General features: G+C 37.9%; 6 protein-coding genes across 7 annotated transcripts; 4 read left to right on the forward strand and 2 right to left on the reverse strand.

Annotated features, from left to right (window-relative positions):
• Window positions 1-15,554: 15,554 nt before the first annotated feature.
• LOC117416729 (RNA 3'-terminal phosphate cyclase-like) lies at window positions 15,555-31,231 on the reverse strand. Its single transcript, XM_034028115.3, has 11 exons — window positions 30,752-31,231; window positions 30,553-30,653; window positions 29,722-29,865; window positions 26,774-26,897; window positions 23,932-23,990; window positions 23,487-23,628; window positions 20,385-20,509; window positions 19,358-19,416; window positions 17,131-17,225; window positions 16,643-16,747; window positions 15,555-15,989 (listed from the first exon to the last, which is right to left on the reverse strand). The coding sequence occupies exons 1-11, from the start codon at window positions 30,794-30,796 to the stop codon at window positions 15,891-15,893; spliced, it is 1,098 nt and encodes a 365-aa protein (XP_033884006.1). The 5' UTR covers window positions 30,797-31,231; the 3' UTR covers window positions 15,555-15,890.
• Window positions 31,232-32,468: 1,237 nt separating this feature from the next.
• LOC117416827 (lipoamide acyltransferase component of branched-chain alpha-keto acid dehydrogenase complex, mitochondrial-like) lies at window positions 32,469-41,933 on the forward strand. Its single transcript, XM_034028239.3, has 11 exons — window positions 32,469-32,582; window positions 33,665-33,782; window positions 34,324-34,399; window positions 35,145-35,326; window positions 37,773-37,900; window positions 38,955-39,192; window positions 39,576-39,742; window positions 39,938-40,015; window positions 40,428-40,619; window positions 40,982-41,053; window positions 41,242-41,933. The coding sequence occupies exons 1-11, from the start codon at window positions 32,532-32,534 to the stop codon at window positions 41,407-41,409; spliced, it is 1,470 nt and encodes a 489-aa protein (XP_033884130.2). The 5' UTR covers window positions 32,469-32,531; the 3' UTR covers window positions 41,410-41,933.
• Window positions 41,934-44,074: 2,141 nt separating this feature from the next.
• LOC117416828 (dynein light chain Tctex-type 5-B-like) lies at window positions 44,075-45,332 on the forward strand. The gene is made up of 2 exons (XM_034028240.3): window positions 44,075-44,314; window positions 44,690-45,332. Exons 1-2 carry the CDS (start codon window positions 44,305-44,307, stop codon window positions 45,313-45,315), a joined length of 636 nt encoding a protein of 211 aa, XP_033884131.3. The 5' UTR covers window positions 44,075-44,304; the 3' UTR covers window positions 45,316-45,332.
• Window positions 45,333-49,466: 4,134 nt separating this feature from the next.
• LOC117417430 (spindle assembly abnormal protein 6 homolog) lies at window positions 49,467-64,410 on the forward strand. The gene is made up of 17 exons (XM_034029578.3): window positions 49,467-49,713; window positions 50,813-50,873; window positions 51,692-51,771; window positions 52,239-52,343; window positions 54,274-54,445; window positions 54,559-54,636; window positions 55,054-55,173; window positions 55,849-56,040; window positions 56,913-57,107; window positions 58,051-58,140; window positions 59,527-59,706; window positions 59,829-59,910; window positions 60,284-60,420; window positions 61,192-61,344; window positions 61,711-61,814; window positions 62,670-62,752; window positions 63,087-64,410. Exons 1-17 carry the CDS (start codon window positions 49,649-49,651, stop codon window positions 63,164-63,166), a joined length of 1,977 nt encoding a protein of 658 aa, XP_033885469.1. The 5' UTR covers window positions 49,467-49,648; the 3' UTR covers window positions 63,167-64,410.
• Window positions 64,411-64,937: 527 nt separating this feature from the next.
• On the reverse strand, window positions 64,938-83,901 carry LOC117417305 (hippocampus abundant transcript 1 protein-like). 2 transcript variants are annotated; one of them, XM_034029355.2, is made up of 12 exons: window positions 83,670-83,901; window positions 80,884-80,979; window positions 77,027-77,089; window positions 76,163-76,290; window positions 75,797-75,911; window positions 74,588-74,806; window positions 73,867-73,980; window positions 73,055-73,126; window positions 71,081-71,193; window positions 70,356-70,453; window positions 69,820-69,959; window positions 64,938-66,503 (listed from the first exon to the last, which is right to left on the reverse strand). In XM_034029355.2, exons 1-12 carry the CDS (start codon window positions 83,748-83,750, stop codon window positions 66,300-66,302), a joined length of 1,443 nt encoding a protein of 480 aa, XP_033885246.1. In that variant the 5' UTR covers window positions 83,751-83,901; the 3' UTR covers window positions 64,938-66,299. The 2 variants fall into 2 exon arrangements, with proteins under 2 accessions (XP_033885246.1, XP_058890716.1); XM_059034733.1 differs by lacking the exon at window positions 83,670-83,901 and adding an exon at window positions 82,605-82,839.
• Window positions 83,902-86,381: 2,480 nt separating this feature from the next.
• Window positions 86,382-121,636, forward strand: LOC117417406 (ras-related protein Rab-3B-like). The gene is made up of 5 exons (XM_034029547.3): window positions 86,382-86,704; window positions 88,456-88,680; window positions 110,300-110,418; window positions 114,477-114,601; window positions 117,392-121,636. Exons 2-5 carry the CDS (start codon window positions 88,456-88,458, stop codon window positions 117,577-117,579), a joined length of 657 nt encoding a protein of 218 aa, XP_033885438.1. The 5' UTR covers window positions 86,382-86,704; the 3' UTR covers window positions 117,580-121,636.
• Window positions 121,637-124,300: the final 2,664 nt, after the last annotated feature.

Consider the following 124,300-nt stretch of genomic DNA (forward strand, 5'->3'; position numbering starts at 1 on the left):
AATACCATTTCAGTGCAGTAATTATATATATATATATATATATATATATATATATATATATATATATATATATATATAAACGTCTGCGCTCCATTATGCGCCACAGAATCGGGGGAAAGCGCCGTTCACACCTGCACTCGCATTTGCGCTGTGATCACAATACAGCCCTAAGAGTTTTAGTTTATAGACAGTTAAGATATTTGTGTTCATAAAAAGGTTTTTAAAACATACTTTTCATGTCATTTCCTTGAGAAATTATATAAAATTAGTAGTAAATAAAAACAATTATTTAAATCGACTTGATTTAAATCAGCCAACCCTGTGTAAATGTACTTAAACTTGGCATTCACATGCAACATAGGCGCAGATTTGGGTGGGCCTGCGTGATAACTGGGTACGCCCCTGACTTACTCTTAAAATAAATAAATAAATAAGTCTTATATTATCATACTTAGCTTGATTCGTGGGCTCCTTAATTCCTGTCGAAACTGGTGGGTTTAATTTGTTGTTGTATTGTTGTCTGTAGCAGAAGAGAGGCTAGTGTATTCTGAGAAGTGAAGGCGTGTTCAGCACGCAGCAGACTAGAAGTCGTCGTGTGATGCTGTGTGTGACAGTGGAACGCACTTTGACAGTATAAGTAAGCGTCTTTCTGTCCAGCGAGCCGTCAAAACGTTTTTTAAAAAAATAAATAAACCTCACATTGTTTTTTAGTGCTTTGCTCCATTACTCGGTTCAGTGACTAACTTTCTATTTATAATGGATTGGATAAATTAAGTGCTGTGATTGGCTTAACAAGATCACATGACCATGCGGTAAGAATTGTTACTGCATGGCTATGACATCATAGACCAACTTACTTACCTGATCTATTAATATTACTACACCTTAATAGTAACAATTATCTAAACATGTAAGGTAGGTAAAAATGTCATCTCTGTCACTAAGAATTACAGAAAAAATGGCAAATATAGTGTGGTATTTAGTCAGAGAACAGAACAAAGAAAACACTAAGCAGTAGCAGTAACACTTTATTCAAAAGCCATCTGAGAAATCACCACGCAATCTCACTCAGCATGTAATAAATATATGCAGCAGCTGCATCTACTTATTAAACTAAATATCGCCTTATAAAACTGACTAGCGAGTATGCAATGTTTAAATTTGACACAACAGAAACATCTCACCACTACCCTCTGATTTCAGAAATATATTTAAAACAAAAATTAAAATCTCTCCTGCTCTCTTCTGACACAAACAAGGTCGGGTTCGTCATAGAATTCTATTGTGCTCGCCGCAGACGGGAAGGACTGCGCCACTGCGCAAACTGACACAGAAGTCGTTTAGTCCATATATCATTTAATGCTAGTTTACAATCTAGGGAAATTATGCCAGTTACCGGACGTTGGTGTGAAAACAGCAATTATTGGTCAGCTTCTCTTGAAGACAGCAAAGCCTGAGTAGGATCACTTCCTACAAAAAAAAAAAAAAAACACTCGGAAGCCCCTCCCTCGAGTGCCAGTGCAGTGCTTGGCTGTTCCACGAATCCTCCCTCAGATGTGGGAAATCAAAGGCCTTGAATATCCCTTGGAGTACGGTCAAGACGATTATTAAGAAGTGGAAAGTGTATGGCACCACCAAGACCCTGCCTAGATCAGGCCATCCCTCCAAACTGGATGACCGAGCAAGAAGGAGACTGATCAGAGAGGCTACCAAGAGGCCAATGGCAACTTTGCAAGAGCTACAGGCTTTTATGACCAAGACTGGTCAAAGTGTGCATGTGACAACAATATCCCAAGCACTCCACAAATTTGGCCTGTATGGTAGGGTGGCAAGAAGGAAGCCATTACTCAAGAAAGCCCGCCTTGAATGCCGTTTAAAGTATGCAAAAAAACACTCAGGAGATTCTGTAGCCATGTGGCAAAAAATGTTGTGGTCTGACGAAACTAAAATGGAACTTTTTGGCCTAAATGTAAAGCATTATGTTTGGTGCAAACCCAACACAGCGCATCACCCAAAGAACACCATCCCTACTGTGAAGCATGGTGGTGGCAGCATCATGTTATGGGGATGTTTCTCATCAGCAGGGACTGGGGCACTTGTCAGGATAGAAGGGAAAATGAATGGAACAATGTACAGGGAAGTCCTTGAGGAAAACCTGCTGCCCTCTACAAGATAGCCGAAACTGGGACGAAGTTCACCTTTCAGCATGACAACGACCTAAAACACACAGCCAACGCTACACTGGAGTGGCTAAGGAATAAAAAGGTAAATGTCCTTGAGTGGCCCAGTCAGAGCCCCGACCTAAATCCAATCGAAAATTTCTGGCATTACTTGAAGATTGCTGTCCATCAACTCTCCCCAAGGAGCTTGACAGAGCTTGACAGAGCTTGAACAGTTTTGTAAAGAAGAATGGTCAAATATTGCTGAATCTAGGTGTGTAAAGTTGGTAGAGACCTATCCCAACAGACTCACAGCTGTAATTGCTGCCTAAGGTGCTTCCACCAAGTATTAACTCAGGGGGGTGAAGACTTATCCAATTGTGATCTTTCAGTTTTGTATTTTTAATATATAATTTTTTTCCCCTTAACAGTGTGTAGTATGGTGTGTAGATGAGTGGAATAAAATCCTCATTTAAATGCACGAAACTCTGAGGCACTGACCAACAAAATGTGAAAAAAGTTCAATGGGGTGTAGACTTTCTATAGGCACTGTATATGTTGTAAACTTCAGATTATATTTAAACATCACTAATAAAAAATAATCTTTTCAGTCCAATAAAGCAGCTTCTCTAATCTTTTGGTAATAGCTACTCGCTTTAAATTAAATCTAGTGAAGCCTGGCTAACAAGCCAGTCAAAGGTCAACAAAATGTGGCCTTGCTGCTGAAGGCTCATAGTCATAACCTTTGTCAAACAAATTTATTAAGCTGATTATTAATTTTGCTAAACTGATTATATTTTCATTTTTGTAAAAACATAACTTTATAGTTCTAGTTTCAAGTTAAAAATATGTTTGGAAAAAATTAATTTGTGTTATTTATCTAGTCCCTTTTTTATTATTTTTTCGTTGCCAATTATTTTTTTATTATTTTCTCCCGCTGACTTGGGAGGGCGAAGACGAACACACACTGTCCTCCGAAGCATGTGCCGTCAGCCGACCGCTTTTTTTCACACTGTGGACTCACCATGCAGCCACCCAAAAGCTACAGCGTCGGAGGACAACGCAGCTCTCAGACAGCTTACAGGCAAGCCTGCAAGCGCCCAGCCAGACTACAGGGGTCGCTGGTGTGCGGTGAGCCAAGGACCCCCTGGATGACCTAGCCCTCCCTCCCACCCGGGCGACGCTCGGCCAATTAGGCGCCGCCCCCTGGGAGCTCCCGTCCTCGGTCGGCAAAGGAATAGCCTGGACTCGAACTCGCGACGTCCAGACTATAGGGCGCATCCATATTTATCTAGTGCCTTTGAATTTAATGCTCATGAATTGTGAAGGACGATGGCATAGGCTACCTGACCAGATAGTAAGTATGTTTTACAATCACTGAGGCCAACTTGTTCTGTGTAGTTTAAAATAATTGTATTGTTCTCAGAAAATGTGCATTTGCCTTTGCACATGCTTCCATTCTGTGTTGGGTGCAGCTGTGGCACTGTGCTGCAGGCTTACATTACCGGAGGTGTCAACGGGGTCATGACATGTAATATGAGTTACAGTCCATCCTCGTTTCTGCAATGCTGGAGGGGGCGAAACTGAAGGAAGGTCACCTTTATCTGACCCAGGGTCTGAACAGAGCTGCACACAGAATAGGTTGATCGCTCCACATTTGGGTGATAACATGTCATTGGAATAACACTGCTTCTGGATGTGAGAGCACAGGATCCAGAACTGATTCAGAACCTCAATGATCATCATTATTGTATTGGTCCTGCTGCCACCTCAGTATTACTATTTGTTATGTTGTCCTTGACATAAACAATGGTAGCAGGCACCTCAGTACATCGCGAATGCTGGATATGTAATACATTAACCAACCTATAAATAACAGTGATGGTGGGTCTAATTCATAAGGTAACACCGAAAATAGATCTTAAATAGTATGTATTATCATCAATTAGTAGGTCTCACATTTTCCTATATGAAAGACACAGTAAAAATACAATAAATAGTTTAGTGTTTTTGTTGGCTATGAGTCCTGTACCTCAGAGAAGTCACATGAAAGAAACGCAGAGATATTGATAACATGTAAGCCAATAAAACTAATAGGCAACACACTTGAAATGGTAGCATATGAACTCCTGTGGTAACTTATTACAGTAAGTCTGTTGTTATAATAAAGGTATACCTAGAAACATAATTAGAAAATAATTCAAAAACATAAGGTACTTCTGGGGTTCATATACATTTGCGGGCCTACTGTTTTCACAAGTCTAAAGTATTGGTCATGTTAGTGGAAAAGGCAGTGTCATGTTGTGTGTCACTCTGTTGTCATGGACACTGCTGAAAGCCTGATCTTGTATGTGAGATAAGGTAATGGGATGTAATCTGAAAAAAAATCCTCTCTTCAAAAAGCCTCTGCTTTAAAAAAACATTTCTTACCTGTCATTAGAATAACAAGCTTGTCATTTCTTTTATATGTTTTTCTTTTTATTCAGATGAAGCCACAGCACTGTAATTTTAACAATGAATTTGCATAACATAAGGAATACACCAAGGCTGTAATTTTATACACATAAAATGACAGCTTTAGATGTAAAGTGGAGAATGCTTTGTTTGTAAAAGTTTAATGAATTCCCTAGTTCTCTGTTACAAGTAATGTGCAGTAATTTTTTGTTATCATTGTTGCAGCATTTTCTTGTTGAATACTTTCTGCCTCTTCAGAAGTAAAACATGGCTGTCACTTTTATCTGCTGATTTTGCCGGTTTGCTTTTACACTGTTCTGTGGTGGATGTTTGTGTTTTTTAACTATAAGAGGCACCAGCAGTCTTCTATAAAGGTGTAAACTCCTGTAGTTTATACAAAAGTAAACGTTTACAACTACAGTATTATACTGTTAAGCTATAGGGAGATTTCACAGTGTTTAGTTCTTTTAAAGTTTCAGTTTCAACACCTATAATATACTTGTTTGAGAACCACGAAGTTGCCTGCTTCATCCTGAATAATATATGCCACAAATATTAGTTTTACCTGTAGGAAAAGTAACAGGTGGCCTTGGCGGGTTGATTTGAGGTTCCTATGTTTTCAAACTGCCACCAGACCCCTCAAACACCAGTTCCTGGTTGACCCACCATGTGTGATACGACTGAAGTGGCAAAGTGTGCGTCCTGTTTTCAGTGACTAGCTGCCTACGTTCATTGCAGTAGATCAGTGTCTTAGCCTTCCATGTGCTTTAAAGATGCTTAACTTAACAAATTAAAATAACATCGCTCTCAGGGCTGCACATGTCGTGGGCACTCCAAGTCAGATCAAATCTCCTCATTTAGCCAGACCAGTGATTTCAGGTCCTTCTGACTTGGGGGAGAAAATATAGAGCAGGAGTCTGAATTAGATAGGTGTGGAATACTGTAGGTGGAATATCTTTCTCACATAAAATAATTCTTGGGCATTCTCATTTCCTCCCTTAATAACTGAAAGTCCAATGCTTCTTCAATTACTAGAGCTGTCTGATGCCAGTGAAGATTATGTAGCTATTTTAAAAGCATGAACCTGCTTAGAGAACACAGAACTAACACAGTAATCTTTGCTAACATGCATTATTAGATTTTTCAATGGATATTTTTTCAAAGCTATTAATGATTGGCATTTACAGTTCACACCTTTTAAGTTTTTCAATGCTGAGTTTCCACCAACCCGCTTCCATGCATTCTGCATCACATGAAGTTACGCAGAGACATTAGGTGAACAACTGGTTGCCACAACTTTTTTTTAGTTCTTTTCTTAACTGTTTGCACCACCAGCTTTATTTGTACTGAAGACCTTTATACAGCAGATCTGTATTGAGCTGCTTTGAGTTCAAGAGATGCTCTTTAGTTCTAGTTGCCTCACCTGCCACAGATATATGTAAGTTTTATGTTAGTGCCGTCACCATTTAGTTCAAAGAAGTGAATTGTCAGCAAAAGAGATGGAAGCATGATCCAAAGTGGCAGAGAACAACTCAAGTGAAATCACCTTGACACAGACCGGAGTAAAAAACAGCATTTGAATGATTGTAATAAGAACTATTGAGAATAATTGCAAACATCATAGAGAGGTAAGAAATGTTAAAAAAAAAAAAAGTAAAATACATTTGAAGCTGCTTTTTTAATGCATTAATACAGATTTTCTAAATGCAGCACTTAAAGGATTAAAGGATTAGACTGCTGCATGCTTGTACTTCAATGCTGTGCTGAAGAGCAGCCTGACAGCAGTCTGGGGTTAGTGCAGTCCAGCTGCAATCAGACCTTGAACATACAGTACTGTACATGAAATGGCTGAGTACCAGATAAAGCCGCAGTTAATCCATTGCATTGCTGAATATCCCTGACTAAAGTAAAGCAACAAAAGAATGTTGAAGTCATCCACACTATGCTCCGGGGTGCTGGTCCTAGAATTGTGTTTGTCATCATGCGATGCCTCCACCTGCCTGTTTCAGTACACTGAGGTGAAGCACTGCAACAAGGCCAACAGATTTATAATAACCCAAGGCCACAATTCATTGTAAGGGGTGCTTGTTCGGTTAACTCCTAACAACTAGCAAACCAACAATTAATACATATAGTAACCTATAGCAAAACTGTTCAGCAAGTAAATCACCCTTATATTTGTTTCTCTAGTAATAATGTTTTTTCAAATGAGAGCAGGTTTTGTATTGTTTTACCTTTTTATTAGTTTCTAAATTGTTTACTGTATAGTAACTTACTCTAAAAACAAAATGAGCAGCATTTGTGAATGTGGTAGAAACCAATTGTTAACAGTTTCCCGTCAAGTATAGTGTGATAATAATAAATGATCAGTCCGATATTATCAGACCCTACCTGCTAGTATCACAGAGATCCATACGCGGTGCGAGACTGCAGCTTGACCAACGGCCGGCCCGTAACAAGACATGCTGTCATTCTGGCCGTCATTCTTCCAGGTGGAAATGTTTGACATGCCTTGATGGGAAAAGGATGTGCAGGGACTGGTGTTTAATCATGAGAACACACAAACGTCATGCCTGCTTTTATCTTCATTCTTCCAACACCCAATAAATAATGCCCAGTCCAACTGCTAAACGACACAAAGCACAATGTTCTAGCAATGCAATGTTTAAAATTCTGCTGCTTAATAAAACAAAAACAAGAATCACCACTCACCCGGGGAAAGGAAACAAACCTGTGATGTGTTTGAAGTCAGCTTCAGTATAGTCAAGTTACCCAGCTCAGTATAGTTGCCAGTGGTGTGAATTACAAGGGTTTTGTTCAGTAAAGCTACAGTGTCTCACAGTCTGCTTTAAAACCAAAATGTATTTTTACACTACAAACACTTCCTCCACTTCAATCCAGTTTCTTTACATTTCTTTACATTTTCTCAAAAGTAGTTTAATTTACAAGCTTCATCCCCCTTGAATTAGCATGGGAAGCTGAAAAAGGGTGAGTTGAAAACATATTTATTTGTGTTTCTATATATTTGTAACTTATATGAGGGCACCATATTTGTTTTATTGAATTATCGGGCTCTATTCACAAAACATTTTTTAAGGATTGTTTATATAAGTGTGTTTATCCACATTCTCTTAGACTAAAGAGCAAACCTTTTAAACAAACTGCTAAAAAAGCTTTCATAAACAACACACCTGAATTATTAAAAATGGGCTACAGCAAACATTCCTTAAACATACCTTCAAACAGCTCTTACAGTTTTGTGAACAGTGTCCATGATGATGTCAAATCACATGATGTGTGTGTTTTACTTTATTTTGTGTATAGTAATATTTTACCATTTTGGTTACACATGTATAATGACAGGCTGCTGTCTTCTTAAAATAGGGGATCATCCTCATGTTTTGTGTTGATATACTGATACCCTGATTCTGGCTGATGATAATAAGTGGAGGGTGACATTACCAGGAGTGATAATAAGTGGGCTTGACGGAACGCACATTGTTAAAACGATATGGATTATTGTGACACGTGCAGTTTATAAACTGTTAATAACTTTTGTCCAATTTGTACTATATTAACCTATTTATAAACTAAATAAAAAATATAAAATAAAATAAAACCGAATCTCATTTGATAAACATTATTACAGTAACATCTATAAAGTGCCTTTAAATAAATCAAACTCTATTTAGTAGATATTTCTTAATGGGTTATAAACTAAAACCATGTGTGACCTAATAAAATAAGTGTTTGGACAGTAGAGCACACCAGATTCTCACGTATTAATAGTCTTAACTGTCCAACCAGAGTTTAGTGTGAGTGTGTGAATCCGATATGGACATGATGACATCATGGAAATCTTGCTCTCAGCTTCCCTTATGAAAGAGTTTGGCTGCACTGGCTACACTTCACAAACACACTGCCAGTCTTGAATATTGTGCTCTCTCAGCCATTGCAAGGATTGAAAATCCATTTTCTTCAATCTTATTAGCATCAGCAATGTCATCACTGCCCCCTTTTAGTATTGTACTGAAGATCAAATTAGTCCTTTGCTGGCTTTGTTTTGTTTTACCTTTCATCAGGTTTTTCAAATGAAATGCATGTATCTTCCTGGTAACCACTTCCTGTGCTGTTGGATTTCTGGCCCTCTTTACCTGTCAGATAAAGCTGTGTTTCCACAGCCACAAACCCATTCTGAACTCCATTCTCCATGAGCACATTGGTCTAAATATTGCCCTCCCCTCCCTTTGCAAGCAAGTTCATTCAGGTATGAACATGAATGGTTAGTAAGGCATTCTCAGGGCAGGTTGAGTGAGCACACATGGTTCAAAACAGGAAATTATGTAAAGGATCAAAATCCCATCTTTTGAAAAGCTGAGTGATGAGTGATGGAGAACCAATTAATTAGCATTTGCAAAAAACAGAGAAGGATTATTTTCATTAATATTAGGTTTTTTTTTAATGTACAGTATATTGTTACAGATTATTTATATGTTTAAGTAAAATAGATGTTCAAGCATCTGAGAATAGCACAGTTAACTACTGTTATCACAGTCAAGCTATTGTCAAGTTTGAACCATACATTTAAAAACATTTTATTAAAAAAATTAACAAACACCATGTTCTTGCCTCTGACATGTCCACTTTTTCACCTCTTTTGTATGAACAAACTGCTTGAGGGTTATGACCTGCGAGAAATCTCCATGAAACAGATTATAATTTGGTATCCCTGTGTGTCTGCAAGTGCAACCCATTTCAACAATGTCTCTTATCCTGTTCCTTACCTCCAACCAAAAATGCACCATAAAATCACATTCAAACTCCACAGGTCTTAAGGACCATAAAACCGTACTGTGAAAGTTGTGTGTATTCAAGGGGTTTTACAATTTATACAGCAGTAATAAAGAATATGACAATGAGGCAGTCTTTAATAGGGTAGATGAAGGAGACAGAGTGTGACTCATCTTCTATCACATCTGTGGGCTTGTTTTCCAGTTAGATATCCTTGACTGACCCGTCTCAGTCTTCTGAACAGAAGAGCAGTGCCTCACATGAACAGGAATGCTTTCAAACTCTCAAACAGGGTCAGAAAGAGAAGTCTGGATGCGTTTTATGGGATTTTTTAATTTACTGCCTTGGTATTGAATTGTATTGTTATTCTGCCATACTGTATATTCAGTGTACAAAGTAAAAGTTGTTATTCCACCTTAGTTGGGGGTAGAGTTTGTTAAAAATGTTTTTAAAAATGCAATATTTAGGCACAGAAAGAACATCAAAAAAGTCAAATGAACAAGGTTTGCATGACAAGTGATGTCACCCAGTGAAAGGCAGTCATTACATTATTGTCAAAGAAAAGTACATAAATAATACATATATATACACTGCTGTGCAAAAGTCTTAGACATGTTGCATTTTTCTACTCTGATGCATTATGAGCATCAATAATTTACTCAAAGCCTCCATTAGTGTTTTCTACTATTATAACAACCTTGACTTGCATAAAGAAGGAAAAAATTGAGTGAAATAGCTCGCATCACTCGATTTCCAAGGTGTGGTATCTGAACCATAATCAACAACTTCTGCCAGTTCTGTTGTTAATTCAACACTTGTCTTCTTTCTACTCCTTAAGGATATTATCTTCAAGTATTGCTCATCCTTGTTAGACAGCTTTTTGTGTCTTCAAGTCCTGGGTTTGTCAATTACAGATGATGTTTCTCTGTACTTGTTGATTATGGTTCAGATACCACACCTTGAAAATCGAGTGATACGAGCTATTTCACTCAATGTTTTTCCTTCTTTATGCAAGTCAATGTTGTTATAATAGTAGAAAACACTAGGGGAGGCTTTGAGTAAATTGTTGATGCTCATAATGCATCAGAGTAGAAAAATGAAACATGTCTAAGACTTTTGCACAGCAGTGTATATATATTACAGATCTCTTATATATCTTGTAGTGTATTGTTCTTGTATCTAAATAATGGGACATGTCTTCATAGTGTTGATTCAAATTTCAAACAATTAGTGGATACTTTGTTAAGAAGATGCAAATACAGTATGTGTACAATAAATATATCTAAATATAGCAAAGGTTTAGGATAATTAAAAAAAACATGCCATCTCAAAAAAGTTTACAGTGGTATATTTGATTATTCATTCAAGACTATACACTATCCATTTACCACAATATATTGTGTTTAAGCACAAGAATTACCCAGGGAGGGACAATTAGCTTGGTTGCTTTTCTGGAAGGAGAATCCGCCCCTAACCAACACGTCATCAGCAAGCGCATAAAAGCTCCTTGTGTTATTCTCCCATGTCGCTTCTTTTGTTTCGGCCTTCTCCTTCCCAGCCACCACCTTGCAGTGTGGGAATTACAAACTGGACAGAAAAAAACAGGGGTAACATTGATTAAAATAAAGAAAACAATATGTCTTAAAGTGGCAGTTTCAATGATAAAATTGACTTATTGCAGTTCAACTTGAGTTCTGAGAAATTGACAGAAACATGCAGTAACTTCACAGCTTTTCCAACTGTACATCAACCACCCACCCCTTCCCAGGTGGCATGCTCATTATAAACTGATAAGGTTTAAAATAACTCAGCCGGCTGGCGGAGCGAAAGGAAGACAGGCAGCAACAGAACTACCACTAGAGGAAACTAAGCAACTACAACAATGAGCTGTGACCTTGACAGATAGCGACTGAGTTACTTCATTTCCCTGGGCAGGCAAGGATTGTCCAGGTGGCATGTCTAAAAAAGTCCACATGTATAAATCGTATGGTATTATTGTTCTCAACAGAGACTTGTTGGCTCAGGCTGCCAGTTGAAATGGAAATAAACAATGCTTTAAAACCCATGCTCTTAGCTCTTATTAGCATTATAATAGTCTTATTGTTTCAGTGTTTTGACATGGATGAAGCCCAGTTGATACTGCCCCCTATAAACTTCACTTCTTCCTGTTGTATTAGCACTCTTCAAACTCCCAGTCTATGGATTCAAGGGGGGGGTTAGGTGGAATTGTAATTATCAGAATGTAACACGCATTCCTGTATAACACCCATCACTAAAATGTGCAGATGGGTAAAGCAAAGAATAATACAAAGTGGGATCAATCCTACTTTAAACTGTGTTTAGATATACTACATTATCAATGTATCAATTAAGCACAAGCTGTACACTTGTTATAAAGTGTTGTGTTTATTTTTAAAACATAAAATAAGGTTAGTATTTGAGTAGTTTGTGACTAATGACAAACATGCCAAATGCACTCACATGCCTTGTGTATAATGCATTTCCTGTATATGGCACGCCACAATGCTTCTAAAATTTGTAACGGTGTGCATTATATATTAACAATTATGGTACCCATAATACCTCCTGCCCAGGAAGTGAATTTTTGGTGCTTGACGAGTCAAAATGAAATTCTGGAAAAGTTAAATATAAGCAGCAAATTAAACTTGTTTTTTTAAACTTAGGAGGTTGTAGTGCAGTGGTTCTTAATCCTGAACCTCCTGGAAAATGAGACCTCTGGTACTAATCTGTTTGTTACCTCTCTCGTGCTCTTCATTTCATTTGGAGAGTGACATTTCCACGATTCCACTTATACAACATGTGTTTGTAATAGAACACTGTTTGCTGCTGTCTGGATCTTTAATTATTAAACCCTGTGGTTGAAACTCCCACTTGGCTAATAAAAGGTCACCAAAAAGAGTTCGAGTTTTTTCCAAAAAAAATTGTCTATTGTCCAGTAGTAAATAGTGGCCTTTGACAATAAGAGTTTAATGAAACCGATATTGACAACAGTTTTCACCTGAAGAGCTTCTTCCCTTGGGTTGAAAAAGTGACCACATTACAATTGTCCACTGTCTCTCACATTTTCAACTCTTTGGGCAACAGTATCAACTTCAGTCAATATTTGTATCTTACGGAATCAGACTATTGTTTACTGTATAAAACTATAGAAATACAGCACAGCTATACAACAGTATTGTTATGGTAACACTGCCTTACACAGATACCTTCCGAGTATATTTTGCCAGGGGTTTTGTGCAGGATTGTATGGCATGCTGAGTCACACTAGACAAACCCAGCATTACGTTTTACATCTCTCTATTTGCGACTCCTAATTTTCTTTACTAAGCAATCCCACAGATTAGCAGATAGATATAGGTCAGGGTTTCGAAGGGAGGGGAAGGGGTAGTGAGCTCATTGCCACCCTTACGATATGTATTATGACAGTCAGAGATATGTTTGCATCTTATGCTGGTTCTAACCGGATTATAAGTAATACAGTAATATTGTACTGTATATGCACTCCTGTTGATTAGGTGACAAAACGCTACCAAGGTCTAGCTACTGATATAGAAAATATATTTCTGCGTTGTATGTAAGTCTTTCCAAGTAAATTGGATATGATTTTGAAGTTCAATGGCAAAAGCAACATTTCAGAGAAAACTAGCAAGAAAGAAGAAGGAATACTGCAGATATATCCTGTTTAGTTACCATACTTAGCTACCAGTTCTTTTTTAATTGTAGTTAATAATACAAGAGGGTACAGGTATTTTTTACAGCAATATAACTTGAACTCTTTCAACACTGCAGACAAGTCTAGGAAATAGAACTTGACTTAAAACTGCAGACCGCTACAGTGATATAGGAAAGATACAGGAAATCAATTCAAAACTAGATTCTGTAAAAAAAAAAAAAAAAAAAAAAAAAAAACACACTCAGGGATTTATGGTAAAGAATGTCTGTGCCAAGTTTCATTGCAATTCTGTGAGGAGTTCTCCGAGATATGCATCCTCCTCAAGGTATAAGAGATGAAGTGATGGCTGGATGTCTAGTGGTTGTTTTCAAATACAGCTGCATACTGATAACACAACCAGTATTCTGTTATTCTTCAGAGTACTTTTGGTGCAGCCGTCCAAACATTTGTGCCCATTCATTTATGATAAATTAGAAACCGTTTACAAGAAAAGTCTATTGGACCGGACTGTGAGCTTTGGTATATTGAGTTGTTCTACACATTAAACTGTTTACATATAAAACAGTGAAACTCAAACAAGGATGAAGCACAAGGCCTCGGTTATGCAATGCAAAATGCGGCTGTCTTAAGGTGGTCTAAAGTCTTTTCTCATCCTGTTAATGTTGCTTTGGCAATCTAGAAACTGACCTTACACTGACCTCATAACCAAAAGACACTATTACACTTTTATGTAACTTTAAAATCAGTAATTAAAGTGTAATTACCCATTCATCCAAACACCCAATGCTAAAAGCACAACTTAATTATTCAGATCCAGTACCTTTTTGTCTGACAGGCGAGAATTAGTTTGCAAATGATGAACTGCATGAAAATCAAAACAGCGAAACACCCAAACTAACGCTTGTCGCTCCTTTTCGTCATTAGTCGGCCTGCCACTGGTATTTTTCAGACCTGGAGATTGTGTTAAAACACGGCTAGGCACAGGTCAGCATGCAGTTATCGACACCAACAGGAAGGCACGAAAACAACAAGCAGATGAGAATGGGAAGGGGGGAGGGAGGGTTGGTTAGGTCGGCCATGGTGTCCTCGGCTCACCGCGCACCAGCGACCCCTGTAGTCTGGCCAGGCGCCTGCGGGCTTGCCTGTAAGCTGCGTTGTCCTCCGACGCTGTAGCTCTGAGGCGGCTGCACGGTGAGTCTGCAGAGTGTAAAGAAGCGGGCGGCTGACGGCACACGCTTCGGAGGACAGCGTGTGTTCATCTTCGCCCCTCCCGAGTCAGCGCAGGGGTGGTAGCAGTGAGCTGAGCAGTGAACTACTGAATATGACATTAGTTGGCTTTGCGTAAACTAAGTACTATGTAAACACTAAGGTGAACACATTTTGCCTGCATATTTTTGGCAATGGTAAACGTTTAGGCAAAGTTCTAAATATTTAATTGTTCTTAGTTCAAACGTTATCCAAGTGTTAAAATTCCTCAATTATTGTAAGAATATTTTTTAGCCAAATAGGTAGTATTTTAACTATTATCTCAGATTCATTTGAATCTATTTTATTGACTATCTTTCTCCAAATATCTGTGCAGAAGAAAATATGGGAGGGTGTATTTCTGTAAAACAAATGTATTTGACTGAAATCCATGAAATAGGAGCTACTGGATTGTATGTCCTGTATTTCCTCTTTATATGTCAGAGTGCAACAGTCAGTTTTATAAAAGACAAATACAGTAAGAAGTAAGAAGACTTAATAGCATAGATTATGGTATAAATAATACAATTAAAGGGGTAGTGAAGATGAATGCTTTCCTAATGCAACTGCAGCACTGCTTTAGTGGCCAGACTCCAAATGCAATTGCCAACAACAAACTGTAAAGCAAGTGACCTGGATTCCTGGAATCTTTTTATTCAAATTGATTAAAGGTTTACCAAATTGAAAATTAGCAGACATAATCTTTGTAGGGCAGAACTTCTGCAATGAATACTAGACAAATCATTTTGACAAAAGATTTGGGAAATAAAGTTTAAAAAAAAAAAAAAAAAAAAAAAAAAAAAAAAAAAATAATAATAATAATAATAATAATAATTTGCTACAAAAAAAAAGGATTGAATACAGGATAACGTGGCATCACGTGTTTGTAGCATTTTCTTCAAGGTGAATGAACAGCAGAATGGAAAGGCAGTACACGCCAATAAATAATAAATTGGATTATTTACCGTTACTCGGCCTGTACTGTTGATTAGCTTATTTCTAGCAGCCTTGCCCTACACTATGCCCTGGTCACCTCAAAAAAGATCCAACCATCCAGTTTAGCAGGACTGTCCTCAGATGAATGTGCCCAGTTATATTTGCTGTTGAATAATTCATATAGTCACACTTCAATTCAGCAGCTCTATTTGATTGCCCACACCTGTATGCTTGTCTAAAGGAGGTGTTGTAACAAAAACCCTCATACAATGAACACGAGTCAAAGCATAATTTTATTGTAAGGCGAACACCCGAGCAATTTACACACAGCAGTCCACTGTTCCGTGTTGGTGTGTGTGGAAAAGATCAGTGAACAAAAACAGGTTTACTATACAACTGCAGCCGCTTGCACTTCTCAATCCATTTCAAGCAAACAGACAAGGCAGGAGATGAGGATCTACTATCTGCAATATCCTTCAATTTTTTATTTTATTTATATATATATTTTTTGAAAAACAACCTAAAATGTCTACTTTAGTCCATTTCCAAACGGGCATTGGAAGAAAGCTTTGTCGCAACTCAAAGTATTATTGTAGTATTCTAGAAATCATCTACAAACTTGCATTGGTCATCCCAGTTCCTTGGCACTCAATTATGTGGGTGTCTTCATTAGAGTCCTGATCTTCTGCCTTGGTAACTGTAAATTTTGCCTAAAAAAAAAAAAAAAAAAAAAAAAAAAAAAAAGACATCTTATGAGCACTACAGCATGAGAAAAGAAAACCATTTTCTTTCACCGACAACTGTTTTGAATGAATGAAGCCACATTCAACACTGAACCTATTTCGGGTTTGCCCAGTGGGCTGAACACAGTAGTGATGATGGGACATGGAATCAGAATTCATTAAAAACTCCATTAATCCAAACAGTTGCAGAGCTAAAAACTGCCACCATGCAGATTAAATAGGGCTATTTATGGATCCAGATAACGGAAGCCAAGATTCAGCAGTGCACGCAAGCTTCTTTATTGTGTTTGTGCCTTTAAGAAGTATGTGAAAAAACACAAGGACTATATATTAGCTGATATTATCCTACAATTGAATTGCCACAGGCAGTCAAGAGTTTCTGACCACTCTGAGTGGGTGAAAATCAACGTGTAATCTTACACAGCACCCTATACTATATTGTGTATAACAATAATAATGAAACAGTATGGCAAACCTCAACCACAAAGTGTTTCAAATGGTGGAATCACATCTATATCAGGGTCTACTGTATACATTTTCCCCTGGATAGATCCCGATTGCAATTCAAATGCCAGAGAAAGGAATCCTCCTCAGCCAGGCACGCTCATCCACGTACTCACCTTTGTTAACTGTTCTGCAATGTGAATGGCAGTCTGGGTGTGGAGTGTGAGAGGACCTGTCCTTATTCTTGATGTGCCATTTGCTAATGCCATGAAGATAATCATCTATCAGTAGAATCAAAAACAAAATCAAAACATTGCATAACATTAAGACAGCGCACATTCAAACAAAGTGGTAAAATTATAAACAAAAACCCATCCAAATAATTTGAAGATACAATTTATCAGTCCAGATATTTTAATGATTAATAAATAGTGTTGAAACATCTGTTGATGTAAAATTATGAGACAAAGAACATCTTATTGTGCACACCCTTCTAGGTACACAAGTGGTTTTGAGAAGATTAATCTGGACACTGATTTTTGGTATTGCTATAATACATAATGTATTTTGAAAATAATCTTTCAAAGCCCTAATGTCCAGTATAGTTGAAGCAATAATTTACAACACAACATTAGCTTGGTCGTGAATTCACGAGATCTCTTACTTGGTCCTGCATGTATTCATCTACACAACCGTTGTGTCTTGTATTCCTCAGTAGCATCTCAGCTGCTTCGCACCCAACCTTATCAGCATAGACACCTGAGAAGAAAACAGCAATTATTCTTTTACACACAAACACATATAATATATATACACATATAATATATATATATATATATTATATATTATATATATATATATATATATATATATATATATATATATATATATATATATTATATATATATATATATATATATATATATATATATATATATATATTACACACACACACAGTATATATACAGTACTGTGCAAAAGTTTTAGGCAGGTGTGAAAAAATGCAGTAAAGTAAGAATGCTTTCAAAAATAGACATGTTAATAGATTATATTTATCAATTAACAAAATGCAAAGTGAGTGAACAGAAGAAAAATCTAAATCAAATCCATATTTGGTGTGACCTCCCTTTGCCTTCAAAACAGCATCAATTCTTCTAGGTACACTTGCACAAAGTCAGGGATTTTGTAGGCATATAGTCAGGTGTATGATTAAACAATTATACCAAACAGGTGCTAATGATCATCAATTCAATATGTAGGTTGAAACACAATCATTAACTGAAACAGAAACAGCTGTGTAGGAGGAATAAAACTGGGTGAGGAATAGCCAAACTCAGCTAACAAGGTGAGGTTGCTGAAGACAGTTTACTGTCAAAAGTCATACACCATGGCAAGACTGAGCACAGCAACAAGACACAAGGTAGTTATACTGCATCAGCAAGGTCTCTCCCAGGCAGAAATTTCAAGGCAGACAGGGGTTTCCAGATGTGCTGTCCAAGCTCTTTTGAAGAAGCACAAAGAAACGGGCAACGTTGAGGACCGTAGACGCAGTGGTCGGCCAAGGAAACTTACTGCAGCAGATGAAAGACACATCATGCTTAGTTCCCTTCGCAATCGGAAGATGTCCAGCAGTGCCATCAGCTCAGAATTGGCAGAAAACAGTGGGACCCTGGTACACCCATCTACTGTCCGGAGAAGTCTGGTCAGAAGTGGCCTTCATGGAAGACTTGCGGCCAAAAAGCCATACCTCCGACGTGGAAACAAGGCCAAGCGACTCAACTATGCACGAAAACACAGGAACTGGGGTGCAGAAAAATGGTAGCAGGTGCTCTGGACTGATGAGTCAAAATTTGAAATATTTGTCTGTAGCAGAAGGCAGTTTGTTCGCCGAAGGGCTGGAGAGCGGTACACGAATGAGTGTCTGCAGGCAACAGTGAAGCATGGTGGAGGTTCCTTGCAAGTTTGGGGCTGCATTTCTGCAAATGGAGTTGGGGATTTGGTCAGAATTAATGGTCTCCTCAATGCCGAGAAGTACAGGCAGATACTTATCCATCATGCAATACCATCAGGGAGGCATCTGATTGGCCCCAAATTTATTCTGCAGCATGACAACGACCCCAAACATACAGCGAAAGTCATTAAGAACTATCTTCAGCGTAAAGAAGAACAAGGAGTCCTGGAAGTGATGGTATGGCCCCCACAGAGCCCTGATCTTAACATCATCGAGTCTGTCTGGGATTACATGAGGCTGCCTAAATCCACAGAAGAACTGTGGTTAGTTCTCCAAGATGTTTGGGCCAACCTACCTGCCGAGTTCCTTCAAAAACTGTGTGCAAGTGTACCTAGAAGAATTGATGCTGTTTTGAAGGCAAAGGGTGGTCACACCAAATATTGATTTGATGTAGATTTTTCTTCTGTTCACTCACTTTGCATTTTGTTAATTGATAAAAAAAATCTATTAACATGTCTATTTTTGAAAGCATTCTTACTTTACAGCATTTTTTCACACCTGCCTAAAACTTTTGCACAGTATTGTATATATATATATATATATATATATATATATATATATATATATATAAACACTCATACACACACACACAATACTGCCCTCTACAGGCAAATATTTCCTTCAAACTCAATACATCTATAGGCACGGTGACCAACCTGTTACACTTCCTTTCTGAACAGCACTGCATAACAGTAATGTTAACTATTTGGACAAACCCTAGAACTGGCTTCCACACTCTTATCTGCCCATCTGCTTTAGTTCAGCTTTCAGCCTTGCATTCAAGTTCTAGTACACCTTATACTTCACATAACCAGATTACTACAAATCCAAAACGAGAAAGGATGCAAAACTGGATTAAAAAGCTGCTTATAAAACTCACCCTTTTTCCCTAGTGCAGAAGCAGCAAAAACACAGCCTGTGGAAGACTCTGCAATGAGGCTAGAATGAGGGTGGGGAGAGAGAAACATATTCTGGTTACTTAAACTATTTTTGAAACAGGTAAATAGGAAATGAAATCATTTTATATCTCATGTTTGGAGGTGAGGCATGGAACCCCGTAGGCATAAGTAGCTCTGCAGCGTAGTGGCTACTTATAGTTTCTTATAATAGAAATAATATGTATACTGCAAACACAAATGAATCCTGTCTTTATGGTATATGGTTACTCGTGAGCTACACTTGGGCAAATGGATCAGAAAGCACCAGCTGAACTGTTCCGTCACCCCAAAAAGAAAAGAAGATGGTCTTTTACCAGACAGTTATTCCACAGAATTTAGCACCATCTGCCCCTCAGAAAATTAACCTCAGATTTATCAAAGGCATAAATAAGGCAATGTTGACTTACCTCTTACAGGGTTATACATTTATTTAACTGATGTATTATTTAACTGACCAGGTGCCAGGAATGTGTGCAACCAGGCTCCTGATTAATCTGCTCTGAACAGAATGCACTTATCACAGCAGGAGTAAGTATCAGGGAAAGGGACTTACTTGGCCTGACCTAACTCCCAGCCTCACTTTGGTCACTCATTTAAAATTATAATTTCTAAAGTGAGATATATACAGTGTCATCATTATATATATATATATATATATAAATAAATAAAGCCTCAATATTAAATAGTAAACAAGCAGTTAAAAAGATGACAAGTGATGTTAAATCGTGCCAACAGGAGATAAAAAAAAAATGTCTGTTAAAGACTTTGGAATCACTGCCTTTATTATTGTACAGCTAGAGGGAAAAGAAGCTTGTGGAATTTCATCCGGCCTGGAGATTCACTAAAATGTATAGGCCATGATTTCAAGCAGCACTCAAATGCTGCATTGCCACTATAGGTTATTCTGGGTCTGGATTCATTCTGGGTCTGGACTGGATTATTATTAAAACATCAGGATTTACTACTCACATGATTCCATTCCCATTCCCAAAAGACTCGTCTTTCTTCTCCCTTACAGCCTGGATATTAATGTAAAGGTCTTTGATCTCTTTCCTGATGTATCGAACAGCTGCTGCCGACATGTCTTTTGCAAGCTAAACAATTAAAAGAACAACGAAGACTCATTTGGAGAGCAATTAACTCCAGATATGGACATTCATAAAATGTGTTTACATTTGATATTGTACAAAAAATATACATTTACTATATCTTTATAAATCAGGGGTTCACAACTGGTACGCAGGTACTAATGCACACCAATAAAAAAAAAAAAGTACTTCCATACGGTTTTTAACATGCAAATGCATACCGTCAGTACATTTAACAGGAAAGCATTTTTCATGTATGCGGGCAAGGGCGCTTGCAAGGTGAAGCATATTATCTGGTTGTGACCCCTAACTGCCTAACCTCCAGATTTTCTATTGATTCTCAAGGTCTCTGGGATCTGCCAACGATCTCCAGGTAACAGAGCTTATCACTAACCAGAATTAAATACCAGTCCCCATATTTCCCTTAAGGCCGAAGGGTTCCAATTCATTAAAAAGTCCATTCCTCCTCGTGCCACTGGCTGCTTCAAGGTTTTATACTTTAAAATAAATAAATAAATAAAAGAAATGGAGAGTGATAGGTTCATAACAATCACTTTCTTTTAACATTAGCACCGCCATAGCCGCTTTCTGAACGGCTTTTGCAATTCAAATATCTCTGTGTATGTGAATATCTTGTGCATGTCCGTTCTTAAGTGTTACTAAATATTTGAATTAAATACCCATACGGTGTTTCAGCTGCAGAATCATAAAAATGAATAAGTTATAAGCACTTGCTTCTTCAACCGCCAGACCCGCAGAAATCAATACAATACAGCCGACAATTTAGTCTGGGCTTTGTAATAAAAACTACGTCATTGTGAAAAAACGTATTATAATCCTGTTGAGTGCTTGAAACACTTATGAAAGTCATTCTACAAATCATATATTATTATTATTTACACTACATTTCTCAGGCAGAACGACTGTGCCACCCTGAGTGCGACGGTGCAAAAAAATTAAAAAAATCTGTGTATTCTAAGCTCTCTGCACAGATCAGTGACCATCGGAACTGATGCTAAACGAAAGCCAGAGACTCTTGCATTTTACAATGCAATGAAGTACAGTGTGGATATACTGGATGAAATGGCAAGGCTGTATTCGGTCAAAAAGCGGTACTCGCAGATGGCCTGTGTGTTTTTTATAATATTTTGGATCTGGCAGCCATCAACGCTTTGGTTTTGTACAAGGAGTGCACCGGCAACACAATCACTCAGAGGGACATCATTTTGCAGCTAGCCCTGGAGATGGGGCAGAAACATTTTGATATGAGACACAAAAGCCAGCTGGCAAATGTCCCTCAACCTTCAGCCATCGCTGCGCCCACTGGCACACGGAATAAAAGAAAATGCCAGGTTGCTAAATGCAATAAAAACAGAACTTTTGATGTCTGCGCCCGTTGTGAAAAGGCAGTCTGTGGAAAATGCACTGGTACAGTTGAAAAGCATGTTTTCTGCGTAGATTGTACTTAGAAAGCTGTAATAGAACTCTGAACAGACAGACAGCCTTTTAACTCCGTTTCACTCAAAGCACTTTCACGTTGCATAAGTTATGTTATATTTGTTTTATGCTATTTTTATAACTAGTTATTTATGTTTTATAATTATATATTTGCATACAGCTTTCTACACCTGTTTACACAAGTTTATTGCATAAAGTTTATTTTATTACAGTTTCTTGTTTATGTATATGTTCTCTTTTTATAACACAATACAAATTTAATTTATGTAAATATGGTGTTTCTGCTCTGAAAATGTTATGTATGGTTCATAAATAAAAATATTATGTTGTATTGTTTATTTTTCATATCGAAGCCGTTTTAAAATGGAGCTGCACATTTTGCGGGTGCGGCGGTTGTATGTAGTCCGACATCTCTGCGGTTCTAGTGTTAATGGACACTTGAAACAACCAATGATAGCAGGGATCTCGATTTAGCTGCCCATTCAGAGAAGAGGGATGTAGTTACAGGGAGTGGCATTGTGAAAACTCGCCGACGCTTTGCCCAAACTGAGCTCGGATGAGAGGAGGTGTCGATGTTTGAGAGCCATTACATTTAAGAGTTTTAAAAATTAAATAAATGAATAAAATTTACTTAATGTTTGTCCCCCTCAGTTATATCCTTCTATAAATACTGTTGTGCTGTCAAGCTAACGTGTTAAACAACACTAATGGAGTGAAGAAGTATTTTGTTTTTTGCTTTTGAATCCCCAGGGATGGAACTTGATGGTAGCTATTGAAATAACAGAGAACACGTGATGATTTGTTAAATTGCAATATCCAGCAATCCAAACTGCTACTTAAACATTCATAAACTATTATTGTTGTCTCTGACATTGCCATTAAGCAGTGCTGCTTGTGAGCATGGGTTTCCACAAGTCAACATTTTAAAAAACAAATCCCGCCTGTCAGCCTCACGCCTTTCTGCCCTTATGCATATTCATGTTTGCAAGATGTCCACTGAAACCTTTGATCCTGAACCCAGCATCCTTGACAGGGGTGCAAACCGTTTTTTGAAAATTGGTGCTAAACGGTTTTGAAAGTTTGGCATTAGAGAGCTGACTGGTGCTAAATTATTAAATAACACCCCCCTCACACGACACAAACCTTCTCTCCTGTGTATGTGGATAGGTGTGGGTGGGTCACTTGAGTAGTCCAGACCCATCTATGGTTGCTAACGAATAATAAAATTTAAATAAAAAAACAAACAAAACTTGTCTACTGGCGCCAGAATTTAATGCCGCTCGTGCTATATGAGCTACCCTGCGCTAGAATCTAGCTCCAAATTTGGAGTTCAGGGTGCCCTTCCGTGTATGCCAATTCAGTCCTAGATACCCAGTGCCAAATAGTTTGAGACCAAAATACTCACGTCGCACTGAACCAAGAATAAGGCTAGAAGTGCAATAACCCAGAGAAAGCCCATCAAGCCTAGCTTGTTCATCATGGGATCTGTGCCACGTGTGTGCCCAGCACAACCCTGACTCCTTACCTTGTGAGGCAGTACCCCTGCAACAAACGCTCTTCCATAGATCTTAGTGATGGTGCCACGCTCTGTTAGGGTAACGGGAGTAAGCTGTTTCACTGGGTTTGTTTTCACAATAATTTCTCCACCTCCCTTGGGATAGTAACCTCTGTGATAAAACAAACATGAAAGCAGGGATCACATCCTAATTCTGCTGCGAGGTTTTCCGCAGTGTCAGTAGCGTAGTCTCCAGTGTCGGTTCATATTATATAGCTTCTCTAGCCAGGACAGCAGCACCAATAATACACCTGCGGTAACAGTCCCTGGCCTCTACTTATATTTTTTCAGAGGGGAATTCAATGATGGCTTCATAGTCTTCTTTTACTGCAAGTTCAGGACATCATTATAATAGACATTTTCATTAAATGCTAGAGCACACGTTTACAGCCGTCATAACAGCATTAACACTTACCTCATCTTCAAGTCACAGTCAAAATGTACACCAAATCTTTCCACCATTGGCTTGAACACCTAAGAAACAAAGTCAATGGCATTCATTTAACAAGGTGCATCTCCCACTACATGCGGCACAGTAGGCTATATTACCTGCATATTTCTTGAACAAAACAGTAGTGTGAACCACCATGTAAGAATCTAAAACATCCCACAGCTCTGTGCAATCATGAAAATAAATAAATACCAATTAAACCATCCTGATCAGAAAGATTTACAAGGTTTCTACAGTTTTTATTCCTCTCCGAGAACTCAAGTTTGTAATTGCTTCAAAACAGGACCTCTAACATTAAATGGTACATCTACTGTAGTTTGTATTCACTTCCTGTGCTACAAGTACTTTATATATTCCTAAACCTGAGATTTGTAAGGGCAACACAGAACACAAGCAGTTTTTAGTTAATTGTTAGCAGCAGAAAAGCTATAGTGATGATGATCAGCCAGTTGGTAGCTCAATTCTATGGCAACACAAACACATCAACTTCCTGTCAAATGTTTGTCCAGTTTCTTTTTGGGTTACCCGAAACCAAAAACAAGAATCTTCTAGTGCTCTGTGGTATATCGATACCTACGGTATATCACGATACCAAAATCCTACAATACCTAATATCGGGGTAAAATAAAAATAGACGTATTGCGGTTTTTCGATACCTTGTTTTTTTTTTTTTTTTTTAGTTTTTAACACAAAAGTGTATGCTTTAAAAACAATATGAACTAAGCTTACTCATTTCCGCTTAGCGCAAGTGACCAACTACCCTGCGTGTTCTGGGAAAATTAAACTACTGCAGCAGTCATGGCGAATGCCGGAGAGAGAAGCTTGGTGTGGAGCTATTTTGGATTTCAGCCAGATGACAATGGCAATCTGATCGAAGGCAGACAGTCAACATGTCGAAAGTGTTTAAGAAGTGAAAAACAAAGGAGGAAATGCCACCAATTTATTGATTCTTTCAGATCGCCACCCCGATCTCTTTGCCGATGTTTAGTTTAAGTGCATATTACTTATAAAAAGTCACAGCAAAGATAACACATAAAACAGGAATGCGCTAGAAGCTGATCAAAAGGGAGTTTGTTGATGCTTGTTTATTTCGTCATTTCAGTGCATTTGCTAGAAGCTGCAAAAATATAATTTGCCGACATGTCATTAAAACTCTACCACATGTCAAAAATGTTAGCAATGTTTTTATATTCTTTGGATTTTGTGTAATCTGTATTTTATGTCAGTGTAATGTGATAGCTGTGAAAATCCTGTGTTTTGAATTGCATGCATGAGTGGTGGAAAGACCACAATGAATACAGACTTCTTTGCCAGCATATTGGTTTCCCTAACAGGATCAATGTGACGCTTCACTTGCAGAGGAAAGCACAGGACCAATAAAGCTTCCGAGTCACACTGCAAAAGTCCGCCAATGCAGACGGCTACAGGTTCAGCATAAAAGCAATACAAACTACTTACAGTTTATTACAGTAGCCAGACTGGTTGTCTTTTGTCTAATTTACTTTCTTTGCAAGATTTTTTAACAACCAAAACAAGCATGATGGGCCAAATGGCTTCCTGTCTTGTTCTTATTTAAGGTGCACTGGGACGTTGTTTTGACCAAGACAATTGGATTTAATACGCTTTCAACAAAATTCTGTTCTAATAGCACGTAGAGGAAGGCATCTACATTAGGAGTCAGTTTGTTACAGAAATGTAGCATTAAACATAATGCTTAACTTTTTCACTATTGAAATGCGTATGTTACCAGCATTTTTAAAAGCAGTTCTTTGCCAGAAATGTTTTTTTGGAAGTGATGATTAAAATATCTAACAAGCTATAAAATTGTAAAATACGCATAGTGTTTAAAATTAAGGAATACAATGTTCGTGTGTATTCCTTAATGTAACATTACTGTGTTTGTTTAAAATGAAATGTTTTACGGTGTACATGAATCAATAGTTACTTTCTAAAAGATCAGAACAGTACAGATTCATGGAGGTGTTTTGTTGTACGTGACTTTTTAAAAATATAAGAAATGGTACAAACAAGGAGGCCCTTTTTGGCCCATCTTGTTCATTTGGTTGTTTCTTAATCCAAGCAAGAACCTCATCAAGCCATTTCTTGAAGTACCCGTGTGAATCGGCTTCCACAACAGTGTTTCATTTTTTCATTCCTTTCTCTCATTTTATTAGCGCTTCTAATATACCTCTGTCTGTAAAACATCTGGTTTAGTTATAAAAAGTCTGCGTCAAGGAAAGTATTTCTGTGTTATTTTGTTATATATAAGAATCGAGACATTCCTTGTAATTGGACTATTTGAAGCTGTCCGAAACGCCAGAGTTCTCTTTTTATAAATAAGAAATAAAGTAAACGGTGTCTTTTACACCAAGTATTGTGCTTTCTTACCAGCTTTATTTGAATTTTATAGTCGGTGGCAATGACCTTTGAATACACTGGAACTTGCAGGGATATATATTTAAAACAGCAAGCATTCCGCCATGCTGTAGCATTATTAACTGTGTATTAGTCTCTCATGCACTTTGCACTTGCAAAAAAAAAGTAATTTGGCAGCCATTTAACATGTAATGGACAGAAAATCCAAAGCATCGCGATAGTATCGAGTATCATGATACTGTGCATGGTATCGTATCGATACTCCCTAAATGAGATATCGTAGACACTAGCAGCTTCCTAATCACATTATTTACATATAGAACAATAACAAAAGCGAGACGCGCTCCCAAGAAGAGGCAACTAGATTCATAATACCGGAGTTCCCAGTCTCCAGTTCTGCAGAGACGACCAGCATGTGTACAGCCCTTACCGTTAAAGTGTAATCTATCTGGGGTGCCATCTCCGCATTGGTTCCTCCTTTCAAACAGAGCACAGAAGGAGAGTCTGCAAACAGCACACACGGCAGGGATACTTGCATCAGCAGAACTACACTCCTAAGAAAAAAAAAAAACAATTTGCATTTATAAATGTTCAATATTATGAATGTTCTTAACTTTAAATACGGGAAATATAGATTTTAGTCCTGGTGAGAAGTGTGTGTAATATATATATATATATATATATATATATATATATATATATATATAAAATTACACACACAGACACGTACTGTGGAAGACTAATATTTTGTTTATGTTAAATGTGTTCACACAGCTGAAATTGTCTTTGAACAACTGAACTCGAAAACGCCATTCAAAATGAAACAGGCTTCTGTGGGAGACTCCAGTTCATTGGCCTAGGCAACGGAAGTGGTTTTGACAATGCAAACCACAAGTCATATAAGTTGTTATTGGTGTGGTCATTTAAAGAATAAACATCTTACAGTAGTTAGCCACCAAGATTTGCTTTGCTATTTATTTACAACAGAATTTTGTAAACGATAAATAAAAGAAACGATAAATAATACGACTACTACTGCGAAATGAAACGTGTTCCATCATCTATTAGAGGCTACAACAAGGCCCTTTATCCAGCAGTCGTAATAAAGTGTACTTGATTTTACAAGTGTACTTGATTCCAGAAAAAAAAAAAAAAAAAAAAAAAAAAAAAAACACATTTGAGGGCTCTCGAGTGGCGCATCCAGTAAAGGCGCTCCATGTGGAGTGCAGGATGTGCCCTAGTCTGGATGTCGCGAGTTTAAGTCTAGGCTATTCCTTTGCCGACCGAGGACGGGAGCTGCCCGGGGGAGGGGGAGGGTTAGGTCGGCCAGGATGTCCTTGGCTCACCGCGCACCAGCGACCCCTGTAGTCTGGCCGGGCGCCTGCTGGCTTGCCTGTAAGCTGCCCAAGAGCTGAGTTGTCCTCCGACGCTGCAGCTCTTGGGTGGTTACATGGTGAGTCCGCAGTGTGAAAAAAAGCGGTCGGCTGACGGCACACGTTTCAGAGGACAGCATTTGTTCGTCTTCGCCCTCCCGAGTCAGCGCAGGGGTGGTAGCAGTGAGCTAAGCCTAAAAATAATTGGCCATTTCAAATTGGGGAGAAAATAATAAGAATTGGCAATGACTAAATTAAATAAATAAAAAAACAAACAAAAAAAAACGAAACATTTGGACAGCACAACTCTGCAGTGCAGCATCCAGGGTACCAGCAGGAGCATGCGCTGCACAATATTCTACATGTAAGCTTTTTTTACTCACTCATTTCAAACAAAGCGTTATTAGCCAAATGGATTGACAGATCATAAATATGCAATACCTATCACCATATGCAGGTCACAATACAATCAATCTCATGGTTCTGATGTGAAATAAGACAATACATTATTTATGGTGATCTATTTTGTTATAACTTGAGTTTGGGGTGGGGGGTATATATTCATATCAACTTTAAAATCACACGTTCATTTTTTAATAACTATTTAGTACAGTGCAAGTAGCTATGTATTCATTTTAATCATGTAAGGAAGTAGTATTATTCAACTCACAATAAATACATTTCATCCCTGCTTGGTTGCCAGTATATAAAAGAGAAATTTATAACAGAACAGCAAAACAGAAAAGGCTCTGCATTAGCTTGTCCTTACGTGGGGAGAATTGAAGTAAAGAACTGTGTTGCAACATGATATAAACGAGACAAGCTAAGATGTTGTTAATTAACACTTATGGAGTTTGGTCACTTTATTCGGAATACTGCTTGGAATCCTAAGTAACTTGCTGTTCACTGTCCATGTCGATAGTATAGCTTCTCACTTTGTGTCGGGTTGTGCATGATGCCTTTCAAGTGTCCTATGCAGCCATCTTCCTCTCATCAATGGCCATTTGCTTCCGACCAATCAGTCGTGGTCTTCTAGGGCATCTGTCATTGCTTGAAGACGAGTGACACTTGTTCTGTGACAGTTTTTTGACGATCTTTTTTTTTTTTTTTTTTTTTTTTTTTTTTAATTTAGTCGTCACCAATTTTTTTTTTTTTTACCCCGGTTTTCTCCCCAATTTAGTATGCCCAATTATCTGTAGCCTCGGCTCACCGCTCGCAGCCCCCCCCCCCCGCCGACTCGGGGAAACGGAGGCTGGAACACGCGTCCTCCGAAACGTGCTCCTGCCAAGCCGTTATTTTTCGCACTGCAGATCCACAGCAATGCCACCAGACCTATAGTGCTGGAGGACAACACAGATCTGGCGGCTCCACTGCAGAACCACAGGCGCCCTATCGGCCACAGGGGTCGCTGATGCGCAGTGAGCCATGGATTCCCCTGCCGACCTAAGTCCTCCCTACCCGGGCAGCGCTCAGCCAATTGTGCGCCACCCCCTAGGAACTCCCGGTCGGCTGCGACATAGCCTGGATTCGAACCTGCGATCTCCAGGCTATAGGGCACATCCTGAACTCCGCGTGGAGCGCCTTTACTGGATGCGCCACTCGGGAGCCCCCCGGACGATCATTTTTTGTCTGTCATACCTCATGTATGTGGACTGGGCAGCAGTATGGAGTAACGGTTAGGGCTCTGGACTCTTGAGCGGAGGGTCGTGGGTTCAATCCCAGGTGGGGGACACTGCTGCTGTACCCTTGAGCAAGGTACTTTACCTAGATTGCTCCAGTAAAAAGCCAACTGCATAAACAGGTAATTGTAAAAATAATGTGATATCTTGCAACAATTGTAAGTCGCCCTGGATAAGGGCGTCTAAGAAATTAATAATAATAATAATAATAATAATAATAATAATAATAATAACAATAACCGTGTAAGGTATGAGATTGTATTGTCGACTTGTATTATTCTTACTTACATGTACTATTTGCATTGTTTAAGACAGGTGAGCCTTACCCTGCAGTTTTGGTATCTGCTGTGTAGTCTCCTCCCTTGATTTTACCAGTTGTTAAGGTTACTTCAGTGGATCCCACTTCTCCCCCTTCAAGCTGGCCGGCGCACAGATCTCGGACCAACTCAAGCCCTGAGAGATGTTGAGGCCTAAAACAAAATCAATCAAATCCATTTACCTCAACACGGCATGACGTAAATTAATTACAACACGCACCGTGTCAACTAATTAGAAAACTAGTAAGATCTTATAAATGTTACATTTACACGATTAGCCTATGAAAAATGATCACAGGACAATATTTGGGTTTGTGTACTCTGCAGCTTAAAATGACAAAAACACAATATAACCAAACCCTGTGATCAACATTTCTGTCCGTACATGACAAAGAAAGAAAAAAAGGGGGTTGAAAATAGGTTTTGTTTTCAACATACCATGTGCGTAGGAGTTAACAAAAGAACAGATGGGGGAGAAAAAAAAATGTAAATGAATTAAAAAAAATAAATAAATAATAAAAATAATAATCATACACGTTTTTGTCTCTGAACTTGACAAACAAACTTTCTGCCCGATGCGGTTTCAAAGACTGGGAACATTGTGTGTAGAAGAGCAGGTAAAAATACATTTTAAAAAGTTGGCCTTAGTCTTTGTCGTCTCATTCAAACAGCCCTGCGGTTTCTCCATTTAATTTAGGCAATGTACCTTCATTTCAGCCTTGGTATATGAATGATGTTGTTATCCAGATATTGTATAGCTCTAAACATTACTACCTGTACTTAGACAATTATATATTATCAAATGATTTATGAAATACAGTTGCAAATGCGCATAGTTACCTCAAACCTGGGGTACTCCTGCCAGCCCTGACATTGTTGATTTTGATAGACGCGCCTTGGATGCAACTTAGTGCTGCCGACACACGAAGAATCTGCCCTCCCTGAACAAGCAATGATTATCATGAGATTATTTTATTAACCGTTAATTGAAATGAACAAAACAGACTTTTTAATATATATTTCTGTGCAATAGACTTACCCCCTCCATTATGCTTCCATCCATTTCAAACGTTGTTGCGGCCATTTTCGAAAAAAAATTAAATTGTCCAACGAACTTGAAAAGATTTTTCCAAACGCAGTTCAGAAATATTTTGCTGTGGTGAGTCGAGACACAGGAGTATATTGTTGTCAGTCACTCACAGGGAGTCAGGCACGAGTTGATCGCCGGTTGCAGAATCAATGAAACAATGCTCCCAGGCTTGCACACAGATCTATTGTTTGGGCCTCCTTCTTCCACGGTTTTGCTCTTTCCCTCGAATTGATATATAAAAAAGTTGTTACTTCACCTTACTTCTTTGTGTAGTTTTACTTTCTTGTGCAAGTTATTCACTTTTGTTCGCAGTAGACAGCTACTCCGATCTGCATCAGGGGTAGTTAAATGGACTGCGCCATATTAATACAACGAGACATGCGCACTAGAGCAGAACGAGTTCCCCGGCTCCGGCACAAAGAAGTGTTTGAGTCGTGCTAGCTATGTAGAACAGTTCTTCTATATAACAGAGATTGTATTGCGTTACCGCTGTCACAAGTTCACATAATAACTAGGGAATCTCCAGTGTTCACGTGAACTATACTGTTGTTTTCCCTTAAAGCTGCAGACTCTTATAACAATGTACAGTTCTTCAACAATTTAACATGAAATCTGGTTCAATTTTATTATATCCCCAACAGTATTAATTTATTTTTCGTATTAACACAGTATTGCATGCGGTTGTTTTGCAATGAAGATTTGTTGCTGGTTATTTTTTCATCGATTGTCCATGCTTGATGTACACGTTTTAAGGGTGAACAATAAATAAAGATGATGACTGCTTTTATTAATTTTTCTATTTGTTGTGCTGCAAGCCTAACTTAATACACGATTGTGTTCCGATATTTACAGGACTGTCTTTAGTGGATTGTACTGTTTTTATTATTATTACCATACAAACTGTTATTACCCACTGACACAACCTTTAATGACGTTGCTGGAATGTTATAATTTACTTATGTCGTTTCTACAAGGTTGTGTGCAGGCAGCTTTTTCATGATTGCATCTGAAGTATTTCTCAAATAGTCGCCGGTCTCCAATAGGCGCTGGGGCTACTGGCAAATATTGTAAATAAAAGCTGGGGCGTTTATTTCAAGTTTTACGGTACACTTAACCTGTGTCGTGTCTGTTACACGAATTAGAAAACAGAGTCAACCCTTTTGATTTAGTTCCTTGTGACACATCAATAAATTGTGCAGTCTGGATGGAGAAACACTAGACAACTGAACTCTTGCCACTGACTTTCAACAGGTAGATGCATTTGTATATTGGTATTACAGAATAAATATCATGCCATCTCTGTTGGAAATTCCAGCAATGACCAACACAGGACAAAGATGTTTAGCGGGTAGTGATGTTTTTCAACTGGCCGTGCAGGTTGAAGACAATTGTAGTACCCTTTGTAGAAATACAACCGATTTCCTGCTATCTGCACTCACTCTAGGTTAGGTGTGTAGATTACCAGCTCAGCATCAATGGCTGGAATTTCTGCCAAGGATGTATCTGCCACACAAGGACCATCTCGTTTTACACAAACTTGTGTGCATGGACTTGAAGCAAGGGAAGGGCAGCGGTAAAGGCGTTTCACTGGCTGCTCCGTGATGATTTTCTGTATTGAACTCACTCTTCCACAGATACAGTATATACAAAAAGGCTGTTGCGTTTTTCTGCCCATCAACTCTCGCTTTGTGATTGGTCTTTGAGTTAGAGTCGTCTGTTCCGGTTTAAGATGGCGGCAGTGAATGTACTGAGGTGTTCATTCAGGTTTATGGGACGCTTGGTAAGGTTAAATTGAAAACGGAGTTTTGCATGATCGTAGGGGAGACAGCGGGAAATCGCACCAAAGACACGGCGCATAGTCATAAAATGCAAAATGCATGAGGTTAATAATGTATATACAGACTGAGTTCTTCTTACTCAACATTAGTTTAAGAGAGGTTAAGTAGAGTAAAAAAAAAGACAGGTATGTTACTGTACTAAATCAATATATATAATCTGTACAATGTAAGAAAATAAATATATAATGTGCTGAAGAAGACAGGAGACTGGTGTGATTGGACATTGTGCCTACAGATGATTTGTTTTGTTGCGAATACTTCATTGCACCAAATATGCATTGTTTTAAAACCAGTAAACTCATATACATGTAGGCGTGGTAAATGCTAACGTGTTGGTCAATTTTATACTCTTCCTTTGCACCTCAGCCATTGCAAAATACGGGTTGGCAGAATTGTATTATGCATCAAACCAGGTAGATAGGTACACATGGGTATAGGAAGTATGCCGCTAAAATGTACTTGATGCACTTTTGTGTAGAAAAAATACGTGACTCGAACAATAGACCAACATGTAAGGAATATTTTATATAATCTACAATTTTTTAAACTGTCTATTCAGTGTATTCTGTATAATGTTATATTGTTTCTGCATAGATCATTACTGTATGCAATGTACACTGTACATAGTTAAGGAACTGAACACTGAAGCACCTGGAATTCCGTTATAATTGTCCACCAAATTAAACCTGTAGACACATGCTGTTAAAGTTAACCCTTCTGCTCCCGAGAGAACACCAACATTGTAATGTGTTTTTTTTTTAAAGAAACCATCACTATTAAAGTGGTTAGAGTTTTATATTGTAGTTTTTAACCCTGCAAATGAGATATAGGTTATGTCAAGCAGATTTTGACATTTAAAAAAAAAAATCATCATTTGCATCTGTATTATTTCCATATTGTACACATGTACAAAGTCATTTTAAATATGGTGTTTATTAACATGGACTTGCATACTGTACCTATTATCTGCTCTTCAATTTCTCTTCCAGTTTTAAAGACTATACTTTTTTTTTTTCATTTGCAGGTCTGTGCACCCCAATATAGGTCCTGCAGTAGAGGTCGGTTCATTAGATCTGAATATATCCTAAATAAACCTTCTCTAAAGATCAGCCAGCAGAGAAGGTTTTTAAGGAACACTCCTGGTAAGCCGCTTTCCATTTGAAATGACTGTTCTGTTTTTCCAGAAATATTCTGAACATTACAAAAAAAAATAATTACAAATACATCAAAGATAGTTTGTGCAACAGTTCATAACACTTTGTCTAACTGCATGCATTAGAATTCTTCATATACCTTTGATAGGATTATTCTGGTGTACTTGGCTTTATTCACAATATCGTTGCTGTAAATACCCTAAATGTAGCAGTTGTTATGCTTAAAGTGTAATCTTTCCTTTCCGTTGCTAGGGGCGTTACTGTATTATCTGTTTAATCTCCTGAACATTTCAACTTTAGTATTACATTTAAACCTCTAAACTTTAACGTGTTGGGGATGTTTGTATCATGAATTTGTGTGTAACACTTTGTACAGCTTTCAGTTGCATATGGAAAAGATTTGGAAGATGTATTGAATATTAAATAAACAGGGCTATTTTGTGCACTTATTACTGTGCATAACACTAAGGCTTAGACAAAGATTAAAGTTCTAGGCAAAATTTAAAATGTTCAACACTACTGGTTGCAGTTGCTGCTGGACCGATTCTGCAATTTAAGCTGTCAGATATTGGAGAAGGGATTACAGAGGTAACTGTAAAGGAATGGTAAGTTGAAACATTGTGTTTAAAAATAAATAAAATAACCCATGGGACTGTAGTGGAACAAAAAGTATAATATTATAATATTTTATATATAAATGTATTAAAACCTTTTGTGTCCATGTACATGTTTCGGTTTTTAAACTAAAAATATATGTCATTTCTTTTAGTGAAAAAGGAAAAACAGCAAAACTCTTTCTTTTTTATTTTTATTTTTTTTACCTGTTTAATATAAAGACACTGATTAGGGATTCAATTAAAGGACATTTGAAGTTTGGCCTTGGAGTGTACAGTATTTTAGCCACTAGGTGGGGCTATAACCATAATGGCGTGAGTCTAATTAGTTTTGAACAATTAGATCGAGTTTTTTCTTTCTTTGGTAATTGCTGGTTAATTCAGGTTTGATTGTTTTTAAATACGTTATCTAGCGAAATCCTTTAGCACAATTAAAGTATTCTTTTGTTTTGAATAACCTTAAAATGTGTAATTAGTACTATATTAAAGTAAATACATCTCTCAGGAGTGAAATAAACATTGATCCCCATCCAACAACCTGATAAATACTTCTCTATAGTAGAATGTTAGTTATCAAGCCTCGAGCATTGGTTCCCATTGCACAGTATCCAGTCATTTATGTTATGGTAAAAACATGCAGTAATTATTTCTGATCTGTGTTTGTTTGAATATTCTTCCCAGCACCGAGTTGAATGCCTTGGCCTGTAATACTCTCGCTTCCCCTTTCTACACACAGGTATGTGAAAGAAGGAGACACAGTGTCTCAGTTCGACAGCATTTGTGAAGTCCAGAGTGACAAAGCATCTGTTACCATCACCAGCCGCTATGACGGGGTCATCAGCAAACTGTATTACAATGTAGATGATACGGCCATTGTGGGCAAGCCTCTTGTGGATATAGAAACGGAGGCTGTGAAAGGTAAGAATCAAATACTCCAGTGAAGGCATTTCGGGCAAGACCTTCTTCAATGTGTGCTGTAAAAGAGCACATTGGTGTTTTATTGGCTGGTTAAGTCATTTTTGCCCATTGTGTCAAGTTTATTATTTTTTATTTTGTTTTACAGTCGGTCATAAGTTGTTCAGCAGTACAAGAAATGCTAAAATAAATATAATAAATTCAATGTTTAATAGTTATGGATGGTTAGTAATATAAGAAAAGAGCTAATTCTTTTTTTTTTTTTTTTTTTTTTAATACACTTCTCAATTTTTTGTGTGTGCTTTGTATGTCCATTGTAGATTTTATATTCTTTCCTTGGCTTCCTCATGTGGGTCACTCTACAGTTAATGATTGTTTTATTATCGGTATATTTAGCTCAGCAATAACTAGAATCTGAAATGTTTAATCTGGAGTTTGTCACGCCTGTGTTTGTTTTGCAAGTCCATGAGGTGACATCCACATGCCACGAACTTACCAAAGCAACAAATATCTGAGAAAAAAAGCCTTGCGGCTGATTTAACAGACCCTGATTAGCACTGGTCTTGGACTACTTAATGTTACCTTAGTTAAGGTTGTCCCATATTAGGGCCAATCAGCTTTCAAATTGGATAGCGATTAAGGTTAGGATTAAAGGTTTGGGGTAAAATTGTGGTTTATGGTTCAGATTAGGTTTTATATGTAGATGCCAATGGACGCATGGAGGTCCCTGGAGCATTTGCCTTGAACCTGACTTTGCTGTTTGTTAATTTCACATGTTAATAAAAAGAGATCTATATGCAAAAACTCCAAAGATAAATTAATACACTTCTGATATCAGACAAGTCCTGCTCAAAGGCAGCTTTAACTTCACTGTGATGACCATTAAAACTGTGCGATGTGTCTCATGTTCACCCTGCACAACCTATACTATAATATGACAACACATTGCTGAAACACACGCTGGCTGTAAGAATGCAGTCTTTGGAACAGAGTGCTCTGCATGTCAAGTGTGGGGAGAGAAGACCCTGCCCCCTCCCCCTGTGTTCTCACCTAGCTCTTATCTGTCTGGAGCACCCTCAGCTTTAATTGCCCCCCATTATCTCTCCCTTTCCACTCATCAGGCTGGACTCTTGAAGCACAGACCAGCCAAGTGTGAGCTTGTTCCGCATCATTTTTTAAAAACAAAACCTCTTTGTAACCTCCTTGGAAGCAGCTAAAATGCTAAATACTGTGCAGCAAATAGAAAGAAATCAAAAGACATTCTAAACAGAATACATCAAAATACAGTTATTCTGCAAATGCCTCCATATAAAATGTTTAAATAAAACATCTGATTACTTTCCTCTCTCCAACTATATTTAAACAAAATTTGTAGGTTGGTGCAGGAAGTGCATTGCATGAAGTAGACCAATAAAATCAACCGCTAAGAAACGAAATGGCAAATTAACTTCTCAAAACTGTTGCATGAAGTAAAAACAAATTAAATATAACAGCCTCATAAATCTCATTAATTACAGTGGCCTGAATAACATAAGGGGAACTGCTCCGTTTTTGTTCATTTTAGGAGGACAGGATGAACAGGCAAATGCATCCTCCAAGATTCAGGGAACAAGCCTGTTTTAGCAATGCCTTTCTGTATTTGAAGAGGGGATTAAGTTTTTGATTTGCCAGCTGATCTTGAAGCCTGCATTCAAAAGCTTGAGCTCAGCAGGGGAGCAGAGACCTGGGCCACAAGAGGAAACCTCTACCTGCAATCACAACCTAACAAAGAGCTATTATTGGAGAGTTTAATAAATACCCCACGGGAAGTCTGTAATGTGCTCTGTAGGATTCCATCCAGTGACCCTCCATCAATAATTAAGAGCCGTCCGCAGCGTACTGGAACAAAACTGCTTCCCAGACATGTCCGGGAAAGCTGAAATAGCATGAGATCATGAACCTTGTGAGAAATGGAAGAGCCCTGGTCATGCTGGCGAGGTTCATGTTAGCTTAAAAGATGGCGGTTCAACACACAACACTACAAGGTTAATAAAATAGCTGGCTACTGGTTTTGTAATGCAATACCATTCACAAAAAATGGTTCCTATTTCACTTTGGCGTGAAGACATTATCAAGCTCTTCATACCAATTTGCTCCGTTTTTGGATTAAGAAAAGGAAAAGTTTTAAATCTTACCAAACTAGAAACCAACAACTTGTAAAAGTAACTGAAGGCATCAAAGGTGTGCCTACAATGTTTCATAGCATTAACAAAAAAATATGAAATCCACAGCCTTTAAGGACCATAACATTAATTAAAAGGGCTTTGTTTCAATTGTCAGTAAGCCGTATACTGTACATGACAAGGTTGTTATGCCTAAGTGCAATTTTGACCTATTTTATCTTTTTTAAAGGAGAATGAAATTGTAAGTGTTCCTGTACGAGCTGATGGTGTGTCCTCTCTTTGTGCAGTCGGTGCCCTGGAGGAGGATGTGCTGGAGGCCCCAGCAGTGTCCCACGATGAACACACACACCAGGAGATCAAGGGACAGAAAACGATGGCCACCCCTGCTGTGCGCAGACTCGCCATGGAGAATAATGTAGGTTCAGACCTGACTGCCAGGGCTATTGCCGTTCAGTTTTTTTGTTTATCCAGAATATACAAAACAATATATTTTAGAATGGCTGAATAACAAAACAATTAAAGTGGGGGTACCAATCGTTCAAAGGTCCTTTTCCTAAGGAAAATACGTTTTGTTTTGTTTTTTTTTTACACATTTTCATTAATATTTGAAAGAACAATAGAGAAAAAGAGAACATGTGTTATATAGGGTATTTCATGGGCAAGAAATTAAATATAAGGCACATGTATGTGATGTAAAGGTTAATGCAATGCCAGGGTTCCTTGACGTTTACAGAAAGAGAGAAGAAATGAGTACCCTGACTAAGGAAGAACTTCAATACATGTTAAACTTGTAAAAAGCTCAAAGAGCTGCATTTTAGCAGTAACTGCTCCAGTCTCACCATAAAACTGGAATCGCTGTATAGCGCTGGGAGTTGCTAGGCTGCAGCAATGAGTCGTGATAGATAGTGATACTGCTTTTCAGCTGCACGGCAGCGGTGTCCTTTTACTGGTGGTCGTGAGTCCTTTGTCTTGTGTGCAAAACAGATGGCTTTTTAAAAAATGTAGAAAAGGATCATTAGTTAGCAGGGTAACAGGGTTGCTGTGGATGCTGGAGAGATCGTAAACTGGATGATTTGAAGCTATGTGGCTGAACCAGGCAATAATCCCTGGAGTGTCACTCAGGGAATGCAATTTCACAACGATGTTTCCAGTGTTTGTATCATTTTTTTTTTAATTTGTATTTTTAAGAGCCTTTGTCACGTGCTTTACCAATAATGTAGCAAACTATACAAAGTATAACAACACTTTTTTATATATACGGTACAAAATAATTTGATGTCCATTTCAATAAATATGGAGCCATTCTATTTGACTATCTGCAAGTGTTATTCTGCTGTACCATTCATAACAAAAGTATACCTCATTTTTATGTTATTTTGTATAAATGGGAATTTACGTTGATGGTTCTATTTTAATAACTGTAACGTCATGAACGATTGAGGGTTCATTCTTCTGTGATACTTGAACAGATCAAGCTGAGTGAAGTTGTGGGGACTGGGAGAGATGGTCGGATTCTTAAAGAAGACATTCTCAACTACCTGTCCAAGCAGACTGGGGCTATTCTACCTCTCTCTCCAACCCCAGAGATCGTGCCACCTCCACCACAGGCTAGGACTGCTCCACCGCAGCCGAAAGACAAGACACTGCCTAAACCTGCTGTCACTAAACCTGTGTTTACAGGCAAAGATAGGACTGAGCCACTGAAAGGTAAATCATAATAGTGAAGGGAAGATCACTCAAAATATCAGACAATAAACTAACCTGATATACTAATGTGTGTATTTGTCAGTGCACTGAAACGATTTGATTAGTTATCCTAGGATAAACTTTTTGTAAAATTACTAACTGCTAAAACTGAAGTTTTAATTTGTCAAGTTATCAACTTGAGCACTACGTGGGGGTTAGTGGAGCAACAACCTCTTGAACAGCCTGGAAAACTCTAGTGTTTTTCAGGGTTTCCAAAACTGGGACTTCTTAAGTAATTGTACCGATCTTATCAATGCCACCACGCTAGTTCTACATTTGCGTTTCGTGTGAGAGAAATGCATGCTTGGCATCCCTGTGTCCTCAGTGCAGTCACTCCATTGCAGGCTTCCACAAGGCGATGGTAAAAACCATGTCTGCTGCCTTAAAGATCCCTCACTTTGGATACTGTGATGAGATCGATCTGACCCAGCTGGCTGAACTGCGAGAAGAGCTGAAGTCCCTGGCTGAATCGAGGGGAGTGCGACTCAGTTACATGCCCTTCTTTATTAAGGTAAAGCTGCCGTTTCGAGGTTTGTCATGGGAGAGCTGTCTTGAGCAGTCATGTTATACATATGCAGTGAAGCCCATGTATAAATCATACTACACTCTTTTAAACTGTTTTTGTTGGTGCAGCCCAACAGTGCAGTGGACCAATTACATTTAACAACTAAAGTAAAATGTATCAAATAATAATTGTTTCCAACAGGCTGCTTCTTTGGGACTGCTGCATTATCCAATCCTCAATGCTTCCCTGGATAACAGCTGTCAAAACATCACCTATAAGGTAAATGAGCACAGTTCTTATTAGGTCTATAGTTTCATTTTGTATTGAATAAAATGTTTGGCGTCATACAATATATTGTTTTTTTAAAAGAAAGATCACAAACGGCTGTGCACTAAGATTAATATAATTATTTCATTAGCTATACATGCTGTAGCGAGTGGTTTACACAAAATGCAGTTATCTCTCACTACAATGGATTTTAATCATGTTGATTCAGCCTGCAGAAAATACATGGCAAGGCAAACACAGACTCGAAGCTTTACAGGGAAAGACACCATTCAGCTCTGCTCGTCTTACTCTGATTTGAAGAGCCTGTAAAACGACCTTGACACAATAAAAGATTATGGTGATATTCATTTATTTATTTTTTGGTACACGATTAATGTGATGTTTATTTATTTATTGGTACCAGGCTTCTCACAACATCGGCCTTGCTATGGACACACAGCAGGGTCTGATCGTCCCCAATGTGAAGAACGTTCAGATGCTGAGTATTTTCGACATCGCTGCTGAGCTGAATCGTCTACAGACTTTGGGAGCAACAGGACAGCTGGGAACCAGTGAGCTCACTGGGGGAACATTCACCATTTCCAATATTGGATCAGTAAGAGGGTTCACAGCTTCTTTCTAAGACTGAAAAGTCAGAAATAGGATTGATTTTTTTTTTTTTTAATTATTATTATTATTATTATTATTTTGTATTGTTTATTTTCTTGATTATCGTATATGGTAATAAATCATTTTAGCGACAGGTGTCTTATAAATGTATTCAGTTATCAGGTGTGGAGATTTATTCAAAATAAATGAAAACCAGATTGTCATTTTGTGGTCATTCAAGTTGTTTTCAAGTGCATCCATGTAGGGTTATAAAGCCCTAGTTACACAGTCCACAAAGACAAAAAGATAGATGTGATTCATATACCTGGAGACAATATACTGTTAATACACTGACTGTTGTCTTCCTAGATCGGTGGAACGTACGCTAAACCTGTCATTCTACCTCCTGAGGTGGCTATCGGAGCTCTGGGAAAGATACAGGTTTGTTTCAAATATGAAAATGTAATTCAGTGCTTATTAAGTTATCATGCATTCCCTATAGAGCGTGCTTTTATATAAGTGTTAATAATTCTGTCTCAACTTGTGAAATACAACAACTCTTCTTAGTTTCCGAATGATAGAGATCAATACATTTAACACATGCTTGCTTTGTTTGTGTCCGTTTCCAGGTTCTGCCCAGATTCAATGTCAAAGGTGAAGTTGTAAAAGCTCACATCATGAATGTCAGCTGGTCAGCTGATCACAGGATTATTGATGGAGCCACAATGTCCCGTTTCTCTAATTTATGGAAGTCCTACTTGGAGAATCCAGCATCTATGCTCATGGATCTGAAATGAAAGCCACCAGAATTCTCAGAAACAATTCTTGCCTCTTTGTAACAATGGATAAACTGTTACCAGATTATAATGTATACTATGTTTCTGCCCTCTGCTATTCCACTTGTATTAATACAGTCTGTAGTATACAAACACACGGTTCTGCTAAAAATGAACTAACTGACTACGACTGAACATGTAGTGACAGTCGTCTTTGAGTATTCACGTTATGCGCAGGTGATATACTGATCGTGCTACAGTCATGGTTACTGTACAGTTATGAGTTGTTGATTTGTCTTTTCTATATGTTTTTTATCAAAGCTGGTGTATTTACTATTTATGTGGTTCAGGATAGATGGGATCTATATATATATACGGTTTTACAGGGGACAATGGATCTATAGTACAGTTAAAAGGCATAATTCTGAATCAAAAAGACAGAAATGGGAAGATCATGAAAGTACCTATATGGTAATTCAACATTTTAACAGGTTCTTGCTGTAATCTTAAAATGGAAAGGTTTCAGTAAAGTTTTAACATGTGAACGATTTGTCCTGTTCCTTTTTTTTTTTTTTTACCATTACACTATTTAAACAGAAATCTCCAGCATGGGAGAGGCAGTACAAGCGATTAGGGACCTGCTTTTGGCAGTAATGAGACTGACGTGGTGTAGAATTGTATCATTGTGATTATTTGCTTCAGGGCCACCTCGCAATTAAGGCCACAGTCCCGATTTGCTCCAATTGACAGCAATATAAAGCCTGCTTCAATATCCAGGCCAGTATTCAGGACTAGGGCCACCATCAGTAGTTCCGAATGTACCAAAGTGTTCAATTACCTCTAATAATGTGGTAAAAAAAAAAGAAAAAACATCTGAAAACCTGGATGCAACATTGTTACTCATTTGCACATTTGATTAAAAAAAACAACTATAAAACAGTAAATTAGGAAACTAAAATAAACAACATCAACGTCAAAATAATTGACACATGTTTTGACTACCTACCATCAGCAGTAAGACTACATTGTGTTGCCCTTTGAGCTTAATAGCTAGATTTCATGGTAATATAGAAGTCATGTTATACATATGCAGTGAAGCCCATGTATAAATCATACTACGCTCTTTAAACTGTTTTTGTTGGTGCAGCCCAACAGTGCAGTGGACCAATTACATTTAACAACTAAAGTAAAATGTATCAAATAATAATTGTTTCCAACAGGCTGCTTCCTTGGGACTGCTGCACTATCCAATCCTCAATGCTTCCCTGGATAACAGCTGTCAAAACATCACCTATAAGGTAAATGAGCACAGTTCTTATTAGGTCTATAGTTTCATTTCGTATTGAAAAAAATGTTTGGCGTCATACAATATATCGTTTTTTTAATAGAAAGCTCACAAATGGCTGTGCACTAAGATTAATATAATTATTTCATTAGCTATACATGCTGTAGCGAGTGGTTTAAACAAAATGCAGTTATCTCTCACTGCAATGGATTTTAATCATGTTGATTCCTGCAGTAAATACATTTCACGGTAATATAGAAGTAAAACTAAGAGAAGGACTTTTCCAATGTACAGTCTTGCAATTGTGGATCATTGAATCGTGCAAATGAGTGTGGGTGGCTTATACCTCATACCATTGAGCGAGAAACATCAAATGTCATTTAATTATTTTATTTATTTTACATTTCCCTTAATAAATGACACCACGAGGCACGTATTCGAATTGCACAGGTGATGATTATAATCTAACACAGCGGAATGCAATATTGTTTTGTTTGTAGAAATCATTCTCCCGTTAAGCTCACATTTCTCCGTGGTTTACTTGGAGACCCCACGAATCTTGCCTGCTGCAGTAAGCACTGGTCACTTTTTCTCATATTCGTTAAAGGTTAACTTCCCATTGCTCATGATGAGAAGCTGAATCTGCAGGTTGAGAAAATCCCTGATCAAGGCAGTTTAAATTGACGGGAGGCGAGAGCTGTTCCTTCACTGGCACATGCACATTCAATTTGCTTACAACATTGATTGTGGGCAAATTGTAATGTATGCAGTTATTTTCACATTATTCATTTCTTATGGTTTATCTTCAGAAAAAAAAACATTAATAACAGCTCATGTGTGCAACTGTGTTGTAGGTTTCTAGTATCATTTTTTCCCACAGTAAAAGCTGCAAATATGACAACTAAAAAAATGGAGTTCAACTTTTATGTCCTCGGCTACCGGTTCTGGATAATTGTTTAATGCCGTAGGCTTTACAATTAAAGTTCATTTTTAGTTTTTTTTAACTGATAATAGAGCAGACTTTGAGAAATGCTAAATCATTTCTAGAAAGACACAGTACTGTAATACTAAAAGCTGGAGACAAAACACGCATAGAACACAAACCTAAATATTTAAGATGAGGAAAAGGCTCCGAGCATATGTGAGTCAGACTAGGCAAATGGAAACCACAGTACGTGTGGAAATCCGCAAAGAAAAGTCATTTAGCTCCAAAGTCTATTGTTTCTATTGACCTTCAAAAGCTTGAGTGACACTGACCTTTTGTTACCTAAAATGTTAATAGCTTATTAAATGTCCCGGGTCAGTTCTTTAATTACCAACGTGAGAGCTGATTGCTATTAAACATTTAGAAAAGAGCATCTTTGATGTGAGTTAATATCAAATCTAAAAGTGATTGACAGGCAGCTGTGCAATTATAATGAGAAGTCTTCTTTCACCCCATTGGTGAGCGGGGTCTGGAGGTATGTTAGTGACGTCACTGGAACGCTGACAGGAGCGTTCCCTTTCTCCTCTGTGAAAAACAAGTGGTACAATACAACACTGGCTATGTGTAGTCTGACCTACGCGATAAACGGTCTGGAGAGTACAAATAACCTGTAATTATAGAACGGGCGACGTTTCTTGTTATTTAAATGGAAAGTGGTAAGTAATGATCATGTATTTAATAAACGTTCCCATTCTTTACTGAAGAAGTACTCGTTTTAAGTGTTTGCCACTTGAATGCTGTCAATACCTTTTTTGCCACTTTTTTTAGACAATTGAGACAGAATTATTTCAATTGGACTGATTTATATATAAAATTGAAAGAATGTGTGTGTGTGTGTGTGGTGTTGTGTGGGGGGTTTGCATTTTAAAAAACAATTGCTGAGATTCAGGTGACATAACTTCTAGCGCAGACATAATGTAACAGTATTTTGTATGATTGCAACTTAGATACACGAGCGACAACAAATTGAATGTAACCTGTGCGTAAATTACCGTATGTGTACCGTCACCGATTATTTCTATACCTGCCAGGTTGCACCGAGAAGAAACACGCAATGGAAATGGAAAAACAAAGAAAACCGGGCAGCTGTGATGTAGTGAAATCCATGTGCAGTCCAGCAGTCACTGGGACAAAACAGAGAGACCCCCAGAGGCTCTACACAGCAAACCTTGCAAAAAGGGAGAGCCACAGGAAACGGGGCAAGGATACCTGGACGGCCAAGTCGAGGGAGCTCAGCGGCCAGAACGTGCACTCTTTAAATTCCAAAAGCATCGCAGCAAATAAGTCGTTATGCAAAAACCCCGTGGAGAACTGCTACCAGCCGCAACCGGAGAAAACGTTTTCAGCGGAAGAGGCCCGGCAGGTGATGAAAACAGTTGTAGAGGAGCGACTAAGGAATGCGGAGTACGATGGAAACGCGTGTTCCGCGCTGGCACTGGAGCTCGCAGACTGTGTGAAACACGCGGTGAAGGACTTGCTGTTTTTCGAGAGATACAAAATAATCTGTTTCGTGGTTTTGGGACCGGTCAAGCAGTCGGACTTGTGCTGTTGTAGTCGGAGCGTGTGGTGTCCGTCTGCAGACACATACGCAGAATACTGTTTCAAAAACAACTCGCTTTTTGCCCTCTGTGTTCTCTACGCCGTGTATTCTGAATAAATAACTTAATCTTCAAATGCTGCAATGTTTCAACGATAAATTAAACGACCAAAAATCAATTTATGAAGAACAACTATGTGAGGCATAAAAAAAAAAACACCCACACAAGTTTCGGTAACACTATTTTAAGCACTACATATTGGGCATTTATGATGTACATTTGTGACTAATTAGCACCTAATACATCATGTATAGTCTCCTAATAAGGGCTTGTTAGGTACTTATTATGCTTATTCTCAAACATGCCTTACTAACAGGTTACTGGACATTAATAAAGGATTTGCATGCCTTGTACTGAAGTGAAGACTGTTCTTGGCCATATTAGATCCTAGTAGCTGCTTGTATAGGATTAATTTAATACCTTGGTAATAAAGCAGCAAAACAAAGAGGTCCATGCATGGATAACACTCTATCCCAGAGTTGGACTTTGTTTCCAATAAAGGGCTTATTAGGAGGCTGTTGGTCACTAGTAAAGAGTTTTGCAGCCCCTATTCTGAAGTGAAGGTTTAATTTTCATTAAGAGCTTATTAGAAGCATATAGGTCATTAATAAAGACTTCCGCAGCCACTATTCTGAAGGCATATTTTACATTACTTAAAAACTTATTAGCAGCATATGTCATTAATACAGTTTTGATCTAACAAAGAATGCACAAAAAGCAATTATCACCAGAGCATCTTTAATCAGTTGTGCAACCTGTATATTGAAGTGAAGACTCCAGGCACCGCATGAAGCTCTTACTCACATTAATGAACCTGAAAAAACAAATAGTTGAAGTAAAAAAGAAACAGACATCCTTTTAATTAGGAATTGATTGAGATTTTTAAAGGACAAAACGTGTAACGGTACTTGCTATGTAATTATTTTCCTAGTAAAACATACAATCTTAAATTGGAAATATTTTTTTTCCAAAAAAAGGTCAGATATACATTCTGCATTCCTAAACAGATACAGCGCCATCTGATGCAATGTATAATGTCTAATTCTTTTTTATTTTCCTAAGGCCATCAGCAATCTCTTGTAAAGGGGTAACATATGCAATAACATATGAAGTAAGTGTGTGTATTGTATTATCTTTTGCTGATCTTGGGAAGTTTCCAGCTTTCAATAAGATTTCCTGTTGTTTTTTCTTTGTCCTATTGAATTTTTTTTTTGTGGGGGTGTCCAATAACAACACCAACAACAAAAAACATAGAATAGCGTAAACTGTGTAAATGCAGACGATTGTCACCTATCGGTTATTTATTTATACAAATCTAGATCACATTCAGTACATTGATGATAATGTATTTAGTAGGCTTAAAACTGCAACAAAAAACGCTAATTTCTAGTTTTGTGATATTAAGTTGTATTTTATTTCACAGCACTAGGGTATAACCTTCCTGGATTGCATCATACACTTGTTTAAAGGGGTAACAGGATACCACCCCCAGCCCTGCTTCGTTAAAAACTGTATGTTTCGTAGCAGGTATCCTCCCTTCATGACAGTCTTGAAAGTCCGCCCCTGTAATACTGTTTGTGGTTTTATACAAAACTGTCGTTTTGATGTGGTACTGGTGGCTCTCACTAAGGCCCTGTTTGAGCCCATACATTCCATAGAGCTGAAGTATCTCTCTATAAAGACAGCATTTCCATTAGCTATCACCTCGGCTAAGCGGGTCAGTGAGCTACAGGCACTGTCAATGCACAGTTCCTGTATGCGTATTTGGGACAATGGAAACGGTATCGTTGCGCACAAACCCTGCTTTCCTCCCTAAGGTGATTACAGCTTTTCACTTGAATCAGTCAGTGGAACTAGTGGCTTTCCGTCCCCCTCCCTTTGAGAGGAGAAAGATAGGAGATTGAATTCCGCCTGCCCGGTTGGGGCATTGAGAGGTTATGTGGATAGGACCAGAGCGCTGCGTCAATCTGATCAGCTCTTTGTCTGTCATAATGAAAGGACCCGAGGTCAAGCCCTCTAAGCAGTGACTGTCCCACTGGATTGTGGACATGGTTTGGACTGCGTATACTAATGCTGGCCTACCCCCACCTGGAAGGGTGGCCGTGCACTCTACCAGAGGTGTGGCTACATCATGGGCCCTCTTTAGAGGTGCCTCGTTGACCAATATTTGTACTGCGGCTAGCTGGGCTACTCTGCATACCTTTACCAGGTTCTACCGACTTAATGTCGTAGATCCCTCTATGCCTTGAATAGACACTAGGGTCCTTGAGGTTGCACGCTCACACCACCAACACTAGATGGCGGTAGCGAGATGTCCCTCATGTGCTGTCCATTCTCCCTCGTGACGGCTTTGGTATACTTTCCCAAAAGTATTGTTTTGGCGGCCATCTTCGAATTGAAAGGGAATGATGTAACCCCGGTTCCCTGAAAGAGAAGATGACCGCCAACCTTGCGAGGTCACATCACTCGCATTCGCGGGTTCAATGCAAAAGAGACTCGCATCTCTGTGCAGTGACTATTTATTACCGCCGAGGGGCCTATCGGCAGCTTTGATATAAAATGCTCAGTAAATATATAGCAGGCATATCCCAAAAGTATTGTTTTGGCGGTCATCTTCTTTTTCAGGGGACCGTTTTATTGGTTAAAACCTAAAATCAGAAGCCCTAGTTATAAGTGAGACAATGCGGCTGGCTGGCTTATCATAGAAATAAAGTTGATGAATGAATGCATATCCCCCATCACTTTTCTCCTAGGAAACTTGATAGTTATACAAGTTACAATAAACAAATAATAATAATTACAAATGAAGGTTATGCTTTCTAACAAATTAGAAGGAGAATGTAGTGCTGGTTTCACAGACCTCAATTAGCACTAATCTGGGACTACTTTAGTTTAGTCAGTCCAAGATTAGTACATTATTTGTATGTGTCCTAAACTGTGACAGTCGTGGCATTGTGACAATTATTATTTATTTCTTAGCAGACACCCTTATCCAGGGCGACTTACAGTTGTTACAAGATATCACATTATTTTTTACACATTATTTTTTACATACAATTACCCATTTATACAATTGGGTTTTTACTGGAGCAATCTAGGTAAAGTACCTTGCTCAAGAAGGGTACAGCAGCAGTGTCCCCCACTTGGAATTGCACCCACGACCCTCCGGTCATGAGTCCTGAGCCCTGAGCCCTAACCACTACTCCACACTGCTGCACCACTGCACAGTGTTTCCCACAAAACCTCAACTCGCCACGTATTGGTAGCTAGCTTTCAACATACTGCATTTCTGTTTGCGTTTGCGTGTTCTCCGCTGAACGTTTTCCCTTCTGCAACAACCACTTTGCAGTAACGCTTCTTCCTCTCCACAAAATATCCACATCTCCTCATTAAGGTTCCATTCACCAACCTGCTCTGGGCTCTGCCATGTTCCAAACAATGCAAACCAGAATTCAGTATCACGTTAAGAAACGAGGGGTAGACGCTATTGATTTAAACATCATCGAACAGGTATTTGTAACACAGATTGTCCGATCACAGTTTTATTCACAAAACCCTATATATATATATATATATATATACACACACTCCCCCCCCCCCCCCCCCATATAATATCAGCATGGTATTGCCCGCTAAAGAGTCTACGAAACGGAAGCAGAATATCTGGGGGCGTGTCAAGCTTTTCTTTTTAAATGAAAATGTCTTTTCTGCTTTTCATGTTAGAGAGTATTGCAGTCAGTCTGGTGTGTGTATATATATATATATATATATATATATATATATATATACACACATACACACACTTCTATAGCGACTACTGCGACTACTTTAAATGTAAGCATGTTTAATACGGGGGAAAAGTTTGAAAGGGCGTATGATATATAACACATATAATTAGTTAATATTTTGTTTTGGTGTCAATTCAAGTCTTCACATAATCAAATTAAAATCTGATAAACGTGCCATGGTAACAGCAAAGTAAACATTTAACTGCATAAACATTCTGGGAACTAACAATTTATAAAATGAAAGTTTAAATAGAAAAGAAAACACACATACAACATAAACCACGCACAAAAAAGACTGCACAATTACGTTTGCTTTGTAAAGTACTATATTGGTACATTGAGAGACGTTGGCGCGGATACCTGTCACAGTGCAGTTGCATACAGTTTCAATCTTTAAAAACGTGAAGTTGCCAAGGTGATTATGGCAACACAGGAAGTCTAAGGACCTCCCTTTTAAGAATCTACAGCTTCCGATTTCCGCCTTTTAGCGTAACGGCCGTCCGCGGGAGTGAAGCGCCAAACTTGAAACAGAAAGCTGGAAACAAAATTTAAAATATAAAGTAAACCAATATTTCACGTTTGTTGTCAGGAATATGAGTTTACCATGACAGAAACCCTTTTCAACCAGATACTGCAGGCCCAAGTCAAGTGTAAAGACTGCGAAGATAGGTAAGAAAAAGTTCTGACTGTAGTCTGCATTGTCGTTCTGAGCAGTGCTTGTTCGGGGGCCTGGCCTACATGTACCAGTTGTTCGTCATAGGTGTATTTTGAAAACGTTTAATTCGGGAACGGGCAATGAAAGTTGAGAAGACAACTTCATATCTCTGTTAAAAACGTCACACACACACACACACTTACATAGATCTACATCTAGACAGACAGACAGACAGACTTTATATCTTTACAATTATTATTCGTAATTGGCATGACCTGTGTAGTATTAAAAGTTGTAATTGGTTGTTGAAGTAAAATATGGAGATCGTGTGCTTCAGCAGACAGTAGATATTACTACTGGAATGCAGATGCACCGATCAGTAGTTAAATGTATACCACTGCCAGTTGCAATCATTCACCATACCCAGAGTTTTAGTGTCTACATTATTTCCCAACAACCAGATGACACTTTTTAAGACTTCTTATCAGCACAAGAGATGCGTACCTTAAAATGTATGTAGGCTAGTTTTTGCACCTAAATGAAACTGAACTTGTGTGTGAATTTTCAGTTGATGTGTTAGTTGATTTTTCTAATAATACCTAGGTGGTATAGGTTTTAATGGGAAGGTGTTTATGTAGCCTACATCTATTGACATATGAAGTTATACATTGCATAGTATCGCTTAAGGGATAGAAGGGTAGGGATAATGGCTTTCTCTGCACTGTGAAAAAGCCAATAACTTTTGAAATATTCGTGATAGGGGTGCAACATTTCCTGTTGTAAGTTATACATTTCATGGCTAAATTCAGCTCCAATGGTCATCAATGAATCTTTTTTTCTCGGCAGTCATGTTGTCCCACAGATGTGCAAAAATGAAGATGTGGCGTCAAGTTGTTTGACACACAAGGGAGACTTAATAGGGGTCTGACTTTGTCCAAAATTTTCTCTATTGCTGAGATACTAAGGATTATCCCCCAGTTATGGGAAAGAGCCATTTTTAAAATAAAAATGCTATGTACCAAGCTTCATGAACATCTGAGACGCTGGATGACATGACTAGTTGTGTTCACACGGAATGACCCTATTGTTTTTTTATCATTATTTTTTCTGCAGGAGGGCCAATATTCGAGTCAGCATTGAACTTAAGTCGACATCAAATCCAGTCCACAAAAAAGTGAGTTTTTAATGCATGGCAATGAAGTTACAGCAGTGATGTACACAAGACAATCCAAGATCCATAAGCCTAAAATAGTTTTGATTAAGACAGTTTGCATTAATAATAAGAATCCCGGATGTCAATTGTTGGGCCTGCAACAGCTGTCCTGCAGTCTAAAGTGCAGAAAGCTTTCAGATTAAAAAAAATAAATAAAATAAAATATTGACTTCTTGGGGCTCCCGAGTGGCGCATCCGGTAAAGGCGCTCCGCATGGAGCGCAGGATGCACCCCATAGCCTGGAGGTCGCCGGTTCGGTCCGTCGCCCGGGTGGGGAGGGCTTAGGCCGGCCAGGGTGTCCTTGGCTCACTGCGCACCAGCGACCCCTGTGGACTGGCCGGGCGCCTCTGGGCTTGCCTTTAAGCTGCCCAGAGCTGCGTTGTCCTCCGACGCTGTAGCTCTGAGGTGGCCGCATGGTGGGCCTGCAGTGAAAAGAAGCGATCGGCTGACGGCACATACTTCGGAGGACTGCGTGTGTTCATCTTCGCTGCTCCTGAGTCAGCGCGGGGGTGGTAGCTATTTCAAATTGGGAGAAAAACGGGGTAAAAATCAATTGGCGACTACTAAAATTTATAAAAAAATAAATAAAAATATTGACCTCTTGTGCATTTAGTACAAAAATATAATATATGCAACACAAAACACAAAATGTAATTTAATAGTACTGAATTCTTTCTAATTTATATTCAGTTTGAACCTAAACATAATTAGGTCGAGCTCTGTGCAAGTCGAATATGGATAGCTTATTTATTCCACTTTTTTTTTGGTATGGTTTACAGGATTTGGTAGTACGGATAACGGACGACATAGATCCGTATTTTCTTTACAACCTTGTTATATCAGAAGAGGATTTCCAAAGGTATGTTACTCTTTGACTAAAAGTATTGCAGTTTCTTTCAAATCTCTTATAAAAGTGTCGCCAGCCTGCAAGTAATGTTTTACATTTAATCAATTTACTATAAAATTTCACTGTTCTGTTTTAAAAATATCATCTAGTGCCAAATACAGACTGCATTTTAAAGCTTTTTTGTACAGTTTTTCAATGGTCTTACTGTTGCATGTGTCCTTCATACAGTAAATGCACAGTGCAGTATAGCACCACAGTAAAGAAGGGGACATTATGTGGTATGACCAGGTAGTATTGCATTCAATCTGTTGCTTTTATGTGATATGGAATGTGATACATTGTGTAAAAATAAACTGTATAACTAAGATGTGATGTTCCAAAACTATATAAAGCACATTTAATTTGTTGTTAAAAATGATTTGTTTTAACTTCAAAATAATTAGTATTTCTCATTTAGTGCTTTCTTTATATTTTTATAGCTTAAAGGTCCAACAGGGTCTCCTTGTAGACTTTTCAGCATTTCCACAAAAATTCATAGATCTCTTGCACCAATGTATCCAAGAGCAAGACAAAGACAACCCAAGGTGAGTGACTGAATCCAGTTTTGAGAGCTGACGGACCACTTTACTTGTTTTCTGACTATTTACTATGTACATTACTTTTTACTTTGCTTGCATGCAATTAAAAACAAAAATGTGTAACTAAACATGTACTAAAATCAGAACACACAGTGGAAACTGTACACTTTTCCTAATCATCAATATTTAAAACTGCAGGTTTTACACTAAAATGTAATTCATGTCAACTACATTCTTGCATAGTTCTGTTTTCTCAACAAGTCTGCTAAGAAATAAACAATAATAACATTATCAGCAAACAGACCTTGTTTTTTTGTTGGTTGTAGAGTTAGATGACTCATCACGCTTTGTGCTAAATATGCATACAAGTCATCACTCTTTGTGCTAAATATGCATACAACCTACAGCAACAGGAGTTTATGAATAATAGGCTCTATTACTGCACAAGAATCAAAACAGAAAATATGCAAGCAGATTGTTTTTTCCCAAATTGTTTTTGTTATACTGATAATGTTTTAAGGGAAACACTATAAAGCTGATATTATAGGTGTGACCTTGTGGGGGCACTGCTCTTTTACATACAAAATGTATTTAGAAATAGGGCTGTGTTCGAAGGTTTGTTCGCTAGCCAGGGATACGAAGATTGTTTTAAACCTCCGAAGGTTCAGACAGGTTCACGCACTGTATTATTTATTTATTTATTTATTTATTCCTGTTAACAGAAACTGTTTGACAATGTGAATACTGTAAATCACACATTAAATGTCACTCACATGCAAAATTCGATCTTTTTGATTTGTATAATGCATATTAAATAATCAAAAGTTGCTATTAAAATCCGCTACCAAATCGTATCCGTACAACTCTACATGGCGCACTTGCCGTATATGGAGCAGGGTATCCAAAGCAGAGGGCTCGTACCTCTAGTGACTTTTGCTTCAGTAAAGTATGTACTGAATACCTAGTGTATAAGACAGTGTAAGAGAAGTGCTATGGTAGAATATGTTTGAAACATACAAAATATACGCCAACACTAATAATTTTAATTTCTAAAACTGAGCACCGTCCGCCCCTCCCCGCTCCAGCTCGTGTTATCCAGAGGCAAACCTTTAATTTCTTCATTCGCCGTCTCGACAGCAAAGCGTTGTAGCGTAAGCTGTTTTGAAAGAAATGTCTCAAAACCTCTCTGCTGTTTGGGATTTTTTTGTTAAATGCCTAGACGACCAAAAAAATAGTTGAATGCAAACTGTGCAAGCGACTCCTAGCATGGAGGCATAACCAATCTCTGGGGTCACTTGACAAGCGTAAGTTCATATTATTATTAGTATTATTCATATTTTTAGTAGTAGTAAAATGTAACTGATAACATGCTTGGAACGGTGATTATTAAATAAAGCTTTGTCCACAGCAGCTGGTGCAATGCAAGCTTACTGTATATATCGCAAGCAGACTCAATTCCGTGTAAATAAACAACATGTATTTATATTTTTATTTAAATTATAAAAACATGATTACTGTTCTATATAATGTATTTTTAATCTACATATGAATGTTTTATTCCATTCATATGGATTACCTGTAAAATAGGTTAAAATTATGCAAATGAGTACCATCGACGGTTCGAACCTTCCTTCGGTAATGTGTTCCGAACCTTCGAGGGTCAATATGTACCCTTCGTTGCAGCCCTAATTTAGAAACAAACTGTGCTTTGAATTAATTTGCCTTTCAATATTTCATGTACTGTTATCACTTTATATTATAATACTTTTTGTTTAAACTTATTTTCTTTTAGACTACAATTTTGCAAAACATTACATTTCTCTAATATCTATTTTTCATAATATATTTGAGAATGTTTGTATTATAAGATTGCATATGTTATTAAAAAATGTAATACAAATAAAGGTATATCATTTCTGTTTGTCTTGTACGTTAGGTTTCTACTGCAATTCCTTTCATCAACACCAGTATTAGACCACACTCCTGCCCATTTAAACATAGTAGAGACAAATGCCTTCAAACACCTTACACACCTTTCCCTCAAACTTCTACATGGCACAGATGTGGAAATAAAGAAGTATTTGGCGATCTGTTTAACGTGTGTAAAGGTAAGTATATTTTCATTGCTGTTTTTCTGTAATATATTTTTGGAACGTCCTTAAGTGGCACCGCCTTGCATTAAAGAAAGATCATTAAGTATAACTTATCTTTATGGCAATAGGATGAAAGACTGTTGTTGGAACAGAAGCTTCAGAAAACAGAGGAAGATCTCTCCAGGCAGTTAAGCTACACACAACAGGTAAAGGTTTCTCTGTAAAGTGGTAGAATATTGAATCTACATCTATATAACTATAATATTTTGCAATGCAGAAATTGCCACTATACAAGCAATCATGCTATACTGCTGAAAAAACACCATTTGAAGGATGGCACTTACTTTGTATTTTATCTCTCAGTGCTGCTGTTTTTAATCTTGACGATGGAGTTCATTGAGGCTCAAATTAAACATAAACCTGTAGCATTTATTATGTTGCCTAAACCAAACAATGAAGTTAGATTTTGTTTTGGGCCATTGTAATCTTTCATGTGGGCAGAATTAAACCCCATATGTTGTTTTCTTTCTAATAAGAAATGAAATGAGTGTTGTTGTAGTATACTTTCATGATGCCTATTCAATTAGATAAATGTGTGTTTTCTTTTCCAAATCAATGAATAGACTCTGTCAGAAAAGAGCAGAGAACTTGACAGATTGAGATCTGAATGGACATCCCAAACTACTGCCCTGTCAAACAAGCATTCTCAGGAGCTAACTTCAGAGAGGGAAAGGGCACTTGAGGTACAGTTGAAATGAACCCTTGAGCTGTGTTGTCACTATGCCAGCGCGTAGTTAAGATGTAAACTAGTGGGGAGCATTGCAAAGTTTGTAAATTACCATGAAAAGTATTTTATTACTGAATAAAATTGCCTGCTCCTGGCTTTTACTGTCTCACATGGCTAGCAGTAAACCATTTATGTTGCTTTCCTTTTGAGGGCCGAACTCCATTCTATGAATTTTCCTTTCAATACAAAATACATTTGCTGAAAATTATTTTGTGGTGTGATTCATTTTATTTGTGTTCAAAGAAGTAATGTAACAATGTAACACAATCTTAAATATGTATAAAGCCAACTTCAACTTGTATTACAGTTAACCAGCTAGTTACTACTACTTGTTGTAATCTATAAAGATATGCTAAAGCAATATTACATTTTATAAACTCTGTTTAATAATATTAAACTAATAAATACTAGGTATGAGAAATTAGCATTTTGAGTGTAATATGGCACCCAATTTTAAAATGATTTAAATCTAATACTTGTCAAATCTACACTGTGAGTTCTATTACTTAGTTAATATATTATGCAAATTCTAGTTTAAAAACAAAAAAGACCAGACTGGATCGCAGAAATCACTTTTCCTTTAAATGTTTTTCATATATTGGCAGTAATAAAATGTGTCTTCTGTTTACAGGCCCAGACAAAGTATCAGCAGCAGTCTGAGCAGCAGCGGAGAGAGTTGGAAAGTCTGCATCAGAAAAACATAGAGCAACTACAGACCAGGCTAGTGAAGTTGGAGACATGCAACAAAGAAATGACAGAGCGGAAATACCAATTGGAATCAATTATCCGGGACCACGCGGCTAAACTTTTGGGCTTGGAAGATGTAAGGGCATTGTTATGTTTCATTGGCCAAGATAGGATTGCAAAATCTTAAATAATGCAAATTTGTTTTCATTTTAATTGTGTATTTGTTAGTAATGGACTGGACTTGCACATTATTACTGACACAAGAATTAAATGGTTAAATCAGATTCTTTTTTTGGTGTTAAATGTTGGAGGCTTTCTATTTATGAACATACATGCACACTTAGTTGCAGTGTTCCCCACATTTGTCCTGCAAGCAGACCCTGGAGGCATTGCCCTCACGGGATGAGGGAGCAGTTCATTGAGAGCCAAGTTAGACTTCAATGTTAGAATTGGCCTTCAGACATGATATGCTTGTGTATTACCCACTGTGCCACCAAGCCGTTTCATTTTCTGTGAAAGCAAATATATACGTATTTCTAGGTTTGCTTTTTACAGTTTTCTTTATTTTATAATAGATAATATTAATTCATGATTCCAGTAGAGAAGAGTAACACAATATGTTCTGTTTTACCTAAAACTAAGGTGCAGTACCTCAAAACTAATGGGATCCTCTTGCTTTAGTCTAATTGTGCTGCAAAAATCACAGAAAGGTCATGCTGGTAGGCAGGAGTTTAAACACTAAGGGCTGTATTTTGAATGCAAAGGCAGACATTAATTAAACACCTGTAACTTGGTTGCTGGAAAGAGCAGTTAATTATTTTATATTCTTGTGAGTGTTGTGCTGTTACAATGATTGTATTCATCTCTGAATGTTTGACTGTGCCTGAATCTCTGTCAGCTGATTCTTTCATTAACATTTAGTACTCTGCCTTCTTCAGGCTCCATATTCTATTCCCTTTTCTATAGTTTACCTGTTTTTATTACTATTTTATTACTATTTCTTGTTAGGAGTCGCACAGAGCAAAGCAAGAGGTCCTGTCGCTGCGCCGGGAAAACTCCACCCTGGATTTGGAATGCCATGAAAAGGAAAAGCACATCAATCAACTGCAAACTCGAGTGGCTGTGCTAGAGCAAGAGATCAAAGACAAAGATCAGCTGGTGATCAGATCAAAAGAAGTACTGGATGCCACTCAGGAACAAAAGGTAGCTGGAGCATCTTTGCAAGATTATAATTGAGGGAATAAATAGTACATAGAAGAGGGCTATGCGAGTAGTACATGAATAGCAGTGATTTAGCCATGCATATCAACCCAAGATTATGTGATGGATGATGCAGTATGTAATCCTCACATGCATAGCTGTGTAAAATATGGGGCAGATTATGCAAAACCATGTATTCCAATGTATATATAATGCATGTGTATAACATGAATTATGAGGCTTTCTTGAACCCCTTATGATGTGGATGTAGCCACCTTGTATAGAAGTATTTCTTTATTATAAATATAAAAACACCAGTTTTTTTGGCTAATGTTTAAAGTAGCCATTGGTAGTGTTGGATGTAATATCATTCATTATAAAAGTTGCAGTGGTTTGTAAATATATAATTAGGGCTTCTGATTTTCAGTTTTAACCGATAAAACACCCCTGATACAAAAAAATTAAATCGATGGATAGCCAATAAACACCGGAAAACACAGTAAAAACTGTGGAAATGGTTAATTTATTCATGTTGACTTTACCCTTTTTCCATTAAAAAAAATAAAACCTACTACAAAAATAATAATAAATACATTTCCCTATGCTGCTGGGCAATGTCCAGCCTTCCTGACTTGTATCTATCATTGATTAGTTCTGAATACTTTAAACCCGCCCCAACTACTGAGTGACAGCAAATTCCTACATTTCTATTGGAGACTCCGCCTGCAATAAGTGTGCAAGTACTGTCGAGTTACTATATATATTTTGACACACACCAAAAAAAAAAAAAAAAACGCTCAAGCATTTTAGAAAGTAACCGAAAACACTAATTTCATCAAAAACGAAAGGCCCGAAAAAAACAATTTACATAAAACTCGAAAATATCTAAAAATAGAACCCGAAAAACAGAAGCCCTATATATAATATAATTATTTTGTATTTTCAGCTGGCCATCGAAGAAAATGCAAAGAGAACACAACTTCATATTGGAAAACTCGAGGCAGCAGTTCAGTCTTTATCGGAGGAGTTGATTAAGGTGTGTTAAGAAAGCAGGGTGAATTCAGTAATTAATAGAAACAAATAGGAAGTTCAGAGTATCCTTTGAGAATCTTATATATATATATATTATATATATATATAATTCTCACCTTTTGTTGCCTTATAGCCTGGAATTAATGCATTAAAATATATATATCTAGATATTTTTTTAATTTATCTACACATCCTACCCCACAATTTCCAAGTGAAAAAAATATTCTAGAAATTTGTAGAAAATTAATTTAAAATAAAAACTGAAATAGCTTGGTTGGATAAGTGTCCACCCACCTTTGTAATAGCAATCCTAAATTAGCTCAGGCGTAACCAATCGCCTTCAAAATCACACACCAAGTTAAATTGTAGTGATTCACATGATTTCAGGATAAATTCAGCAGTTCCTGTAGGTTCCCTCTGCTGGGTAGTGCATTTCAAAGCAAAGACTCAACCATGAGCACCAAGGCCCAGTCAGAGCCCCGACCTAAATCCAATCGAAAATTTGTGGCATGACTTGAAGATTGCAGTCCATCAACGCTCCACAAGGAACTTGACAGCTTGAACAGTTTTGTAAAGAAGAATGGTCAAATATTGCCAAATCTAGGTGTACAAAGTTGGTAGAGACCTATCCCAACAGACTCACAGCTGTAATTGCTGCAAAAGGTGCTTCTACCAAGTATTAACTCAGGGGGGTGGAGACTTATCCAATTATGATCTTTTCAGTTTTGTATTTTTTTTTTTATTATTTTTCTTTTTTATTTAGTCGTTGCCATTTTTTTTTTTTTTTATTATTTTCTCCCAATTTGGAATGGCCAATTATTTTATTATGCTCAGCTCACCGCTACCACCCCTGCGCTGACTCGGGAGGGCGAAGACGAACACACGCTGTCCTCCGAAGCGTGTGCCATCAGCCGACTGCTTTTTTTTTTTTTTTTTCGCACTGCGGACTCCCCATGCAGCCACCCAAGAGCTACAGCGTCGGAGGACAACACATCTCTCGGGCAGCTTACAGGCAAGCCCGCAGTCGCGTACAGGGGTCGCTGGTTCGCGGTGAGCCGAGGACACCGTGGCCGACCTAACCCTCCCTCCCCCCGGGTGGCGCTCGGCCAATTGAGCACCGCCCCCTGGAAGCTCCCGTCCTCGGTCGGCAAAGGAATAGCCTGGACTCGAACTTGTGACGTCCAGGCTAAATTGTTGATGCTCATAATGTATTAGAGTAGAAAAATGCAACATGTCTAAGACTTTTGCACAGCAGTGTGTGTGTGTGTGTCATATATACTGTTCTCCAGAGTTTTCATTTACATTTTTTTTAAACAATCACTGAATGAAACAGTTTATATATAAATGATTTTGAAACTGTTGAAATAAATATAGATTTTTTGTGCCCCAGGCAAATGAAATTATTAAAAAACTACAAGGAGATGTGAAGACTCTGGGAGGCAAACTAAAACTAAAGAATTCGGTTACCATTCAGCAAGAAAAACTGTTATCTGAGAAAGAAGAAAAATTGAAGAAGGAACAGAAAGAGCTGCATGATGTTCAGCACGCTCTTCAGCTGAAAAAAGAGGAGGTGAGGAACAATGTGTGAGATATGCAGTCAACTCACCCACTTCTGGGGATCTTACCCATTTCTTTGCTTTGTCTTTCATAGAAGAAATGCCTTGTAACTGATTCTTTTCTTTTCACTTGCAGGCATCAAAACTGCAAGAGCAACTGGAAGCTAGTGTTCAAAAATTAGAGGAAAGCAAGCAGCTGCTTAAAACTAATGAAAATGGTTTGTAGTTTCAGCTTTATAAAGTAGCATTTTGTGACCCAGAGATTATAGAACAATTCTGTGCAGAAAAAAATCGTCTACCAAATTCTACTACAGGAGAAAGCTCATCTTGGTCTTTGTGGTAGTCTTCCCCAAACAAAAAGCTATTAACTTGATAAGAGGTAGGTCAGGGACAAATACGCATAACTTTTCTTCAAAACTGCCTCTCTGGAACTCGGAATTAAATTTTTCCCAAGAAAAGGTAAATAAAAGAGGGACTGTTTTTATTAAGATTGATTGATTGATTGGAATTTTTACCCTAGCATTCAAATTAGTGCTACGTGGGTTTAAAATTAATTTGTGAAAAACTCAGTTATTTGTTTATTCTTTACAGTGATCACATGGCTTAACAAGCAACTTAATGAAAACCAGGTGACAAGAAAGCAAGAAACATTAGGAACGTTTGAAACGCCGCCTGGTATTTCTTCCAGTGGAGGGTTCAGAACTGGAACTTTAGCTCAGAATATGGTGGTAAGAGTGACATTTATTAATCATTCCAAATTCGTACATATTTGGGCAGTTCTAATACTGGAAAGATTTGGGGATTTTTAAGATGCTGATGCTGCTTCTTCCCATTTTAGCCTATTGAGTACTTTATTTATATTATCTTTTATGGTTGATCAGTAGCTCATTACATTAAAATAGATTATAAGTACAGTAAAACCTGTCTAATCCTGCCCTTCTGTGAACAGTCATTATGTATGCATTGGCATTATTAGTCCCTATTGAAATTATTGATATGATACCATCTACAATAGAAGCTGTTTATTCTGGTATGGTACATTTACTGTAAAATCTATGTTCACATAATGGAAAAAGTTAAATGAAAATTATAGTTTTAATAGAGTTTTTGTCATTGATACCTAATTATTTTTGAGTACAGTATTAGATTTTACAGTACCTCTAATCCAGCACACTGTATAATCCGGCACAATTTTCCGGTCCCAAAAGATGCTGAATCAGACCAGTTTTACTGTAATCATTTTTTGGTTCTGTTGATTAGCATTCTACAACCATGGTAGCCCATGCCACTTAGATTTTTCTTTTTAGCTACATTTTGTAATCATGTATTTTTCAGCAGTATTAATTGCCAAGGATAATCAATCATACCTTTTTATGATGAGAGTTCAAATTGTTGTATTTTTAATGAAATACTGAATGAAAATGAATTACCATTTTCCTTTTTTAAAGCTTCTTTTTGTTAAACATTTTCCTTTTCCTCCCTTTCTCTCTTCTTTCCAGCTTGAAAATCGACCCCTTCACTCTGCCTCGGGAACAAACTATCCTGTTACCTCTACTTTAAATTCAAAGTATTCCTTCTTCCCACAGTCCTTTGCTGTTAGCACTGGCAGCCGTCCATCCTTAGCACTCCACAATCAGGGCTATGGACCAAAGGCAGGCATATTTTGTCATATACTGTACTAACCAGTTGTAGCCTATTTTTAGTACTAAATTGAAATGTATTAGACATATTTTTAGGCAATTCTATAAAAATAATTTTCAATAATTGAATCCCTCCGTGCAAGAACTAAGTACGGCTATTGAAACCGAATTTTCTTACTGGTAGCGATCATACAATTAGTTTAATAGGTATTTTTGATAAATACTGCTGGAAATCTTTTTTGTGGAGGCATTTAAAACTTCAGTTCTATGCCTCAAATCGTGGTGACCTGTACTTGCACTGATAGTTCATGGCATGATCTTTGTATCCTTTCTCTGCACCAGTGTTAACAGATAATTATTATTATTTTTACTGCACAGGTCCAGTTTAATCCTCTGATGTCTAAACCCAGTGTGTCTCCTGTCGACATAAAACCAGGGGCTCCTACAGCACAAAATGCACATGCCTTCTCAAATAAAGAAAAGTATGTATACTGAAGAGATGTATTTAGAATATGTTGTACAACAGTGTAAATGTGAATTTAGTAGTTTGTGTCTTTGTTTATGTATACTGTTATGTGGGTTTGTGAACAATGTAATTTTTTTAAGCCATTTTTAAATTTACAGTTTTTTAATATATTTTATATTTGAGGGCTGATGGATTTTATGATTGGTTACAAGAGTTCTAAAAATATTAGTGTTTTTAATTGTTAAAGTTAAAATGTTTAAAAACATTGTTCATACACATGCGTAATAACTAGGGATCCTAGTTTTCTGAAATAAAAAATAATAATTCACCAATAAAAAAAATAGAATTCTGCATTATTCCTCAATTAAAATAAAAGGCTAAAATTGAGCCCCCCTTTTCACATTATAATACCCAAACAGTATTATTGAGTAACAGTTAACACAATCAATAATGTAAACAAACTTACCGTTTTACTTTAAACATTACAAATATTTCTGTGTAGTAATAATAAAAAAAAAAAAAATAGTGTTCATATTAGTTTATCTCCAAGTTAGTCTTTGTCATCTGGATGGCTATTGCCAAAGTCATTGACCCAATCTTTAAGGGTGGTTTTTATCGTTTTCAGCATCTTTAAATAGCTTGTTCAGCAGTAACAACACACTGGATAATTAACCTTGGCCTCTGCACCAGAAGCAGTTTTATTGAACAAGTATGTTTACGTAAATGTAAAGTAAAATTGCCTGTGTTGATGATTGTATATGATAAGAGCATTGATTTGGTTATTCTGCAGCCAACTGATTGCTAGGATCCCTGGTAATAACACAAGGGTTTTTCTCTTTGAATAAAAACTGCATCGATGATTTCTTTTCAGTGGTGAACCTTTTGGGCTGGAATCAAAGTATTTTCAGAAACGTGAGGACAGCATTCCTCTGCGTGGAATTGTACAAAACAAAGGTATGTGTACAATAAATGCTAGGAGTCACAAGACAAATGAGTTAAGGGCTGTTTACAACCTTACAAGGGCTGCATTGTCTGAAGCACTAGAACATTGTTCATGAGGATGAGCTGCTGCAAGACTCCTATACAGTGGAAATCTAAAGGTTGATTTACAGTCTTTAATACAGAGGGGTTTTTTTGTTTTATAGAAATTTGGTTAAATGTTTTACTCTCCCTCTTGTCTGTTTCTTCAAGTGTGTCGTTAAAATACTACAGCCAAGTTTTATAATTCATATAAACATTTTTGAGATAATGATTATATTCTCTCTCCCCCCCCCCCCCCGATTTCCAGAACTCCAAGTGGGTGCTGCACATCCATCTTCTAAACCAGGACCCTATTCTGCAGCATCTGCCTACTTCCCTGGACAATAGCCAGGATTATTAAATGTTGCACTCGGTTCTTCCAACCCCCACCTGAACTTACTGTACATTTTACAAAAAGCAACTGTATAGTCAATGACTTTTCAGTCATTTTAAAGCTAATGTAAAAAGTGATCCCATATATAGACTATTGTACATGTTATTAACTAATATGTGTATCTATTTTGACCCAATTTTTTAACCTCATAGTGTAGAGAAGTTGAACAATAAGCCAATTTCCTCCAAAATACTTTTTCGGGATGTTGTATTTATTTCTCAAAAGTTGTTTGAAATTCTTACTCTACATCAGTGCTTATTTAACCATAACCAAATATAAAATGAAAATGAGGGCTTTTAATACATCATCAGATTAATTTCATTTGGTGTGCTAAAGTTATAGGCGTTGTGGGATTTTCCTTTTCTAGTTCACCTAGTACTGTGCATGTGTTTCATACTCAAAAGGTAATTTTAACTACACCATTGCAAGTTATTTACTTTAATTTTCATGCAGTTTCCAGAACTGTATTTCAGTAAGATTTGTACAGAATTTGCATATTAATTTACATTTTCAGTTCTTCCCGAGTTCAGAACAATATGTGCTTTCATTCAAGAAAATGCAGATAAGTGCATTAAGCTCATGTGCCATCTGGATAAGGTTAGAAAGAAATGTCAAATGTTAAATATTTATTTTTTTACAAAAGGGTTAATGGGGTCCAGTGATACTTACTGAAGATGGGACTGTTTCAAACAATTACAACCGAGTATTTAACAGTAGATACTGTATCTGATAGAATTATTCAAAAATGTAAACATAACTAGTCACAGACAAGTTTTTCATAAATTCATACACCTTGGAGATTAAAAGAAGTGGAAATTAAATTTAAATGCTTGGATGTAAAAATCAAACTACAAAGTGTATTAAAAGGAAAGAAACTTGAATGTTAAAGTTACTACTGTAACTGGTTTAAATATTTACAAAACCTTAACAGGGATAAAAAACAATATGGTTTACTTATTTGTGGTTTGAAAAGCAAATTATTACTCTACCTCTTTTGGATGTTTTTTTTTTTTTTAAATCATTGATGCATTTTAAAAATGATTTTGCTGTGTATAAATTGTAAAGTTTTGTTTTCAATCATGAGTGCTGTTTGAAAAGCATTAACTAGTAATGTTTTATAGAAAAATTGCAATGTATATATTTTCTTTCAGAGATTTATAAGTGGTGGTGTATAATTAAAGCAATGTTTTAAGTTGGCATGATTTTGAAGTTAATTTATTGCAGTACTGCATTTTTCATAGATGAAAGGTTAAACTTCACACTATTTAAGGGTAATTGTTCTTATGGCTAGCAGACCATACTGTTTTAATCAGTCTGTTGCTATATATTTGTGGTTGTAAAAGTCTTCATGAGATGGGTATTAGTCTTGAGCATGAGAAAAGGCCATCTGGCCCATCAAGGAACCTCCCTTGTGAACTGAAACAAGATAAGGTTGTCCAAGACCTGTGAAACCAACTGTGTTTCATGAGTCACCATCTCAAAGCGATGACTGGGCCACACTGGAGAACCAGATTTTTCTGCAGATTCTTTGAGGAATATTTACATAATCTTCCTAAATGTTTTGTCATGTTGAATCAATCTGCCCTTTACAGCGCTCTGACTGGTCTTCCTATATTTTTGTTTGTTTCATGGGTCAGTTGGGTGTGTCAGAGAACCAAACAAAAAAAAAACTTTGCAATTTGAAATACATATCTAGCTGTCAGCAATTCACATAAAACAAGTCACTCGCAGTACAATAAAATATGTAACTTTATTGAACTTTACTTTTTAATATTTACAACTTTTAGGATTTTGTCACCAGCTTCTGTTCAAAGTTGAAAATAAAACAAGGCAGTAAAATATAACCACAGAACATGATGAAAAACTGAGCTTACAGTACTTTACACTAATCATATCTTACACAAAATCATATTCAAATATTACAAGCACACACATATACAATTTCAGACAAATTCACACCTGTCATATATGTGATCAGTTATTTGGTAGATTAGCATCTGTTTTTATGTGTGACAATCAAGGAATACTTACTGGAGAAGGCCACTATAAAAACAAAGATCTTACACTTCAAGGCTATAGATTTTGTTTGATAAGACAAGTTTGAGGTCCATTATAAGTCTATATTATGTGGTTATAATGTTTAAAAAGCAGAGCTGCACAACATTAAAACTGCCTAGTTCATAAACTTGCTACTACGGTCAACATTAAAATTCTTAATACTGCATTTTTAACACAGTGCAAAAAAAAATGTTATTACAAAGCACTATTGTAAGAAAACAAATGTTTATTTTGCCTGTCATAATACTTAACATAGCTTTACATGAAATCCACTGATGGATTGTTACACACATATTCATCAATATGTAAAACAACGTGTATATTGCACCCTATTCAGAGCCAGGCTGCCACCTCACGCATAGAGATATACAAATAAATGAAGCAGTCTGCCTCTGGAGTGCGACTTAACAAAAAAGAAAATTGTAGTACCAAGTTCATTCAACTCTTCAACTTTAATGAGGTTCCAACTTGACTTTATGAACAATTATAATTTGTTTTGTACTTAAGTGAATCTATTAAGGCTTTTCATCAATACAGTTAAGATACTATATAAATTATGCAATGTATCCACACTTGTTATCCTTTTATTACACTTGGGTCTGCATACAGTTTTACTCTAGGAAATAATTGGGCTCTCCGGGGAATTGCTTTTGTGTTTCTTGTTTTATTACTCATTTTTTTCCACTTCTCATCAAAGCAGAATGATTAAAACAAACACACTGTGTTTAGTACATTCCAGTTCTACATGGCACAAGTCCTACAATAAGCCATGCCAATATAGAATTTCATGAACAAAAAACAAAAACACTAAACTTCCTCCAGAACTAAAAGTGAAATATTAACTGAAATAAATAAAACTATTGCAAATAGTGCCTTTGGACTGATCTCTCTTTACAAATGGTACAATTTATTCCAACTCCTAACACTAACTTGAAATGTACATGTCTGATATCTTCATAAATAGATAAAAAAGAGGAATGTGAATCCCCATCAGTTTTTACTATTAAAACAGACTATAAATGACATCAGTCATACATTTGTGTCCTGTAATAAAGGTTCTTTATCGTCAGGTGCCTGCAGACAGTGAGGGTGGCCGTGGTTTGCCAAGTGCTTCTTCCAGTTGCTGCTTCTTACCGCTACATTTGTGTGTTCAGGAATAAACAAGGCAACAAGCAGAGCCAGCAGCACAGCACATGCTCCAAAGAGGAAGGGAGGGCCAGGGATAATTGAACCCTGGTGGAGGGAAAAATAAATAAATAAAAAACAACCACCACACACAATGATTAACAGATGGGAAAAAGCAGATTACACCTTACAATTCAAAACACACAAAAATAGTACAATACAGAATTGTCAAAAGATCAGATTTTAAGTAAGACAGATTCTATACTTAAATTAAAAAATAAATGTAAGGCCACATGAGAAAAACTTTGGGAACTGTTTTATAAAAGCCCATTTAGATCACATCTGTACTTCCTGTATAGAAATCAGAAGCATTTGGGACCTGCATGACTGCTGGGGGAGAGGGTTGTTTGCAATAGGAAAACAAAAAACTGCAATCTCAAATGAGCGTGGAATAAAAGGCTAATTATACCATTGCTCTCTGAGTAGTCAATGTAACAGTTACAAATATTTAGCGAGGACTGGTCTAATGTGTCATTTGGAAGTTATCCTCACACATTCTTAAATTTAAACTACTATAGGCTGTTGCAGAAACTGCAGGGAGATATTTGGAAAGTCATTAGAAAACAAGGGACCACATTCACCAGGCATTTTACCAGCTGTTTGCAATTAGTATATTAAAAGATTTCCAACATGAAATGTGTCCGTTCCTTTAAAAAACAAGTTTGTGTCTAAAATAAACAAGACACAAACTTTGCACAGGAGTCACCACTTCAACACCATGACGTACGCAAATACGTCAATTGAAAACCCGCTTACAGTACCATGCCGTATCTGCGTATGTCAAGTTTCCCATTCTATTCTATGATCGGTTTCTCAGTCTAGCGTTTCAGGTTTCATTCTCTAAAGCAGTGCTAGTACTGTGGAATGTGCAATGAAAGTTGGGGGAGGGTCAGGTGACTTTTTTTATCCAATTGCGTGTCATGTAGCAATTCCAGTCTCTAGCTGTTGGCGTTCAGAAGGCTGAGATATATTGCAGGAAGCCATTCAGCTTTTACAAGTATATATATAGTGTTTTAAATTATTATTGTTTTATTTATTATTAGTTTTACATGTTTATAGTTTATATAGTTTTTACCGAAAGCTAAACATGGCAGCGTACGTGGACTTTCTATAATGAGCAATGGGAGTGAAGTTGGTTCGAAGGATTTCGATACCAGCGACTGATGCAAACTTATCATTCAACGATTATAATGAATAGGATGTGGAGCCAAGAACAGTACAAACAAGAGCATGCAGCTACTTTGCAGTGCTGTGACGAAATACTATCAAAACACAGCACTAGGTACAGGCAATGCGGCAGTCAGATCCATCACAATGCCTGCGCAAAGTAGCTGTGTACACGCATTTGTGACTATCCCTCCAACACAAGCGAAGCAGACACCGTAAAAAAGGTACAGGGTCTGCTACGAAAATGAAAACAAAAGAAAACACGCAAGAAAAATGTGCAGTGGTTGCGAATGCAATCCTGGCTTCTGTTGTATTGAACATTTCAATAAATGGCACAGAGCAAGTCAATACTGGCACACGTTTTGATGTTGTTTGATTTTTATTTGATAATTACTGTTTACTGATTATCATTATTAACAGCGATTTTGTTTTCATTGTTAAAAAAAAAACTAAAAAAAACATGTTTTTATCTATATTGAATTAAAAAAAAAAAAAACATTTTTCATCTCTATATTGAATATGGGTATGTAGTACACAGCAGCATAAAGGGTTAATGAAAAACACAGTTTAAGTCATTTATTTGTGTTTTATTTATCATATGTTAACATTTTATAGCAATTACAGGTTTGAAAACATTATTATTATTATTATTTTCAAAATCTGGTACCTGGGAAGGGGTTTCATTTTTACATCTGGAGCTGAAGTGGTTAAATCCTGCTCCCTGCACAATTGTTCACAAATAGACACTATGACCTCTACACCTGCCCAGGTACAGTAGTCTCTGCATATAGGAACACTTTGGCTAAGAGAACAACCTTGTGGTGAAACTGAATTTTCCCCATTGTAAATGTTTCGCCTTAAGAAACAGGAACTTCGCTTAAAAGAACACCTTTTTTGCACCAATAGCGATTCATTCACAACTGATATAGTACTGTTTTGTAACCTGATAACTTGTCAAACTTAAATTCAAATGGTTTATTAAATCTTTTGAATGTGATGATAAATGTGGCTTCTCATCAAGGGTGTCTTGAGGCACACTGACTGGTTTATTAAATCTTTTCAGAACCGCTATCTTTATTGCCTCGTTTGGTATGCCGATTTCCACTACGAGTGCTCCTCATCGCTACAAAAATGGCATGTAAAAAACGGTGAAACACACTGCTGTTTCTCTTGCTATAAAAGGTTAGAAATTGTTTGAGCTCTTGAAAAAAAACCTGAAATCAGACACAAGTTGCCGAGCAATTTGGCGTTTCCCGTTCTGTTGAGTTGCTCCTATACATGTATTCATAATTAATCTAGAGCTGCTGCTGCATTTAATGTATGTAGGGGTGCTGTGTTAATTTAGTTTGACAGTTTATGTTGGTCTTACTTTATTACCACACTTGCCTATTGCTTTTCTCTTACTTATTCTGTTCATTTCATATGTTGATGTACATGCATCATGACATGTAATACATATTTATTTATTTATTTATTTATTCACTGATTCACATTGTGTCTGGTTGTCCACTCTGTCTTAGAGAACACTTCACTTGCTTCCCGAGGGGTGTTCTCTTAGCCAAAGTCTACAGTATGTGCTTTAACCCTTTGCGGTCCTATGTCGGACCAGGGCTGACATTACAATTTTCCTTTCCGGTCCGATGTCGGAACCTGTCCGACATCAAAGATATCAAGCACAGGTCCCCAATCATTTTTTTCCGGGGAAAAAAACAACCAAAAAAAAAAAACAACCAACAACGGAGGCAGATCTGAGCAATACACATAGTCCCTTCACCACAGACATAAACAAACAAGATAGCTGCTTCCGCATCCGATGCTCAAAGAATATTGCAGACATTTGCCAAGCTTTTTGAGATGTTATAGTAATAAAATAATGACTTGGATAGCATTATTGAGGAGTTTGGTGATAAAACGAGTGATCAGGAGATGATTTATCAGTATGCACTACTATGAAGAGATATGTGATAAATACAGCGAACAAGGAATGAGGCAGTGCTGGAGTACAGTATGGAGTGTCCTGTTAATATGCAGTGCCTTTTAAACCTATTTTACTGTGAATAAAATTACTTTTAAACAGCGTGTGTAAAATAAACAGGACTGGACATGCCTGACAGGCGCTGAATAAATGGACAGCAAAGGGTTAAAACCTAGTGAGCGTGTACCCAGTTTACCAGATGAGATGGAAAACACTCCTTACCTGCAAATTATGTACATTATCACCAGGCTCTTGAGGTTTATCAAATTCTACATGAAATATATAGAAAATAAACCCATAGAGTGCCGGTCCCAGGCCATTGCAAAGCCCTCGAATTCCAGTGATCATTCCTTGGACGACACCTGCAAACATGGCAAGATACATAAAATTATTTTTAGAATCTCAGGTTAACAGGGAAACTTTAAAACCCATATTAGTACTACCAAAATTGTAACTGGTTCCCTTTTTCTGTGCTGAAGACCTTTTGGTCATTTTTAGTCTTTATACTTTAAAAGTTATCACACATTTAACCAACGGCACTTTATAACATACAGATCTTACAAACTAAGGTAGCTTGAATTGTTTGTTTCTTTCACAAGCATACCAAGAAAGCCAAAGCTAGTACATGTATATGCAATGGAAAAAAGTGTACATTATATAAACCTTAGCTATCCTTCTCTATAACCTTAGGTACACATCTTAATCCTGCTAAAGAAAGATGCTCAGAGAGAAATGCCATTCTTTTTAGTACAGCTTACCTTGCTGATCCGGGTCTGCAGTCCTTGATACCAAAGCACTGACTGCGGGGAAGGTAATGCTAGACATTGCTGCAACGGCTCCTGCTGCCCACATCATCCTATTGGACAAAGAAAGACAGTACTGAGGGACAGCCTCATCTCAGGGTCAATGCACAGGAACTGAACTTACATTTACAGCCATTGATGAGATTTACAGAAGCACAAGAAGAAATCTTCAAAGACAAACGTTTTGAGGTAAAGTGTTTATCCAGTTGCTTTTTAGTACCTCTACATTTAAGATTTATAATGTAAATGTGAATAGGTACACAGCAATGGAGAAATAATGAACTTGAGCGGTTGGTTACAGTTTGTTTTCTTTAAAGTGTTATCTGCTTCAACATAAAACATGCAAGTCTGATCACACCAACTACAATATGAAGAAGTTTTTGTTTAGCATACTAGTGATCTTTACCATCTAACAAAAAAGCTGCTGGAAAACCAATGAATTTCACAGGGCCCAATGCACGTTGATACCCATTCCATATCAGCAGCCATATTAATATCCTTTACCAATAAAATTAGACATTTAGAAACTCCCTGCAGCCCAGAACAGACCAACCACAGAGAGATGATGTTCATGCATTACAGCTGAAAACTTCCAATATCAACAGTCTAATTAAAAGCCATACAGCTTTTAAGCATGACCATCAAGACCCAACAGTACAGTAAGATGGTACATTGCATACCAGGGTTCAGATCCAAAGCCATAACAGGCAAGCTGCAGGATCTGGAATCCCAAACCCAGTAAAATAGTGTTCTTGTTCCCAATGGAGCGCATCAGCAAACTCAGCACTACAGTCTGAAACAGAAAAATTGTAAAAATCTGAAAAACGTGGCTTTATATTGGTACAACCATATTCCAATATGCATTAAAACACACTTTAATCACACATCACGCAAAAAAAGCCACATTTGGGGTATTATTGCTGTTGAACTGTTTATTAATCAAAGTTTATGTTCAGCTACATACAGTGCCTTGCAAAAGTATTCAGACCCCTGACCAATTCTCTCATATTACTGAATTACAAATGGTACACTGAAATTTTGTTCTGTTTGATATTTTATTTTAAAACACTGAAACTCAATCAATTATTGTAAGGTGACATTGGTTTTATGTTGGGAAATATTTAAGAAAAATAAAAAACTGAAATATCTTGCTTGCATAAGTATTCAACCCCTGTGCTGTGGAAGCTCCCAGTTTACACCGATGAAAGAAATTGCCCTAACGAGGACACAATTACCTTACCACTGGTCTCCACCTGTGAACCATTAAAGTTGCTGTCACATTTTCTGGATAAAAACCCCCACTGTTGAAGGATCATTGGTCAGGCTGTGAATCTGAAGGAAAATGAAGACCAAAGAGCATTCTACAGAAGTTAGAGATAAAGTAATACAAATGCATAGATTAGGGAAAGGGTACAAAATAATATCCAAGGGTTTGGATATCCCAGTGAGCACAGTTGGATCAATAATCAGGAAGTGGAAGCTGCATCACACCACCCAGGCACTGCCAAGAAAAGGCCGTCCCTCAAAACTCAGCGCTCAAACAAGAAGGAGACTTGTGAGAGAAGCCACAGAGACGCCAACAATCACTTTGAAGGAGCTACAGAGTTCAGTGGCTGGGAATGGAGTAATGGTGCACCAGTCAACCATATCAAGAGCTCTGCATAACACTGGCCTGTATGGGAGGGTGGCAAGAAAGAAGCCGTTACTCAAAAAGTACCATCTGAAAGCACGTCTGGAGTTTGCCAGAAAGCATGAGAGTGACCCAGCTGCGATGTAGGAAAAGGTTTTGTGGTCAGATGAGACCAAGATAGAGCTTTTTGGCCAAAACTCAAAGCGCTATGTGTGGCGCAAACCTAACACTGCCCATGCCTCAAGACAAACCATCCCTACAGTGAAGTATGATGGTGGCAGCATCATGCTGTGGGGATGCTTCTCATCAGCAGGGACTGGGCATCTTGTTAAAACTGAAGGAAGAATGGATGGAGCTAAATACAGGGAAATACTGCAAGAGAACCTGCTTCAGTCCGCTAAAAAACTGAAGCTTGGGAGGAAATTCACCTTTCAGCAGGACAATGATCCCAAGCACAAGGCCAAAGCAACATTGGAGTGGCTCAAGAACAAAAAGGTGAATGTCCTACAGTGGCCCAGTCAAAGTCCTGATCTCAATCCCATTGAGAATCTGTGGCACTATTTGAAAATTGCGGTCCACAAGCGCCGTCCAACCAACCTGAACAACCTGGAGCAAATCTGCCAAGAAGAATGGGCCAAAATCACTCCGACACTGTGTGCAAAGCTGGTACATACTTACCCCAAAAGACTTAAAGCTGTTATTGCAGCGAAAGGTGGCTCTACCAAATATTAATGTGTGGGGGTTGAATACTTATGCAAGCAAGATATTTCAGTTTTTTATTTTTCTTAAAAATATTTCCCAACATAAAACCAATGTCACCTTACAATAATTGATTTTGAGTTTCAGTGTTTTAAAATAAAATAACAAACAGAACGATATTTCAATGTACCATTTGTAATTCAGTAATATGAGAGAATTGGTCAGGGGTCTGAATACTTTTGCAAGGCACTGTATATGCACTCTTCCAGTATCCACAATAGGACATAACAGTCAATTTCAAATGTATTAAACAGTAAATACTTACTTGTGCAATGATGGAGAGTACGCCCAAGACTGCTATAAAAGCAGCAACACTTTCTGTTGAAAACCCCATGATCTAAACAGAAATGGACATCTATTTATTAATGTTATGGAGTATTACAAGTACACAGACACTTCTTTCTACCAGTTAGCACTCAAGAGCTCTCGCCCCAGCTTCGGAACGTTTTGAGAGAAAGAAATAAAAATGCTTTCTGGGTCCTTCTGACATTAAACAAACACGAGATGTTATTGTTTTCTAGATCCCTACTGATACAACAGTCTAGCCACATCTAAACCTCTGCAGTTCAAGTAGCTTTAATCTGAATTATGAAAGTTAACCCCCTGAACAGCTCCTGCTCATACTTGGGCTGGGTCTGAACTTGAAACCTAGGGTATTGGTTGATTTAATCAACACTTACTTGCCGGGAAAAGCCACAGCTGGATTTACAGCACTGGACTTTCACCCTGGATCTGTGGGATTAACACTAAAAAGAAGTATGTGATGCAATCCAGGTGGATTACCTGGTAGTGTATAATGTTCTACAATAATCCAGCTTTTGCAAATTCTGGCAACGTATAGGTTGGTCAACTCAAACCCTGAATCAAGTATATACACATTTCAGCTGGTGCTTTCATTGATCTCCAATTGACTTGTGTTCGATATAACAAACTACTGCAATCTAATATAGTATGTATAAATTAATAAAACATTTAAAAGAACAAGTACAAGTCTAAATGTTCTTTTTATTAAAAAGCCTTTAAAGGTTGTTATATGAAGTGCGATGGTGGTTCTCTCATCACCGGCACTGAACTCACCTGTCTGAGATACAGAAAGAAGCTGGAGTACTGGCCTGCTTCAGGGAGGTAGGAAAGGAACACAGTTATGCAGATCAGCAGCACTGTTGAATCCTGACCCACCTTTTTAAGAGACTAGGAAAGAAATTGGAGAACCACAGTCAATTTAACAGCTTAACAGTTAAATATGCTTAACAGCAGTACTGTATTGAGAACAATTCATCATCATAAGTGTAAATGGCAGCAATGTTTTTAATACATAAAACATGTTTGTTTTATCCCTTTCAGAGCCAATCAGACCTGGGTGACAGGTTTTTGCCTTTGTGAAGCAATGGCTGACCTGTGTATTCCTTCAATTGTCTAATCAGTGGCGCCACAAGACAGAAATATAGGACCATATGAGAACACCCTGTTCTGTTATCCTTCATTCACTCATTCATTTTTCTGGCCAATAGAAAGGTACAGTACTGACCACGACTTGCACAACATTTTCTTGGTAATGCTCAAAGTCTTTCTGTAATGCTGAAGATCTCCCAATAAATAATTTAACATACTGTATCATCATATCTATAAATAATGGAATGGGCAAGTTATGATTCATTTACTAAACTTCCATAGAAGGATGGGGGAAAATGCTACGTTGCTTTATCAAAATGTGAAAAAAACATTGATCAGATATTGAAATAAAAGGTGACTCTGCAATGCCATGATAAACTACTGTAATAGCTTTGACTGCACTCACTGCAAATGGATCAGCCTGTTCCCAGGAGATAGGGGCTCCCCAGGATGCCGGCCTCATTTTCTCTGGCAGGGATTCTGGGACCGCTACTAGGATGAAGCAGATATCCAGCAGCGCTATAGCTGTGGCCAGCACTACCACCAGGCTGTCCCCATATACTCTGGAAAGGTAGGCACCAATAGCTGGGCTTGTCACCAGACTGGCGGCAAAAGTGGCAGATACCTGAAATTCAAATACAAAAATCTATTAATTTACAGGGGAAAAAAAAGGAATCTACAGTATTTTACTATTTCAGGATATACATACAGGACATCCTTAGCTGGGTTTGTTTACAATGGGCGTCTTTCCAAGAGTGGACAGCCCAATTATAACCACTAGACATTACAATAGAGTTTAACATATCAGTACTGCCTGGTACACAATGAATGTTAGGCCGATGAGCTGGTCAGCTGACAGTCATGCCTAATGCTACACAATACTGCTCAATCCTGTGTCTGAGTGCCGAGAAGAGCTGCGATTATATGTAGTCACCAAGATGTTTAAGAATTAACCCAAAGTGACTAATTCAATAAAGTTTAATATTTATAAAACGTTTATAGAACACCTCTCAGCAGGTTTTTTCCACCCTCTATAGTTCTGAAACTAGTTTACATTTAAAAAGATCCAGTTCCTTATACCATGCGACTATTGAGCTGCACAAGGCAAAGCGAGTCAGACTCAAAGTAAATCACAGAAGAATTGAATTGAGCAATGGGAATAATACTAAATTAAAGCAAGAACATGTATTTCACTGTGAATTGTCATTACAGAAGTTCTCAATAAACAGCGCCCATAAGGCTAAATAACATTTGTGTTTAACTGAACAGTTGTGGATCACTGCAGTTTTAAATGAAGCATTATAAGTTAGTGAATGGGGTCTATTGTGTGTTAACATGCTCATGTTTGAAAGGATGGCAAGTCCCGTTACTCTGTTATCACTCAGACTTGTTGCGCAATATAAACAATGGACTGCCGGTTATTCTGGCAAAACTAGGATTGTACTACAATGCAGAAGTCCATATATTTTAGCCTTGAGTTGAACAGGAATAGAACACAAGGAATTGAAAAAGGCATAGTCATGCTTTCCTTTAATGAGGGTCAGTTGGATTTGAAAAATTGATTAGCAGTAAATAAACTAAAATGTCAACACATAAGCTGTGGTGAAGTACTTACCTGTCCATAGGCCATACTCCGTTCATGTTCCTGGGTTATGTCAGCTACATAAGCAAATACCACAGAGAAGGTCACTGCAAAAACTCCAGACACTGAAATAACAGCAAAATACCACCTGAAAAAGAGAACCAGGGACACTCAATATCTCCGAGCACACAACTCTACCCTTTGAAATAATATACGAAAGTACTTAAGACTGTAAATCTTTCTTTAAAAAAAAACCAATAAACGTTTACAACTTAACCACAGTATAATTTAAAAGGCTAACTACCTACATATAATAAGATATTAGTGGACCGGTAATTTCATGCAGAACCCTAAAGAGACTGCGTCTTATATGATCGAGTGGCAGAAAGATTCACAAACCAAGGGCTTATTTTCATGAGTGGAATGGGCGCACAGGTGAAGAACACTGTTAGTAGCAGAAAAGACTTCCTTCCCCACACATCCGAAAGGGCTCCGATTAGGGGAGCGCTCAGGAATGATAACAACCCCTGAAACACACAGGAATTTAACAGTTAGTGTACAGAAATGGAAACAGCACAATGCAATATCTCACACACACTCTCCTTACAGACCAACAGGGCCTCGACATCTCCAAATATTTCCACAAATTGCACAAACCAAATTGGACCAGGATTGATTGTGCTAAATTAACAAAGTACAATCTAGGGATTGATCATTTTTACTGTACTCCTTATGAAACAAAGAATAATACAATAATATGAGCTACTACAAAGATGCTACAGAGAAGGGACAGTCCATCTTTAAATAATTTAAGGATTTCTTTTATAAAAATGTTCTGTTTTAAAATGAAGTGTAAATATGAAAAGTTATCCCCTATATTGAGTAAAATGAAAAAGTTGTTCTGTGGGTCTAGCTATGGTAAATAGATATCTGGGGTACTACTGCACTTGGATTGAATTGCTCAGTAAGATTTTAAATATCGGAGGCATTCATAAGATACCAAAAACATTTTCATATCTGTATTTATTCCTCTGTCCCAACAATAATAAACTAAGTATATGTGGCAATCTAGCCCTTTCAGTCCTGTTTCACCCCACCCAAGGATGTAGAGAAACTCCTAAAGGGAATCTATGAAGTTCTGTTTATATTAGAAACAAGCCAAACCACATCATCTTGCCTAGCAGTGATGCCGTGATTATTGTATGTGTTTTTTTTTTTTTTTCTTTGCAGACGAGTTTACAAGCATACTGTATGCAATCTTACCTTTACTCCTTGGATTAAGCCATTCATCAAAAATGTATGCTTCGGGAATGTCTCGTGTAAAACCTACAATATAGGAAAATGAACAGAAAAGAACATATATTTACCCTTTATGCGTCACTGCTTTGAAAACAATATTTTTATATATATATATATATATATATATATATATATATATATATATATATATATATATATATATATATGTTAGCTTGAGCAGGTTTAACCTGCATTCTCATTTAGCAGACCCTAAACCACACAGATCCTGACAATTATCTTTTGATCTACATCATTTTCTTTTGTGTTCCAAGAGCCAATGTAATCCTGTGCATTATTAAGATTTTTCATCTGTGTGAAAGTGAAGTTTTACTCATCACCAAACTTCCCCTCTCCCAGATTAATTATTAGATTTCCAGACCATAGGCTGGGAAGCCTATTGTTATTGCTGGGATTATTCTTTTTATTATTATTATTTTTCTTTCCGCCATTATTGCTCAAAAACTCACCTGATTTCGGTAGGTTGGTAGATGCTTATGGGAAGATGGAAAATGCTAAAGAACTTATGTCGTAGTTCACATGGTTTGACTGCCATATTGGATTGAAAAAAAACCAAACATTTTGCCAAAATGTAAAAATTCGTCTTTCGAAAACAACTTATTGCAGAGTGCTGAAAGTTAGTATAGTTGTTGAGGGATAGTCCAGGATTAACTGGTGTTCGTAAGAAGCCGATAGGTTGTGTGGTATGGCGGCCATGCTGCAAAATCGCACGGTACAGACATCATAATCACAAACTACGAAGATCTTCTCCCAAACCGCTAGTCCGACAAACAAACCCAGTGGCACATATGATCGTAGTGTGGTTGTCTTTAAAGGGTGTTAAAAGGGAAGTTGCTACAATGAAAAACATGGCGGCCATGTTGGATGACATCATCAACATACAGAACTGGCTCATAACTCCTTATAGAGTGCAGATAGGGTCATGGTTACTATGGAACACATATAGTAACCCATATATGCTCTATTAAACAAATGTCATTGCCTGTGAACTTTGACCTCTCCTAAAGGTAAAATGTAAAACTGCCTTATAACTCATAATAGAGTGCACATAGGGTCATGGTTACTATGTAAAAATGCCATTCTGCAGTTTGGTACTGGTATTGGTACTGGCATTCTGCACTATTTGTTAAGTATTTATTACTGGCACTGGCATTTTGCACTATTTGCTAAAGTGTTTTGTACTGGTCCTGGAAGCCATAAAGTTGCTTGCAACTAGTTTTTTTTATAGTTTGAAATACTAACTAATTTACAATAATCAATCCATAGATTAATATATTATTACTGTGGTTTTTTTGGCCATTTTTTAAATTGATGCTTTGAAGGTCCAACATATCAATAATACAAGTCAGTTTTTTTTCCATAATTTCACTTTTCCATCTGCACCATGAAACCAGTCTTTAAAACTAGATGCCCAGTCCTTCTGATATTAAACTGTGGCTGCTGTCTGTTCCATCTGCAATTTCCCTGACAATTGTATTCACATCCACTATGTTCAGCCCATACGTTTCTTTCTGCAGTTCGAGACTTAAAACCAGCCTCATTAAGTAACTTCCATAACCTGCGTAAATCGGAGTGACTGAGTTCTTCCCACTCGCAATCCTAACTGTAATTTGATCTAGTCGGGTTGCTGATAGAAATGAACAAATCTGAAGTTAATCCCAATGTTTAATGAATCTTTCAAACTGTACTACACCTTTAAAACCCTGTTTATACATCAACGAAAGCTGACTATTTTTTTCTGTTTACAAGAGCAAACTTCACAGCTGCAGTAGATTAAATAAATGAACACATCTGCAAATATGCTCTGAATAATTTTGTTTTAAAATGCCAAGGACAGTTGGGCCATTGTCTGCTGCCCCTTGCTGAACTTGGACAGAAGTCTCACTTAAAAGTTTAATTTGATCAAGCAATTAAAATGAGTTGAATATACAACGGACAAATGGGGATAAATAATATACGCAATCAAAATATTTTTCTATTAGAGGCTCCACAGCGAAACACTACTTATGTATTGTTGCACAGAGCAGTCAGTAGATGTCACTTGAAAACATGCCATTAAAAAACGTCTCATTTAGCAAAACCTCTATCATATTCAACATGCAACAAAACCATGGTTACCAACATTCTAAATGAAATAACGTTTGGTCACAGCAGAGTTATACCTTGTAAAGATAAAGATCCTACGCAAATTTAAAAATTGTCTCAAATAAACCGTGGAAAACACAGCATATAAAAGTGTATTACACAGACTTTTATAGCATAAACTTACGAGTAAAAATATGCACAGAACAAAACATTACATAGATGAACAGAACTAACTTGCACTTATTTGGAGTCTGAGCTCCACCCCTCTCCTGCTTCAGCACAGCTTGACTCAGAGTCACTGGAAGGCAAGGCAGACGGGCCCGCTTCTTCCTCCGTGGAGACTTCAGCCGTCGGCCAGGGTATTGTGCACAATATTCATTGTGTTTTTCTCTTGCGCCCCATTTTCAAATCAAACTAGTAACCTGTCACCGTATGCCTAAAGCAAAAGCTTATGTACACCTTAACCAGCTAATTTCAAAGTAGGCGCTTTGAATGACAGGCGCTGTAGCTGGCAAATGAAAGTGCAGTCAGTGCAGGTCTTGATGATTAACAGTCATTTAAACAAATGAGAGCATTCTAGCACTGCTTCAGTCAACGAGATCTGTCAGAACAGGGTGAAACTACAGTACTAACGGACCACTGAGATGACTGACAGCGACCCCCAGCCATTCAGAGCGGAAGGGAGACGGGACAGACAGCAAGTATAAAAACTACACAAACTAGAGAGGATCTCTAAATTATTATTTCTGGTAAGAAAATAAAAAACAGCGAGTGGTTTACCAATGTTTATCGTATATTAAATTTATTTCAGTCGAACTCATATTTTTTGGGAATTCAACGTTTAACGAGCTTTACCAATTAATATTGAAAAAGTAGCAAGCCTAAATATAACGTACTGGGGAGCACTCAAAAAAAAAAAATGGTACCATTATTGCAGTTCTATAAAATACTGTATTCATTTAATGTATTAATATACAAAGATGTGCAAGTAGATTTTTTTTTTTATTATTATTTTTTAAAATACGTCTAGATCTTTCCAAATGAAAAACGGAGTCTTCATTGCAGTTTACATATTGTTGGGCATGAGAACTTAGGAGCAACATCAATTTTGGAAGGAAAACATTAACCAAAATATTTAATCAAAGCCAAATTTGCACAGCAACAAAAAAACATCTGAAATCAGCCAGAAGTCAAATCTCTGGAAGTGAATAAGGGGGAAATCTGCCAGTTTTTCTAAATAAAATGCATCCCAGATTGTCTTAATTATAATATCTCCAGAGATAGTGGTATCAATTGTGCGGATGACAAATTAAAAAACATGCCTAACTTAGATCTATCAGTAACACAAAAAATAAACTGTCATGACCGCCATCTAGAATTACTAAAAGAAACATAATAAATTAAATGATTAACATGTCGATTAGAAGTCGATTTGAAAAATGTCCTAAAAAAACAAATTCTAGTTAAAACGTTTGCCATTGAATTTATTACATTTTTTAGTATTTCCAAATTTAACACAAGTGAAAGTTTAACAGTTATAACTGTATGCATGTGAAGTGCGACATACAGACAGGACAACTCCATATAACCCCCTCTTGCTCCCTTTGCCCTTTGCTCCCATTTAGGCTGCCTTGCCAATATTGCAGAACCTTTGCCCTCACTAACCAACTCACTTCAAATACATTTCTACTCCACATATATGTGTTCCAATCTCTTACCACCAGTGTGGGTGCTGTCAGAAGACCCCATGCAAAAAACTCCAAGAAGATGACAATCACTGCATGGTACACACTGGGTGCTCCTATTCCTTGTGGCTGGGGAAAAAGCAAAAAAAAATAATAAATAAAAAGAACAGACATTTATTTGAAATGTAAATAAAAAGAATGAGCTTCGTAAGTCACACATGAACTAATGAGTAGTATGGTTTGTCTAAGTTAGCTAGTGTGTGATTAACTAAGCCCATAGAAAAACCTTAATTGTTATAATAGACTGCTGTTCAGTGCAAGATGCTTTATCTGTGGTGAACACATGACCAGGGCTACTACTATGCCTTTTTTAGGTAAAAAGGCTGACATTAGGAATATTACACTCCACTTGCATGTCAATTGATTGTTCCGGTTAGCATTCTGACTACTAAGGCTTTCTTAACACATTTGGATTTGCCATTTAAACTATGTGGATACTCTTGTTCAGTTGTGCTGAGAATCGGTGAGAAAACCAGACACTGAACCCGATTCAAATACAGTAACTGATCTAAAATCCCTGCATAACATAAGCTTTATTTGAATCACAGTATCTGTAAGAACTATAATGTTTGTTTTAAATAAACATCTTTATGATTGCATTATAGAACCAGATAATACTGAATCAGATTAAACATCAATACTATATATATTTTTTAAAAAGGTAGTTTTTGTAAAGTAAAAATATCAAGTAAAGGGAAAGTGAAGCACTAACTCAATTATAAAGTCATTGTCACACCAGAGGTACACATGGGTGATAATAGCCTATTTAATGGCACCTGCCAGCCCCATACAGTCACCAAAATCAGCAATAAGCACCAATTATTGAGAAATAAAATAAAGAACAATTTAGCTAGACTGCTAAGCTAACATATGGGTATAGATTTTTAAAAGAAATACAAAATACAAAATAATGGCTGTTTCTAGCAGCCTAACTACATCTCCACACTCTATACATTATTATTATTATTATTATTATTATTATTATTATTATTATTATTATTATTGTAAAGCAAGCTTGACAGCATGGAATGGATAATACTATTAGGAGAGACACCTGCAAGCAAGAGGCGATGCGTGTATCAAGTAACAGGAAAACAGAGGAAATAAATTGTTTAAAGCAGAAAAAAGAGGAACACCTTGGCCTATATGCTAGAAATGATTCCAACTGAGGAAAAAAATGGGGTGTGAATTTAAATACCTACAATCAGGAATTTTCTAATCCATATGGATTGAAATCTGTACATGAGAGCTTTTGCAAGTGCAGTGCAAACATGTATGCTATTCTGACTAGGCCAGTTAAAATCATGCATACTGTACATTTATTGTTCTCTTATTAATTATTATTTATTTCTTAGGCGACTTACAATTGTTACAACATATCACATATACATTATTTCACATTATACAGATATCACATTATTTTTACATACAATTACCCATTTATACAGTTGGGTTTTTACTGGAGCAATCTAGGTAAAGTACCTTGCTCAAGGGTAAAACAGCAGTGTCCCCCACTGGGGATTGAACCCACAACCCTCCGGTCAAGAGTCCAGAGCCCTAACCACTACTCCACACTGCTGCCCTTACATCACTTCCCAAACTTAACTACAAGGGATTGTATTTTATACCTTCGTCACTTTACATTGGTAACAATAATCATATTTGACAGCGTTTACTTTTTTTTCAATACTTACCCACCAGCTCTTTGAAACTGTCTTCTTTGAAACTTCCATTATAAAAATGTAATTCTGGTAACTGCTCAGAAAAGACGACCCGATCCTTAACCACAATTGAACAAAGCACCGAGTCGTCTTGTTGCGACCGTCAGTAAGTTGCAGCAGTAGAAACAGTGACTTATGTCGTCGGTGTACAGATGGTCTTAGCAAACAAAGAATGAATACGCATCTTCACACCAGACCGCACATTGTTTGGCCTGCTGTCCTGCATACCTCGCGGTTTTGTGACGGTAATCAGGATCCGCTTTTCAATTTTAACACTTTGCGCCGCTTGACAGTTTCCTGCCAGTACTATTTGCGGAACTGCTACCGTTTCAACTGACATTTACACTAGAAATTACATTATCGCAGTACAGCACAGAACAGATTCATTGTATTTATCTTGCTCTTAATTGTATTATTGCTTGTACTGTGATACTTGAAATGTATTTGCTTACGATTGTAATTCGACCTGGATAAGGGCGTCTGCTAAGAAATAAATAATAATAATAATAATAATTCACATGTTTGCTCCAGGTAAAACACATATTAATCGCTACGTTTTTAAATGTAGATTATTTTAAATGTATTAAAACATCTGTAACGAAACCCTTAATTAAACTCCCAGACGTTTAATTTAATAACCAGAATATGGCGTGTTTACAATTACATTCCCATATAAGGTGGTAAAACCCGCCTACAAATATAATAAAACTAGCATATATAATATATATATATATATATATATATATATATATATATATATATATAATCACTTAAGTTTTGGGGAGGCACAGTATCTGTTACACTTGTTTTGTATAAACGCATTACAAAGTACAGCATGACGTTCCAGATGGTCTTAGTTGTTGCTGAATACACAGCAGCAGGCAGGCAATTTTGCTTCGATTGAACGATTCACTCAATGTATTAATTCAACAATACAATAGACTCCGACAGCTGGCACAGCAAATGTGACCCAACCGATATAAACAATGAATAGTGAGGTGTCCGCCCCAGTGTGTACACTTCCCCCTCCAGACTCACCGTGCCACCATCCTTAATAACGATCTTCTTCGCCAGCATAATACTGCGGTTCACCCGCTTCTTCTTCTTCCCCTGTGTCATATTACCATCCTAAGCTTTCTTTTTATTTAACTAACTATGAAACAATAAGAAAAAAAACTACTGAAAGGGAGACCGATAGAAATGTCGTTAACTCCGTAAATGTTCTCAGGCTATTCAATCATCTCAACGCCGCCATCTTGGGACAAAAACACCAGCGAGGCACGCTGACGTCAAATCGCAAGATTTAGGGGCCCGACCACTGTGACGTCACGTGACTTAAAAACCGTCTACTAGCTGTGCGAAGTCTTTCTGCTATGGAGGTTTACAAAGTGCATATCTGAACGATGTATTTACATATTTTACATTACGATAGGAATTACTGATAACCACAGTTTATTATAACCCGCGTTACTCTTCCGTGAATTTGGAGAGCTAGGGGCTGATTTGGTCAACCTATACCCAGACACGATAAACCACAGCTGGATATTTTTCCTTCTTGCAACTCTAGAGAACCCCTCTCAGTTGTATCACTGATTTATTTCTAGGGATTAGATAGCTGATGCAATTCAGGGTGGTTTATCCTGTCGGGGTATATAGGCTGATCAAATCAACCCCTCACTCTCTTCAGCGAAACCAGCCTTTCTGCAATAAAACAAACTTACTGGACTGTCAGCAAGCTTTGCTTTCTAATAAGTTGAACACATTGAAAGTAGTTAACAAAGACATTTAATTGAGGCTTTATGATAACATGATCGCAGGAAACTGCTGTTTTAAGATCACTCCAGAAATAAACATGCTTATAATGTTAGTTAAAATAATTATTTTAAACTTATTTTCCAGCAGGAATATAGCGAAGGTTCGGCACAGTGGTACAGTAATGCGTGGGTGTAGATAAGACACCTGCGTGTTGGTCACGTAAAAAACAGCATCCTGTGTTGGCATGGGCATAGGATGTGCAAAGCGGAGATAAGACCTGTGCTGGCCTGCGGTTTTCACAAAAATAGCAAACGAAAGGACTTCAGCATATGTTTTCCTTTTTTCTGTCACCTAGCACGTCATATAATAAATGAACCCTCCCGGGAATGCAGTTGTATAGTGGAGACGGGTATATGTACTGTAGCATTTATGTCACTCTTTTACGTTTTGCTAGACACCCACAATTGTGATGAAACTTGCCTAGCACCTTCTTTAACACAGTGTTAAGTGAATCATAATTGTGGGGTATATGGAGTGTGTGAGTCTGACTGACTGTATGTCACATTTACATTTAACATATAGATAACTGCTTGTCTAATTGGGATGACATTTGCTAAGGACATTTTTTTAGCATGAGTAGCATAATCCGGAGGTGTATGGAAACTGATTGTCTCTCTTCCGACTCTTTCTGCATGTCATTTTAGGGCTTTGCATACATTGTTATTATTGCTATTACAGAATGGACGGTGTCATTAAAGAAATGAACAGTAATGATTGAATGGATGGATTTGGATTGAATGGATTGGAACCAGAATCATGGCAAGCAGCACTTACCTGCCAAATTCCAGTGCTCTGTAACCAATTTCTCCGCCTTGCTGAATTGCTATTTCCAACCATGCAAAAGAAAGGCGGTACTTTTTTTCCCCTTTTTTAACTTGTAAATGTTACACAGGAGACTGGCTAATACAAATGGTTCTCATAAAATGATACTGTTCTGTTTGACAGACAAAGGCGCTGGCACATACGATTTAACAGGAGCACACATGGACAGGGCTGTATTTTGACAGTACCCGCTTCTACCAAAGACTACATACTGTATATTTCAAGAAGAGCGACCAGTTACACAACAGCCCTCTCGTCAACCAATTTATGAATTAATGTAATTTCGTGTAATTAGCTACAATTACCACAAGAGGGCGCTATGTGCTTATTATTGTAAAAGGCACAAAGGCTGACTACACCTGTTTGTCAACAGATTATCTGAGCAGTTCAGAGGCAGAGGCAAACTTCAGGTACGAACAGGATAGTGCTGGCTATGCTGGTTAAAAACGTTACGTCCCCTTCTCTATACAATTATAGCTGTTTACAGTGAAATGTATTGGTACACTAAAATACAGTTTCTTCTGTGCACCTATGCACCTAAAATCAAGAAATGTATGTTGCCTGCTAGAATATATGTTGCCTGCTAGAACTATCGCATGATAGCTTAATACGAGACTGAGGTAGCTGGTTCAAGATAGTTAGTTGTGCCATTTCAAGAAAATCGTCAGCATTGTATTATTTTGAACTAAGATTCTGAAGGCCAGTAAGGAATGCGGTTGTCCTAAATGCATAATTGCTGTGCACCTGGCCATATACCTAATGATAAAGAAATATGCAGTCAAACGGCTTGTTAAATCAATAGGAATTTTAATACATTCTGTGCGTTTCATGTTAGAATAAAGTATCCATGTTTAAAAATATATCTACACACATGTTATCTCCAACATTAGTCTATGCAATTACGTTATTCTATATTAATATTAATTCTTAAATAAAACCAAGGCGTAGGCTACGGTATAATACATCATATGAATGTGAATTAGGCGCTATTGAGTACTGTATGTCCTATTTTATAACGTATAAGTTGGAGAATATGAATCTGTATGTATGCCATGTATGTAGCTTGCTTACGTGTGTGTGTGTGTGTGTGTGTGTGTGTGTGTGTATTTTAAGGGGGAGGTGAAACATTTTGTAATCCCAGCTGTGGCTCCACCTTAATGTCATCAGTTTGCTAAGGCAAGCATTGAGCTCGAGAGGGGAGCCTTGTGAAAAACAGCGCATCTGACAAATTAATTGTAGGCTATTAAACTGCCTTTAACAGCGAGCAAAATACACTAGATATTGATTAAGGTGGGGATACAAGAAAAACAGCAACGTAACTGTCAAGAAGACCTTGAGTTTAACAGTACATCCCACCCGCTGCTACCCGGGTCCGAGCGCTACTTCTTCTGCTTGGTTTGCAAAAGGGTTTTGGCGTCAAAACGTCGCAAACAAAGGTGAGGCTTTTTTAAATGTATTTTTAATTTTAATGTTTTAAGGTGGGGGTGGGGATGGGGATGGGGTAGGGGTAGGGGTAGGGGTAGGGGTAGGGGATGGGGATGGGGTAGGGGTAGGGGTAGGGGTAGGGGTAGGGGTGCTACACCTGGGGAAAATGCATTTGTTTTTATTACCATTTTTTTTATTGCTCTCGTTTTATACATACAGTTTCCAAAAATAATTGTTTGCATTATAGTTATTATTATTACTATTCATAATAATATTAATATGTTTACAAATGTATTTTTTCACACTGATCAAAATGTAGATTGATATGTATAGTGTGTTTATCCCTGTAGTGTATGTTCTTGCATAGGCAACACATTTTAACACTTCATTATTTAAAAACCCGTGCATTCAAAACGTGACCTGGAACACTGTTTCCATTGCGAGGTCTTATTTTCCTTTTACTGTCAACGTCCTCCAAAAAAATGTAAAGATGAGCGTGCAGCTCTGTGGTCACGGGGGCTTAACAGTTCAGCGATGCAAATAGGCAAAACATATTTTATAATTTGCATCTCTACTTTGAATAGAACGACTCACCTAGGGACGAGCGTCGTCATAATAACTTTAGGCGTTCACAAAAATAATAAAAACATCATAATAATTCAGTATTCTGCTAAGAAATAAAAAAGTATCGTTTTTGAAATCCAATTACCTGACAGTAGAGGGTAGCTGGCACGCGCCTGGATGGGAGTGCCGTCCAGCTATCGCTAAGAATGCATTTTTAACAGCAAGGGTTTATTTATTTATTTATTTATTTATTTTTACTAAGCGTATTATTTTTTCCACAAGAGAGATTGCAAGAGAAAAACGGCAGCACAAACCGACCTTGTAAGAGCACACCTGGTTAATGACATCACACGACTTACAGTTTTGCCACCACCACAGGTAGAATTCTTACAGTATATCATTAGGGAAGAGAACATACCAGCACTTCAATTTCTTCTTAAAGCTGCAGTTTCCCAGTCATTTGCGATTATAATCTAAATGTAAAATATGGAAGTGCTGAGCAGCTGAAACAGATCTGTTGTATGTTGTGCCAAAAACTATCCGACAAGTGCAACCAGACACCAAATATTATCAATTTACTTCGAATGCAGAACAATTGGTTGAGACATATATATTTTTTAACCTCAAATGTGCCTTATTTAGGAAAAAACAAAAACCCAATATCATATGGGGTTTATAAGCTATGTTACTGTTCGTACGCTCAAATAAATCAATTTAAAATATAATATATGTATATTATATTGTTATATCTTGAATTGATAAGTCACAAAACCAGTTTATTCCTAATTAGGCCATGTTGACTGTAAATGTTATTTGTAAATTGTCTTGGAATGGAAACATGTTTAAGAGATTATAATCAATGGGTCAGATCTCATTTCATTCCAATCAGGAAAATCACAGTTTCAAAATAAAGGTCAGTAACACACTTGAAGGCGTGGGTAGTATAGGTAAAAACTATAAGAGACAAAGTCAATTACTATTAGACAAACCTTTCACATAGGGCTGTACTTGACTAAGTTTCCTATAGTTTACCCTTAAATTACCCTATGCAGTACAGTACTACAAAAAGGCTAACATCTATATTTAACATGCATATTGTTCATGGTTAAACATTTTGAAACGTTTAAAAGTCCAATATATTGGGTAGCAAAATAACCCAGAGACTGGTTCTGAAGTTGTGGTCCCCCCTGGTTCTTAGATGGCTTCAGTGGACTCGCGGTTCGGTCACAAGGACACATCGGATCAGAACTTCGACTACATGTTCAAGCTGCTGATCATCGGGAACAGCAGTGTGGGAAAGACCAGCTTCCTGTTCCGCTACGCTGACGACTCCTTCAGCAACTCCTTCGTCAGCACCGTGGGCATTGACTTCAAGGTGAAGACTGTGTACCGCAACGACAAGAGGGTCAAGCTGCAAATCTGGGTGAGTGCACCATTCAAAAGATATCAATTCATAATGTTGTTAAAAAAAGAATGATCTGGTGGTCCCCGAGTGGATCTCCTGGTAAAGGCATGTCTGTCTGGAGTGCAGGGTGAGTCATAGAGTCATGGGAGTGTCCTTGCTGGGCAAAGTTCTTCTTTCTTGACTTGTATTAGCTCTGGTGTGCCAGTATGTTAGGGAGGCAAAATGTCGGCAGGGACTGTTTCTCCTCACTGCACTACAGAGAACCCTACTGGCCAGGTGCCTGGTTAGCTCAAAGCGGACACCTGCAGGGCTGGCTTTGTCCGCCAGGGGCCTGTAGCTTAAGTTCCTGGGTATAAGGAGTCGATTGGCTTGGTGTTGGAATCGGAGGATGCCCCATGGCACTGCAGAAATAGAACAACATTAATAAAAAAAATAGTGCTGTACTTCTTCAATTGAAATGTCTATAATTGCCATAATCTTTTGAACATTTTAATTCTTAGAATTTAACATATGTCACAGATTCAAAAAGCGCAAGATAACTTACATTTTTGCATTCAACCTGAATTCAGACTGGATACCATAATGACTCTTTTGTCGTGCATGACAGTAATTTAAGCATTTTATAATGCCAAATATTCACACATTTTTTAAATAATGCTTTGGGAGTCAGGGTCCCACGAACCCCACCTTTTAGTCATCAAATGAATAGCTTTAACATCATGCTGAAACTCATTAACTCTCTCTACTGCTCCAATCTGACAGCATTAGGCATGCCAGGCAAAATAAATCCATAATGACACCAGAGATAAGCTTGGCGACTCGCCACAGGATTCTTTCTGTTTCTAAATGAGTGCTTCTTGTTCCCAGCTATATCTCAAACATCCAGCTAATTACAGATTGTCCTGATCTTGCACACCATCATCTAGCTGCAGAAACAGAGATAACAGATCAAAGATAGTACAGGGGTGCCAAACTGTCTTGGCTCAAGGACCCCCATTACATTAGGCCTGAGGATAATCACCCATGAATCTGTAATACGTGTGATGTGCTCTTTCCTGTACATCTTGGGCAGCAGTGTGGAGTAGTGGTTAGGGCTCTGGACTCTTGACCGGAGGGTTGTGGGTTCAATCCCCAGTGGGGACACTGCTGCTGTACCCTTGAGCAAGGTACTTTACCTAGATTGCTCCAGTAAAAACCCAACTGTATAAATGGGTAATTGTATGTAAAAATAATGTGATATCTTGTAACAATTGTAAGTCGCCCTGGATAAGGGCGTCTGCTAAGAAATAAATAATAATAATAATAATAATCTTGCTCCATTGTTGGAATATTGTCTTTCATATAAGATATAAGGAAACTAGATTATACAACATGTTTGCACTGGATCACCACAGCATCTGTTGTCACGCACATACAAGAGGTCTTGGTAACAAAGTGACATTTACTATCCCTAACACACCCACAGTAGCATAGAAAGAGTGGAGGTATCCATACAGACGCAGTTTCTTGACAATAGGATGAATATTTTCTAGCTAAGGTGTTATATCAGTACTGGTGCTTCCACTAAATCCTATGTGAGTCTTGGAGAAGAATAGAAACATTATTGATTTGCTTATTGATTTGCTATCACGAGCACAATAAAGAGATAGTACAGCTATGGCTAAAAGTTTTGTATCGCCCTATAGAATTAACTAATTTTGCTTCATAAAGTCGAATGAAACCTGCTGAATAATGTTACATTAACATATTCAATTACATATCACTTTGTAGTTTTCCATATACCTAACGATAAACTAACAAATTGAAAAATGTGACATTTCAAAATCTAACATGAAATACTGTACTACTATTATAGCTTCCGGTAGACTTTTGCAATGTCATTTTGTAGTTTCTTTGATTACATGATGTTAAATAAAATATCTACATTATGTTCATGTAGCTTTTTTTTTAATTATGTCTCAATCCTAAAATTCTAGGTGATGCAAAACTTTTGGCCAAAGCTGTACACTGGCAATGTGAATAATAAACTGACACAATTTATTCTACGTCATATTGACTATAGAAGTTAGATAAACAGAAGAGACAGAAACTCAGGTTTCTACATAGAGTTCCAATAGGGTCCCCAGAGACTCTAAATTCTAAGACTCTTTATTCTGATATCATCTCTCTAAAAAGGTTGCTGTCATTCCAATTTCTTTCTACCACTCCCTGATCAAGTCCCACCGTGATATGAGGCTGCTCTGCACGCAAAGCTCTCTTCATTTTAATGTTGCTGTATGCCATGGCAAAAGCCTAGAAAAATGCATTGTAAAAATATGATAACATATAGTAAACATTCAGCACAGCAAGAGGCTGCTATAATGTCAGTAAACTCTTTATGGCGTTTGTTTATCCAAACTGTATTGTGTCGTTTTAATGCTGGCAACTCTAAATGAATGGCAGTGACTAGTATATTCCACTTGTCATATAATATAGTTTGCAATCTTTTTAATACATTTTGTAAAGTCTATAAAGCTCCTGTAATGTTTATTAAGTACTAATATGTTACCCCTTGTGTGATGGAGGTGGCTAGTTGCACCTCTGGTTTTGTAACAGAGAATGTGTCTAGCTGGGTGCTTCACGAATCCCCAGGTCTGATTCCTTCTTCCTGACACCTAATCAGCATTGTTGGGAGATAGGAGGGTTGACAGATTCACAGTTCCATTGATAACCCTTGTTTCTACCTGCCACTGGAACCGAGCCTAGCTTGTGGTTTCTACATTGTAGCCTGCAAACGAAAACGAGATCTGCTTTTGTACTTTTATAAAATAAGTGTTGAGAGATCCAGCGATGATTAACTCATATTCGATGCTGCCTGGACAGCATATTAGATCGGCCAGGGTGTCCTCGGCTCACCGCGCACTAGCGACCCCTGTAGACTGGCCGGGTGCCTACTGGCCTGCCTGTATGTTGCCCAGAGCTGCGTTGTCCTCCGACGCTGTAGCTCTGAGGTGACTACATGGCGGGAAAGCAGAGTCAAAAGAAGTGGACGGCTGACGGCACACGTTTCGGAGGACGCGTGTGTCCGTCTTCGTCCCTCCTGAGTCAGCGCGGGGGTGGCAGTGATGAGCCAGATTGAAATAAACAATAATTGGGCTTTCCAAATTGGGTAGAAAATAAAAATAATAAAGAATTGGCGATTCCAAATTTAAAAAAAAACAAACAAACAAAAAAAAAACAACGCTTAAAATTGGTATTAACATGTTTAATGTACAACATCCTTTTACAGTTCTAATAATGTCCAAAAAAGATTAGCAGGTGCACCGTTACTATATTATTAATTGTAATGACGAAGAACTATGAATCCAGGGTTGATTTTCTTACCTGTTTTTTCAGTTTGATGGCTATTGTAGCTTTCATTCATACTCCCTTCGGATTTTTTCTTTTCACAACAAAAATGCTCCTGAGGTCTTTACAGTCTGTAATCCTTGTATACATTTTTCTCTTCCTACTTGACATTTTGTGAAGTCTTGCGGAAGTACAGCGGCGTGTAAGTAGAAGGAGAGTGTCTTGTTATTTGACTGCCTCTCAAGTTTGTCTGTTAAATGAATATCGACACATTTGAATTGCATCAAACAAGCTGGCGCCTGGCCCCGCAAGCGCAGAGAGGCAAATACAGGATCATTTCAGACTGCTGTTAATTTTATGAAGTTGGTTAAGTATTTCTGTCTAAGAGGGGAGCAATATTTAATATATCTTGACCGATACAATGTCGTTCTCCTCATGCTCATACCATTTGATGACTGCCTGTAGCAAAGGGAACACAATTTTTCTGTTAACAAGGGGAACGACGTTCCCTTCCATTCCCCCTCAATAAGCTACTAACAACCAAACGAGCAAGATGGGCTGAATGGCCTCCACTCGTTTGTAAACTTTCTTATGTTCTTATGTTCTTAATTCAAGCCCTGGTTCAAACAGTTAAAATGTTTGTCTCACATTGCGGGAATGTTTTCATGAGTTCCTCGGAGATTGAGTTTGAAACCCTGCTTGCACAGACAAAAGTGTATGTTGTAAGTGAAGATAGTAGCGAGGACTATGTTTTAGATGTAGAAATGAAAATGGCATTAGAAAAATAAAAATGCAAAAAACAAAGGAATGTGAACCAGGAACGGAGAGTAAAGTTATCGATCGTTTTGCTGAACCTAAAACAGATGAAGACCTAAATATCATTGCCAGTGATTGGTTTTCGAGAAGTAGGCCTACTCAGGTCGGGCAAAATGTAAGTGAGGGCTGTAATCTTGTTTGAACAATGGTTAAACAAAAGAAATGCAAAAGCTATATAGGGCCTAAACTGTGAAATGCTAAACTGAAATTGCAAGTGTTTCTAAGTGTTACATTTGAAATGTATAATACGAATGAACTAATTGTTGAAATGATTGTTGCGTAATAAAATGGAATTCGCTTTTCTGTTGAATTGTTCTGACTAGTTTCATTGGCAAATCAACAGTTTTCTGTGGATCCGTAGCAGGAACTGTGAATTCCTTCATCAACAATATATCTGCCCCACACTCCACTTCTCCTCAAAGCCACACAGCCAATTTTAGTTGGAAGATTCATAGAATGAATCAATCAAATGGTGACATCGCAGAAATGTTACAATTACACGTAGTCAAAACCGTTAATCCAGTGTGATATGAGAATGGAAGGATTCGTGCCGATAATATCTGAAGCAGGTGAGAGAATGATGGCCAGTAACAACCCGCTGGTCCATCCTCTCCTCAGGCACTTGAAGGCATTCTAAGTAATGTCTTAGTTGAGATAACTGTAGTATTTAAGAACCATAGCAAATTGCTCTTTAATATAACTTCAGGGAGGATTTCAGTAACTTACACAAAATACATGTGTAAGGTCGCTCATGCTTATTGAAGTAACAAACATGTAAAACCTTTGTTTTTAGTCCTTTATAAAATAAAAAGGTGCAGAAGCTTATTTTTTGATCTCGTAACAGTTCTTTGTCAAGGCATCTTGGTCGAGAAAGACAGAAACACAGATAGTACCCCCTTGACTTGCCAATAGATTAGAGAACAAATAATTAGATTAGAAAATACCCTTGTCTGCCATGTGTTTACATGATGTGTCATGTCCCTTATAAAAGCTTACCACAGTATTTTTGCATGGTATTTTTTACAGTTTTCCCATGCTTTTCCCATACTTATAATATGGATTTACCATAGTTTACCATGATTTGCCATGTTTATTAATATGCTTTGCCATACCTTGCTATTCTTTACAATGCTTACCGACGGCCCTTATCAAAGTGGTAAACAATGTGCTATTATCTTCTGACTCATCCTTCTATCGACCATCAGATTTTAATTGACCGTCTTGAGAATCTTGTAGGACTGTCAGGTTGCGCACTATCTTGGTTTAAATCCTATCTTTCAAATACGTTACAATATGTTCAAATTGAGGATGACTCCTCCTCCTTATCTATAGTTATGTGTGGTGTTCCGCAGGGATCTGTTCTTGGGCCAATCTTGTTTTCCCTGGGTGGCGATGTCTGTAGACACAAGGTAAACTTTCACTGTATCGATGACACACAAGTGTATCTATCTCTGAAACCAGGTGATTCCACATCTGCAAACATCATAACTACCTGTCTCACTGATATTAAGAAATGGATGTCAACAAATGTTCTACTGTTAAATTCTGATAAAACAGAGGTCATAATTTTGGGGTCAAAAAATCAATGAGAGAGGGTAAATCAATGTGCCTGTACAGTGGACAGCTACCCCACTGAGTCAAAGACAGAAAATCTGGGTGTCATTTTTTACCTTGATCTTTCATTTGAATCCCACATTAGGAACGTAACTAGAGTGTCTTTTTTCCATCTAACAAATATTGCTAAATTAAGACGCTTCCTCTCAGCACAGGATGCTGAGAGACTGATGCATGCCTTTGTAACTTCTAGAATAGACTACTGTAATGCCCTATTTTCTGGTGTTCCAAACTGTGTTTTGTCCAGATTGCAGCTTGTGCAAAACGCTGCTGCCAGGATCCTAATGAAAACAAGAAAGTTTTATCATGTTATGCAAGTATTGGCATCCCTACACTGACTCCCAATATGATACAGGATTGATTTTAAAGTCCTGCTTTTAACCTATAAAGCCTTAAATGTGTTAGCTCCATCATACCTGAGTGACTTATTTATTGGTTCCATAAGTTCCAGGTCTCCCACTCCGATCTCAGGATGCTGGGTATCTCACCTTTCCAAAAAGTTTTAAAAAGAACACAGGTTGTAGAGCATTAGGCTACAGGGCCCCTAAATTGTGGAATTAATTGCCAGCCTCTATAAGGGAGGCACCAACTATGGTAGCTTTTAAAACTAGGCTGAAGACATATCTTTATAGAATGTTTTATTTTATTGTTTTATTACTATTGCCTTTTTACTGTATGTTTTATTGTTTTTATTATTTCATCATTATGTATTTTATTGTATTTACTAATGTGTTGGTCTGCTTCTAATGCTTACTGCTGTGTATATTTTCTTGTTTTGCCCATGTGAAGCGCTCTGTGGCAACTTGTTGCAAAGGGCGTTATATTAAATAAAGATTGATTACCATGCTTTCACTTTGCTTTATTACACTTTGCAATGTTTTTACTATGGGAAACTTTTATAAGAGGTGATCTCCTATATATATATAGGGGACAAGCAGAACCAGCTCCTCCTTCAATGCAGTACTGAAACAGAGAGGTCCAAGTAACTACACCGGGCTTCTAAAGTAAACCTGGGAAGGTTATAAGAAAATAAATTGATAGCAAAGCATTTTCGAACTTCAATAAATGGCTAAACTTATTTGTCACACAAAATAAAGCATTAAGGAAAGAAAAACCATTACATTGTGAGTTGAAGCTACAGTATATACTCTTTAAGGCCAATGCGAAATAACATGGGAGGGGCCATTTCAGCTGGAGTATCCTAGGTTACCAGGACAGCTGTGATTACAAGTCGAGCTAAGAGGTGTCCTTCCTGTGTGTTGCCCCTTTGGAAAAAGGAACGCAGGCTTGGCTCGGAGCCTAGATATAATCAGATTATGATTATTATTTTTAGAAAATACTGTACCAGAGCTCTTGTTTCATTGCACTCCTTTACACCACCGGTAATGCTCCATGTAGGTACTGTTGCTGGCAAGGCACTTGCCGAGCCTGAACACTGGTTGTCATGGTAGCCATGCTTTGCTCAATGCACAGTGTTTCCTCTGGGAGTCAGACCCAGGTTGATGTTTATTTTGGGATACCCTGTTTTTAATGAGAGAGGCCAGGTTACATATGTATATAAGCTCCTGATAACTTGCTGTGGTCACACCATGCCAATTATGTTTGCTGCAAAGCAAGGAGAACTTTGGGGTTTATTTTTTGTTCCTTGGCCCCTCCAAATGTTTCACATCTTTACAAGAGTTTGGCAAGACTTATTTTAAAGTACTGTTTTGTCTGGGACCCATTTTAAAAATACAGCTTGAGTCTGTGCAAAAAAGTGCTTGTAGGATTGTATTGAATGACTGGAATTGGGATTCTACTTATGACAACCTTGTTAGTCTTAGTTAAACCATTAAGTGGCAGAAGGTCCTATTTTATTCTCGTTCATTTCTATAAGGTTCTGCATTCACTGTGTTCTACCTCTATGTCGGTCTGTACTCGTAATAGACCTGGGCTGAGAGGTCTCCACAGAGCTGCTCTGACCATCAGTCCTTTTCACCTTCAGTTGTGATCGTTATCCTTTCTTCCTTTCGGGTGCCATTGTGTCATTGCCAATCCTCTCTGGGTTTAAAACTGTTGTTCAGTGCTATCTGCATTTGAGGTGAACTTGTTTTAGTTGTAATGAAATTTAAATATACAGTTATAGATGTCTACAATTATTTATTTCGGCAATTTTTTTGCAAAACTCCAAAAATGCTAATTCAAAAGTATTCATACCCTGACAAGGAAAATGAAATTAATATCTTGTTGAGGCAATAATAATGAAATTAATATCTTGTTGAAGCAATAATACCCTCTTTTAAACAATTAGGATATTTGATAATGTGCTTTTGGCATGATTCTTTGGTGATTTTTGACCATTCTTCAACACAAAATTGTTCCAGTACATTCAAATTCTGAGGACTTCTCTTGTGCACAGCCTTCTTCAACTCATACCAAAGATTCTCAATCGGATTTAGATCAGGACTTTGACTAGGCCATTCCAGAATCTTGATTTTATTCTTTAACCATTCTGAAGTAGATTTTGATGTGTGCTTTAGATCGCTGTCGCATTGGAACGTTCAGTTGCGCTTTAAGCCAAGTTTTGTAGCAGAGGGTTTCAGATGATTGGCCAATATCTTTTTGTATGCTATGGAATCGATTTTATCATGTATTGGAACTAAATTTCTTGTGCCATTGGAGGAAAAACAGCCCCATAGAAGGATATTACCCTAAATACTTGACAGTAGGTATGATGTTCTTTTCTTTGTATGCCTCACCAGACTTTCTCCAAACGTAACGACTATCAGCGTGACCAAATAGTTCGGTTTTTGCTTCATCACTCCACAAAACCTTTGACCAGAACTCATATCCATTGCAAACTTTAAGCGATTGTCCTTGTGACGTTTTCATAAGAGTGGCTTTTTCCTTGGCCTGCAATATGCAATACTCGACCTATAGTTGAAATGGAAACCCCAGTCCCACTTGCAGCCAATGCACTTTGAATATCTTTGGCAGTCGATCTTGGACTGTTATTAACCTTCCTCACAATTCTTCTACTTGTTCTTGGTGAAAGAACCTTCTTTCTTCCAGACTGAGGGAGTGTCAGTGACAGTACCAGGAGTCTTGTACTTGATAATAGAAACAATAGTTTAAATTGGGATACTCATATGCTTGGAAATCTTCTTGTATCCTTCTCCAGCTTTATGACAATAATTCATTTTCTGCCTGAGGTCTTCAGATAGCTCTTTACTTTTTCCCATATTGACTTACTGGTAATGACAGCAATCATCCTATGCCTAACCCTTTTATACTCTCTAAGAATGTTCACCTACAACCCAGCATTTTATAGACTTTTCTAGAATTAGGTTCTGCATTATCATATTGAAATTTCTAGCACCTTGTAGACAATACCAAGGGTAGGAATACTTTTGAATTAGCATTTTTTGAGTTTTGCAATAAAATAAATAATTATAGATTATCTATTTCTTGTAACTTTTTTTCATCACCCACAAAAGCAAAACTTTTGCTACAAAAGATTTTTCCTAACATTCTTTGTTTGAGAAATTTCTAGAAATTATACATTTACATTGGGGTATGTAAACTTTTGACTACAACTGTAAATATCTTCATCTTTTAATATATTTGTGTATTGTATGTATACCCATGTGTATGTGTTTTTTTTTAATTGATAGTTCTTGGATGTATAATAATTGTTGCATTGTTTATTATTGCGTATGGTCTACTTAGGTCTCTCTTTGTATTAGTGCTGCACTATTGAGATGTACCTATGCTGGCCCTGTGGGCAAGATATGAACCTGCAAAATAATGATGGAATTGAAATCAGGAAGAACAAATAATAGGAATAAGTGAAGTATGAAATATGCTTCCAAAGGTTTCACAGATCCTGATTAGAAGCACTCTTAGGTAAAGTATTTCAAATCGAAATCCTGGTTCACTGCTGTTTCAAAACAGTAAAAGTAAGATTTAAGCAATGTTTTTTTAATAAAAATATTTGTACATGGCTGTGACAGGGTAGCGTTGTGGGGCCAGGCAATGTCGGCAGGGACAGAGGCTCAGAGACAAGGGAGGCTGCAGTTCAAGCGTGGCTGCGTGTTTTAATTAAACAAAAATAAATCTAAAAACACTGCTCACAGTGCAAAATAAAAAGGTTCAACAAAAACAATTGACTAACACCATGAACAAAATAACCAGCTCAAGAGCTCAAATAAAGGTTCATACAGAAAACCAAACCATTGTAGGCTGGGCATTAGCCTTCACTACAAAGTTTTACACAGAATACCAACAAACACACAGTGTAAACCTACCCCACTCCCTTCTCAAACACCAACTCTCCAAACAAAGAATTTTTCTTTCCTTAAATACCATGTGGCTGGAGCTTAATTAATCATCAATCATTCAATTTAGCTCCAGCCACATTCTCCAATGTATTTTGGCAGGGATAGGAAATTAACCCCATCCCTGCCAACCACCACCAAAATACCCTAAACACTATTTACAGGCAGGGCCCTGCCCTGCCACATACACCCTCCCCCCCCCCTATGTGCACAGCACAGATGGCCCCCACTGCCATCTCTCTCCCCTTCTTGAAAGCCATCCACCCTCCCTCAAGTCTCCTATTGTCCTTCTTCTCCTCTTCTTGAGGAAGGGTTATTCCATAGTCCTGCGTCCTTCCAGGCGGGACCGAGACCCGGCGACTGGACCCAGGCGCAGTGGATGGGGCATCGGTAGTGCTGGCAGGCAACCAGTTGGCTGCAGCCCCAGACAGAGGTGCTAGCCCAGGCGACCATGGAGCGATGTCTGATCTACCAGGGGGAGCGGAGCAGGAGACCAGGTGACCAACTGTGCCTGACGGTGCTGCGACCTGGGTGGTCGAGGCTGTGGAGAAGGTGGTCTCTTCACCTCCCCCCTCTTCTTTGTAGCCGGCAGTTCCCTCTTCTGGGGTTCTGGCCATTAGTAATGCAGCAGCGAAACTGCTGTTTGTGGCAACAGATCCCGGGCGGTGATGTGCAGGCATCCGCGGGCGGTGACGTGCAAGCATCCCCGGGCGGCGACCCCAGGCGACGGCGAGCAGGTGACCCCAGGCGAAGCAGAGCTGGTAGCAACCCCAGGCGAAGCACAGCTGCCAGCAATTCCAGGTGAAGCAGAGCTGCCAGCAAAGCCAGGTGAAGCAGAGCTGCCAGAAAACCCAGGCGATGCAGAGCAGGCAGCAACCCCAAGCGAAGCAGAGCAGGCAGCAACCCCAGGCGACGGCGAACCGGCATCCACAGGCAAACTGGCATCCCCAGGCGACGGCAGCAGCGGACCCTCGGGAAGCGACAGCAGGAGGCACGAGGGGAGCCCCCGGTCAAGCAGGCGGCAGCGGGAGCTCCACTTCTCCCCCTGGTGGTGGAGGCGAGAGCAGCATGCAATTTCCCTCATGCGGTGGAGGGCGGGAGCGGCAAGTAGTCCTCTTCCTACTAACTGTGAGTTAGTAAATGGAAAATCTCTGTAGAAATTCACAGGGACAGAGGGACAGAAATGTAGCTTTTAAGAGTAATTTCAGAAGCAGATATATTTGCTGGAATAGTAGAAAGCAAGGTAAATAATGAAAGCAGAAACAGCAATAAAGAATAATTGAGAACACACACAATAGGGTGTTAAACAGGTAAGAAATGAAATATTATGGATATGTAAATTCTATATATAGCAGTACCCCCTTGACTTGCCAACAGATTAGAGATAAAAAATAAAAGATCAAATTAGACAATACCCTTATCTGCAATGTATGCAAAGTAATGTGTTTACATGATGTGTCATGTCCCTTATAAAAGGTTATCACTGTATTTTTGCATGGTATTTTTGCAGGTTTCCATTCTTTTTCCATTGTTATACTATAGTATAATTCCTATTGTTATACTATAGTTTACCCTGGTTTGCTGTGTTTTTTTATGCTTTACAATACCTCACTGTTCTTTATAGTGCTTACCTATGCTTTATCATGCTTTCACTTTGCTTTATTACCCTTTGCTGTGCTTTTACTATGGGGCATTGTTATATCTATATAAGCTGTTTGAGAGAAGCCACAATGGTGGAAAACAGGACCGGCACCAGGTTTTTGTGGCCCCAGGCAATAGACCACCAGTGGGTTCCACCCGGGTTGCCCTGGTTATCCCAGAACCTTTCCCCTTAACAGTCCTGGGAAGATACAATCTCTAAGCCAAAAAGCTTCATGTGTGCAGCAAACAGCAGCCATCTCAACACACTTCTCTTAAATCCCTACCCAACAACATACTGCCTGTCTCATACCTGTTACAAACCATGCAATAACCGCAGTGGCAGCTGCTTGAGCTCTTAAAATGTGTTTAAATGACAAAGGGATGTTTGAACTACTGTCATTCGACTATGAAATGACATCAGTGATGTAATTCCTCTTTTCCAGAAGCATCATGCATGTAGGTAATTGTAGCAGGGTGGTAGCGAGCCCTGTACATTCATTTGTTTATTTATTTTCAGAACGGGGCTTCCCCCTCCGCCCCTGTGTTATTTTGTGTTTATTTATGTATTTATTATTTATGACGGTGAGGCGCCGTGTATTCTGTTATTATTTCTGTGTTTAGTTATGTATTTTAAATGACGGGGAGCGCCGTGTGGTTTTGTTTATTTTTAAAAACGTGTTCTGGCAGAGTCGAGATTGGTGCTCGTCCTCTGCCAGGAATAATTAATAAACTCGTGCAGAAGGTGGCCATCTCCCAAATTAATTAAGTGATTAATTTTGTTGCTAATCGGGAGATCACCTGAATATAAAAGCCTGCAGCTCTCAGCACTCAGGATGGGTGTTAGAGAGGAGAGAGCGAGCAGCGAGACAGAAAAACGAAACTAAAATTAAGCATAGGAACAGTGAAGGCAATCTGCCCAGCCTGACCTGTGTTTTATATATTTTGTGTTCGTGATTATTTTTGTTTACACAGTTTCTTTTTGTTAAAATATTTTATTTATTTTTGTTATTTAAAAAATAAAACGGCGCGAGCGCCTTTAACTGCAGTACTTGCCTGGTGTCAGTTTTCCTTCCTGCTTCTGCCGTGACGTCACCGACTCAGCCACCCTGTCACAGTAATAATTAATATTAACAGGTGAGACACAAGGGTCTGTGCTAGTCATGCCCCTCATGGCCCTACAAGCGAGATAGAGAGAGTGCACATCAATCCTGACATCATCACCCTGTCATTCAGTCCTAGGCCACTCGGGTGAAACTGTCAGCTGTGACAAATTATGTGGTGGTCTGCTTTAATGCATTGTAGAAAAACCTGCTGTGTAGGAGGTTAAAATCAATGTGGGTTTTCTTTAGTTTTTGCAATTTTGGTGAATCCCATAGTAATGTCAGGCTCTTCAATACATCAGAAGGATACTTTTTTAAAAGTGGTTATAGCTTAACAAAATAATTCCATACATTTTCTTGTCATGGACTTCCATTAGCTATATAGGTCTCAACTGTGTAAATATATATTTTAATTTAAAACAAGGTGTAGCATCTGATCCCTTATAAAATTGTACCACAGTAAAAGCACAGCAAAGTGTAATAAAGCATAGGTAAGCATTGTAAAGCCCAGAGAGGTATGGTAAAGCATATTTAAACAACATGACAAACCATAGTAAACTATGGTAAATACATAGTATATCCATGGGAGAACAGCAAAGTTACAGTGCTAATTTACCATGGTAAACTTTTATAAGGGATGGTTCACTAGGTAAACAAATATCTGTTAGCACTTCCATGGTAATCTCACCCAGAGAGTGAAATTGTCCCCACCCCTTCAAAGTTTTCTTTCATGTCATTAACCAACCAGCTGCTTCCCATATTGAACAAGATGCAACATGCGTTTACCTCAACAATACTGCTGAGGTGAAATCAGGCAAGCAAACTTTCTTTTACCCAGTGCAATACCAAGTATCATTGCTAACTGCATATTTGGGACCTATGTAGTGAATGAAAGTAAAGTTTCTGGGATTGTTTTGTCAGCTACAACCACTTTAAGAACTGCATTATGTTGTGATTGAGGTTCTCGTGATCTCTGGAAGTGTATAAAAACAGGTACTTGCTTATTAAAAAGAACGTTCCAGAAGGATTGATCCAATACTGCTGCCGCTTTCCTGGACCTGCATTGAATCCAACAACATTTCAATTCTTGGATACGTTCCGAATCCAAATAAAAGTTCTGTTCAAGCTCAGTTGGTGTCATTGCAGATACTGAAGGTAGAGGAGATTGGAGTTCAGCTGCCCTAGTATTTGGCAGAGCCAGACTGATCCTAAACATGTGCCGCTAGTTAGGAATATTCTGTAGGACTCACCGGTGCGGCGGTGTGTCACGTTATCTTGTGAGTCACATATTATAAGAGATTAGAAACATTTACTCCAGCGCTACTTATTAAGGTTAAGAGGTGATTGTGACAGACTGCAAAGTCACTCACAATTAGCTTTCCAGAAATGATGGCTAGCTTCACGTTAGGCTTTGTAAACGATGCAGTTTAGTGAGGGTTATTGGAAACCTTGAAATAATATTGTGTTTCATTCAAGAATAGACTGAAGAATGATGTATAAAACGTTAACTAGACAAGGGCATGCAGCTCATTTGGTGGTCAAATTATAAAACAAACAACTTGATGCAGTTATGAAATATCACAGCTATCTTAACTAATGTATTTTTCCTGTTGTTTGGATCATATTGTTTGTCATTTTTCTGTGTCAGTCATCACATCCTGGAGACATTTTGAAACCCAGAAGTTAAACTTACCCCTGTGGCCTGAATAGAGCTCTCCAACATGTCCTCTCTCTTAGTACAACTGCTACACCAGAGAGTGTAACAGTGAACCTGTCCCCTGGCAACACTGACATACTACAGTTGTCATGTGTACAAGCAAACAACCACAATATCTTCATTATAACAAATAACAGAATTAAAAAGAAAGACAGTGATAGCATAAGTGCTCCAGATAAGCTGTGTCCAAGGTGTTTTACACATTGAAAAAATATGAATTACGTATGATATTTAAATGTAATGCGTAAAGAATATGAACAGCAATTTGGTTGCACAGCTTGAGTTCACATGTTATCAAGCTTATTGCACTGCGTTGGTTCCTGGCGTCTCAATGGTCAATTGAGCCTGCCTGGGAATTGCCAATTGCAGTGTTTGGGACTGGTGAATAAGCAACTGGGTTCTTGATCTTAGTCCCCCTCATTCTAATCTACCAATCTACCTATCTGTCAACCGAATTTTTGGAAGGTAAATCTATATAATGAATACAATATTCTGTGTTTGGAGAGAGTCAGGATGCTTTATAATGTTATAGCAAGACGATCAATCAGAAATACAATATTATGGTTTCTTTAATTGCATTAGTGCAATATCGCTACAGTTTTTTGGTATATAGTATGTGCATGCAGGCGTTTTGTTAAGTATATTCCATCTGTTTATTTGCTTCACAGACATATTATTTGTGGTAAATAAAGCAAATAATAATTGCTGTTTTTATTGTAAGACCAAGTTTTTGTACAGTAGTTCAAAGTAAAATTACAGTTAAAATGTAAGGCTGTAGTTAATGCATACCCCATAAGTTAGCTAAAGTATGAACAGTATTTATTGAAAGTAACGACTTCAAGGTAATGTTGCATTTTACTCATCCAAAACACATTTTACTTACATAGTCTAAATTGGAGAGTAAATTACTCCATGACCCAAAACTTTATCTGGAGTGCAGGATAACATTGCTCATGCTGGTATAAGTAAAGAAAATAGGTCTAAAAAACCCTATGGTTATACTCCTTTAAGAACTGTTGCACCCCTAAGATTTGTAAAAATCCTTTCTAATACAGATCAATAGCTGAGATGTGACAGCAGCAGGAATCTTCCAAACCTCTTCTATTTGGGTCCTGTCAGGTTTACCAGCACGATTGTATGATTTACTGTGCTCCTCCAGTGTTAGGATCTCAGAAATTGTCCAGCTGTAAAAACCAGGGGAAAAATGTGTCCCTCAGGATAGAAAAGCTTTTAAAGAAAATAAAAAACCTCAGCAATGGCGGTGTGAGCCACGCCGGTAGAAGGACAGGCTTGTGGCTTGGATAAGCTGGCTGGCAGCTGTTTCATTATTCAGTGATGGAAGCATCTTTCAAGGACTCTGTGCAGCACTGCCCCCTCAGGCGTGAGAGCTCGGGCCTGCTGCGTTCTGTCTGAAGCTGACTTGACGTCCCACTGGTTGATGGTCACCCAGGGCCACTGCTGAACAGCGTCCTAAATGTCCTAAATGTGTTTGATCTGTAACCCAGTGGCGGGCCGGTGGCCAACATTCTTGGGTGTTCACCATTGCAAGTTTATTGTACCATGTCGGTACTAGACAGGACAGATCAAATCAGGACCAAAACCATTGCCATTGCTGATAATGCTATGGTCTGCTTCAAACACTTCAAAATAGAGGTCTAGTACTTTAACTACACTATTGCTACACTGCGCTTTTGTTACATTATTTAATACATGCACTCACAATAAAGATTTGTGAACTGGAAAATGACTCTGTGAAATACCAGTTTTTAATGTACATTCCATTCTCACAATTACAGAATTGTGTGCTAAGTGCATGTAGTAAATATTAGTAAATGTTAACCACAGTGTAACCACTTAAAGTTAATGTACCTGTATTTTGAAGTGTCAGATGAAAGTGATATGGTATATTTTGAAGGCAATGAAAAATTTGTGGACAGGAATAAAAGAATGTTAATGCTGTACTACTAGCAAGATACGACTGAGAACAATACTATATAGTGTTTCTTGCAAGTTTAATAAGATTACAATTGTACAACACAAACATCTGTAGTAATGTTTTTAATAGTGCCTCATATTGGTTTACCAATATCATTTTTCAAAGGGGTAAAACTGAAATTGACACTCAGAAATGGAAGAGGTCAATTTTAGAGCACCTGTTTCAGTGAGTAGGTATTGAGTGGGTCCTGTTCAAACAGATTGTCCTATGCAAACACGCTCAGCCTCTCCTTTGCAATAAGGAAAAGGTGTGGCAGTACTGATAGTCCATAGAAACGTTTACTGCAGTGCACCATTGTCAAAGCTTAATGTAGCATGGTAAAGTTTGCTATTGGTTAATTCGTTTTCAAGATACTCTGTCTTATCTGAAGGGAATCGATCCTGCCACCACACTTTACATTATGTTACTTCATGAGCAGCTGGTATTTGGACGTCGCCTGAACCCAGCACTAGACTATGAGTGTTAGGCTCAAGGGGGGCTAAATTCTCTGCTACACAGGAAGTTAATATATGTTTTAGTGGCAGGATAAACTGGACTGAACATGAGAAAAATGGTAAGGGACTGAACAGGCTGGCTGTAGGGGTGACGTCAGGCCAGAAAGGAGTACACAGACAGGCAGTACTAGTGGGGGAAACTGCGGTGGCGCTCAGTGCGTTTATTGTAAAATTTAAACAAAAACAGCACACAGCACTTCCAGCCAAAATAAATAGACAAACAAAACAAACAGACACTAACAAACAGGGCACGAACACTAAACACAAAACAAGTACCGTGCTGGTGCTTCCAGCACTCGTAGCAGTTGTTGTTGTTGTTTCTTCTTCTTCTTCTTACTTTACCTCCTCACTCTCTCCCGTTCCTTCGCCCTGAACACACAACCCCGAGTGAATGAGACGTGTATCTATATATACAATTGTGCTGGGATTCAATTACCAATTAATTATTCACTTGAATCCCAGCACGTGAACTAATCTGTGCAACCCTGTGCTCACATATTATTACATACTTTAAATGCACGTGAAGTGAAGTGCAATCCCCGTGCCTAAATACAATTATACATTTTAAACACTTGTGCTCATTACCCACATTATATCCCGTGTACCAACTACAATAAACCAACATTAACACACGCAACATACAACATAAAACACAAAAATACACACAGGGGCGGGGCACATTGCCACAGTGACATGTGTGGATGTTGTGATGAGGAGTATGGAAATGGGATTCTGAACCTCACTTTTAAATAAGTTGCCAACTAAAGCACTAGAAAATGTGTACAGTTTAATTATGACTGCTACCATATCAGTAATCATTTCCCCTTACTTAAACCAAAACTATTCCAGAAAAAAATGCAATCACTGACTGTGGGCGCGTTGTTTTATTCACTGTTTGCTTACCTGGTGACACGCTCAACGAACTGTTGTTAAACTCGCTAATGAGCCACCAGACTCACCGGGCTAGAAAGCTGGTGAGATTCACCAAAACAACATGGACGCCGCCATGGAGACTGTCAATGTGGAGTGTGGGGAGACCAAACTAAACATTTTGGTCGACTCTGATGGCAAATCGTTTAAGAAATGGTAAATAATAGAAGTCCTACTAAATCCCATTCATTTATGATCTTTTCCCTTCCATTTAAGTAGTCAAATCCAAAAACAAAGACATTTGAATTTAATTTGATGGACTTTGTAAAGATTACTATTTTTACTATCTAACCTTGCTGTTTAATGTCATAGCAATTAAGTCATAAAAAAAGAGTACGGCTTAGCATAATAAGAAATACATTTAAAAAAAAAAAACACGTCAAAACGTTTGTATGAATTTACTTTTAATTTCTATCTGCACAAAAAACGATTAATAGAAGAAGTTTGTAAACATCCACTTTTATATAACCCCTCACTTAGTTAAAGAATATAGAAACTGCGTCGGTGTGTATTATTCAGAAAAAAATAGGAAAGGACTGGAGAGAATGTAAAGCCCGATGGAGAAAACTGCATGATAAATTTGTGAAGAGCAAGAAAACCGTGAAGTAAAGATTGGAGTTGGAAGCTTGGAATGCTGGGAATTGCCAGTTGCTATGTGCAGTGTGACTGGCATCGCAAGTGTATTTTTGCATGTCATTCTTAAACATGTCTTTCTGACAACAGCCAGTCTGTTAAAGCATTGCCTGCTGCCACAGCACAAAGTTTTCTCCTACTACAACTAGTCACCATATTGATGTCACCAAACTGTTTTAATCCAGTCACTGGTGCATGTACTTCCGTCTCACCAGTTTCTTTGCAGTGGTGAATAAAACAACACGCCTTCTCTTTCTGAAAACACTCCCATTAAGCTGAATTAATTAATTAAGGTAGGTGGTTTGAACAATGGGTGTGTATCTGTACTTTATGTCACTTCTGTAACTGGTTTTGTGTGGAGATTTTTCAGTTACTAAAGCTCGCACGCTCTACTTGGGTTGGAACCTACCTGGGTCGGCTACGCGATTTCACACTGCTTTTGATAAAGCAGGGTTGACCTGGGTGACAGACGCAATGCGTGTATCAATGGCCCAGAAGAAGCTTTTTACAGATGCTGTCGGCCCAAATGTTTTTCATCTCTGCTGCAATCTGACTCATTGCGTGTCTCAATAAAGAAAATATGGCTAAACAGAATAAACAGAAATGTTCCTTGCGGAAGTGAAACCTTCACGCAGATGTGGCTGTTTGTTATTTCGTCGGCTTACGAACGACCATCATGCACTTTGTCTTCCTCAGGCCAAGTCAAAGCGTGTCGACCCACATCCGGGTACGTAGTTTCACACTATACAGGATTGTGACCCGGGTAGCCAGAACCGGGTAGCCAGTGTGAAAGGGGTTTAACAGTCACAGGTGCAGAGGGGAATAAAATGTCAGTTGAACATCCCTAGTGCTCATTTTGAAAGCCTGCTTTTAGGAGTCTTTTCAGAAGCAGACCCTGCAGTTGGAAAGAAAACATCAGTTAATAAACCTTGTAAATAAGATTCAGCAACAGAGGGTTATAAAAACCACACAACAGGATATTGAACTACATTCAGAAAATGTCAGTTATTTATCTAATGAGGAAAGCAGAATGTATTCAGATGTAATTGTGGAGCTAAGAATAGCATTCAGCATTTGAGCAGTGTGGGTTTACAGTGTTGTATATTATATTAAAGTTGTGTTATTTGAACAAATACAGTATGACATTGAGACATGATTGTTTAAAGAAAGATAAACAGCAATAACCCTTTATCATGCAATGAAGCATTACCACTGATGTTATCATGTAAATAGTCCCATTGACTAATGTATTCCTGATCAGCCACAGGGAAAGACTGGTCTCCATGGCAACCAGGGTGCACTTTGTGGGACTACAGCGAATACCAAATATTAATGCCTCTGAGCGAGCGGCAGCAGGCCATTTAATTAACAAGGACAGGCAAAGATTATAGAGCTGAAAGATTATAGAGCTGTTTACCAATGCAGCATTATGATTTTACTAAATATTTAAACAATTAATTAAATCCTTCCCAAACCAATCAAAATGCTGGATTTACATAGAAAATATTAACTACATTAATATTTGATGACAGAACTATGCCCTTATTTTATTACAATACAATATATATTACAATAAAATATACTATTAATAATATAGTTATAATATATTATTTGATCCTGTCTCACTAAGAATGTCTTCTGGGGAAATGCTCCCTAAATAATGTCTTCTAGCTCATTTTGACACTATAAATAAGCAATCCTCTTTCTTTCCAGCACTACAACAGTTTTTAAAGGTTAACAGTATTTATAACCTCTTACTGATGTAAGTAGCAGAAGCAACATGTTTATTTGTCTCACATGTGAGATAGTGGCAATTGTGTTTGTGTGTGTGTGTTGGGAGGGGAGTAGTAATGACTATAAATAACATTTGAAGAATGTAAACAAACTGGACCATCAACATAGTCTGTGTTAAAGAAGGTTCAGCTAAAGGAAGAATATAGTAAACAGACACTATATATTCACATTTAACACTAACATCTTAACCGCAATTGATAAGGAACATATGAAATTGTTGAAAATGTAAAAAGTTATAGCTTTGTGAATACATGTTTAAATAAGTTCCCCGCCCTGCAGATTGTGCTGGTAGAATGAATTCTGGTTATTGAAGCCTATCAAATTGAAATGACAGTGTGCTTTATACAGATGCTCTCTGCTTTACACAGCAGTAGAGACACAGTCAATTAATTTCTGTCTCTTAACTCCATTCGTTGTTGCTTTCTGCTTCTGGGTAAAAGTGACAGCACACAGATTCAAGATAAAAAAAAGGCTGTGCATGGCATTTTTTTGTACTGTGTATTACACCCTTAATGGACTGACTGAACTCGCACACAGAACCAGGCATATAGAAGATATAAAATGTATGTCAAGCAAATTCAAAGGGTAAGGTCTTCAGTATTACAATGAATTAATCACTGGAAGTGTAGAACGAGGCAATTCTATTGACCTTTTACACAATATCTAATCCTTTTAATACTTGGTTAGTCAAAAAAAAAGGTATTTGTTTGGATGAAAATCTTCTAGTTTTTATGTTGCTATATGTTGACAATGTTGTAACTGATAATAAGGTAAATTAATTATTTTAAAATTCTTATTAGAGTTGTGCTTAATATCGAAGAACCATCTGTCTAATTGTGATGCAACATTAGCACAAATTTTAATGTATCATAATCTAGGGGTATATTGAGGTTGTGGTTTTACATACAGTACATGAAAAGAACCGCTTGTGCAATTGTGATGCAATACAATAATGCAGAACAAGCTTTTGAGTGTATCACAATGTGAAGGGGAATTGGAGCAGTCTGTCTGGCTGTCTGGCTGTATGTCACATTTAACTAGAATTTGTCCAATTCTAATGAAACTTGCAAAAGACATTCTTGAGAGAATCGTAATCTGGGGGTATATGGAGGCTGTATGTCTGTGTCACACACTTGTACACAGGCATACATTGAATATAGATGGTGATGATGATGATAGCTGTTGTATCTGCAGCCATGTCACTGACATGCTTGTTTTTGTAGTCATGTGTGTCTCCTCTCTCTCTCTCTGCTCTACAGGACACTGCTGGACAGGAGCGCTACAGGACCATCACCACTGCTTACTACAGGGGCGCTATGGGCTTCATCCTCATGTATGACATCTGCAACGAGGAGTCTTTCAACGCTGTGCAGGACTGGTGAGTAGCGCTCGCAGAGAGCTGTTCAGTATACACCATCCAGTTCAAAATCACCTTTCCATATGTGAGGTTGTGGCCTCGCAGGCCAAAGTTGAAAATATTAACAGGGGTTTCTTGTAAAATTCTATCAGTATACAAACAGATTTGATACATTTCTGTTTTTGTTTTCCTGAGGTAAAAAACATTTTAGCTTCCATACGGCATTCATAACTTAGCCCCAGTAGGTAGAGAAGGATGGCTGTTAGTTTACAGCGTTACAGTAGACAGAAAGCTTTGGAGGGGGGGGGGGGGGGGGCAATCCAATCACTTCAGTCCCTTAGCTCTCTCCACCAGGCCACATTGCCTCCCAGTCTCTCAGCTATATCCACAAGGTCACACTGCCTTCCAGTTCCTCAGCTCTAACCACTAGGTCACATTGCCTCCCAGTCCCTCAGCTCTAACCACTAGGCCACACCTACTCCCAGTCTCTTAGCTCTAACCATTAAGGTTCACTGTCCCCAGTCTCTCAGCTCTAACCACTAGGCCACACCTGCTTCCACTCCCTTATCTCTAACCATTAAGCCTCAGTGCCTCCCAGTTACTCAGCTCTAACCAGTAGGCTACACTCCCTCCCTTTCCCTGCTCCAGGTCATGTGCCCCAGCAGTCCTCAGCTACAACCACAGGACCACACTGTCTCAATCACTTGTAGAGTCGGTGTCCATGGTTTGCCTCTCAGTAATGCTCTGGCCTGGTCTGGTCTGCCCTCAAGCTGCTGCCGGTAACAGCATGCTCTATAGCTGCAGGTTTCGAGAAAACAATCAGGTTTAATACGCTTATTGTTGAATGTGTTTACCATAGCAGCAACAGATAACCCCTCTTGTACACAATCACTTCTTGCACCTGGAGTGGGGCTTAGCCACTAAATCAATTGTACCTCTCTCTGACCTCCTCTCATCCGCTGTCTGTCTGTGTCATCTTTCTACCTATTGTAGTCCTTCTCTGAGATCTCAATTTGTGAAAGTTGTAATGCATGAGATTACAAGAAGCACAGAATCTGTACTAATTATAGTTAAACAGATACAAAACAAGCATTGAACAGCGACAGAAAAGCCTATCGTTAATTCACAATAAATAAATAAATAAAATACAGACAAGAATAAAAAAAAGTGTGCTAGATTTTAGACAGGTAATGTGGAGTTGTGACATATGCTGTCACAACTCCACATTAGATTAATGTAATAAACATTATAGGCACAGATCAATACTGTTTATCAACAAAGTCCTTACAGCCCTGTAATCTATATTAATAGGATTGTCTAGACTTCTTGCATATAATATTTCTGCTGTGTCATGTACATTGCCATTCTGGTGACCTCTCTGGGTTGAATTTACTTTTAATTGGTATAGAGTTCAGTCCACTGCCTGAATGGAATGGATGTTTTGTATGGTGAAAGCATGAGAGACACAAGGTCCAAATGCTTGAGTCTCACAAGTCAGACCTGTTACTTGAGGTGTCTGTATAAGTTTACATGCAATACACCATAGTAAAAGGTCAGCAATGCTTAAAGCAAGGTTATACATTTGTGTGTACAACAGAGGTCTGCTGAGTTATTCTGTGTACTGATGGCAAAACACTATCACAACCAAAGAACAAACACAACATCCACACTATGACAAGGGCATATGTGGTATTTTGAAGTGTAAACATTTTAACACAGAGCAATATTGACCTGAATTTTATTTTATCATACTGTAGCGATCTTGGTTAAAACACAGGCAGGTGCATCACACAGGGCGAGGCAATCCACACACAGGCAGAGGGCGGGCGCGAACCTGGGACTTCTCGCACTGAAGCAAAGCGCTGATACCGCTGTACAAAAAAGAGCCGGCTCGAAACGGCCTTCCTTTCACCCTGTGTGATGCGCCTGCCTGCGTAAACTGAAGTTTGCTACAATACTCTTAACTGGAACAGCGCCTCACATTTGAATTATAGTCCCATTTAATAATTGTTCAAATTAAAATAACCCTAAAATAACATTTATTAAGAAAATACCCCTGAAGGCCAAAGTAAAAAAATAATTACAGGTACAGGTTAATAAAACCTTAGACTGGAAGGAATGTGATGTTGGAAGCAGATTTGGACAACTCTGAATCTTGTCACACTGAAGTTGCTAAGATTTTTGTTCTGGTTACAACTTTTTCAAGCCACCAAGCCCATGTAAAGAGTAATTGGTGTTGATCATTCCAAGTGAAACAAGCGAAGAAACAGCTGCTGAGATTTGTGTGGATTGTGTGAAAAGCAACAACCAGCACAAATCTAAGCATCTGTTTCTTCACTTGTTTCTCTTGGAATGGTAATTAGCCCAAGCAAAACCAATGACCCTCCTCTGTGGAGAGTTTATCTGAATAATTGTTTTGTGCAACACGAGAGAGAGAGTGTACTATTGCTCTTTTTTTTTTTGTGTGGGGTGCAACCTTACCGCCCCAATAAAAAGACCCCTTTCTATAAATGTGGGCAAGCAAATAACAACCTAAAACCTCTTAGCATGTTAGTTATGGTAAGTAGGCGACACCGAGTTCACTTCTCTTTATGATTTTTTCGATGAATTCAATTTGACTTAAATTACCTTAATTTGCAATTTAATTGTGCTTCTGTATACAGAGAGAGTCATGGTAGTGGCTTTAGCCAAATGAGTATTGATGTGTTCAAAGAAACTGCAAATGCATGACCAAACTTCCTGGGAAATGTAGGGTATTACAACATCTATTCTAATTCCACTCCTCTTATGTTTTTGTACAGATGTAGACACACTTCTTGTTCTTCCTCTTGTTGAAGAATAGGCATTAAACAGGTTGCAGCTAATAAAATGATTCCATTAAACGTATCTCTTGGGCACTTCCATTCACCATAGGTCTTAAATGTGCAGTTGTGAAAGAACTACATGTTATTGCAAACGTGTGTTTTTATTTTAAAAAGTGACATCCTTCACTAGCTAAACAACTTTGCTTTACTTTATACTTGCACTCCCATGTAACCTGGAGGGTGAGAGGGCGACACTGTCCCCACCCCTTCAATGGCTTCTTTTCTGTCATTAAGTTGTTACTGTAAAACCTTGTTTTCAGGTATCTGTACACTTTTTGGTGAAATTCAAGGTGTCTCATTAAGGACAGTGGGAAATTGTGAGATCACAAGATAAATTATCTGAGGAGTTTTCAAACCATTATATTGAGATCACAAGATAAATTAGCTAGACATGTCCATGTCCTCAATGAGCCACCATAAATTGTCCCATCACATCACATACAACCAGCTTCCCCTACAGACATGGTTGAAATGAGGTGAAATGACCTAGGAAGTAATACATCATATAGGGTGGTGTGTGATAGAACAGATATCCAGAAACTGACTTCTAGTGGGGTGACAATCTGCTGCTATCTTACAGCACCCTACACTTGAGGACATTGAAAAAGATGTGTTTGTCATTGAATTTATAATATTTTTAAAAATAAAAATAGTAAAACAGCATAGCTAATCTTAATATGAAGTCATTTGCATCAGATACAAACTACCAGTTACAAAAACATTTCCACATCAGTATCAAGGTCTATATAGTCTTATTTTTACATTTTATTATGTTTTTATTTTGTTTTGATAATTCACTTGTGGTGAAAGTAGAGTATGTTTAAAAGGCGGTAAGCATTTAAATGTTGTATAATAACATTAGAGAAAATGATACATTTGAATGTGACAATGCATTTTTTCCCTGCTTTTAATATTATCTTTAGTGATGTAATATTTTGAAATATGTAGTTTTAGACTGTGAAATGCTGTGAAATAAGCCAATTTTGGATGTGAGTAAAAAAATACTGCCCTAAATACAGTATATATGATGGCCTGACTGCAGCTAGGTAATTGGAGTGAATCTGAGCTAGAGCACAGGATGGAATTTGACCTCTCAAAAATACAAACAAGGAACCAAAATATCTTCAAAACCAGTGCTAATGTTGCTAGTACTCCTTTAATGGTTTCGTAATGTTAATATTTAATTAAGCTATGCTTTTCCCCTGCTTCTCCCAGGGCAACCCAGATCAAGACATACTCCTGGGACAACGCACAGGTGATCCTGGTGGGAAACAAGTGTGACATGGAAGATGAGAGGCTGGTCCCAGCCGAGAAGGGAAGAAGCCTTGCAGACCAGCTGGGTGAGTCCATCAAGGGGAGGAAGAGGGGGATGTATGGGAGACCCAGCTACTTCCGTCCTTGTAGATCCGTTTCCAAGGGTGACGGTTCTAAACATTATCAACCTGGCACCTTGAAAGATGGTCCCAGTTTTTTCGTGTCTGTTCTTTACAGAATGTAAAATCAGGATTCACGCATCTCAGATTAAAGCACTGTATCATTTCAAGTGCTGTTGTTAAACATATTTTATGTAATCAACCTCGGAAACCAACCTGTCAAATAACACGTTGAAAGTCAATGGTGTTTGACAGCTGACAACTATGGAACCCTGGAGTGACCAAACACTTAATGTATACTTATGAGCACCACTATGACAAAGAATTTGATTGTTTGAAAGACTAAACAAACAGAGAGCACTTGAAATTTAAATCTATTTAAAATAACAGTGTTCATACAGTGTAGCTGGACTGTTATCTGAATTTTCTGCATATCTTTTTTCTCTCTACATTGATCCAGCATCAGTGTTCGCTTGCCTCCATCAGCTTGTCAGCTTGACAGGCTGCACTAAAGCAAGCAGGCTGGAGATTTTCATCTGACAGGTTGCTATGACAGCACTGGAGACAGACTAGCTTTCAGCCTAATGAGTTGACTGACTGATGATGGCATTTCATTAGGAAAGAAACACACAATCCTGTCTGTACACACACTACACTAGTCCAAACAAGCAACAACCTTCTTCTGTTGTGAACCCAGTCTTGACCAGCTTATCACTGAAGTACTTCTTTCTCGGTCAAGTATATCAGAATCTCTTCCCCCTAACGCAGTGGTACTCACTTAACTTGTGGCTCTTATTCAATCCAGTCTAGTCCTTGTACCAGCCTCATTTGTTGAACTGATCAGTTCAGAGGTTTGTTCCAACCTTGCCGTTAATTGTGAAAAATAAATATAAAAGTTGAATAATTATTAAAGCATAGGTTATTGGGAGTAACAGATTGTGGGGATGCATGAAGGTTTCTCTCTATCTGTACACAAGTCCGTCTGTTTGTCACGCTTCCATTTTTACATGTATCTTCTCCTGCACTGGATATCATATCAGTACTAATATCCCAGCCTCAGCTGTACTCAGACTAGAGGACTTGCTGAGTTCAGTGTGTCTGAGACAGAAGAGCCCCGCCTAGTGAGCTAACATTGGCACTACATTTGCACTCAAATGGTTCTGTACCTTTGGGCAATGGTAACACAAGAGCAATTACTGTGATATGAGCTGTTGGTAGAATAATACCACTGAGGAAATATTGTCATATTTTGACTTACCTGTGGTATTATTAAGATATACACAGATAATCCCATTCATTGCCATATCGGTGCGTTGTCTTATAAGGACACAGGACCACATTTGTTTCAATATCCATTCTGTTGCCATTTCTGGTAATTTTGTGGTCTGCTCATGGTTGTGCTGGGGTTTCCTCAGTGAAATACATTAGTATTATGGTATTGTAAGGGTATTTTACAACCCTTTCTTTGGTGGTCTCCATTCTAAGTACTGTCTTTCATAGCCTAACCCTCAATGCAGATAATGTAAGAAAGCTGGGGTAGCTAATGAGCTTTTGTGGCTGTCTTTGTGGGTTTTCATCTTGTTCAAAAGACTGTACTGTAGATTCCAAGCTGCTTATACCTGATTCAAAACAATCCTGTCCCTGTGAAAATCTATAGTCAATTGATTGTGCGCCACAGAGAAACGTACTGTTTGTCAAAGGTGTAGTGCTTCATATAGTTTAAATGTGTACTTATAGTATTATGTGAGCGAGTGTGTGTACAGGGCGGTAACTGTCCTTGAGTGGATGACCCCATTTTGATCCTTTCCTATTTTGGGTCATTGAAGGGGGGGCGAGGGGTCAAGATGGGGTCATTGTGAAACTGAACTACCTACTTTACAGAGTGTCATTTTGATGGTGGTTAGTTTTGCCCAAACACTGGTGTTTGTAGAGTTTTACTTTTCCTTTGAAGTGCATTAAAATACGTTTCACCAGTTATCTCCATTTATCATTCTCATATGAAGAGTTACGTTAGGTCAGGATTGCAAGCAGAACAGCTATGACTAATTTATATACTGTGCCAGTATATATATGTGTGTGTGTGTGTCCTTTTAAATTTTTTACCTCATCACCTTCAGTTTTCATTTCATTATGCAAAATATAAATGCAAGCAGAACAAAACTCTCAGCTTATTTTTCTCAGTTTTAGCCATATTCAAGCTGGCAAAGTCATTGGATGTTGTTGGAACTTTACTGGTATTATTCTAGTTACACAAGCTTGTACTAATGTGATTAATAATATTAGTGGGATTGTACAGCCACTACTGTGTTTAATTTTTTTTTTATCGTGTTCTTTCAACTAGGAGTACTGGCAGTAATATTGCACTGATTCTGATGTTAAAAGTCAATAGATCATAGTGAGACGAATCCTTCTTTTTAAAATAATAAATGTGTTTATTTTTTTATTAAATTGTTCCTATATTTCCAAAATATATTTCAACACATTTTAAAGAGATAGCAAATAACGGAAAAAAAAAAAACTTAGCTGCGAAATGAAATCAAACTAAACAGTCTGTACTGATTCATCTACCAGCGCACTTTGAAAGTAATCGTGCCTTTGCCACCGTGGCGAACTTGGGGAAAACGATTGGCTTGTGGCGACGTGGCGAGCGGCTAGCGAGAATGTTGCTCTTCTTGGGATGGATTTAAGCTTGTGTCTCACAGTAGCCTATGCGATACTCTCTCTATAAACCACGCCTGTCTCTGTTCCTCTCCCCAGGGTTCGAGTATTTCGAGGCCAGTGCCAGAGAGAACATCAATGTGAAGCAGGTCTTCGAGAGGCTGGTGGACATCATCTGCGTGAAGATGTCCGAGAGCGTGGACACGGACCCTTCGATGGTCAGCGGAGCCAAGAACACCCGGCTGACTGACAACCCTCCGCCCCTGCAGCAGAACTGCTCCTGCTAGTGACCTCTCCCCAGCCTTTAACCTTTGACCCGTAACAATGTTGTTTACTTTTTTTTGGTGGGGGGGGGGGGGGGGAAGGGGGGGTTGGGAAATCGCTGAAAGTTCAAAGAGAAAAAAATCACACTTTATCTTAAGGGTCCTTTATAAATGATTTATAAAATATACAAAAATATAACTCCTTGTACCCAGAATCTTACTTCTGTCAGATATTTATCCATGGTTAGTCAACTGGGGTATGTTTATATGTATTTACCCTCTTTGCATCCACCCTTACAGTAATGTTTGTAAAATCACATTAAGATGTCATGTACCTGTGTAACTTGAAAACCCCATCAAAACTATTAACAGCTTATTGATGTTATATACTGTACGTTAATATATGAAAATGTTACCACTGTGGTGCCCTTCTACCAATGGCTCATCCCATAGAACCACTGCATTGCCACTCAACAGTGATCCTGTTCCACATGGGTTATTGTATTTTTGATTAGAAGGAGGTTGTCAGGGGATGGTGGGGAAGGGATTTTCATTTCAAATGCAGATTTAAGCTCAAAAATGTGATCGGCTGACTGGAGAAGCACAAAGGTCATTGGAAACCAAAGGGTTATATTAGCTTCTAATAATTACCCAGAAAAGAAACACTCCATTCTCATCACACTTCCGCCCTCAATTAGTATCTCCTGATGAGGCGTAGCGAAGCGGAACGATGCCTTTCCACAACGCTGTATTAATTAGTCCCCATCTTTTAATCACCAAGCGGTTAATTTGCAGTGCAAAGCAGCATGTCAATCTTTCATACAGGGCTTTAAGGTAAACATGTGCTGAGGTTTTTGTCACTTGAATTCTTAAGGGATTGTTAAAAAAAAGGATGTATTTATTTATTTATCAAATCTATTGAAGGCTTTGGGCCTGTGATATACGGCTGGATGCACACACCCTAATGAGCACTAATCACAGACAAACTAATGTTACCTCAGGTAAGGTAGTCCAAGATTAGTGCTAATCAGGGTCTGTGAAAGCAGATGCTAAAGATCCCTTTTCAAAAAGCTTTAACACATGTTTTGATGAATGAAACAGTAAGCAGTGTCAAATTGTAGTTGATTTTTGACATTTTGCTTTTTTTCTGATCATTCTCAATCTTGCTATCAATTTATTTTTGTATATTTCTTTGAGCTTGCGTGAGAATCTTAACTGCTGACAGTGAACACTGACTTCCTCATCTCATAACAATCTACTGAAATGACATTTAGAATGCTGAAGAACACTTTCATGAACTGTAATTCATCAAAACAAAAACAAAAAAAGTATCTAAATAAAATTCAAGCTTTTTGAGGGGCCAAAAGACACGGTGAAAACGTAACTGACTGTCGGTCACCAAGATGCTTGTTGGTGGCTACTTATTTCTTTGGCTTAGTTCAGGAGACCACATATACAGGTATTACTGTACAAAAAATGGAAACACCAATGTAAAGTCACTTAATAGGGCGTTGGGCCACTATGGTATCCTGCTCTGTGGAGTTCTCGGCGGACCGTTTTTGATGAAACTGGCTGCCCACTGTTGCCCTTTGCTGATGATGTCTTTCCCTCGGAGTTCCATGCCGACATCACCTTAGACACCATTGCTCGTGAAACATCAACAAGTTTATTTGCTTACGATTGTAAGTCGCCCTGGATAAGGGCGTCTGCTAATAAATAAATAATAATAATAAAAATAATAATAACAAGTTGAGCTGTCTTGGTCACTGAAACTACTGCCAAACGCGCCCCAACAATCTCCCCTCTTCCAAAGTCACTGAGGTCTCCTCTTGCAGCCATGCTAGCCATAATTATAGGCAACCAGGCCTGTCCAGCATTTTTATACATGACCCTAGGCATGCTGGGATGTTATTTGCTTAATTAACGCATGAGCCACACCTGTGTGGAAGCCCTTGCTTTTAATATACTTGGTGTCCCTCATGTACCCAGGTGTTTCCATTTTTTGGTCCACTACCTGTATATACTACATTTATAGCTATACAATTTAGATTATGTAACAATAACTTGGCACCACTAAAATGTAACCACTAAAATGATCATAATACCTAATTTTCACAGAGAGAGGGGCGACAAATATTTTTCTTCATGTATAAAATACAACAGCAAAACAGGTGAATATTGATGAAGAGCACTAACCCAAATGCTTGTCTACTTCATTTTTAGTTTTACCTCAGAGTGAAATTGATAGTATAGTTTTCTTGACCATAGCTTTAAAAGCTATCCCTGTTCCATTGTGTGAATAGAAGGTTGGGTGGGTTTATTTCTTTGTTGTTTACAGTAATGGTAATCGTATAATATAATGAAAAATTACGTGGATGAAAAATTTACACTTTAGACATTCCGTCAGCGTCTATATTTTAAAGAGTGAAACACTGCCACTTATAATAGGACTGGCAATTCTTACTTACAGTCTACAGGTTGTAATGTGTCTTGAAATACATGAAATGTGTGTTTTTGAATGCTTTGAATTGTTAAGGGTTATTGTTTTCAATGTATTTTTGTTATTAGACAGAGGGATCAGTCAGCTTACAACTAAACCGAATAAAAGAGAAAATGATCTGTCTTTAAGAGCAACTTGGTATAGGTATGAAACATAGCATAATTATTATTATTATTTATTTCTTAGCAGACGCCCTTATCCAGGGTGACTTACAATTGTTACAAGATATCACATTATTTTTACAATTTTTATAATGTGTTCTTGTTCTGGTTTAGAATCGCTTTGTATATAATTTTCTATTTCAGTCATCACATCCTGGTGACTTTTTGAAACTCATAAGTTAAACGTGCCTCTGTGGCCTCTAGAGAACTCTCAAACAGTCTTCTCTCTAAGTACAGCTGGTACACCAGAGTGTAACCATTAACCTGTCCCCCTGCAACACCTGGTGGATGTAAAAAATACCATATTTGTTTTATGTGGCATTTCTCACTGATGTGTTTCATACATCCTCACCCAGCAGCATGTTGCACTCTGGTGTACCAGCTGTACTTAGAGTGAAGACATGTTTAAGAGCTCTATTGAGACCACAGGGGTGCTTTTAAAATACTGAGTTTTAAATGACTGAAAAAGAAGGTATATACAAAGTGACTCTAAGCAAGAAGACAAATACATTTGTTATCAGAACTATTCATTTGTATCTCAAAACCCAGTTTGAAACATACAATTAGGATACTAATATAATACCATTGTATTACTCTGAAGAACCCTTGCAGTACCACAGCAGGACCACATCTTTACCAGCAATAGCAACACAATGGATTTGTAACAAGTATTGTCAGGTACTGATAATCTGGTAGTATACCAGCTTCATTGCCATTGAGGAGCGTTCGATGAGGGTATAGGGAGAGCTAGAGGCTCTGGCACACTCCTTTTTCGAATAGCTATACCACCAGCCTTTCGCAGAAACATTTGTATATACTTTTCTTTTGTGAAACCAATTGTATTTCCTAATCAGCTGTTTTTGAATATCCAGTCTCTAGTTTCGTCCTTGGATTGGTGTCTGTGTGTATGTTGTGGGACTATGTTCACACTAATAGGATTACTGCAGTGCATACTTCTCAGACTCAGGGCAGGGTGGTGTTGTGCAGCTTTTTCATCAGGGAGAGGGCATTAGATTGGAAGGGGATGGTAATTAAACTGCCTCCTATAGGTCAGGCTTCTTGTATGGTGATGCAGGGTAGCTCACATTGCCATCGCTGCCTCTGCTGTTTGTATAATTTGAGAAGAATTCAGTCTCCATTACTGCCTGTACAGCATCTTTTGGAGTTAGGGGCCTTATTTTGAAACAGACTTTCCCAGAGGATCAAAATCAGTTTTAATAAAATAAAACTACCAAGAAACAATTTAGAGCAGTTCAATTATTAATTTAGTGCTAGATTTGTACCAATTCTAGAATGAAAATGAATCCTAATTTTAAAACTTTTGCTTCAGCAAAGTATACAGTGCAATAGTTCAAAGGGTTTATAAAAAAGGGGAGCTTATTAAAAGTGTAGCATGGTTAGTTTAAGAAAAAAAAAAACATATATGAATAACCAAACTCCTGGGAGGAGAATTGAATGGATTTGTGTCATGTCTGCCATTTCCAAAACAAATTACCTCTTACCAGAGGGACGTAAATGGGCCAATATGTGCAATATGGAGTAGTGGTTAGGGCTCTGGACTCTTGACCGGAGGGTCGTGGGTTCAATCCCAGGTGGGGGACATTGCTGCTGTACCCTTGAGCAATTTATTTGACCTAGATTGCTCCAGTAAAAACCCAACTGTATAAATGGGTAATTGTATGTAAAAATAATGTGATATCTTGTAACAATTGTAAGTCGCCCTGGATAAGGGCGTCTGCTAAGAAATAAATAATAATAATAATAATAATATTATAGTGTGTGTGTGTTCATGCCTGTGAATGGGATAATAATTAATCTTGTGCTCAATTTCATTTGTCTAAATTTCATTAGTCTAAATCCTGCCTGGGAAAGTCAGAGCAGAAATTATATATATATAAAACCCTAGATGGAATTCTTTTCCTGTAAAAAAAGCCTGTTTGGCTTGGGGCGCACCGACTTGTGTGCCATTAAACTTCCCTTGTTGAAATGCCTGCTGTCATGAAAAGAGGCTTCAAGTTGGATATCTAATCTGCTTACTTGCTTATGGCAGTCACTAGGGGTGCTTTGTAGAGGTCCTAATTTTGGGTGAATTTATGGGTTTTCATTGCAGTCATTGGTGTTTGCCACTTGAGCTTGAAAAGGTTTATCTGCCTGACAAATGCATATTTAAACAACCATGGCATTAGCTTGTCTTTCTGCTGCAAGATTACTGTATATACTGAACTCTGTTAAACCACAAAAAGTCAGTCTATAGCTAAACTACATAGCCATTAGTCACAGTCAAAGACTTAAGTTTGTAAAGTACTATGATACTATAAATTACTGCTGCATTAACTACTTGAGGCTGTCTAACTGAGTAGTAAATTATTTGTTAGCGGTAGTTAAGAAGTACAACAGTGACCAATAAGTCATATTTATATAGTGTGGTTTAAGTATGATATCGTTTGCTAATACTACTGGGATCCACTATCCCCTGCTTAATTTGATCGACTAATGCTCTGAGGTATTAAAAATGTAGTTTATTGAATTCCCTGTTTGAAATTCTTAGCACTGTACTGTCTATATACCATGCGCTGGCTCTAGGATCCCCAGTACTGAGTTCTCTGTTTTAAATATGAGACTCAGATATCCAAATTCAAAGGTAATGTACCTACTAACCCTCCCTTTATGTACATTTTAAAAGAAATAAGATGTTGGACTATCTGCCAGTGCTTGTGAAAAGGTCATAGAGTATCAGCAGTGAGCCTGATTTTTCCACAAAAATGCAAAAATATAAGCTCATTTTAAGCGAATCTCATTTTACTATTTGGTGTAGTGTGGAGGAAGGCCAATATGGCCTTTTTACTATAGGCATTTGTTCCAACCACATCTTTTATTATTAAATTTGCTTTGAACAGATACTTAATATTCTCAACCATTTAATTGTATCTACAGTATTAGAAATTTAGGGAGATTGGACATCCAGGACCTTGTAAAGCCCAGTCAAAAATATAACCACATGACGACCCAAAAGAAAGCATCTTTGCTAGCCTCTGTTGGTGACATTGATTGTAAAAGGGGTGTTCCTGGCCTTTGTTATTAAACTTCACATTGCACCTCCCATTTAGAATGTCACTAGCTCCTTGTAAATAAACGACAGGAAACTTTTTATGTTACTTGGGAATACAACTTGCTAAGAAGATGGCAAAGGAAGATTCGAAGATGCAGAAAAAATCCATGTGTGAGGAGAGACCATCGTCAAGAATTGTCCATGAAATATGGGCACTTCAGTTATCCCACAAATCAGGATGGCAAACTAGCCAACGATCCATGGAGTATTTAGTTTAAATAACAAGTTCAATATAACAAGACAAATATATTGAAAATAGGTTATATTCAACCCTAAATTAATCATCTTAAATCAAGCTCTGCATCAGCTTGTAACTTGGAACCATGTGATTTGCCATTGATTTCTCATTCTGTTGTTGGATTTGAATGAATGTAAGATAGATTCAAAATCAGATCCAGTAAAAACAAGCATCACTCTTAGCATTGGATTCAAAAATGATAATTCAACTCTCCAAATGTCTCTTTTTTTAATTTTTTTTTTAGAAAACGCAATTGTCAGTGGTGTTTAATGCAGGTTGTCAACTTATTTTAGATTGTTTTACTTAAGCTGACACTAATTTGCTCTGTGTTTGCATCATACTTTGTGAATTGTTGCAGCAAACAGGTAACTGGTTTGTGCTTTTACTTTGCAAACACTTTTTTAGGTAATAGAGAAAACTACAGGTTAGGCTTTCTAGTTGTGTAAGGCTGGTGGGATGCTTTATAGAACAGGGGGCTGGGCTATGAGTGATTGGATTTAGACTTGGTATGATGGTATGGCTGATATGTTAGCCCTGCCATGTGGCATGTACATGATACTGTACATCAGTGGTCAGCAATTAAATTTGACGGTGGGCCAAATGACCCGTGGGAAGCCGCAGAGTGGGCCACTTGCAATACAGATGCATGAAACAGACTGAATCTTTGGCGGACTGCCTACGTATCGCCATCACGTTTATCACATCTGGTGTTCTAAAGCTGATCGCAGAATGAAGGT

Source organism: Acipenser ruthenus, chromosome 12 (genome assembly GCF_902713425.1).
Source record: "Acipenser ruthenus chromosome 12, fAciRut3.2 maternal haplotype, whole genome shotgun sequence".
In the NCBI taxonomy this organism is placed as follows: Eukaryota; Metazoa; Chordata; class Actinopteri; order Acipenseriformes; family Acipenseridae; genus Acipenser; species Acipenser ruthenus.

Coding starts and splice junctions, on each gene's coding strand:
- LOC117416729 (XM_034028115.3), bottom strand. CDS start 30,796: ATGGCCGCAACAACGTTTGAAATGGATGGAAGCATAATGGAGGGG. Junction 30,654..30,751: donor ATGGAAGCATAATGGAGGGG/GTAAGTCTATTG, acceptor TTGCTTGTTCAG/GGAGGGCAGATTCTTCGTGT. Junction 23,629..23,931: donor GACTGTGACTTGAAGATGAG/GTAAGTGTTAAT, acceptor GTTTTATCACAG/AGGTTACTATCCCAAGGGAG.
- LOC117416827 (XM_034028239.3), top strand. CDS start 32,532: ATGGCGGCAGTGAATGTACTGAGGTGTTCATTCAGGTTTATGGGACGC. Junction 32,583..33,664: donor TCAGGTTTATGGGACGCTTG/GTAAGGTTAAAT, acceptor TTTCATTTGCAG/GTCTGTGCACCCCAATATAG. Junction 39,743..39,937: donor ACATGCCCTTCTTTATTAAG/GTAAAGCTGCCG, acceptor TGTTTCCAACAG/GCTGCTTCTTTGGGACTGCT.
- LOC117417430 (XM_034029578.3), top strand. CDS start 49,649: ATGACAGAAACCCTTTTCAACCAGATACTGCAGGCCCAAGTCAAGTGT. Junction 55,174..55,848: donor AGAGGGAAAGGGCACTTGAG/GTACAGTTGAAA, acceptor TTCTGTTTACAG/GCCCAGACAAAGTATCAGCA. Junction 61,815..62,669: donor GCCTTCTCAAATAAAGAAAA/GTATGTATACTG, acceptor ATTTCTTTTCAG/TGGTGAACCTTTTGGGCTGG.
- LOC117417305 (XM_034029355.2), bottom strand. CDS start 83,750: ATGACACAGGGGAAGAAGAAGAAGCGGGTGAACCGCAGTATTATGCTG. Junction 77,090..80,883: donor TGACAGCACCCACACTGGTG/GTAAGAGATTGG, acceptor CCTATATTGTAG/GTTTTACACGAGACATTCCC. Junction 74,807..75,796: donor GGAGTATGGCCTATGGACAG/GTAAGTACTTCA, acceptor TTTGAATTTCAG/GTATCTGCCACTTTTGCCGC.
- LOC117417406 (XM_034029547.3), top strand. CDS start 88,456: ATGGCTTCAGTGGACTCGCGGTTCGGTCACAAGGACACATCGGATCAG. Junction 88,681..110,299: donor GGGTCAAGCTGCAAATCTGG/GTGAGTGCACCA, acceptor TCTGCTCTACAG/GACACTGCTGGACAGGAGCG. Junction 114,602..117,391: donor AAGCCTTGCAGACCAGCTGG/GTGAGTCCATCA, acceptor TCCTCTCCCCAG/GGTTCGAGTATTTCGAGGCC.